This window comes from Canis aureus, chromosome 20, assembly GCF_053574225.1.
Source record: "Canis aureus isolate CA01 chromosome 20, VMU_Caureus_v.1.0, whole genome shotgun sequence".
NCBI classification, from domain to species: Eukaryota; Metazoa; Chordata; class Mammalia; order Carnivora; family Canidae; genus Canis; species Canis aureus.
The window spans coordinates 30,075,105-30,217,889 of NC_135630.1; the positions used below are offsets into that span (position 1 = coordinate 30,075,105).

At 47.5% G+C, this 142,785-nt stretch overlaps 1 protein-coding gene and 1 long non-coding RNA gene across 29 annotated transcripts; one reads left to right on the forward strand and one right to left on the reverse strand.

The window, feature by feature from the left end:
- Window positions 1-14,125: 14,125 nt before the first annotated feature.
- Window positions 14,126-66,645, forward strand: BIN1 (bridging integrator 1). 28 transcript variants are annotated; one of them, XM_077861297.1, is made up of 20 exons: window positions 14,126-14,285; window positions 41,735-41,815; window positions 45,385-45,439; window positions 45,670-45,764; window positions 46,150-46,245; window positions 47,152-47,259; window positions 48,046-48,138; window positions 51,859-51,944; window positions 52,139-52,214; window positions 53,277-53,359; window positions 54,670-54,714; window positions 56,292-56,433; window positions 57,673-57,801; window positions 61,028-61,135; window positions 61,602-61,625; window positions 62,586-62,693; window positions 63,577-63,666; window positions 63,911-64,021; window positions 64,343-64,444; window positions 66,015-66,645. In XM_077861297.1, the coding sequence occupies exons 1-20, from the start codon at window positions 14,202-14,204 to the stop codon at window positions 66,120-66,122; spliced, it is 1,824 nt and encodes a 607-aa protein (XP_077717423.1). In that variant the 5' UTR covers window positions 14,126-14,201; the 3' UTR covers window positions 66,123-66,645. The 28 variants fall into 28 exon arrangements, with proteins under 28 accessions (XP_077717423.1, XP_077717430.1, XP_077717429.1 ...); XM_077861301.1 differs by lacking the exon at window positions 14,126-14,285 and adding an exon at window positions 36,241-36,304; XM_077861300.1 differs by lacking the exon at window positions 14,126-14,285 and adding an exon at window positions 36,278-36,310.
- LOC144291648 (uncharacterized) lies at window positions 31,261-45,758 on the reverse strand. The gene is made up of 3 exons (XR_013359008.1): window positions 45,600-45,758; window positions 38,139-38,341; window positions 31,261-32,982 (listed from the first exon to the last, which is right to left on the reverse strand). It is a non-coding gene; the product is annotated as an uncharacterized LOC144291648 (long non-coding RNA).
- Window positions 66,646-142,785: the final 76,140 nt, after the last annotated feature.

Genomic DNA, 142,785 nt, shown 5'->3' on the forward strand with positions numbered 1-142,785 from the left:
GAAGATGGAAGAAAAAAGGAAAGATGGAAGGAAACCTATGTCCTTGACAACATCCTTGAACAGTTGCATCTGCCCTAGACTGCCTTTCTCCAGACTTCTTATTATATAGGAAAAATACTCTCATGTGCTTAAGCCAGTGTTTACGGACTTGCAAATATATACATCCCTGAATGATTCATTCTGAATATACTAATGTTAGATGTTTAGATAATCATATGAGGCACGAATGTAGATGCAAAAATTCCTAACAAAATATTGGCAAATAGAATTTAGCAATATATAAAATGAATTACACACCATGACCAAGTGGGATTTATTCCAGGGATGCAAGGAATATCAATGGATGCAGAAAAATCATTTAACAAAATTCAATACCCATTATGATAAAAACTCATAACTAGAGCTAGAGGGAGCTTTCTCAGTTAGATAAAGGACATCTTAAAAAAAACCTACAACCAACATCATACTTAATGGTCCCCTAATACTGAGGACAAGGCAAGGATCTCTACTCTCACTACTGCTGTTCAACACAGTACTGGAAGATCTAGCCAGGGCAATAAATCAAGAAAAGGTAATTAAAGGCATACAGATGAAAAAGGTAGAAATAAAACAATCCCTGTTTGCATTTGAAAAGATTTTCTTCACGGAAAATCCCTGATGAAAGAAGTCAAAGAAGATCTAAATAAATGGAGAGACATTGCAGTGGTCATGTGTTGGAAGACCGCACATTGAAAAGATGTCAGTTCTCCCTCAGTTGGCTGTGCAATTCCTATCAAAATCACAGAAAAAAATTTCGTAGATATAAAAAGATTATCCTAGAATTTATGTGAAGAGGCAAAGGAACTAAAATTGCTATTCCAATTTCCATCTATTCTGACAGCAGTGGGTGTACTACCATACAATTCTGACATCAGCTACACAGAGCTGGACCCCACAAATTAAAGATCATGGTCCTCAAAGAGATTGCTCCCACTTCAGATGCCAGTCACAAGTGGGGCACCAGGACACTTGTACTTCAGATCAACTGGCTACAAATTGGAGGGTTCTCACAGCCTCCTCAGGCTCATTGATTCACTAGAATGACTCCTAGAACTCAGGAAAGTACTATACTTATGATTATAGTTTTATTATACAAATTAGGGATAATATAATGAAAAGACACATAGGACACAGTCTGGGAGGGAAAGCAGAGCCTCTGTGCTGTCTCCCTGTGGAATCAGGGTACTCTCTTGCTACATTGATTTGCGTACCATTCAGAAAGCACCATTGAGCTTCAGTGGCCATAGTTTTTTTTGGGTCTCATTATGTATTGAATCACCGGGCGTGTGAATGAACACAATCTCTGGCTCCCCCTGCTTCCACTGAGGGCAGATTTTGGGCTGATATCAGTTGCTCAAAACCCCAGACTCTGATCACATGGTTGGTCTTTTTGGTGACCAGCCTTTATCTTGAGTCATTTTATCTCTTAGGATAAACTCAGATGAGATCCAAGGGGCTCGTGGATAACAGACATTCCTATTACTTTGGAAATATCATGGATTTACTCTCTCTTCTAGGAATGAGAAACAGATGTCAGTCAAACTCTTTAGTGTATTATACTATATTATGTAATATAGTATACATTTCTTTATGTATATTATATAATAACTAAAATGATTTTGAAAAAGAAGAATAAAGAAGGAACTACCTTATCTGTTTTCAAGACATATAGCTACTGTTATTAAGACTATGGGGTATTGGTGATGAGATAGACACATGGATCAATGGAACAAAATAGAGAACCCAGAAAGAGACCCATCCATTCAAGTGTGGCCATGGAGGTATTTAATATTAATCTACACATGTGAAAAAATGACAAAGAGTTACACACATATATTGTACCAATGCCGGGGTCTGGTTTTATACTGTGTTATAGTTATGCGAGATGCTAGCGTTGGGGAAACTGGGTGAAGGTTACACGGGATCTCTCTCTGCTATCTTGCAACTTCCTGTGAATTTGCCATTATTTCAAGGTTGAAAGTAAAGAAAAAAATGGGAACAAAATAAAGACTTCTCCAGAAAAACAAATTATAATAAAGGATATGGACTGCCTTGTGCACCTCTGTATACTTTACACACCTCAAAAGCCCAAGCCCAATTTGAGAATCACAGAGATGGAGAGGCTGGGCTTGAGTCCTCCCATGAGCAAATGTTGCCTGCTTGCCCTAAGTGGACACCGATGGTCTGCAAAGTTTGTCCCAGAGGAGGGCTCCAACTAGTCAAAAAAGGTGCAAGTCATATAACATCCCTTGCTCTGTCTCTCATTCTCCTTCTCAGCTTCTCCCATGCATTTGAGTGCATTCTGCATCAGAGGTAGTGGGCACTTAGGAAGAGGTTGGGGGCCTTTTCCTTGGAGAAACAGACTATAAGACAGAATAAGTGCTGTGGATCTCCGAGCAGAGGAGCTGGCCCATCTGGCAGACCTGAGGAGGCTTCCTGGATGGAGGGATCTTGAACTGGGTCTAAAGCTGACCTGGAAACAGTGAGGCCAAGTGGAGGATGTGGGTCAGACACAGGGAACAGCTTGTGCCAAGGCCTGTAAGGGAGGCTTGGGAGGCTTGGTAGGTAAGGCCTGGGGCTGGCTAGGAGCCTAGGAGTGCAGGTGGAAGATGCAGAGGCAGGTGGGAGCTGGGCCACCAAGGGCCTGCGCATTAATATAAAGTATCCAGAATTTATTCTAGAATCTCAGGAGGCAGTGAAGGACAGGAGAGTAGCACTGTCAGAATAACATTTTAGAAAAATCTCCCTGGGGAAGAGGAGAGGGCAGATGGGAGGGGAAAGGCCAGGGTCCAGTCAGAAGGGCAAGGCAGATGAGGGGTGGGAGGCTGAGGATGACAGGCTACAGGCACAGGGAAGACGATTCAGAGGGAGGCAGTCTTGAGGGGCAAAGTTAGACACACTGTGGCTGTAATGGTTTCAGAGCCCAAGCAGGCCCCCTCCAACAATTCCTGGAACACAGCTTCCTCACGGCTGCCAAATTGTCCTCGCCTGGACCCTGGGGCAGGGTGGGGCCAACTCCGGGGCGACCTCATAGCATTCTCAGAGATGAGATGCTTGAGCTAAGAGCCTGGTCATGGCTTGGGAATGTCTTCATTCCTGTAGATGACTTGCACCAGTGTCAGAATTTTAGAATGGGTATGTCAAGGTGTTCACTGCAGGGATCTCCCTCTGCTCAGGGAGTTGTAACTGCAGTTGGTTAAGACCTCAGGCATAGGTCCCATACAAGTTGCTTTCCTCCAAAGGTGTCTACATTTGTGTGTCTATAAAAGTCAATCAATTCAAAATATCTACCTTGTTCAAGTTGGGCTTTCCCCCCCACTTGTAGAATTTTGGGCAACAGGCAACACTTTATTATGTTACTATCATCTGTTAAGGGTGGTTCACAGATTATTGTCTGTACCCTTCCAGACTGAGGACTCCTTGCAGTCAGGGACCTGCTTTATTTTCCTCTATGTGTGCCCCCAGCATCTGGGGCTAGCCCGCTCAGTGCTTGCTGATTGCTGATCTGGAGATTTCACTGTGTGGGGGACAAAAATCTCTTCCAACAGTCTTCATCTCTGTATGTACAGGCAGGATGTGTTGGGGTCTAATTAGGCTGTAAAAAACACCTCCGTGCTTCATGTTTATGGTGGGATTTACATAAACTTTATATATATAAATATACATACACACATATACACAGAATTTGCATAAGAAACTATATATGATATACACAGGACAGTATTGGGAATGCTAACCACTGCCTTGCCCCTCAGCATTTCTGTTGCCCCCGACCTTTCCTGGTTCAAATAGATGAGCTCTCTGCTTTCATTATTTCCAGGGATGGGTCAAATTCTTGGCTTCTGACATTTGAAAGCCAGACCTGTTTATAGCCAGTACACTGAGGGCAGTGCCTAATGAGTTAGCCTACAGCCAGTCTTCCTCCTATCAGATCATCAGATCATAAAGCTACTCTTAGGGCGGGATTGTGGAGAGTCAAAGGGAAAGTGAACACAAATTAGATTAGGTTCTGAGAGAGCCCCTGGCCCTACTGTCCAGACCAATCCCTGGGGGCAGGGAGGGTGACAGATATTCCCAGCCAGGTCTGGAAGAATCTGAGAGCAGAGTACACTTTGCCCAGAGTTCCCCCAGCAGTCACGCACAGGGCAGGGGAAACTCTGCTGTCCTGTTTGGGCAGTGGGCTAAGGAAACTGCAGAAGGATACCCATGGCCCCAACATGGAGGGACAGTCAAAAAGATTCCTACATCTGTCCCCCTGCCTGAGAGGACCTCCAATAATAGGTATCCTAAAACCTCAGTCATGCAGGATGTTGGATATTTCTCTCAAGCCCTGGACCAGACCTGGGATGCAGCATGTGGGTGACATGGGACCCAGGCTGGAGAGAGAAGGGAAAGGCACACTATGGTGTACAATTGGCCAGAAGACAAATGTGAGGACCAGAGCTTTCTACGTCTGGAAATGAGGATAGAGCCAGGAATGACCTCCTGGTGAAATAAGGCCCTGAGAGGGAAGAGTAAAGGAAGTTCTTGTACAGCCCAGACTGTGGATTGAGCTCTGTTCCTGCTACCTATGAATGTGCATATATTCAGCCATTTTTTATTTAAGCCAACATTGTGTTTTAGAGGCAGAGGCCATTGAATTGGACATTGTCAGATGTTTACTTAGAATGAACAAAAACTGTTATTATGTTCTGTGTCCCAATCTGTAAAATATAAAATGCAAGAAACATGATTTCATGGCAAGAGTGATGCTGGCCACCTGCGCTCTGTGACTGTGCATCACTGTCTGCTCTGCCACACCCAACACCCGCAGGCCCTCCAGTCAGAGCTCAGCCATTCCCTCAGTGCTTCTACCAGCTTCTACCAGCTCTCAGGGGCCAGGAACTAGGCTGGGGCAGAGAAACTGGCTCTAGAAGCAATGCAGGTCAGCAGGACATAAGTGAATGAAGCAAGGCCAGTGACATAAAACCATAAGCAAATGTAGTATACTTAATGCAGCAAATGTCAGTTAAACAGAGAGGGGAAGTGACAAGAGTGGGACATAAGTGATGACAGAAGGGCAGGCAACTTTGAATGCAGCTTGCCCTCTTATGAGACACCAGCTCCAGGTTGGTCTTCAGCCATTGGTGCAGTGGCAACGTTCTAGCATGTATTTGCTGAATGTTTGATCCGTGCTTCATGGAAAGTGTCAGGAGTCAGAACTAACCAGACCCAGTTCCTCCCCAGCACCATCCCCCCAGCCCCACCAGGAGTGTCACTTGGGGACTGTGGTTCTCAAATGGAGCATGGCCTCCACTCAAAGGCAACCACAACCTGTGTAGGAGTTTGTCATTTCTCAACTCACAGTCTGAGAAAGAAATGATTCTTCCCCACAAAGAAGTACAACCCTGGTCACCACCAAGCTGGGAGGAATACAGTGGGTGCATCCCCACTCACTGTCAGAATTAAGAATTGAGTCCTAAAGTGTCCCCCCCACCCACAATCACAGATTGATTTGGGGAGACACCAGGCATATGAGAAAGGTGGGCACAGAGAAGTGCAGAAGACAGTTACTTAGCCCTGCCTGAGTCAGATGGTTCAAGGAAGGCTCGCGAGAGGAGATGACATGTGAGCTGGGTCTGAAGGGCGAGTAGGGGTTGCCAGGTAGCAGGGAAGACATGAGGGGAGAAGAACTGGGCATGGCAGCAAGTGCGTATAGGTTTTGAGGAAGCATATGTTCAAAGCCCTGGTACACATGGGGGCTGCCTGGACAAGGGTGACATGAGTTGGGCAGCCCTGCTCCACCCCGGTGTTTGCTTGCAGCCACAAGGATGCTCAGGGAGTAAAAGGCTTAGGTGGGCCACAATTAGGTTTCAGTATTTATGATGAACTCAAGTACAATAGGTAAGAGAAAAAGAGGAGAAGAGAAAAATTCATCATAAAGAAAGAAGGAGGAGGGGAGCACCTGGGTGGCTCAATTGGTTAAGTGTCTGCCTTCAGCTCAGGTCATGATATCAGGGTCCTGGGATCAAGCCCTGCATCAGGCTCCCTGCTCAACAAGGAGTGTGCTTCTCCCTCTGCCTCTGCCCCTCCCCACTAATGCCCTCTCTCTCAAATAAATAAAGAAAATCTTAAAAAAAAAAAACAAACAAAGAAGGAGGAATCTGGTATAAGGGGAGAAGTGACTCTAGGTGGAGTACTAGTTGCTTCACATCCTCACCAACATTTGGTGTTGTCAGTCTTTTAAATTTTAGCCATTTGTGTGTGTGTGCGTGTGTGTGTGTGTGTGTGTGCATGCTTGTGTGTATTGTTAGCTCATTTTGGTTTTAATTTACATTTCCCTAAAGTCTAATGAAGTTTAGCATCCTCTCATGTGCATTTTGCCATTTTTGATGAAGGGTCTCTTCAAATCATTTGCCTGGCTTTGTGTTGTTTGTTAAAACAGATTGTTTGGGACACCTGGGTGGCTCAGCAGTTGAGTGTCTGTCTTCAGCCCAGAGTGTGATCCCGGAGTCCCAGGATCGAGTCCTACAACAGGCTCCGTGTAGAGGGAGCCTCTCTCTCTACCTATGTCCTTGCCTCTCTCTCTTTTTATTTATCTCTCATAAATAAATAACATCTTAAAACAAAACAAGTTGTTCACCTTTTCATTACTGAGCTACAACAGTTGTTTATATACTCTTGATATAAGTCCTTTGCTTGTGTCATGAGTAGTTTTTTCTCATTGGAAAACCTCATCATGGTCTCTTTGAAAGAGCAGACTTTTTAAATGTTGAAGAAGTCCCATTTATCACTTTTTGATGACAGCTTAATTTTCAAAATATAGATATGCCAAAATTTAGAAATTTTAAAAAAGATTTTATTTATTAATTCATGAGAGATGCAGAGAGAGAGGCAGAGACACAGGCAGAGGAAGAAGAAAACTCCCTGTGGGGAAGCCTGATGCGGGACTCCCATAACCCCAGGATCACAACCTGAGCCAAAGGCAGATGCTCAACCACTGAGCCATCTAGTAGGTTCCCTCCAAATTTAAAAATTTGCTTATTTAACCAATCCATATTTGGACATTTAGGCTGCTTCCCGCTCTTTACTGCTTTACTTGTGAGGAGTGTCACCATACTTAAACCTGTGTTCTGTGTTCTCAGGATGCCAAAGCTTGAGCGTAACTTTTGTTACATGCCCTGAAATGGCTTTCCTAAAGGGCTCCTGGTAACATGGATGTCAACCTCAATTTCAAGTGATCGTCCAGTCCTCCTAAGAGTCCAATAGCTTGTTAGTTTGTTTATAGACAAATGAAACTCTAGAAATGCCTGAAAACATACATGGGCCATTTTGTCCCTGCTCTTTGTTTGGAAACCATTTTTTTTTCATACATAAACAAAGATAATGCTAGTAAATTTCCAGTGAGCATTTCCAAAGGCTAGAATCTTATTTCCAAAGGAAGTCAGCTGTGATTTATTGAAGGAGCACTGGGCAAAGGGCTGTTTACTTTTCTGAATCTCTATTTGCCCGTCGGTAAAGCTGGCAAAGGTCAGCCGGCTGTTGCTCACCACAAAGAGGGCCACAGGACAGATTAACTGAGAGACATTGTTCCTGGCCTTTAGGACAACATGTCTTAATAGTAACTACCATTTATGGAAGCCGGTACGCCCAGGGCCAGGAGGGCCTATGTTTCCTCTGATTCTCAATGGCAGTCTTGCTTGCTGGGTATTATTGCTCCACTTGGAAGCTGCAGGCAGTGACTGACCCAAGGTCACATGACTAACGGTGACAGAGCTTGGGCCTTCTGTCTCTGAAGCCTATGATATCATTTTCTTGCTCTACTACATTTTAGCTACATCGTAGACCACACACGTGACAGCAAAACTTTAAAGATAGGAGGAGAAATACAAGCAAGTTGATTATCTTAAAAATTTTGCTTTGCTCTCGGAGACTTCATTTACTGGTGGCAAAAGAGCGTAACTGGTTCTTGCTGGAAGCTTTGTTTCCAAGAAGCCTCGGAAATATCCTGGGGCCAGTTTGTGGCCCCAGTGACTGGCCTACTCTGCAGATGCTTCCTGCAGGGCCTGGTTAAATCAGATCAAGACTGGAGCTAAGCATCTGGGGTGGTAGGTTTGAAAACCAGGAGACAAAGCCTGGGACAAGTCCGTCAGAAGGGCCTCTGGAAGGTCGCCCTCCCATTTCTGCAAGGATCTCCTAAATTATGGCTGGACAGGCCTGGGAAAGTGGATCAATGTCAGTGTTCAGTACCAGCTCGAGTACAGATTGTGAACTGCATGTCTTCAGCTTCCTTTTCTACCTTTAGTCTTGACTTCTGTGCCTTCACCAGGTACTCATATGTCCCAATTTGCCCAGGACACTCCTGGTTTCTATCTGCTGTCAGTTGTAATCATCACCCATTCCCCAACCCCTTTTGGTTTATGTTAATGCAGACGGATGAAGAGAGGCACTTCAGAGAAACTTTCACTTAACAATACATAAGGAAGTAATCAGGGCTGTCTCTCAGAAGGGCGTTATTATGATATCATACATTAGCCATGACTCTTTTGATTGTAAGTGACTTGCAATTGGCCTTAACAAAAAGATGTATTGGTTGGCATAGCTAGACAGTTGAAGGTCAGGGGTGGGCAGAACCAAAGCCTTACTGGAACCAAGTTCTCAAACAATATCGTTACATGTGTCTCTCTGTGTCTGTTTCTCTCTGTTCCCATCTCTCCAGCTCTTGTTGATTTCATCTTCTAGGAAGGATTGTCCACATGGCGGGCAAGCTGGTCCCCAGGACTATAGACTCACATCCTCCCATTTTAGCAACTCTCCTGAAGAGAGGAACTTTTCTTTCCTACAGGAATACATGGCTTCATGCCTAGAGAAGGCTCTGATTGGCTCTGCTTGGGTCATGTGCTCACCCTGAGGCAGCTGCCATGGCTGGGGTGAACAGCTCACCTGGGGTATGTGCACATCATGGTGCACATCATGGCACATGGCTGCACCGAACCATATCAAATAAGGAATGAGTCTGTAAAGAAAGTAGGTCAATTAGAGGAGGAGACCAAATTGACTGCATCTGCATCCATTGTATACAGCCACCGTTTACATGGTCAATTCTGACACTCCAGGGGCTTTATGTATAATGTTCATCATTTTCACAATATTTAAAGAGATTTACCCCCTATTACAGATGAGGCTTGAACAGTTTAAATAATATAGCCAAGGATGGAAAAGTGGTCAATGGAGGACCTGACTTCTGACACTAGATCTGTCTCTTCCTCTCAAAATATCCTGTGGCCTTTTACATGTGAAAGGGAGTAAGGATAACCTCTCAGGGGGCCCTTCTTGGACATACATCACACATGGGCTGCCCTGAAATAATGCTTCTAGAAAGACAAATCCCCTTTTGGTTCTTCCTGTAGATTCTCCTGGATTTTCCATCTCTAATAGACAAAGCTTGCTGTCCCAGGAGGGAGGTAGGAAGTTGACCCATTCCAGTCATTGGAGATGGCCAAGTGTGGACTCAACTCCATTTAGGAACTACACTGTGCCCTGTGCCTTTGGGTAAACCTACCCTGTCTTCTCTGAGTCCCCATCATTATATAATGATGACACAAAGTCTTACTGCTATGGAACACAGGATTCTTCAGATAGTCACAAGAATATAAATAAAAAACTTGCTTTGTAGGATGGAATGATGATGATCATGATCATGAAAGCTTCTTAATCAATTCTTGAAGAACATAAGGAAAACACGAAGGCAGTGTTATTTTCTCTCCAAGGGAAAGGAGGACTGCCCTTTGCATCTGAGTTCTTCGTGATTTGGAAAATCAGTCCCCCAGACCTCACAGTTCGGACGGGCACACAGCACACACGGTCTGCTTTTGTGCTTACTCTTTCTGCTCTGCCATATTGTGGTTTCCCAATCAGCACCCCAGGAGACAACTTCCTCATTTCAATTTGCATTTTTAATACCATTTGATCACCAAAATAGTATTTGCACAAAATTTGGAAAATAAAAAAGGAATGAAAAAAGCCTCACCCCAAATTGCTCTACCCAGAGATACCAACCACATTTGGATAGCAGCTGGCACTATACTCATATACAATTCAATATCCTGCATTATTCTCTTAACAACACATTAGCGGCATTTTCCCATCACAAAAAACTTCATAAGCATTGTTTTGGCAAACATTTCATGCATTGCTATACTATAGTTTAGTTAATTGCACGTGGTAATAGCCCTTTGTGCAGAGGTCTGAGAATAGACTGGACAGCTGGGCCCTTGGGGTCTTCTGTGCAGAACTAGAGGGACACGGGGGTGGGGACCTGGCCCTGAAGGGGCAGAAGGAAAGGCAGCCCCAGAATACATTGCATATTTGCTTGTCTGTTCATTTTTTCCTGCCTCGATATTTGAGGGCTCCACCAGGCACCAGGTTCTTGTCCTGCTCTCCTGTCAAGGCTCACTTCAGGTCTTCAATGTCCCTCCCTCAGAGAGTTCCCTCATCCTTCCCAGACCCCATTCTGTCCCAGATGTGGTGCTCTCCCAGGTGCAACCCACTGCTGTTTCTGCAGAGCCCGGCCTGGGACTGGTACTTAGGAGGTGCTCAGAAATGTCTGGAGTCTGAAGGAGTGAGCAAACATGCACAGTAGCAGCAAGCAATGGCAATAAATAGCTACCACTCCTGTTTTCAGGTTCTCATTATTATAATTAAGATGACAGACATCTGTGTGATTAAAGCTTTCCTAAAATTTTAAATTATTTCCTAGACTTGAAATTCTAGGATTGAAGAATATAGGCATTTCGATGAGTCTTACTACATATCGCAAAACTGCTTTCCAGAAATTCTATTATCTGTTATACTTTCAGAAGCAAAGCATGGGTCTGTCTCTGATTTTAAGTAACATAATTAAAAAAAAATTCACTACTTTGAAGAAAGTAGAGGCAGGAATGTTATGTTTCATTGATTTAATGAATGCTTTTTAAATTTTCTGGTAAGACTGAACTTTTAAAGTATTTATTTATTTATTTTTGAGTAATCTCTATACCCAATGTGGGGCTCGACCTCATGACCCTGAGATCAAGAGTCACATGCTCCTCTAATTGAGCCAGCCAGGCACCCCAAGATTGAACTTTTATTTTTTTTAATTTTATTTTTTTAAAAGATTTTATTTGTTTGAGAGAGAGAGAAAGACCGTGAGCATGTGCAAGCAGGGGGAGGGGCAAAGTGAGAGGGAGAAGCAGGCTCCCCGCTGAACAGGTAGCCTGATACTGGACTGGATCCCAGTACCCTAGTATCATGACCTGAGCTGAAGGCAGATGCCCAACTGACTGAGCTACCCAGGTGCCCCAAGGCTGAATCTGCATTTTTGTGAATTATCCATTTGTGCCATGTGCCTAGTTATATTGGGATCTTTTAATGTTTTTCTTGTGAATTGTGAGAGTTCTATTTTATTTTTTAAAATATTTCCCTTGTTTCTAACACTTTAATCTTTTTATGTCAAATTTCTTTTCAAAATGGAAACACCTTTATTTTTTGTGTGTGTGATAGTGAAAACAAAGGGCTATCACGGCAAAATAAAAAATCAGATACAATAGAAAATCAAAAAGAAGAAAGTAAAAATCTCCTACATTTTTACCCCTTGGACTTGTAACTAACATTTTTGGAGTATGTCCTTCCAAACTTTTAACCTTATGTGTTAACAGTGTTTTTTGAAGTTTAAAAAATTAAAATGTTTTTTGTATCCTCAAAGTAGCATTGTTTATTTCAAAATATCTTCCAATGCTTTTGTGTTTAAAAAAGCCTTTCTAAAAAAATAAAAATAAAAATAAAAAAACCTTTCTAATCTGGAGATCACATTAAGAATTGCCATGTTTAGGGACAGAGCTGTGTGTGTTTAGTTATGAAGGCCATATTATAGCATAATATGGAATATTTAGGAAATTAAGAGGAAAAAAAATCACCTGTAATGCTTTAATTTTATACACGTCTATTTCCTTTGGGCATGGTCCTTTTGAATCTTGGAACATGAGTACTTGTATTTACTTTTAGTGGTTGCAAGGATAGTGCATGCAGTTTTTGTTCTTCCCCTTTTCATTCACAATTATATTGTAAGCTTTATTTTCATGTTGCTACATCTCTGTAATGGTTTTTTAGAATGATCCCCCTATGGCCCCTTGGGTCGCTGTGCAAGCTAGCTGACTCAATCCTGCTGATAACCATCTAAGATTCAAATTTTTTTGTCAGGTGATATTTTGAAACACCAAAGTACAGCAAAGCAGAATCTCCCACTGTTCCCTGGGAGTCAACTGGAATAGTTTGACTTCTGCTCATTTCCTCCTTTCTTCAGAGGACTGTTGGGAGAAATAGCTCTTAGGGAATGGTTAGAAAAATGACAATTATAAAATTAGGAAAAGAGATCATGAAGTGAAATTGAGCTTTTAGAAGAAAGTTGCTTCAGCAACTGAGTCTGCACTGTTTAGGTTTTGATTTTGTAACTCACGAATTGGCCATGAGTTTATAATAATAATTTTGACAAAATGCTTTCCATTGGTGCAGTGCTTGGTGTTTTTTTCTGGGAAGCAGTTTGGTTTATCAGCTGAGGGCTTTAGGGCAGGAAAACCTGGGTTTGGAGATCTGTTTATCTCTTGTTACCTTCAGCAAGCCTCTATCTTTCTGCAAAACAGGAGTAATAATATGCCAGGAGGGAAGACTAGTTAAGATCATCTCCTATGGGTCCTGAGCAGTAATGGGAAGAACCTGCAGGAGTAATCAGAGTTCAGGGGACCTTCCAGGCAGAGGGGAGCCAGAACCTTTTATTCCTGGCTCTCAGTTTCTCCATTTGTATGAGGAGGGCGCTTGGTGTCTGGTCTGCAAAGCCCTTCCTGCTGACTCCCAGGAGCCTCCCAGGGTCCCCTGCCCTGATCTGTCCACCCTCCTCAGCTGGGCCCCCAGGAGTACTCTCTTCACTCAGCTCCACCTACAGTCCCTGAGAAACCTACCAGGGCTGTGCCCTGGCCTCCGGGACAGAGAAGGCTGTGGCATCCTTCACAGCCTCTGACATGACTTGGGGGAGGGGTGTGAGTGGGATTTATAAATTTTGAAAAGCTGGTTAGCAGTAACCTTATCTTCTCTTTGAATAATGATCATCGATCACTTCCCCCCGCCCCCCCCCCCCCCCCCCCGTAGGGAAGAGAAGACAGCCCACTGTATAGTGGTTGAGATCCTGGAATGCAGAATCAGAGATTTGGTTCCAGGCCTCTATATGCCTCATGTGTGAAATGGGAATGATAATAGCACCTACCTCCTAGGGCGGTGGTGGTGGCACTTAGCCGAGTGCCAGGCACGTAGTAAGCCCTCAGTAACGTTACGTCGTTGTTATAATAATAATTATTGCCAGCGCGTGGGAAGATGGAGCGCAGGGTCGGCAGGAAACTAGGAGCCAGGGACAGAGCTCTGAAGGTGTCCCAGGGGACCCTGGTGGAAACCTGTGAGTCTGCCGGCCAGGCGGCGGCGGAGCGTCCAGCGTGAGGCCAGCCCCAGCCCCAGCCCCAGCCCCAGCCCCAGCGCCAGCCCCGGCCCCAGCCCCGGCCCCAGCCCCGGCCCCAGCCCCAGCCCCAGCCCCGCGCGCTCGCAGCTGGGGCTCCTCGATTCCAGGGGCGCGCACCAATCTCAGCTCCGAGCCGCCAGTGTTTGAGCGCAGCGGCCTCCAGACAGGTCTCCCCTCCCAGGAGGACCCGCACGTCAGTCTCCGCCCCGGGGCGGTGTCACCGCGGCGTCCCAGGAGTCCCAGTGGCCGCAGCTCTCGCCCCGCGCGCACCGCCCGCGTCCGCAGCCGAGGCCTCCCGCACGCGCGAGGGCCCTTTAAAAGGCAGAGTCCGCTCCAGGGGGCGGGCGGGGGGCGCCGACCCAGCCCGAGGCCCGGCCCCGCCTCCCTGCCCCGCCCCCGGCCCGCCCCTCCGGGTCCCCGCGTCGCTCGGCCGCAAGCTCGCTGGCTGGGCGCACGCTCCGCCTCAGTCGGTCCGCTCGGCTGCCGGGCGCGCGGTGTGGACGAGAGCCGGGCCGGGCCGGGGCGGGGGCCGGGGCCGGGGCAGGGACCGGGGCAGGGGCCGGGGCCGGGGCCGGGGCCGGGGCCGGGGCCGGGGTCGGGGCTGGCAGATCGGCGCCCGCCGCCGGGCGAGGCCGGAGCCGCGATGGCCGAGATGGGCAGCAAGGGGGTGACGGCGGGGAAGATCGCCAGCAACGTGCAGAAGAAGCTCACGCGCGCGCAGGAGAAGGTGAGCGAGCCGATCCCCGGCCTCGGGCGGGCCGGGCCACCTCGCGCACCCCCGACCCCGCGGCTGGGCCTCCCCGGGGCCAGGCGCTGTCGCCTCGGCCGGCCGCTGCCGGGGCCTCCGGGGGTCCGGGGCCTGCGCTCGCAGCGCCCGGGCGCCTCTCGGCCCGCGTCTTGGGCGCCCCCACCCCCAGCGGGGCAGGACGGGGCGCAGCTGTCGCGTCACCCCCCGCCCCGGCTCTGCGTCTGCCCCGTCAGCCTGCAGAAAAGGGGCGGCCCCCGCTCCTCTCCCCGCGCCGGGTCCGGCGAGTCCCGCCCGAGGCCGAGGGCCCCGAAGCTGGGCGGCGACGCGGGCCCCTAGTCCCCCGGCCCGGCGGGCCCGGCAGGCGGGGCGGGCGCTGGCGCTGGCGCTGGCGCTGGCGGACGGAGCCTGCCCCTGCGCCCCCGGGCCGGCCGCGCCCCGGAGTCCCCAGGCTGCCCTCAGCCGTCGGGGGCCAGCGCGCCCGCCCCAGGCCTCCGGGCGCGTCCTGCGCCGCCGCCCCTCCCCGCCCGTGTCTCCACCGCGCGTCCCCGCCGGCCGCGGCACGGATCGGGTTTCCTTCCCTGAGAGGTGCCCGCGGCCTGGACACTCCGGCCGGGCCCCCGGGGAGCGCAGACCGCGCGCCCCTCGGGGAAGTGCCTAGTCCCAGCCGGGGCTTCGCGTTTCCGGCGGCCGGGGAGGGGGTGGAGGCTCCGGCGGTGGAGCCCCCCACCTGCGCGGGGAGCTAGGCCCCCCCGGGGCGCGGAGGGCGCCGTAGGAAACCCGACCCCTCAGTGCCCGGAGCCAGCGGCCGCGGGCGCAGGGGTGGGGGATGGAGCCAGGCTTCGCGGGGCACCCTGACAGCGCAGGAAATGCAGTGTGGGGGCGGGGGGCGCACGGCTCCGCTTTCCATCCCTTGCCACCTCTGGTTCATTGAATTGGATCACGCCAGCCGCTGACGCCACTTCCCCTGCCGACTCGGACTCTGAAATCAAGGATTGCAGAATCTGTGCTCCAGCCGGGTGGTCCCCCCTGGGCCCCCCAGCGGAGCCTCCTTCTCTGTCGCGCGATGCTCGGCCGAGAGTGGGAACCCGGGGACCGGCCAGCCTGCTCCTGCCCGTCTGCGGCTGTTGATAAACAAGGACTTTTGCAGCTGAGACCTGCGGGCTCCCTAAGGATGCAGCCACGTGATGGGAGGGGGCAGCGACCAGAGCTTCCTCAGAGCCTCCCTAAGTGCCCAGCTGCTCATCCTTGAAGTCCCAGGCTAAGGAGATGGGTGGGTGTGGTGGAGGGTAGGACCCTCCGCCAGGCTCCAGACCTGGCCTGCCCCGGCAGCTGTACACCGCCCCCCCCCCCCCCCCCCCCCCCCGCCCTGCCCCGGGCTGCAGGAGGGATTAGAGCAGCGCAGATCGCTGCCTGGGGGCTGGAAGGGCTTCAATAAGCGCCCCTGTTGGGGGGGGGGGGGCGGTGCTGCTGCCCTTGCTTCCTCCACCCCCCTCCCGCCCAGGACTGGGTAATCCATCTAGGTGCCTGGAGCCGGCAGCTCTGGGTTTAGCCCTGGGCTTAGCCGACTTCCTGCTCCTCAGGAGCTGAGGAAGATGAATGGGAAGCAGAAGGTTAGCCGAGTCCCTGCCCCCACTCCACTGATGTCCTACTCCTCTCCTGCTCCCCTTTGCTCTTTGGGTATCTCCTTTGCCCTGGTTGCCTTGTCTCTCCAGTGGCCTCTTTCACTCATTTCAGGGGCTGTAGGCATGAGCTGTGTCTCTTCCTTTTAAGTGGCAGTGTGTCATCACTGACCCCACAGAGCTGCCACCCCTCCCTCTTCAGCTCCTGTTCCAGGGCATGGGCAGTTAGCTGACAGCTGGTCAGCCGTGGACGCTGGCCTTGGTCCGGGGCTGGCCCTGCCCAAGCCTGGGCTCCAACAGACTCGGGTTGTTTAGGGGTACGCAAAGCCAGAGAGCAGGCTTCCTTCAGGACCCTGCTGCAGCCCGTTCGGGGAAGCCTGATGCCCCAGTGCACACCAACCTCTCCCCTTTGCCCTCCTATGGTTCAGAGTCTGGTGCAGCCTGGATTGAGAGCTGCCCCTGCAGCATCTTCTGGCAGTGTTCAGGACCCCATCTAATTCCCATTGCCACTGGTCTCACGGGCACCCCTGCCCCTGTCCCCACCCTGCCTCGGCCAGATCAGTGTGTCATGAGGACGATTCCAGTTGTGTTGCCACAGGAGGGCATTTCCTGACCAGGGACAAGCAGGACCCTTGGTGCAGGACCTGGATATTATCCGCATAGGTAGGGGGGCCTCGTCTCTCCTTTTCTTCTTTCCCAGTTACCTGCGTCTCCCCACAGCCCAAATATCCACCAGGGTTCAGAGGGTGACTGTGTCAAGAAAGGCTTGCCCTCTGGTGCCTGTGGAGCCAGTTCTCTTATGTCCCCAGCCTAGCGCGTCTCTCCGTGGGTCTTGGCTGGGCAATACCCATCTCATCCTCCTCCCACCCCTGTATCCCTCTTCTGGGTGCTCCCCCTGATGGGAGGGCAGGTCTGTGTGTGTGGCCCCGGCCAGTGCAGGTGTGGAGTGACTGTTTATGGACAAACAAGTGCATTTAGGGGCTTGGCTTTGGGAGCCCTGATGCAGGCCTGGGGGTGGGCTGATTTGTGCTGCATGCTTCTCTTTTTTCCCCAAGTTCAGCAAATCCTGCCTTGGACATGTGCTGTGTGCCTGGTCCTGGGCTGAGCCCAGGGTGCAGTGGGGAGCGGGGTGTGCATGGCTCTGATTGCTGTGCAGCCTACTTTTGTAAGGTCCCATGGCCTCTGGCTGTGAGGAGGCATGAGAGTGTATTGGAAGGGTCATCAGGGTCTGAGCACTGCTTGCCTCCTAGTACCTGGCTGCCTCAGAGTCCTGGGGTGCAGAGCGTGTGCCTGGAGCTGGGGCTGGGGGGGTCATGAGGTCATCTTCCTATTGCATTTGGCTCATTGGACCCTCTGTAAATGACTCTGTCCATTTTTGGGCCTCAGTAGGGTGGCTGGGCAGAGCCAATGTAGGGTGGAGCCTGGGTCAGATGACAGAGGATTAGAGGTTGGCCTGCTGGGCCCCTTGGGGGAGGGGCAGGTGGGGCAGAAGGGACAGCTGGGTGGGAGTGGAATCTGGCCTGCTGGCCCTTGCGCCTGAGGCCTACTGCTTAGGAGTCCTCACTCATGGAGCATGCGTACTTGAGGGAGGCCAAAGCTGGGCTGATGATAAGCACAAGGAAGAAGGCTGTGGCGTGGGGTGGCGGGGGGGGGGGGGGGTGGGGGGGAGTGGGGAGCGTGGAGGGTGGGAGTGTGTACTCTTTCTGACTCCCTGAGCCAGCTGGGAGTGGGGAGGCCCAGCTGGGAGGGGGCAGGGCCCAGGGCTCACCAGAAGAAAGGTGCAATGGCAGTTATTTATAGGACCCTGACACATGGCCCTGATGGCACCATGCTTGTCGGGTGGTCAAGGTCTCCTAACAAAGTAGCCCTACCAGCCTCAGCTGGAGCCAGGCCTGTACAACCAATCCTTACCCTCACAGCAGCCTTAAGAGGAGCCGACCACATAGAATAGCAGGTGCCCTGGGAGTGGGGCCCATCTGGGTCTGCAGGAGGGCCTGTGAGGCTCCAGGCTCCTCTTACCTCCCTGCTTCCCCAGGCCGCAGCCAAAAGTTGGTCCTTTCCCCCTGTATTCTGCATTTCTCCTCATCCTGGTGTCTCTCTCTCTGTCCCTGGGCATCTGAGGATGCTTCCTGTCCCTGTCTCTTGTCTGTGCCCACATCTCACCCAATGGCACCTTTTCCTTGGCCTCTCTCTATCTCCTTGATCCGTGTCTCTTTCCTCTGAGCTTGCACATGGCTTTTGTGCTCTCTACCCCCAGAGCAGCTTCTCCTTGAACCCGAGTTATTGGTAGAGATGGTTCACCTTGCCTGCTGGAGGGGAGGTTTCTGAGCCAGGCATCATCAATGGTAGGGTGTCTGTGGGGACTCAGGGGACATTTGGCTAAGGAATGTGGGCATGGAGAGGTTGGAGACATAGACTCCAGACTTCCCTGAGCTCCAGTGGGCCCTGGCTGGGCTGGGGCCCAGGGATGAGCTGAATCCCCACTCGGTAGAGTCTGCTGGCTTGTGCCAGGACTCAGAATGAGGCAAAGGCTGTTTTGCCCAGGGGCCTGCAGAGAAGGGTGTGCTGACTGGGTTGCATGGGGCATGGAGGTGTTCTGGGAGGATCCATGTGAGCCAACATGTGGGGTGAGAATGAGCACAGGAGACCACCTGTTCACTTGAAAAAAAGGAACAGGCTGTGTTGGGAGTGGTAAGAGGTGGCTGGGTGGTAGCTTTGGGCCAGATTTGATCAAGTCGTATGGGGAAATCTGTATATCTCTTGGATTCTCAGAGAAGCCACAGTTTGGATTCTTCTCCCTTCCCCACAGATGACCCCTTCAGGAGCCCCTTTCCCATCTCCGACTTCTGGCAGCCGGCCAGGTCCCTACCCCTGGACTAGGCAGTATTTTATTTTATTTTATTTTATTTTATTTTATTTTATTTTATTTTATTTTATTTTATTTTATTTATTTTTTCATGAGAAACACAGAGACAAAGACACAGGCAGAGAGAGAACAGGCTCCAGGTGGGGAGCCTGATGTGGAACTTGATCCCAGGACCCCAGGATCACAACCTGAGCTGATGGTAGATGCTCAACCACTGAGCCACCCAGGCATCCCTGGACTACGCAGTCTTGATCCAGCTTGTCCCTTGCAAGGGACTTGGACAATGTGAAGACAATGCTTTTGCCTCTCCCTCTTGCCTTAACCCAACACCAAGTCTTGCATGGTTCTGTTTCCATCATGTTCTGGAATCCCTGGGTCCTACCCTCAGCATTAGGCCTCTTTCCCACCACAGGAGAAACGACTACAAGGTCATGTTGGAGAGACAACACACATGTTCTTGGCAGGCAGGCAGTCCTCAGTTTCCCCATCTAGCCAAAACCTTGGGCAAGGTGCAGGACCTTCACGTGTAAATTGGGGCAATAATGTTTCCTCTGCATGTGTTTGTTTTGGGGAGTAAAGCCTTGGACAGTGCCCAGCGCACAGCCAGTGCTCACTAAATGCCAGCCCTGTGGGGCAGGGCAGTACAATGAAGCCACTCTGGAGCCCGCCGTCCCTGCCTAGGCCTTTTTCCCACCCCTCTCCCTGTGAGTGTCCATTACAGGCCTGTATAGACAGCTAATCCCTGCTGAGCCCTTAGCTGATCAGGGCTTATGATGTCCCAGTCCCCGGGTGGTTGTGGTGGTAGTGGTGGTGGTAGTGGTGGTGGTGGTGGTGGTGGTGTGTGTGTGTGTGTGTGTACAGGGGCAACCTGTAGCAGGGGAGGGAATCAGACAGTTCTGGAGTGAATCTTAACTCACCTTACACATAAACCCAGTGGCTCTGGGTAAGTTTCTCCCTTCTCTCTGGGCTTCTTTACTTTGGCCATCAGTTAAGTGTTGGGAGTTTGCTTATTCATTCTTTTATCCATGAAATGAACCCCAAATACCCACTATGTGCTGGGCACTATTCTAGGGACCGGGGTACAGGGCTGAACAAAACCAAACCCCACCCTCAGGGAGCTGACATTCTAGGTGGGAGGGTGGGGAGGAGCTGGTAAAGAAACAACCATGCTGGCAGTAATGAAGCAGGAGGTGGTCTTTCACTTTTCCTCCATGGATTCTGAGTGGCAGCTTCTGGTCTCCAGGTGAGAGGGCACCTGGGGGAGGAAGGCTTGCTATTGGATGTCACCCTGATATGTTGTGTTTTTCTAAAGCCTCTTTGGCAAGTCTCCTTTTGGAATTAAAAGTACAAAGAAGAGGATGCCAATGCTAAAACCACCCAGCAAGGCACTGACAGAGGACTGGCCCGGGCAGCTTGGAGGAGGCCGGGCAGGGGCTCCAGTTGTAGGATGTAGGATGGGGAGGACAGGAGGGTCCCTGAAGGAGGAAGAGGGAGACACCGCAGATGGCGCACAGGCACTTGTAAGACTTTTTAGAAAGTTGGGTTTGGATTGCTCCACAGGCATTACTGCCCTTGGGCAAGTCTCGTTGACCTCTCTGAACCTGTTTCCTCACCTGATAGAAGTGGCACGTGCCATGCGGCCTGCTGTGCAGGTTAAGTGGACACAAGCAGGGCTCATCATTCCCCAAAGGAGCTGGTCTTGCGCCCTGGAAGGGGTACTCATGGGAACTGGCTGGCCCTGGAGCTCCTGGGGCCTCCCCAAAGAGGCTACCACCTCCCAAAGAGGCCACCCACTTGTGGATGGGGGAGCAAAGCTGGCTGTATGCTGAGGGCTGACGGGTCAGGGCTGGGCAGGTGAAAATGGAAAGGCAGACTCTTCTTGCTCTAAGGGAAGCCTTTGTCAAATATTAACTTAATAATAACCGCCGTGGGTATTGTTTTGTTTTGTTGTTTTTTTAAAGGCTTTATTTATTTATTCATGAGAGAGAGAGGCAGAGACATAGGCAGAGGGAGCAGGGGCTCCCCTGAGGGGAGCCTGCTGTGGGACTCGATCCCTGAATTCTAGGATCATGCCCTGAGCTGAAAGCTTAACCGCTGAGCCATCAGGTGTCCCACAGCCGTGGTTTATTGTGTACCTTCTGTGTGCAGGTGCTCAGCAGAAATTCTCATCCCCACTGCAACCAGGTGAGGTCATGATGATTCCCACTGAACAATTGGAAGAAACTGAGGCTGAGCAGTCGTGTGGCTTGCCCGTGGGCTCTCCTGGTCAACTGTCTGGCTTACCTACTGTGTCTTTGGGGAGCCATGCAAATGAAGTGCGAATCTCTAATGACCCCTCCTGATCCCTCCTGACCAAGAAGGTGTTGTCTCTTCCTGATCAACTGACAGATTTGGGTCCCCAAGACCTTCCTCCCCCATGAAATGAGATTTGAGGGCCCTTGTCCCCCACTGGATCCTTACCTAGATGTGACCTTTACCCTTTCGGGGTGTGTAGGGTGAGGGGACAGCCAGAGGTTTCTGGATGCCATCTAACACAAGAGTTTGTGCAAGCCAATGAGGACAGATGAGGTAATGTGGTGTGTATGTGAGTGTGTTTTCCCAAAAATAAAAGCTGCATCCAGTTCATTCAGGATAAAGAAACCCTCTTTATTAGGAGAGTTTGTCTCCTTTTGTTTATGTTGTTGCAACAGTGTTTCTTTTATAAAGTGATGTTACTACTATTTTTTAAAAATGTTCTTGGGGAGGAAATAGTCGTGCAACTGGCCACACACACACATGCACTGGCAAACACAGAAGTCTTTTGCTGGAGTGGAATCTAGTCTGGGACCCGCTGCCCCTGGGGAGCTTGTTGCCCACACCTGTGGACTGGCTCTGTGGAGTGGGAAGGCAGCTCTTGTGGGTCCAGCTTGAGTGTGACCCGTGGTCGTCTGGTGCAGGCCCCCTAAAATATCTGTTCTGTGAGGCTGAGTCCTGCTCCTGCAGTGGCTGTGGCTTCTCCAGCTCAGTGCACAGTGCTCACATGGGTTCTTTAGGCAGGGCTGGTAGAGGCCCAGGAGACCCCCTGGGATATCAGGGTACAGGATGGTTTTCAGGGTAGGGCAGCTGGAGCTGTGGGATTTCAGCCCTTCAGGGAAGGCCTTCATATCCCTGCCTGCCATAGGCCTTTCTGAGGGACTCAGGCCTTGCTGCAAGGTACCACCTCCCACAGGAGAATGGTCCAGGACTGTGGTGGAGCTTCCCTGAGCCTGGGGCTGCAGCGCCTGGGCGCAGAGACTGCAGTTCTCAGGAGTGGGCTGTGGCCCTGCTGGGCAGCCTTGCCTGGCTTTAGGCCAGATGCGAGAGAGGGCTTGTCCTGAGCCCTCTGCCAGAGTCTTCTTCCAGCCTGAGACAGCGTTTAGGGGCAGAAATGCCAGGATGGCTGACCTTGGGGTCTATGTGGTTTGCTGGACCATGACTTCACCATTACGGCCAGTGAGCCATTGCCCTCATACCCATTTCCGCTCCACTCTTTGCAGGGCTTCTTCCCTCCATTTCCTGGGCCTCACCTTCATGCCCACTGCCCAGCAGATGGGTGGGAGTGGGACCCCAGCATGGGCCAAGAGTGGGAACTGGAGCTGCAGGCAGTGGGGCACACAGAGAGCCATCTGTGGTGCCCTGGGGGTGGGCCTTTGTGCCTCCCAGGCTGTGTCTGAGCCTGGGGCGGCAGCCAGGCCCTGGAGCTGCCCCTGCCCTGCAGCAGGGCAGTGAGCCGCAGACGTGTCTGCCTCTGCAGGGTGAAGGCCGCAGCATCTCTAGGCTGAGCCCCACGGGCTGGGAGTGAGTGGGCGGTTGCCAGCAGCAGCCACCACAGGGCTGCAGGGAGGGACTCTGCAGCTGCTCCTGCTGGGCCCCTGCGGCCTCCCTGTGCTGGGGCTCCCAGAGCAGCTTCCTAAGGATGTCCCTGCTGGCTCCTTTTAGATGCTAAACTTACTTTTTTTTAAAAAGATGTTATTTATTTATTCGTGAGAGACAGAGAGAGGCAGAGACACAGGCAGAGGGAGAAGCAGGCTCCATGCAGGAGCCCGATGTGGGACTCGATACGGACCTTGAGATCATGCCCTGAGCCAAAGGCAGATCAACCACTGAGCCACCCAGGTGCCCCCAGATGCCTCACTTACATTCAGTTAGCTTGGTCAGGTTGTGATGATCTTATTTGTCCTGGCTGTCATTCTCCTGTTTGTGGCTTGCCCACCGTGGGCCATCATGCGGAAGTGCTGAGGGTACTGAGAGAACCTGCTCCTGTCCTCAAGGAACTCCCAGTGCTCATCACAGCCCTGGGGAGGGATTGAGGCAGGGACGCTAGTGCCTGAAGAGCTTCTCATCCAGCCTGGCCAATCATGGAAGTCTCCTCAGAGGAAGCACCTGAGCTGGGTTTGAAAGGCAGAGGAGATAGGTTGTGGGGTTGGGGAAGGATGTTTCTGGCAGCCTGTCAGGGGTGGCTAGAATGTGTGTGAGTGAGGGTGGTTGGGGTGAGGCCCGAGACTGAAAGGATAGGTGGGGAAGTGCAGACCCTGGAGGCTGTGAGGGACCCCAGACCCCTGTGTGCCTCAATCTGCTCACCTTTCTTCCTCGTGTGTTGTCTGAGCCATTTGCCAATTTGTCTTCTAGACTGGGCTTAGCCGAGAACCTGGTGTCTCACTATCCAGGGCTGATGGAGCCCCTGGCTTTCTGGGGAAGAGGAGGAGATCTGGGTGTGAGGGTCAGTCCCCTGAGGGAATGACCTCAGGCTTGGCCAGGTTAGGATCCATCTGTGCCACTAGGGGTCTGGGGTAGGGCTGCCATCCTGAAGTCCAGTCTCTCAGGGCTGGGATCACAGGGGCTGGGTGATAACTGTTCCCCAGGCTTGCTAGAAAGGCACAACATCCTATACTCCCCACCTCATATATATACATGCTTCTTTATTTGGGGGCCCCAAGGTGACACTCGGGGGGTGATTGCTAGGCTTAGAGAGTTTAACAGCTGGGAGAGGCCATCAATGCATCAGTTCACCCCTCTCGAAGGTACCCCTGTGTCCTGCCCTTTGTGGCCAGGCCATTGGTCAGAGCAGGAGAGGGCCCTCAGGGGAGGAGGGTCCTCAAGGGAGGAGGGTCCTCCGGGGAGGAGGGCCCTCAGGGGAGAAGGGGTCATGCCTGCGGGTGGGGCCTTTGGCTGTGCTGGGAGAGTGCTGGGAGAGGAGTGGACAACAGGAATAGTAATGTTGGTGATGTTGTAGAATGGAGGCTCAGTGGGTGGTGCTGGCTGGTGAGGTGGGTTGGGATTTCCACTCAGGCCTGTGGCTGGAGGAGCCATCAGAGCCCTTGGGGCCAGAAGGGGGATCAGGTGACGGGACAGCCTTTGTCAGACCAGCCCCTTTTCCAACAGCTGCTGCTGCTTTCTTTGGACCCTGGGTCAGCTCAGCCTCTCCCCAGGACTGTCGCCAACATGCCTGAGCCCTGGATGAGCCTGGGCCCACCAATGGCTACTAGGGACAGACCTGGTACAGGAGACCTGGGCGGGGAGAGGCCCCTCAAGGGGAGCCCCGCTCCCCACTCCCATCCACCATGGCGCCCCTATTTCTGTGCTCTGGGATAGCATCCACTCTGCCAGGACATGATAACTATCTTGGGGCCAGATATAGGTGGTGGGTGGATGCGGGTGCTAACCTGGAGCCTGGAACACTAGCAGCTGGGCAAAGGCAGAGGACAGATTGATTAGGGGTTAAGAGGTATGTGTGTGGGACGCCTGGGTGGCTCAGTGGTTGAGCAGCTGCCTTTGGCTCAGGTTGTGACCCCGGGGTCCTGGGGTCGAGTCTCTTCGTCGGGTTCCTGGCATGGAGCCTGCTTCTCCCTCTGCCTGTGTCTCTGCCTCTCTCTCTGTGTCTCTCATGAATACATAAATAAACATCTTAAAAAAAAAAAAAAAAAAAAGATGTGTGTGGGAGGAAGACAGGCCCTAACAGAGAGGAAGCAGTGTGGCCCCTGTGACCACTTGCATACTCTGTGGTCCAGGGCAAGCTGCACCCCCATTTCCTTCTCTGTAAATGGGAATGAGGGTTCCTGTTCCCATGGGCTTGTGGAGAGGACCCAGGAGGAAGTGATATGATCGGAGCCTGGTCCCTGGTGGGCGCTGACACACAGGCTTTTTTTCCCTGGGAGCATCTTGGGGAAGCCCCTGAAAACCCACAGGTATGGACCATTCTGGCTTTTGTGTTTTGGGCTGTTTGTTTTGCTTATGACAGGATTCTTGAAATTGAACTGTGGTGTACCTCCCCCCTACCCCTTTTTTCCTGTATTGGCTGAAAAAGCTAAATTGGAAGCAATGGTATCATTTCCTGGAGGACAGAAGTCAGAGCCCCCTGAGCCAGAGCCCAATTGAATGAGGTAGGGGAAGGACAGGTGGTTCCAGGTACGCTGTGCTTTCAGGGACCAGATGAAGGGCATGGAGCATGGGACAGAGATGCTGGGTCTCCCATGATTCATTCATTCATTTGAGCCTGAGCTGCAACAGAAGGGCCTGGCTGGGCCTCCGAGCCTCAGCGTGCCCATCTGGGAATTGAGAAGGATGAGATCCTCCTCTCAGTGAGATAAGGTGAGCTCTGGGACTCTTATAAGTGCTAGTGGCAGAAATGTGTCCCTGCTGGGTCTAGAGGATTCTGCAGGGGAACAGTCATCTTATCTCTGCAGCATTGTGCAATTTATGAACAACCCCTACACCCACCTTTTTTCATTTGATTCATTGTCTCGCTGACCTGTGAGGTAGGCAGATCTGGGTTATGGTTCCATTTGGCAGATGAGAGCACTGAAGCTCAGGAATCTTTGGGATTTCCTCCCTTCCAGTCTTCAGACTTAGCCGTAGGTTGGCCGTTCACAGATGCTGCCACCCCCATCACTGAATCCAGAGTTGGGGGATACTTTTTCTTTTTTCTTTTTTTTAAAGTAATTTCCACATCCAGCTTGGGGCTTAAACTCAGCTCCCTGAAGTCGGGAGTCCCTTGCTCTTCCCACTGAGCCAGCCAGGCCAGCAAGGCTCTCTTAGGGCGAGTCTACTGAAGTGACCATGTACATGCCTGTGCCTGGTGTGTGTGTGTGTGTGTGTTGGGGAAGATGAAGCTGGCCGGTGGTTGCCCCAGGAGACTGGCATGTCAGAGTAGAAGGTGAAGCTGCAGAACTGGCCATTCACTGTACTGGGGTTTCCTCATAGCCTGGCATCCACCAACGAACTCCATGAGAGAAGGGGGAACCTGGTTGTCCCCAGGAGTGAAGGGACCCCAGAGGGTCAGATTTGGACAGAGCTGGTCTGATCTGTACTCCTCAGGGAGCCCAAAGGTAGAAGAGGGGGCTGAGCTTGGGCACCATAGCTCCTGCCTCCCACAAAGAAAGAGTTGGGGGTCCTCTGACAGGAGAGACTTAAGGATGAGCTAATGGCAGAGGGCGTGAGCTGAGCACTGATCTAAAATGAGAAACAAAATCCACAATTAATTGGAGGCATTTGCTGAACCTGGGACAGGACCCAAATACTGTTGTTTTTTTGAAACTTAAACATAAACTGAGCCCGGGGGTTATTTATTTGCTCCCCCTCCCCACCCCACAAGACATTCTAGCAATCTGTTCTGGCAGTGGCTTGGCTGAGCTAGAATGTCCCCGCCTTCCCCATGTCGACCCCTTAGCCCTCCTAGTTGGGTGGACCATGGGTCTGGAGGAAGCCACGACCAAATGGGGCCCCAGGCCCTTCACGGAGATATTGGGGGTGGCCCTGCCCTGGATCTGGTGGACTGTGGGGGGCCCCATCTTCATGTTTGATCCTGGCACTGCTGGTCCAGGACACTGCAGAAGCCACCTTGAGGAACAGCTGAGTCAGCACCTTGGGAAGCCCGTGGTCAGTGGCAGGACAGAACCCGGAGCCTTCATCCCTACTTTGTGCCACTGCACTCACAGGTCACACTGCCCGCTGTGCACCCTAACAGACATGGGGAGGCTGCCACCACATTCTGCAGCCAGCGCAGTGCCACTCCTGAGCAATGCAGCAGAGAGAGAAACCTCCAGGCAGTCAGGTGCTCTCAGCACACCCCGAGACCTGGGATTCTAGCTCCTGTTCTCCTGGCCTTTTATCTGGGACTTCAGCCAGCTACTTAACCCTTCCTGCTTTGGTTTCCTCCTCCATAGAATGGGGTAGCTATCTTCCCTGTTAGACCCATAGTCTTTGAGGGTGGAGGCTGGTCCCATGGTGAGTCTGTGCCTGGCACCTGCACATAGTAGACGTGTAATGCTAAGTGGGTTGGAGTGTGAGGCTCCAGTGCAGAAGCAATGGTAAAGGTTTTGCAAAGTGCCTTAACTAGTGTGGCAAGGTGGAAGGCCTGGGTTCAAATCACAGCTCTGCTCCTCCCAAGCCCTTGACCTTGAGCAAGTTACTTATCCTCTCTGGAGCCTCGGTTCTCCTATTCGTGAGGATTAAATGGGAGGATGGTGTCTCCACTTCACACCAAGACGCTAAATGTTGGGGTGTCAGCTCACAGACCCAGCTGTGCTCTGGAGTGGGGGTGGCCAAGGTGCCTTAGGTGGGAATAGGGTGTTTGACTGCACCCTGCACTCTGTGTGTGTCCTGTTGTTCCGGCCAAGTCTAGGCCAGCCCTAGCCCACTGATGATACAGTAGTCCAGGCCCAGCTTGTAATCTAATCTAGATAATGAGCCTGAGGTCTCCGAGGAGGAAGGGAGGAGGCATTCCTGGAGAGGGCTCATGGGGGTGGGGGCTGGGTGACAACATGGACCCCCCTTCACTTCCCACCCTTTCAGCTCTCTCACCCTGCTCGCCTTTCCCTGCAGGCAACAGAATCTCTTAGCAGCTTTTAGATGATCCAGAAGTGTCCAGAGCTGTAGCATGGGATGGTCAGGGGCTGACCTTCAGAATCTGGGGTGAGGTGTCCATCCCCACGCTTTGTCCCACTCTGATCTTTCCTGTGTGCCTCATTTGGCACATTACCATTGTTTAAAAATTTTTTTTCTAAAAAGAATTGGTAACTGTCTGGCCGTTCAGCTTCCCCTTCATGTTGAATTGTTTCCTGGGTAAGAAGGCCCCAGGGGAAGAAGGGCAGGTAGGCATGAACTCCTCCCCAGCAGGCATACAAGGTGTTCTGGTGTTTGCTGTGATTTTGGGAGTTTCTGCGACCCTTCCTTGCCCTCACTGTTAACAGCCTTTGGTGGGAGCCTGAATGTGTTATGTGGAGGAGTGTGGGCCAGATCCCTGGGTCCCTCCTTAGGTGGTGAGACAGGGGCTCCAGGGCTGATGTCTGCATGAGGCCTGGGAAGCCCAGAAGGACAGGCCTTTCCTGCTCACCTGGTCCTCACCTCCCTCCTTTGATGGTAGAGGTAGGACCCTGAGACCTGAAAAGTGCTGACCTGCCAGGCCTCTGGTGGCCCCACATCATTCCCCTGAGCTGTTCCCGAGCCAGTGAGGCCTCCAGGCCTCTGCTCCTGTGCACTGACCTCCTCTGTCTGCCGAGCTTGGGGGGGAGGTGCCTTCCCCTTCAGTCTGCCCCTCGCCCACCCTCTTTCTCTAACCTCCCCCTCCAGATGCACAGAAAAACAGGATGCAGGATCAGCAGAAGGAAGCCTGGAAAAGCCTGTCCTGGCCCCTGAATATTCATTCCATCTGCCAGAGGCAGACATGTGATGGATGGTGGTCCCACTTATTTCCCCTCCCCCAGCTCTCACTCTTGACCGGATGACCGGGTTACCAGGTGGTCAGATACCCCTTCCCCTCCAGTGCCTTCCCAAATCTCCCCCTGCCTCCACTAGTGAAATGCAGTGGAACTAGCCCTGGTACGCTGGGGAGCACTCAACCAGCTGGTCCTTACCCATTGATCTCCTGTCTGTGAAGTTGGGGGTCCCTGTGGGGTGCCCTTACAGGTCCTGGGGACTTGTGGACAGTCCAGGGCGGAGGCAGGGAGGTGAGCACAGCTCTCAGGCAGATGAGAGCTGGGAGTGAGTGTGGGGGCCGGGACTGCTGGGCTGTGTGTACTTGTCTGCACTTTGTTGGGCCAGACTGGGTGGGAACTATTGAAAGGTGATTGTGGGCATTGACTCCTCTGAGTAACAAAATAACAACGATAGCCAAAATAGTGGTGATACTGTATTTGGAAAAAATATCCCATATCTTATCTCCTTTAAGTACTCTTTGTTTTATTTTTTAAAATATTTGATTTATTTATTCATGAGAGACACACAGAAAGAGGCAGAGACAAAGGCAGAGAGAGAAGCAGGCTCCATGCAGGGAGCTCGATGTGGGACTCGGACCTGGGACTCCAGGATCAGGCGCTGGGCCAAAGGCAGATGCTCAACTACTGAGACACCCAGGTGCCCCTAAGTACTCTTTAATAGTTAACAGTTTCACAGATGTGGACATGGAGGATTCCAGTTGGTGAAACAAATGAATGACCTGTTGGCATAGTTAGGTCCAACTTCTCTGAAAGGAACAGACATATGCAAAGGGGCATCAGTCGGGCAAGTGAGAGTCCCTGTGGCTGGGATGGAGTCAGGGAAGGAAGGCTGCCTGGAAGAGGTGATGTGAAAGGCCAGCGTGGGCTGGCATTATTAAGGAAGTAGGGTTTCCTGGTGGAGACTGTGGATGCTCCGGGCTGGCCTTTCTTGGTCCAAATGGTGGTGGGTTCTGGCAAGGCCTTCACCTTTTCTCCTGGCCCCGGCTGTGTGCCCTGCTGGGCTGTGGGCTGGGCCTGTGCTTTGTTGCTCTTCTACACAGACTGCTCGCCCACTGAGGTAAGGAAGCAGCTAATGAGGGGCCTGTGGGAGGCAACCCACTGGAGGGGCAGATCCCACCCCTCCGTTGATGGCCTCCGTCCTTGAGCCCAGGGCTGAGAATAACACCCACACTTGCATGGAGGAGACAGGTGGGGTGGATAGTGGCTCTGGAGGTGGTTGTGCTGACATCTCGGAACAGGTGGTGTTGGGTGCTGGGCCAAGGGTGAGGGATTGTTCCTGCCCTCTGCAGGCCCCACCCAGCACGACAGGAGGCCCTGTGTTGCTCATACCCCCTCCTGGGAGCCTTCTCTGGACCTCTTCGTGGAGGGGGCTGTATTCCAGGCTCCATGCCAGGAATGTCAGGGCTCTTGATGGTGGCTGCTGTTCCTAAGAGGAACTGTAGCCTTAGCTGCTGTTTGGTTTCTGCGGGATCTAACATTTCCCCCTCTTAACTAAAAAAGCTGGCCGGCAGGGGTAAGGAGGTGGCTTGCAGGGTCCCTGCAGAGCTGTGGGGTGGGGGAGGCTGCTGAGGGGAGTGGCGTGGGTTGCTGTTTGCCGTCCACCACTCACTCAGCCTGAGTGAGTCACCGGGAGTAGGTCCACTCGGTGGCAGGCACCAAGGAAGGCATGTGTGGGTTGGGGGGTGAGAGGGTGGGGCAGGGTGGGGACTGGGTAGGAGAGGCTGCCTGAACTTTCTGGCTTGGGTCTAAGGAATTCCAGATCAAGATAGGGGTAAAAGGACAGAAAGGAAACCAGCCAGCTTCTTGTGCTGGGCCCTCTTTACCTACTCGGTCATCCTTCATCCTTAATCCTGCCTTGAGGGAGAGGTCTCGGCTCCATTTTCCTGATGAGGCTCGGGACCCAGGAAGGTGTACACCCTGTCCAGGGTTGCACAGCCGGCCCACTCCCTGAACCTTCTGCCATGGGGCCTCACTGCAGAGAGGCCTGGAGCCGGGACAGGCTCCTCCCACCCTCTCTTCCTCCCTTCCCTTCCCTTTAGCAGCTTGTCCAGACCAGACACTCTGAGCTGGGAGTCCCAGGGCAGGAGACCCAGGAGACCGAGGTGGGGAGATACAGGAGCCTGATGGTGGGGTCGGCCCTGGCTGCTGTGTCTCCACATCCCTCCCTGACGTTTCTGAGCACCTCACCATGACTTACCATGACCCTCAGCTGTCCCTGTCGTGGGTGATGACTGCTCCTTCCCTCTTGTTGCTCAAATTCTGGAGTCTCCTTCGCTTCTCTCTGTCACCACAGATTCGACCTTCTCACCATTTCCTGCCCTTGCCAAACCACCTTTAGCTCTGCCGGGGTCATTACAGACACTTTTAAATGGGCTCCCTGCTTTACCCTACTCTTTAGTCTGTCCCCACACAGCAGCCTGGGTGTTCTAATGCTGTGAGTCAGATCAGAGCTCCCCGAGGCTTCCTATTTCATGCACAGCTTCAAACCAGGGTGTTCCAGGGTCTCCAGGTAAGCCCCGTGGTCTGGCCCTGGCTGCCAGGGCAGTTTGTGCAGTAGTTAGAGCACATGGCCTCTGGATCCAGCCTTGGGGTTTGGATTCCAACCACCCTGCTGACTGGCTGTGTGACCCTGGGAGATTTTAAATCAGTGCCTCAGTTTCTTTATCTGCAAAGTTGATGGATAGATGAATCATGTGAAGTGCTCAGCACCGGTATTTTAGGACTTCTTCCTCCTTCGCCCCACCCTCTTACCTTCCCTTTGCGCTGGCCTTGCTCTTCCCACCTCAGGGCCTTTGCACTTGCTTGTCCTCTCTCTCCATCAGGTCTCAGATGTCACTTCTCTGAGGTATTTCCTAAGAACGGACCTCCCTAGCCTTACACAGTCTGTGAACTGCTGTATTTTTGTTTGTTTATTTTTAAACATTTTATTTATTTATTTATGAAATACAGAGAGAGGCAGAGACAGGTGGAGAGAGAAGCAGGCTCCATGCAGGAAGCCTGATGTGGGACTCGATCCTGGCACTCTGGGATTACAACCTGAGCCGAAGGCAGATGCTTAACCGCTGAGCCATCCAGGTGTCCCTGTATTTTTGTTTTAAAGACTTGTATTACCACCAGTCATGCCTCCTCTGTGGAGTGTTGGCTCAGGGATCTTGCTTTGGGGGTGGCTGGCTGGGGGTGGGTGTCCAAGATGAGGTCTCCCCTCCCCCTGCAGCTCTCCCACTCTCCCAGCCCCCGGAGTCCAGGGGTAGGGACTCCTCACTGTGGATAGTTTGAGACGGGCAAAATCAAGTGGAAGGTCCTGAGGATGGAGCAGCTTGAGCCCTCCTGGAAAAATTGGTAAAAATTTCCTTTCTCCCACTGGAGTGTGGGTTGGGAGGAGTGGAGGGCTATTTGGGGAGGTCTGGATAGTTAGGTGCTTCTGAGTGTGGGAGAGGGTGGCCGGCCTTGGTCGGGGTGGTTTTGGTCTTTCCAGAAGCCCTCCTACTCACGGGGAAGCCTGATTCTGCTGTGGAAGTCTGATTCTGACTAGGGAGGCCTCAGCCTGGTGGGTGGTCCCTGAGAGGAGGGGAGCCTGCCCCAAGCCTGGGCCCCTCCAGCACTGTCTTGGGGGTCCAGTGCTTCTTTCAGCCTAAACCTCCTTTTGGCTGATGTGGCCCTGAGATCACGGGCTTTCAGCCTCAGTTTCCTTGTCTATGGATCACCTCCCTCTTCCCCTGGGCTTTGGAGACACTTGTAAACCTTTCGGATGTCTTTAGATGAGTGACTGCTGCTGTTTTGTGGCTTCCACGTCACCCCTGCTCCCCCAGCTCAGCTGGGCCCTTCTGGACTCTCCCTAACCCCTACCTCATCCCGATATTCATCTCTGCTGCCTCTGCTCCCCTGGGCTCTGGGTGGTCTTACCCTGGCCTCTGGCCACAGGCTTATCTGCTGAACAGACTGGAATTTCAGGCCTCCTGGGAAGGGAAAGGGTAGGGAGAGGGGGACGGGCTTTCTGGCCTGCAGTCATCTGTGGGGGGAAGCCTTCGCTTCCACCTGGAGAGATGGGTATGGAGGAGGAACAGACCCCCGGCCCCCCACTGTCTCAGGGGTTAGGCTTCCAGCCCTGGGACTGATGGATTGATGGGGGCCACAGAAGCTTCTGCACTCTGACTTTTGACCAGCGAGTCACATTTCAAGGCATTGTGGGCTGATATCGGTGGTGGCCAAGTTTATATATATCCAGTTAAGGATGTAAAAAAGAAAACCAAACATCACTCTTTACTCTCACCAGTGTTTCATAAAGGAAAGGGAAAATCGCTAAAAGAGGAAGGAGGTAATTTTAGAGTGACCGTCTCCCAAGCAAGGCCAGTTGGCTTCCTTAGCCAGTCAGCGGATCTTACCAGGAACCCACAGAAAAAGATGATGAGTCTTTGTGGACTGGTATCAGGGGACAGTGACTTCCAGAACACGAGGACTTGCTAAAAAAAAAAAAAAAGATCACCAAGTGGGGGTGGGGTGAAGTGAGGAACTTCCTGGGTTGGGAGAGGGGTGTGCGGGGGCTGAGGGGGGAGTAGTGCTCAGCCCAGCCTCAGTTGGCCAGTTGGAACCTTGGAAATGTTTTTTTAGTTTTCTATTTCATTGCAAAAATCTTTGCAAACTTTGCATTCTGCTACACAATCTGTCTTTATATGTTGGTTATGTCACAAAGTGCCTTTTTTTTTTCCTTAGATGGGGGGGAGAGAGAGGGACAAAGGGAGAGGGAGAGAGAGAATCCTAAGCAGGCACCATGCCGCATGGAGCTTAATCTCACAACCCTGAGATCAGGATCTGAGGCGAAATCAAGAGTTGGATGTTTAACCAACTAAGCCAGCCAGGCGCCCCTTCAAACGTGCTTTCTTTACCAGTTAAATTTTTGGAATGCAGCAAGATGGAGTAGCAGCAAAGATTCATCTTTGTAGTAAAACCTCCGTGATGCCTGTGACTGCTGGCTGTCCCCACTCCCTACTGCAGAATTACACGTTGGAGTCCATCAGGTTTGCGGGCCTGACTCTGCCACTCATCAGCCGAGTGACCTCTCTGAGCCTCAGAAGATGAGTTCTTTCATCTGTAAAATGAGACGACAGTCCCCACCTCAGGATGTCCTGCTTGTGTGAGCCAAACCGAAGGGGAAGTTTCAGAAGTGGTGGGCCTCCCTCAGGGAGGGTCCTTGGACATGGGTCCCTGGGGTCATGCCTTGGTGTGATCTTGGTGGAGCTCAGGAGGAGGGGCTGTTGCAGTGCGCTTGGCTGGAGCCTTCGGGGACCCTGGCTGGGCTGGGGTCTGGCGGTGAAGGAACCCCTCTTGAGCATGAGGGGGAGCTGGCAGTATTTTTCCCCCGGGAGGAAGGCAGGACGTCAGATGCCAGTCTCTCCTGCCACCACCTCGCAGCCACCCTGTGGAAATAGGGTTCCTAATAGGAGACTGCAGAGAGACCAAGAGAAGGGACCAGGGCCCCTTGGCCAACCTTGTCTTTTGGGAGGAGAAATGTGTGTGTGTGTGTGTGTGTGTGTGTGTGTGTGTGTGTAGGCTCTTCTGTTCTCCCTGAGACCCACCTGCCTGGGGCTGCTGGGCGTTTCCTTGGCTAGAGCCCAGCTCAAGCTCTCAGCTACTGTTGGTTTCCCTTTCTCTGGTTTTCTCTCTGTTTCCCCTTCCTCATTTTGGGTTCTCCTTGTACAGCACCTCCTGGTCTCTGCTCTGCCTTTTGCCTGGCTCTGTGGCCTCCTTGTGTTTCCCGCTGCCTTCCTGCCGTGCGGGGCGGGTGGGGGGTACAGAAGGGTCGTGGGTAGGAGTCCCACCAGGAAGTGTGTGTGAGTGTGTGCACAGACACGAGCATCAGCACGTGAACATGCGGGGATTGGGTGTGCCTCCTGCCTGTGCGTGGCCGTGGCGTGGGGGGCCTTGGTGCTGGGGAGCATTCTTGCCTCCGGAGATGGAATGCTGTTCCTGGCTCTTGCCCAAGGCTCGTGTTTCAACATTTATCTTTCTTCAAAAGTCTCTGAGCCTTTGGGAAGGCGTAAGGAAAAGCCTGGCACTGCAGGAGGGCGAAGGGCTGCCCTGCTGTGTCTTCTGGACTTGCTTTCTGGGACCCTGGGCTCTGCTCCTAGGCAGGACCTCGTTGGTTTCTCCTGCTGCTGGCCACAGCTGGCTTGGAGCAGGGCCAGGCTCCTTCCCAGAGAGGGCAGGCCCCTATTCCTCCCCCTCTCCCCTTGGTCCCTGCCCAACCCAGAGGCATGGCAGCAGCTCTGGGGCCACTGACCAGGGAAAACTGGCCACTGGGAGACCCTGGGCCTTTGGGTGAAGCCCTGCTGCCTGGTCTGAAGGCAGAGCCACCTGATTGCTCAGTGAGCGGGTTCACAGGGCTCTGTGGAAGGAGGGGCAGACTCTTCAGGGCCTGGGTGCCAGCTGAGAAGATGAAGCTACTTCCTTTTGTCCAGGTGCAAGGAGCCATACCCTAAGAGTGACACCCAGGAGAAAGGACCCAAGAATCAGGAGCCCTGGATCTAGCCTTGGCCAGGTGACGGGCTATCTCAGCACTCTTTACTTCGGTCTTCTTTCTCATTTAGTGAGAGTACCAGACACCCACTTCAGAAGAAGGGGCCAGGGGAGGAGGGTCCTGGGCCAGGGGCTCAGCCTGCAGCACAGAGGCGAGAGAGGCTCAGCGAGGCTAGTGGGTATCCCAGGTCAGACTCGCTTGTTGGAACCCGTTAACCTCTGCCGCCTCAGCACCCTCAGTGGAGCAGCCCATGGGCAGTGTGGCCTCGGCTGGGATAGAGTGGTGGACCCAGAGGCCTAGCTCATTTGCCACAGCAGATGAGATCTGAGCCACACTTGCTCATGGCCACCACAGAGCCGCAAAGTCCTGGCTTTGCTCCTTCTTGGCCATGAGGCTGAATTGCTTAATGTCTTCAGCCTTACTTTTCTTATCTCTTAAGTGAGGGTAAGAATATGTGGCTCAGGATGTGACCCAAAGATTAAGTGAGATACTCAGGAGAAAGTATACCCGGTAGCCATGAACACATCTCCCCCTGAAGACAACCAGGGCCGCTTGGAGAAATGGCTGGCTCTTGGGGCACAGGCAATGTGGCAGTGAGTGGTGGGCTTGGGGCCCCCCTTCTGTCCTCTCTTGTGGGTGCTGCTGGCGTCCTGCCCATCTCCTGGGTTGCCAGAGGGTCTTAGAGTTGTGTGGGAGCAGGCTCAGGCCACTAGCGTCAGAGCCCATCACACAGGTTGAGGGGCCCTGCGGCATAGTAACAGGACGAACAGGGCTCTGCGGTGCCTATAGAGCTCCCTAGCATGGTGGAGAAGGAGGCAGCCAGAGCTGATCTCAGAAAGAAAGCCCCAGGGGGACAGGGAGGGAGCCAGAAACCCAGAGGCCCGTGGGCAGGGTGGAGAGAATCTGCCAAACTGGTATGTCTGCCTTCGGGGAGGGGGCTGCTCTGGCCTTTCCCCTCTTAGTGGGTCTTCCTCGGAACAGGGCCCAGCTGTGTGTGCTGAGCAATCTTTGGGAAAACCTGCCCTGACACCTGCCTGCCCATATGTCTGTCTGTCTGTCTGTCTGCCTGTCCTGCCTGTATGGGAGCCTCTGTGCGAGGTGTGAGGATGTGCATCCTGTTGCTGTGGTCCCACCAACCACAAGCTCTCCTGGGAGGAAGCAGTGAGGTGGCAACACCCAGCCCCCGCCCCCTGGGGTACAGCTCACTTCTCCACCAACCCTGACAGAGGCAGCAACTGGACAGGTGCTGGCAGGAGATGATGAGGAAGGTGAAGGTTTGAGAGTGGGTCTCAGCAGCTGGAGGTTGGGTCCTTGGAGGGGGGCTGGGTGGAGCCCCTCCCCACCTGGCGTGTGTGTGTGTGTGTGTGTGTGTGTGTTGGGGTTCTGGGGATACTTGGATTGAGGTGCGGGTCGTCCTCATCTTGGCTGGCTGGCTTTGTGAGATGCTTCTGCTGCAGCCATGACCAGGGGCGCTGTAGCCGTTGGAGGAACCCCCAGCTTTCCTGCCTGGCCCTGAGCTTAGGGACCAGGGCTGATTGGGAACATGGGCCCCTGCCTTCCTTGGGCTTCCCTCTTGGGCCCCTTGGTGTCCCTCTTCTCCCTAGCCCAGCCTTGGGTTCTAGAAAGCATTATTCCTGCCCTGTGCCATGCCATTCAGATGTGAGCGTGTGCCCCCTCAATGCAAGGGAACCCACCGCTCTCTGGAGGAAGGAGGGGTTAGAGCCCCCAGGAGGGGATTGCCGTGAGTTCAGGGCTCTAAGCAGGGCCACCCAGTGTCAGTTCAGTGAGCGAGGGTCTGCAGATGTGCTTATCTACACTTTATCTGCTGGGCTGGCCTGGGTGCTGGGTGAGGGCTACCAGGTGCCCCTCCTCCAGTTTTGGAGATTGGAAGCAGCGAGAAGCTCAGAGTTTACTCCGGACTGTAAAGCCTTAGGCTATGTGTCCTGATTTATCTGTCCTCACCTGCCATCTGTCACATGGAGGTGAAGACACTCACCTGTAGGAGAGAGTGCTTGGTGTCTGTAAATTGCTTTGTTCAGTGCTTGTTGAGAAGTAAGCAATAAACTGCTCCTGGTTCAGAAGACTGGCCCCAAAGGGCCTTCCTGTTGCTTGGGTTGGTGGTCACGCAAGCATGGCTGTGCAGAGGCACATGTGTCTTGCCCCAGGGGGCCATTCGCTGCCTGGGAGGAGGAGAAGTGAGGGTTTGGCAGGACACCCCACGACCCCATGCTGGCGGTGGGAGTGGGATGCTCTGGGCTGTGAGAAAGGTCACAGCAGAGGGGCTGGAAGGGCATCTCCTTCCCCCTGAGCCCCGGTGAGCCTCCTGCCCTGCGCAGCGGGGGGCTGCTGGCCTGGTTCACAGCCCAGGCTCAGTGAGGCTGAACAGTGGATGTTGTCAAAAGGAGGTTTGTTTCTGCCACCAGCTGCAGAACTGTCCTCTCTGCCCTGCCCTGGACTGCCCCTTCGGAGGCATGTCCGCTCCACTGCTATCTGGCTGGGCTGATGAAGTGTTGAGAAGAGGCGGTAGCACTGATGAGGCTTTCTGGTCTGCTGGCCCTTGGGCCGCTGAACTGTCCCCATGCCCTCCCCCTGGGCTAACACCAAGGTGTGGCAGGGCCTGTCCCATCATCAGAAAGGCTCCCTGTGTTTGTTACAAAGGGAGATGTGTGACACCAGAGGGTCTTGGGCTCTCCCCGTACATAACCCTGGACAGACAGTGGGAATCTTGCGGAGCAGGCCTCTCTGGACACCCAGAGTCCCCCTGCTGCTCTCAGGGTCCATGTGTGACCTTGGCATGAGGAAGCCCCACTAACCTTGTGTTGAACGGGTGGAGCACCTGTGCCCCTAAGGCCCATGGCCGTGGCTAAGGCTTCCCTCTTGGTGAGTAGAGGACTGAGTGTGTGTGTGTGTGTGTGTGTGTGTGTGTGTGTGTGTGTGTGTGTGAGAGAGACCTAGGTGAAGCCAGTGGGGGCCAGAGAGTAGCCTTGGGGCATATCCTGGGGATGGGGACAGATGAAGGCAGGGCTGAATAGCTTTTAGGTGGTAGGGACAGGATTGGCCATGGTCTGAGCTCCCCAGTAGCTGGTCATAAAGGCCTCTTACCCAGTGGCTGGGCCGTGGCAGGAGTTCCAGTTCCAGAAGGTAGAAAAACAGAAGCCGGTAGCAGGAGGCTGTGGGATTACTGGACCAAATTTCGTCCTGGTCCCTGTCCTGAGGCAGGCACGCCCAGCTTGTTTTTCCCTCTTAGAGCCACTCCCGCAGCACCTTGAGGTCAGGACCCAGGCTGTGTGCCCTCCTTCTGTCATCTATAAAATTGGGGTGGGGACAGTGAAGATTAATGGGGCCAAGGCCAGCATACACTCCCCGGGCCTTTTCTCAAACCTTGGCCGCTGCGGTGGTTGCTGTTTGAGGTGTGGAGAGGGTCAGCAGTTAACCTGAGGTCACGTGGAGCTGGGAGCCTGGCCTACCTTCCCGTGCTGCTCGCTTCCCGGCGTGCTGCCTCTTCAGGCCTGGGACCCAGTGGAGCCAGGCCGCCTTGCCCAAGCCCAGACCTCAGATTAATGTGAGTGCTAGTTCTAACCCTGGTTCTAAGGGGGACATAAGAGGATAAGAGGATACTTAGCCTGAGAGATAGGATGTTTTCTTCCAGGTCTTGACGCTGTCCTCAGAGCTCACGGCCTGCATTAGTCAGCAGCCACCAAGAGCACATTGTGTGTCTGCCCTGGACCCAGCCCTGTGCAGGAGCTGAGGTCTCAGACCTCAGGCCGTTCATATGGCTGGGGCAGAGCTAGAGGCAGACCCTTGGGCACATGGTGCAGCAGTGAGGAAAATAGGGCCTGGTCCTAAGTGGGATGGGGTGGGGGAGAGAGAGGGCGGAGGCCAGCTTCACGGAGGTGTAATCTGAGCAAAGTTTTGAAGGAGTTGACTGTGTGCACACTTGCCCATGCGTATATGTCTAGTATGTGTGCATTGTCTTCCGGATGCTGTCAGACTAGACCTGGCATGGGGTTTCGTTGGGGTCGGGCCTGGCTCCCCATTGTGGGAAAGCTGCTGTGAAGGCTTTTTAGGAGATTGTTGTTGCTACTCGAGTATGCCAGGTATGGAGACACATTTCGCAGACACAAGCCTTAAGGTGGGTGCTAATGTTCTCTTTATTTTCCAGACAATGCATTTGAGGCTCAGAGAGAAAGTCCCTTTTCTCAATGGTCTTTTCACTGCCTGACACATCTCACTGTGGCTGGCCTGAAAATCTATCTCCCTGGTGGCTTCAGCTGTCTGGGTGGAGCACAGAGCCCAATTGGGGAACTGAGGTCAGGTGTGCATGTCTGGGTGCAAATCCGGGGGCTTAGAGCCCTCTGGAGCTCTGGTGGCAGGACAGGGATGGGGGACCTTTGGCCAATAGAGTACATCTCCTTGGGGAGAAGAGAGGAAAGGGGTAGACAGGGCCACTTTCCCAGTCCTCCTATCTTGAGGGGTAACCAGGCCTTGACCTTGCTGGGAGCCTCTTGCTCCATCCATTAGCCTCTGTTGACTTCTGGAAGTTCTTTCCCACCTGGTGTTCCATTTCTGTCTTTGGAGGTGGTGGGGCCAAGGGGCTGGCGTCTGATAGGGGTGAGTCACCTACTCAAGCTCAGTGCAGAGTGGGCCAGGCACCCCCACAGCTCCACCCTGTTTCCATGGGACCAGCTGGGTATGGTTGTCGAGGGGGAGGTGTGGGGGCCCGTGGCTGGTGGGAAGTGCTAATTCTCTTGTTCACAGTGGTTTTATTTTGCTCTTCGCCTCTCACCTCAGTGTCAGCCCTTGGCCTGCAAGTGCACTTGCCCAATAAACTGTGTTGTGACCATTATAGCACAAAGTTGTTGGTGGGCTGCTCTCCCACCCCTACCCCTGCTCCTCCTGCCACCCCTCGAGCTATTCGAAATTCCCTGGTAAGGGCAACCCAGGTGGCTCAGTGGTTTAGCACCGCCTTTGGGCTAGGGTGTGATCCTGGAGACCCAGGATCGAGTCCCATGTCAGGCTCGCTGCGTGGAGCCTGCTTCTCCCTCTGCCTGTGTTTCTGCCTCTCTCTCTCTCTCTCTCTGTCTCTCATGAATACATAAATAAAACCTTTATAAAAAAAAAAATTCCCTGGTAGCATACCTCATCTCCCTGGTCTTCTCACCTTTGCTGCATGCTCTCTCTGCCACTTGAGCTGCAACCTCCCCCAGGAAACCTTTCCTGATTGCCCAGGCTGCCTGGGCTCTCCGCCCCAGGCCCCCACAGTGCCATGTGCTTCCCTCTGTCTGGCTGGATCCATGTCTGATTGATGTCTGCTGTCCCAGCAGAGGTGCCCATGGCCGTGTATGGAGAGGGCACTTGGTGAGGTGGCCAAATGTACCCCACGCCCAGAGAAGGTTTGAGAGCTGACAGGGCAGGATAGGCCCTCCTAGAGCCAGTCAGGGCTGGGAAGGATCCACCACTTTTCCCTCCACCTGCCACCTCCACCCACTGCCCCCTTTCCTCATTCTTTTTGGGTTTTGGCCACTGCCTCTGCTGAGCACCTCGGTGTCATCCTCCTGCTTCCTGTGGGGTGCTCTAGGTGGGGGATCACTGTCTCCATTTTGGTCTCTGCCACCCTCTCTTCCTGCAAACCCACCCCATGTCTGCCTCAGCTTCCCCTCTCTGCACCCGATCTCTCATCTTTCTCCTTCCCCACCCTCCTACTCCCCTGTTGCCCTCACCCCTCCTTGCCTCCACCTCCTCTCTCTTTCATCATACTTCCTCTCAGGCTTCTGATCCAGCTCCTCCTTCTTCTAGGTCTTTCTCTCTCTTCTGGCCTCAGGGTCTCTCTGTCTCTACCCAACCATCTCCCCACCTGTGCCCTCCTCTCCCGCTCCCCCCACACAGCTGAGAAAGCACAGTTGGGACTAATCAGAGGGAGAGTCCACCCCTGAGATTTCTAGTTGGGAGTAGAGCAGGTGTCCATGAGCCCGTGTGTGTGTGTGTGTGTGTGTGTGTGTGTGCGCGTGTGCGCGCGCGCACGCCAAGAGTGGGCCCAGCATGGTCTGCTGAGCCGTAGAGAAGGAAGCAGGGTGGCTGGAAAAGGTCACATCTGAGAATCTATTCAGATTGCGAGCTGGCTCCTAGTGACACTAAGAGCCTGATCCCTGCCTCCTCTTGGTGCCCTCTGTGTCCTGGGGTGATTACCTCCCAGCTCAGGGCTGCTCTGCTCCTCCCTCTGGTCTTCATGAGTCTTGACCCCAGGAAATGGAGTCATGTAGGGAGGTGGGGCTGTCCCACCTGGCTGCTCTTGTGCTCAGCTCACTTTTTAGCTGCCGGAGTTGGGGTGGAACCCTCAGGGGTGCAATGTGAGATCAACAAGGAGGGGCACTTGACCCTTCAAGCTGTCTTTGGAGCCCCCCTCTCCTGGTTTCAGTTATTGCAGCAAGCCTGACCTGAACTCCTCTGCTTGGCCGATGGGCAAGCCCCATAGACAATGAGGAGGTCTCAAGACTTGATGGACTCGAGGTTGCTTTTGGGGATTACAGCAGCCAGGAGACCTTCTGATGGTCCCAGTGCCCTGGGCTGCATTATCCTGGCTGAGGGCCTCCAGGATCCTGGCTGGGTGGGAGCCATCTGTGGTATTGGTGACTGGGCACTTTTGGTTTGGCCACCCCCTTTCTCATGGTAACACTTCCCTTCTCTTGCTGCCTTGGCAGGTCCTCCAGAAACTGGGGAAGGCGGATGAGACAAAGGATGAGCAGTTTGAACAGTGTGTCCAGAATTTCAACAAGCAGCTGGTGAGTGGGGGTGGCCTTTGGCCTTAGGGAGCTTGTGCAAAATGGAAGTGTGGCTGCCAGGTAGAAAATGTCAAGAGCTGAATTTGTGGAGTAAGCGAGCTGGAAGAAGGGGCTGGTGTGGGCTGGCAAGGTCACAGAAGACTTCCTGGAAGAGGGAGCTCTGGCTCGGGGCATAGACCAAGGGAAATAGGAAGGAGGGCTGGAGGGTAGAGTCAGGGTCTTTGCTGTGCTAGGAGAGGCCCAAATAGGCTCAGACTTGGGGCTGGGAAGGACCAGGTCTTTCCCTACTCCTCATTCATGTCCAAGGCCTCCAAGAGCACTGAAGGGGCCCATGATGCCTCTGCAGCTGGAATGGAACCTGGGGCAGCCAGCTGTCACCGGCTCTCACAGGGGTAGGTTTCATGGCCCTTCCTGGTCCCCCCCAGCACTAGCCTTGGCTCTCCTGCCCTGCACTGAGAAACAGAGCTTGGCCCCCTCAGAGGATACAGGATGGTGAGCTGTGGGGCAGTGCGAGGGAGGTGTGAGCCAGGCTCTTCCTCCTGGGACATTACTGCTGTTGGCTTGTGTTGCTGATGTGGGCCAGGTCTGATTCTTTCTTGTTCTTAGGGCCTGCCTGCTCAAAGAGGGCATCCCTGGCTATTGAGTGAACATCCTCTGGAATTGACTGCAGCGGGGCAAGAGTCAGCTATAGCCAGAGGGAGTCCATGCGGGAGGGATGTTCCTGCCCCTACACCCACTGGGAAGATGGGGGCTTGGGTCTTCAGACCATGATGTCAGAGGAGGCAGGGAGCACCCTTTGAAGGGATGTAGAGCGAGGATGCGGGGTGCTGGCCAAACCACCTCCGTGGAGTGATACTAAGTGTATTGGGTTGTGGTATCCTTCCAGACCCCTGAGTCCAGACCAGACTGTGCTCCAGAACTTTAGTTTTCCCCTAGTTGCTCTGCTAGGAGTGTGTTAAAGCCCCAGGAACCTCCAGAGAGTTTTCTTTCGGGCGCCTTATTTGGGTGGGGGTGCCAAGGGAGCCGGCTTGGAGCAAACACACAGCTTCTGTGTTGGCCGCCTGGATGCTGCCCTGCAGGAGGCAGCTGCGTGGGGCAGGGCTATGTCTGATCCTAGGCACTGACTCGGAGTTCGGCTGAGGGGCCCAGCTGCAGTTGGCACAGGAGTGAGGCAGAGCTCTGCGCGGCCCCTTGCTCGTCTGTGTCCAGTGTGCCGGCTCACAGTGTGGCCTTGTTTGGGAGGCACAAGGGGCCCTGGTACGGCCTGAGGCCTGGGCAAGCACAGAAACCCGCCCCACGGGAGACCCGTTCCTCGGGGTGCAGTGTAGACAGGCGCTCAAAGGATGGTGGGGAGGGGAGTGAGATGACGGACGGTTGGCAGGAAGGGAAACCAAGTTTGGAGGATTCTGTGGCATCAGATGAATGTGATAGCATCACATCATGAACATGTTTGAGTCCTCATCTCTATCACTGAAAGAGTAGGACAGGCCCTTCCTCATTCCCAGGCCTACACGGTCCACATCCGATCCCTGGTGGAATTCCAGAGAGATCTGGATGCTGTGGATTGGCCTTTGTTTCTTCCTTTAATCTCTAATCAGTAGGCCTTAAACTTTGAAGTTCCTCAGAGTTCTGTGTGGTCAGGGTTCTATAGGCTACTCTGTGGTCTGTGGGGATTGAAGGAATTTTGGAGAGGGTTTTTCTTTCCTTGCCGCCACCGCTTGTTTTTTTGTTTTGTTTTTTTCTTCTTTCTAATTATATATCTCATGCACTGCCCTGAAACCCTCCCTGCACAACACCTCTACTGTCTTCTGGAAGCATTCATCATCATAAACAGGGGCTGTGGGGATTCCCACCAGTTCTACCAGTCTGTGTAACACTGGGCAAGTCCCTGAACGTCTCTGCTCCCTCATTTATCAGGTGAGGACAGTGATGCTAGAGAGACGTGCAGGGAAAGAGCCAGCCCCGGCGGACAGCTGGTGTGTGATGCTCTGAGGACACTGGGAGGGGAGGAGCAGGCCCTGGCTGTGAGGAGGGAGAGTCTGATGATGGGGGGTACAGGAGAGGTTTGAGGGTACCTGGGGTGAGCCTAGAAGGCTGGTGTGTCCCTGCTTGCCCTCAGCTGGAGTGGAGACCGCCTGTCTCCTGCAGAGGCACCAGGCTGGCCAGGAGTGGGACTACGGCTGCTTGCTGGGTCTGTGTCTATCTGGCCCTCCACCAGGGCAAGGGCAAAGGGATCTAAAATAAGGATGTGAGCAGCAGTAGGCAGGGAGACACCAGGAGGGTGCTCTTCCCCTGTAGAAGTCAGCTTCTGGCACTGCCATCCTTTGACGTCCAGAAGCCCTCTCTCCTCATGTCCCCCTACTGCCTCACATCACCATCCTCAGCATAAAGCTCATCTCCTGAAACTGGCCTGCAAGGCTAGGGGCCTGGGCTGGCTCACGTGTGCTGTTCCCTGAGCACACATTAGGTTGTGGTCTGCCGTGGGAGTCATTCACCCCAGCTGACAGATGAAGAGAGAGGTTCAGTCTCTTGCTTAGGGTCACATGTCTAGTGAGGGTCAGAGCTAGAGAGCTGGGTCTTCATAACCCCAAAGCCTGTGTGTGCTCTGTCCCCCTCTGCACATGGCTTCTGGAAACTCCAGGGTCTCACCATTGGTGGTCTCATATATCACCTGTTATCTCACCCTATTTACCCCCTCTCTCACCTGGGGCTCAGTTTTCCAATTCCTGCCTTGTATGGTATTGATAACACAGAGGGACTGAGGCTTTGCCCATGGGTCCATCCTTTCTGCTGGTCCTGCTGTCTCAGCAAGTCCCTGGAGCTACCTCCCGAGCTCAGGGCCTTCACCGTTTGGCCCAGTCCCCTGGCCAATCTTTTCTTCCTACATCCAAATCCGCCCTCTTGGCTGGGCCAGTGTCCTGAGAGTTCTGGGCATGCACTCCTCACTTCTCTGCAGCCTGGCTAAGCAATTCCCTTCCACCTTCTGCAGCCTCCTCTGCAGGCCGTCCTCTGTCCCTGGCATGATGCACTGGGAGCCTGCTGGCCTAAGCTTTTGGGGCAGGGTGTTCTAGTCCTGTGTCCTGTGCTCATTGGCCACCTGGCCCGTGGTTGCCTGAGGGCAGACCTGGCGTATGCCCATCCCACTGTACATGTGTGTCATTCAGCCTGCGCCCCCAGTGTGTTATTTAGGGTGTGTGGGGGGCCCACTATTTTCCTACCTTCCTTATAGGGCTGAGAACTGTTCCTGGAAGAGACAGGTGCTGACAATCTCTGGATGAATATCCCTTGGCTCCTGAGGCAGGGATGGTGCTGAGAAGTGTTGGATGCTTAGTACATGTTTGTGGCAAGAGAGGCAGTAGCTGCTGTGCTCTGAGGGGCGCTCTGGGCCAGGCTGTGCCCAGGAGCTGTTGCACATGTCTTGTCTTCTCTAGTCCTGCCAGCGCCCTGATGAGGACAGCTGATCTGTGGTGGCTATTGGGAGCAGCCTGCGTTTGTCCACCTGAGAGTACAGGAAGGACAGGGTCATGTACAAGTAGGCCCTCACCCTGGCCTTGTCTTTCTCTTTGCAGACTGAGGGCACTCGACTACAGAAGGACCTCCGGACCTACCTGGCCTCAGTCAAGGGTAAGGGGCAGGCAGGCTCCTGGGGCAGACCTGGTCTGGGTAGGTGGGCTTCATGGGACACTGAGGGGCCTTTGCCCCACCTAAAGCTGATGGGTGCAGAGCTGGGATGGAGACCAGGGTTTGTGGTGGAGGGTGAACGCTGGCATTGAGGACCACATACCTCCTGGGCCCTCCTGCCCCGTCTTCGTCGCCCATGGCCCTGGCTGCAGCATGGCCCTTCTGCCCCACAGCCATGCACGAAGCCTCCAAGAAACTGAATGAATGTCTGCAGGAGGTGTACGAGCCCGACTGGCCTGGCAGGGATGAAGCAAACAAGATAGCTGAGGTGAGCGTGAGGCAGGTGACCTCCGTCCTTCCCAGAGGACCCTCTGGTCTCAGCTGCTGGCCCATCCTGCCCTGCCTCACCTTCTTGGACAAGCCCATCTGGTTTTTGGGCATTCACAGGCTGTGTGCTCTTGGGCAAGTCCCCTCCCCTTCCTGACCCTACCAACCCTGGGCTTATCTGTTCCTTATAGTTGCCCTGGGAGAGGCTATAGGGCAGGAATTATCACCTCTACTTCACAGCCAAGGAACCTGAGGTTCTGAGAAGCTTCTGTGCTGGGAAGCAGTGGGGCTCAAGTGGACCCCAGGTCTCTGGGGGGAGAGAGCTGGGGACTGGGTGTGGCCCAGTCCCCCCTGGCTGTATACTCATGAGCTCTCACCTCCTTCAGAACAACGACCTCCTCTGGCTGGATTACCACCAGAAGCTGGTGGACCAGGCGCTGTTGACTATGGACACATACCTGGGCCAGTTCCCTGACATCAAGGTGAGAGGCACTCTGTAGATCTGTCCTGTTCTGGCTTGATAGCCTGTGCACTGGAGGTGAAGCAGGGACAGAGGGATGGGGGGAAGGGGTCAGCCGAGGGCTGGCTCAGGCACTGGCAATTCGTCCCTCCAGGGCTGCTCCCTCTGAGACCAGCCCCCCAGCCTGAGCCTTTCTGAGCAGAGAGCTCTGGGGCCCTGTACCTTTGGGTCTCCAGACTGTAGGAAGAGACCCCATGGTGCATGTATGTCTGCATGGCTGCGTCACTGTGGAGTGACTATAGGGTCATATAAGGTATTTTAAGGGGACGTAAAGCCTAAGCACGTGTGCCTAATGGGTGCCCTCCCCTGCAGCCGATGGGCCCAGGTGCTTCAGACATGGAAGTAGAGGTGTTGAGGCCAGGTGGTGACTGTGATGCTAGTTCTTGTACGCTGGGGGTCTGGCTCAATGCTGCAGTGTGTCCACCCAGTGCAGGTGCCTTGGGCTCCTCAAGATGCCTGATGGGGATTGCGCAAGGGAGGCTGATGGTGGTAGCCTGGAGAAGAGAAGCCTGGGTCCAGGAGCCGAGGGCCAGGCCAGGGAAGAGGCTTGTCCCATACAATACTGGCTGGTGGGCACTGGCAAACATGGCTGAGTATTGAAGGAACTGGTTTGGCCTCTATAAGAAAGGACTCCTGAGGGCATGGGCTGCCTGGAAGGGGCAAGCTCTTGGCCACCAGACATGTGGGAGCCTGTTTCAAGCATGCATCAGATGCACTTCTTGAGCCTGGGTCAGCTGCCCTGGCCCTTCGGCTTTATCCAGTTCCCAGTGCCCACAACCCAGTTTCTCTGAACATCTCGACATCTCGACATCTCAGCCTGGGTGCCAGGCCCTGTTCAGCCCCCCTCTCCCACCTCCCTGTCTTCCAGTCACGCATTGCCAAGCGAGGGCGGAAGCTGGTGGACTATGACAGCGCCCGGCACCATTATGAGTCCCTCCAAACCGCCAAAAAGAAGGATGAAGCCAAGATCGCCAAGGTAAGAGCTGGGGGGCGGGGCTGGGGGAGAGTCTTCAGAGGGGTAGGGACCTTCCTCTTGTGCTGTGCCCACTGTACCCCTTTGCCCTGTGGGTTATCGCTGCTCCCCTGTGGCTGGAATCCTCAAGCCCCTTGCAGGTGGGTGTACCGCTGGTGATGTGCCCAGGTAGCAGAGCGGGGTCGGGGAAAGGCCCCTGTGAGCAGCTGGCTGAAGGCGCACCGCCCACCCGCCCACCCACCCACCGTCTGGTGCTTGCCCTGGGCCCTGGGCCCTCCACCCTGCTCTGCGGCCACTTTCCAGGATGAGAACAGGCCTGGCTTGGGTTTAACGGGAACAGCCCCACCCGACCTGGCATGCTCTGAGTGGAATTCTGTCATGGGATCTGATGTGACCCTGTCTCTGCTGGAACAAGCCAGAGGGCACAGGGCTTGAGCTGGTCACACTGTTCACAGTGAGGGGCCGAGAGTGGATCCCCTCCCCACCCCGCCGTGTGGCAGGACCAAGCTTGCTGAGCCCCACTGTCCCTGCTAACATTCTTGCATTTTGCTTTGCAGTTGGAGTTCACCCCTTCTCTGCCCCTTACCCAGGAATCCCGTTAATCCTCTTAGCCTCAAGGGCCTTACCTGCTGGGGGCTGGCCCCCTGGAGGGGTGACCGGCTTGTCTGTCACTGCATTTGGGACGTTTGGACTTGGACTTGTTTAATATCTGTGTCTCTGTTTCTCTCTCCCCATCTCCCTCCTGTTTCTCCACTCTCCTTTGCCGTGACCTCCTCTCCCCACCCCCAGCCTGTCTCGCTGCTTGAGAAAGCCGCCCCCCAGTGGTGCCAAGGCAAACTGCAGGCTCATCTCGTAGCTCAAACTAACCTGCTCCGAAATCAGGTGACACTGGCATCTAACCTTGCACGTGCTGGCGCCTTCTGGTCTGTTGTCCTGTCCTTGGCGCTGGGCGCCTGTCTTGCGTTGCCCAGGGTGGGGGAGGGCTCAGTCTCTTTCCTGGGTTGGGGGGCAGGGCCGTTTTCAAAGGTCTCTGCTGAGAGAGCTCCTGCTTTGGAAGAGACCCGAGGCCAAATGAGGGGGGCTGAGAGAGCTTGGGGCCCCGGTTAAGCAGGGGTGGGTCCTAGTCTGTTGCTTTGTGCCTGGGTCTCTGGAGCCCTGAGACTCTGAAATCCTAGCCTCTGGGAACACAGGAAAGCCTCCGAGCCGCTTGTCCTCTCAGGAGGGCTCCTGTCCCGACATGTGTTGTCCTTCAGGCCTCATAAAAGCTGTGAGGCTATCCAGAATTTACTGAAGAGACAAACCTGCTCAGAGAGGCAGAATCTTCAGCTCATAGGGACCCTTGTGGGCCCTCGTGGTGCGCTTGGACGGGGAACTGTGGCTGAGCTCTTCCGGCATGGCTGGGATGCTGAGACCTGGGGCCTAGAGGGTCTGCTCTTTGGGAGTTTCATAAAGGGCAGACTATTCACCACAGTGCTTCTAGAGGGCTTCTCAGAGGAGGCTCTTTGTACAAAACTCCTGATTGATCTAATACCCTGGCAATACACTCTTCTCAGCCTTCTGCCCTGGGGATGGGCTGGGTTCTGGGTGAGCAGTGTGGCCAGGGATCACCAGATACACCCTGGGAGAGGTGGCCTCATGGTCTCCAGTGAAGCTGATAGGACTCTAGTACCCCATCATGGCCCTGAGGTAGGGGTGGACAACGGAGCCCTGACCCACAAGGTTGGGTTTCTCTTTGGGCAGCTGCCCCTTTTTCTTCTAGGCCATCTCCTGATTTCATCACCTTCAACCCACATGTGTTGAATGCCTGTGGTAGGGGAGCTCTGGGCTCAGCATGGGCTCACGGCCCAATTTCTTACCTGACTTGCTGCCTGATTTCTTTTAGGCCAAAGTTATGAGCTGACTTTAGAGTCGGTGCAGCCCCACTCTGAGGCTGGGGTGACCCTGGATCTCCAAGGTCTGGGGGAGATGGTCTGCGGGAGGTGAAGGAGGAGCTAGAGACTGGAGCACCAGCCCTGCCTGTAGAGTTCAGGACTTCTGGCTAGAGGATGGGGCCATTGACCCTAAGCTAGGGTTTCTGCATAATTTTCCCTGAAATGGGTTTGGTGAGAGACCAGGTGAAAATTTTTGTTGCCCCTGGGAGACTGTGAAGCTGGTGGGTAATGCCTATGGCTGTTTTCGGACTCCTGAGTTGGATGTGGGTGAGGGATCCTGCTGGGAGGGCCCCACACCCGCACCTCAGGGGAGCCACTAGGGAGGCTAAAGCACATGATCTCATTTTTTGAATGTTGGACTGCAGATGTTTAGCCTTTCGGCCAAATTGGCTTTCCCATTTGGACCCAATTTTTATTGGCATATATCGTCTTTCTGCTCCCACCCTGCCTCGCACCTGGCTGGAAGCTGGGGAGCCTTCTGAGTTCCCATGGGCAGCTGGCTGGCTGTGAGCTGGGGTGTTAGGGTCCTCGCACTGCCCTGCTGGCAGATTTGACTTTGGGGAGAGAGTGTGACCTGGTGAAGCTGTGATCTCTCAAGCTGATCAGCACCACATATCCCCTGGGCTTGTTCTAAACTGCTCTTTGCACTGGTCACAGTCCCCTAAAACCTGCCTGCAGGATCCTGGTGCCCTGGGCATCATAAGCAGTCTGGTTTTGGGCGCTGCTCTATGTGTCCATCAGCATGTAGCCAAGCCACTGGGGCTCCAACAATGGACAGCTCTCCCCCCCCACTTCCTACCACCTCAGGTTCTCCTGAAACAGCCAGAACATGAAGAATGTGATCCAAAGGGAATAATGAACAGACCCTGAGTTCCAGGAAAGCTGAAACCTGAGCTACTCTGTTCTTTGCAGCATTGCTGGGCTCGAGAATCAGGCTTGGCCTATAGCCGTGAGCTGCTATGCCATTGTCACTGTCATTGTCACTGATGTTCATTTGAGGGGTTAGGACCAGCATCACGGGGCAGTGGCTGAATCGCCATTAAGAAGTGGTCTCTGGGGTACGGCAGCTGGACCAAAGCAGGTTTCTGGGGAACATGAGCCTTGAGCCAGACCCTTGGCAGTTGGGTCGGAGGGGTATGTGACAGTGCCCACACTTGTGGTTCGATCTGTGAGAGTCACTGATTCTGTGGGTGCTACAGACTCATGTTAGTGGCCTCCAGTCAGTACTGGGATGCCCAGTGGGGTAAGGCAGGGATGGCCTGCTGGATCTGATCCTCTTCAGGAGCTGCCTAAGACATGCATGTTCACAGACGTTTCTCTTTTTTTTTTTTTTCTTTTATTTTTTCTTCCTTTTCTATCTTTAAGTTTTAAATTAGATTTTAAAAAATTAGGCAAGGAGCTTATGTTCACTCTAGCAAGTTCCAACAACCTGAAGGTAATTGTAGTTAGGAGTCAGGTGGCCCCTCTCTCCTCTAGCCCCGCCCGCATCACTGAGGTTGGGCTGGCCAGGAACAGCAGGGATATGAGGCTGCCTGGGGCTGACCTGGTGCCTGAAGTCAGACAGGACAGCTGGGTGGGCTGGGGAAATCGTGGGCTTTGTGGCAGTTTGGAGTTCTGGCCGGTTGGCTGCCTTTGCCAGAAGGCCTGAAAATGTAAGGCTGCTGGCAGGAAGGCAGGAAGTGTTCTCCAGGGAGAGGCCTGCCACGTTCCTGGGTTGTGACTCAGACCCTGATTCCAAGTCACCCACTGAGTCACTGTTTCCAGCAGCACCCTCCAAATGAGCTAGCTGAGCCCCTTCTCTGTCTGTGACTCACTGCTTGCCTTTCCTGGGGCCTGAGGTCTTATTCCCTAGTCTTCAGTGGTGAGATGGGGCCTTAGCGACACCTGTTGGTGGCTGTGAGTAGGCCTGGAGGGTGCTGGGCCTGCCTGGGTAGGGGTAGGGTGAGGGCTTCGGGGGTGAGCACAGGCATCCTGCGCAACAGCCTAGCTCCCTTCTCCCCTGGCCTTGCCCTCTCCCTATCCTTCCCCGTCTTTCCTGGATGTGTCTGATCTGCTGCCTCTGGCTTCCAGCTGGTGGGGACAGGTCACAGAGGAAAGAGGGGGAGGGATAGGACATACTGCTGCCATATCCTATAGGGAGGAGGCTGAGGCTGAGTGGGACTGGCTTTGAGAAAGGGGTCTTCAGGCAGGGACAGCAAGGCCAAGGCCAAGGGGGCTGGGCAGTAGACTAACACTCAGCCTGAGAGGGGTTCAATTGTAAGTGGGCAGGGTCCCTGCTGGTCTGGGGCTGGGGCTGGGCTCTGCCTCTGCCCCCTCCGGTGCCCTGGCTCCCGGGCCCCTTGTCTCAAGCCTTCTTGTGCCCTGCTCATCTCCCTCTTGGCCCATCTGGGCCTGATAGGAGGTGGGGCTCTTCCTTTGGCCATGGGTGCTCTCTGCTTTCCCCTTCCTGTATCAGATTCTACAGACCTGGCTATAGGTGAACAAGGAGCTACATGGGGAAGTCCCCCTGAGCATCCTCATCTGGTCCACCCCCATTATGTCCAGAGCCCTGGTCCTAGCACATGGGGTGGGAGGTTAGGGGGAGCAGGTCTTGTGGGGTAGACTTGGCTAGGCCTAAGCTGGGGCCGAGGCCGAGGCCGAGCAGAGGGGAATGACCAGTCCTGCCCCTCAGGCAGAGGAGGAGCTCATCAAAGCCCAGAAAGTGTTTGAGGAGATGAACGTGGATCTGCAGGAAGAGCTGCCATCCCTGTGGAACAGGTGAGTCTCGGGAGGCAGTGGGGCTGAGAGCCTCGGCCTCCCTCCTGAGGCTGCCCAAGGTGTCTCATGTGCCTTGTGCCCCATGCCCTCCCACGGTGTGTGTCTCTGGTGAGGGTGGAGGTGTATCAGTGCGTGTGTGGCTCACCTGGGCTGCCTGCACTGACCTGTGTTCACTTCCCTTCCTCCTCCCGTAGCCGGGTAGGTTTCTATGTCAACACGTTTCAGAGCATTGCAGGCCTGGAGGAGAACTTCCACAAGGAGATGAGTAAGGTAGGTCCTGGTGACCCTTATGGGACTCAGACCCTTGGGCCATGCTCTGCTGCCAAGGGCCAGGGCCAAGCTCCCTCTTTCCGGCTGGGGTTTGGTACACACTAGTGGCCACAGTGCTACCTCCGGGCCCTGGGGAGGAGCCACTGAGCCCTGCCCTCCAGGAGCTCTTGTTCTAGAGTGTCCAGACCCACTGGGGCCCAGTCCCTGCCCCCTCCCTGCCCCCATCTTACCCCTCCTGCCTGGACAGAGCCAGCCCCTCTCAAGCGGCCAACGTGTTCTCAGGCAATGGTGGCCCAGGGAGCTGGGCATCAGAGAATGGTGACACCCTTTCTTAGTTCATAGGCAAATAATCAATAAAATACTAGAATTTTCTCAATTTTTTTCTTATATTTCTTAAGACAATGAAACACGTCTGCTTTACCTGCCAGAATCTGGTATAAGAAGGAGTCTGAATTAGCTTAAATTCCTGTATTATTTCCATTTTAACTTAACTGACAGTTAAGCTGCAAAGCAGACTTGGAGAAACCCAGTGTTGGCAGCCCCCGTGCTGTATGGTCGGTGGGTCTGAGTCTGTCTCCTGGGCCCTGAGGAATGAAGTGATGGTAGTGGATTCCAGGCTCAGGGCTGGAGGAGGAAAAGCAGCTTGGGGCACTCCTGAGTCACCACCTTGACTATAGTTTCCTGCCTTTCAGGTCTTCCCTTTCTTTTCCTTCCTCCCTTTAAAGATTTGAGACAACTTATGAAAAATTAAAACAACAAAACAAAACAAAACAGAGGCATTTGAGGGAAGGAAACATTTATGTAAAGTAAGAAGAAAATTCAGTTCTGAGCTTCCTGATGGCCAAAGCGAAAGAGGAAAATTTTCTCAGTAATGAGAATCACTGTATACATGGGATAAACCTCTTGTCTTGCCTGTGCTTTTGGTGAAACCTCTGGCAGTCTGGAAAGCCTGTTCTTGGTAGGGGACAGGGGTGCAAGGAAGGGGCTAAGATGTGGGGAGAAGCATGGATGTTACTGGGGAGAGTGGGGCTGTTCCCCACCTACTGGCTGTCCCTCCTGCAGCTCAACCAGAACCTCAACGATGTGCTGGTCAGCCTGGAGAAGCAGCATGGGAGCAACACCTTCACAGTCAAGGCCCAGCCCAGGTGTGTGCTGCCTACTGCCCTGGCTGTAGGTGGGTAGGGGGAGGTGTGGTCTGGGGCAGGATCCTGGGGTTCGTTCATTCCTGCCAGGCCAGGGCCAGACCGGGGCAAGACTCGAGTTCCTACCCCTGGGGGTTTGCCCTTTCTGGCTTGGCCTTTCTGTGATCAGGGGGACAGGTAGGGGCACCCCACATTCCTCTGGTGTTGTCCCATCAGGGAAGGAGCACAGCACTCCTGGGTAGTCTGTGGATCCCTGGGCCCTGGGCCTGGCTTCCCTGCCTGGGAAACCAGAACAGCCAGGGTGCCTGTGTAGCTCTGGAGGTGGGCCCTGGGGACTGGATGACTCAGTGCTGGTGCAGAGCCCCCTGGAAGGTGAGCCTTGCTCCTCGAGCAGGATGCAGTGCCGCCTTCACCCTCTCCAGCTCTTGGGAAGCCTGAGTCCCTGGAGGCTGGCATTGTGCACACCCACAAAAGCATCCTTGTTCCTTGGCCAGGCCTGGCCTCCCAGGGTCTCTCCAGCTGCAAGGAGATTCCTGCTTCCTGAGGGGAAACCAGGAGGGAGGGGGGAAAGTGCCTGGCCCTCTGACTGCCCTCAGGGGAAACAATAGCGAGTCTGGGATTTCCCTTCCTTTTTGGCTTGCACCTGTGGCGATACCATGTGGAGAGCGTGGATGAACCTCACTTTTCCTCTCTGTACAACTGGTGAATATATCTGTGTCCTGGGGTGATTGGGATGTTACCTGGCACTAAGAAAGTATTTTGTGAATGGTGCTGCCCCTCTTCAGGATGGGCAAGCAGCCGCCCTCCTAGGCAGTGCAGGGGCTGGATCCTTCCTGTGGGAGGGGCCGGTCGAGCCCACAGGGAAGAAAGTGGAACTTCGTGAACGGCCTTTACACCAAGGAGAGGCCCTGATTGCCTCTGTCTCCCAGGCCCCACGCTGGCCGGCTGCCCCCACCTCCGGTGGTACCCTAGGGTCCCAGAGCCCTTGTGTGCCAAGCTGCAGGCCGGGTGGGCTGCCTGCAGTCCTCCCCCAGCTCCTCAGGCCTTGTTTGGGGGCTGCTGCTTTTGCTTCTTTTGTCAGCTCCATCCATCCGGGGGTACCTGACAGCATGCCAAGGCTGGTGGGGTCCCCGGGACTGGGCAATGGAGTTCTCAGAGCAGGGTCAGGCCCTCTTCATGGCCTTTGAGGATTAAGGGAGGCTTTGCCCCTTTGCACTCCTCTGAGCAGAGGGGCTGCTGATGAGGGAACAGGCCAGCCTTGAATCAGGCATTTCCCCAAAATGAAGGCCTCTGCGTCCCGTCCGTTCCCACAGAAAGAAAACTAAACTGCTCTCCCGGCTGCTCAGAAAGAAGAACAGGTACCAGCACTGCGTGCTGCATTGTGGGGGTGTCTGAGGCCAGCAGCCTGGCCGGCCGCCCCTGTGCATGCGCCTGGTGCCCTGCTCTGAGGGTGCCACTAACCCCTAACCTGTCTTCCCGTGTGTGGTGCTGCGGGGAGGGCTGTGCTGTGTCACGTGTGTGTTGGGGGGACTGGGGGCTCAGGGGCTGTCAGGGGAAGGATGAGGGGGCAGATGGCCTGAGCTCAGCTGAGCATATTCTCTCTGTGCCACAGTGTATCCACCTGGCTGTGGCCCAGGCCAGAAGGGGAACAGGGGAATGTAGCCAGGAAGGCTCAGAGGATGGGCTCTGTTAGCACAGCGGTAGTTTTTAAAAAATGGTGCGTGTGTGTGTGTGCGTGTGTGTGTGTGTGCGTGTGCGTGCGTGTGCATGTGCGTGTGTATGCGTGTGCGTGTGTGTGCTCGTACTGTGTTTATTGTATGCCTTAGGGAGGCAAACACATTCCCATGAAACACAAATTCAGTAGAGATGAGGAGGGAGCACGGTGTCCCTCACAAGCCTGCCCCTGCCCACCCCCGGGTGATGTGGTCAGTAGCTTCTTTGCATCCTTCCAGAGCTGCCCCATCACACACTCACCTTAGGAGGCTGGTGAGCACTTGAAATGTGGTCGGTGTGACTGAGCAGCTGCACTTTTATTTCCCCTTAATTCAGATATAAATGTAAACAGCTGCCTGTGGCCAGTGGCTGTCTTCACCGGTTCTAGTTTCCTGATGCAGGAACAAATGCGTGCTTTTATTTTCTGCCCCCTTGCCCCCGAGGGGCTGGTTAGGCCCACCATCGCTCTTGCTCTCTGTACCTCATGACGAGGCTGGGAGACCTCGCCTTCTCGTCCCCGGCAGCCACTCTGCCTGTGGCCTCTGGTTGGCTTTTTTCCTTCTCCTCTGAGCAGGAGAAGGGCATGTGGGAGCAAAGTGTGGAGATGGTGACTGCGGGGTGCGGGGGGTGCTGAGGCGTGTGGAGCCTGGAAGCAGGGCGGAGGGGGGTGTCCTGGTGTGAGTGAGTAGACGGCAGGGGGGCCGGCCGAGGAGTGGGGCCCAGCCTGGGCCCCGAGGCTGCTGCGTGACGGGTGGGACGAAACTCATCTGCCTCTAGGATGTTTGGCTTTCTCCTGCTGTGGAGCTGGGCTCCCCGGTGGAGCCTGGCAGCGACCTGGGGGGTGGCCTGCCTGGAGATCGAAGGCCTCCAGCTTGGAGTTCCGCCCAGGCTACCACGGTCTGTAGGGCAGGGGCTGTGCCCAGGCCCCTTGGTTTCCACCCATTCTGGTACACACACGTGCATTTCTCACATGCAAGCACTGCGGCACCCCTCATGCACACACGGACATCACATTTTCACAGTGAGTCTGTGTGGACACACCCACACCCTCCTTTTCACACACACCCTTCTTGATGGACACACCCTCATACACACATGCCTACGCATTTTCACACGGCGATTCCTGGGGTCATGTGCACGTGCACACCTGTGGATGCGCATGGTCCGTCTTGTAAGCAATGATCTCCCTCCATTGGGCTTCCTCTTGGTCTTACCTCCACAGTGACAACGCCCCTGCAAAAGGGAACAAGAGCCCTTCGCCTCCGCCAGACGGCTCCCCAGCCGCCACCCCGGAGATCAGAGTCAACCACGAGCCTGAGCCCTCGGCAGCAGCCGGGGCAGCCCTCCCCAAGTCCCCATCTCAGGTAGGCACCCTCCCCGCCCCCATCCTCCTGCATTGCTGGTGTCCCCCACTTTCTCGGTCCTCTGTCCGCAACACTGGGCTCATGGTCCTGTCTTCTCTCAGGGCACCTGTGGCTGTGTATCTCCCTCTGTCCCCACAGCATCCTCTCCTCGGGGCTGTTACTTCCTCCATCCTCCTTTCCTTCTGATACAGGCTCCGGGGCCCTCAGCCCCAGAGCATCTGGATCTGCAGAGGTGGCTGCATGTCCTCCTCCTCACCTTCTTTCTTGGCGTGGGGCCACATGGGACCTTTACATGGTCAGCAGGGCTCAGTGAGGGGAGTGTGAGGTGGCCGAAGGAGACTGACGCTGGGCTTCCAAAAGCCCAGCATCCCTTCCACGGGTGGTCGCCAGGCGCTGGCCTGCGGCCCTGTCTGAGCTGTCAGGCTTCCCGAAGCATCAGTTCCCGGCAGCAGCACTCTGGTCCTGCGGCTGATTAGGATAACAATGCTGAGTGTGACAAGAGCCCACACCTGAATAGCACTTGCTCTGGGCCCGACACGATGCCAGCACTTTCTACGTTTTCATACATTAAATCCTCACAACCACTCTGAGGCAGATGCCCACCCCAGCTTGACATCTGAGGAAACCCAGACTTGCCGGGGTTTCCCGAGTTGCCTGAGGCCCCCAAGTGGGCAAGTGTGTGGCCATCCTGCCCAGCCCTGTGCCGAGCGCTGGCTCCACCTGTGCCAGCCTCCACAGGTGACAGGTGGGCCAGAGTTCCTCCAGCAGGAGGTGCAGAGAGAGTCCCTGAGGGGCAGAGAGCCCAGGTGGGGAGGGAGGCTGTTCCTCAGCTACTGCTTCTCTCTATAGGGTCTTACCCAGTTGGGTGTCAGCCCAACTCCTCCAGCGGCCCCTGGGCAGTTCGCATGCTCTCCCTTTTTTCTCCTCTTCTTTTCTGTCTTCTCCCTGTCTTTCTCTTTCACTTCCTCCCCCCTCTGTCGTTCTCTCTCTGTCTCTCTCTCTCTCTCTCTAGGCACAGTGTTTCTGGACCTCCTTCCTCAGTCTCCCTCTAAGGGTGGCCTTGTGGTCCTGGTGTCTGTGCCTTGGGCAGCAGTGATTCCTCTTGGTTTGTGTCTTCAGTTGCCTGGTGGGGGGCACAGCCTGGGGTGTGACTAACTGTGGCTTTGTCTCTGTCTGTCTGCCCTGCCCTCCATGCTCTGCTGCGCCTCCCTGTGTGGCCCCTCACCCTCCGACCCACAGCTCCGGAAAGGGCCACCAGTCCCTCCGCCTCCCAAACACACCCCGTCCAAGGAGGTCAAGCAGGAGCAGATCCTCAGCCTGTTTGATGACACGTTTGTCCCTGAGATCAGCGTGACCACCCCCTCCCAGGTCAGCCGCGGCCACCGCGGCCCAGCTCTCTCTTGTTCTTTTGGGGGTGTGCATGGCCTTCTTCCTTCATCCTATGGGCTATGTCTCTACCTCAAGAGCCAGAATCTGGCCCTAGAGGTTGGCCCAGAGCCTCTGCCTTGCTCATTCATCCATCACTCCATCCCTCCATCCATCCTCCCTCATCCATCTCTGAGCACGTACTGTGGCCAGATGCAGGGACACAGGTGGGTGGTCCTGAGCTGGTCCGCTCAGGAGTGACCTCGTGCCTATGCTGATGCAATGGCCAAAGGGGAGAGCGGGAAGGGGGGAGGACTCGGGCCAGTCAGAAAAGGCTGCTTGGAGCCGGTGACATTTGCCAGGTGCCTGCAAACAGACACATTGCTTCAGCCAGAGATGGCAGCATGTGTGTAGGCCGGGAGGGATAAGACATGGGCTCAGGAGCTTCTGGGAGTTCAGAGTGTCTGCAGGGTACTGCAGTGGGGCAGCAAGAGGAGACCATGGGAACACCATTCAGAAGGCCCTGGAATGTCTGACCAAGGCACCTAGACTTTAGCTCCCAGGCTTTGGAGGGGGGCCGGTGCTTGGGCCACAGAGCAGGGCTGCTGCCTGTAAGTGCCCTGAGAAGGTATGTAATGCCCATCCACAGATGGATAGATGGAGAGCTGAGCAGGAGGGTAACCATGGTGGCACGGGAGTGGGTGCACACTGTCAGATCCGCGTACAGAGGCCACAGTGTCCTCACCCCTCTAAGCCTGGTGTCTGGGCCTTGCAGCCACTAGGGGCTGGCCTGTCATGCAGACTGGCTAATCCCATGCTGCGGGCCAGCCTGCTCTGGAGTGCTGCCATAGAGTTGCTCTGCCCAGGGCCTCTGGGCTCTGCCTCCTGAAGGTTCCTTTGCCCAAGCTCAGAGGCCTGAAGGGAAGAGGGAGGGGCAGGGCCAGAGGGTATAAGTGTGGAGGGAGAAGCAGTTGGGAAATGAGGACGGTGGTCTCTGCTGAGAGGGGCCTGGAGCAAGTGGGCAACAAGCCCCAACAGGAGGACTCCAAGTGAGAACTAGGAACTTGCAATACAGGGTGGCTATACAGGGTGCAATACAGGGTGGCAATACAGGGTGCAATACAGGTGGGTTGCAATACAGGGTGGCAATACAGGGTGCAATACAGGGTGGCAATACAGGGTGCAATACAGGTGGGTGATCCCCTGGCTCAGGGCCCTGGGAGGCAGGGGAGCCCCTCTCTGTAGAAGGAGGCCAAAGCTGGTCCAGGGGTCCTCCTACATGGTGACAAAGCCGGGAGGCACGAGCTCTGGGGCAGCTGGCTGCTGGAACGCTTGCCAGCTGGAGTATGTCTCAACTGTGGCAGTGCACATGAGGGAGACAGGGTGACACAGAGCGCTGGTAAACACCAAGTAGGGCGTGGTGCCAGCCGCTTATCTATGTGACCTTGTTGGGTTTTCACCTACGCATGGGAGGGGGTTATTGCCCTCATTGAACAGGTGAGGAGCCTATGGGCCTGACTTGCAGCCAGACTGCCTGCACCAAGTGTGTCGGCCTCTCCACACTCACACTCACCGCATGCCTTCCTTGCTACCCCATCTGCCCACTCCAGGGAGCCAGGTCTCTGCCCCGAGGGTGGGAAGCGTACTCCGTGGGTGCTGTTGCCAGGGCTGGGGTGGGCTGTCCGTGATGCTGTGCTAACAGGGCTGCTCTGCAGGGCTGAGGTGAGTAGCCTGCGTCCCTGCACCAAAGCACAGTTCTGATCCTGCATGGTGGGGAGGCTGGCCTGCTGGGAGGCAGGGAGGGAGGACGTGGTCTGCCCTTTGGCCTGGTGACCCTGTCCCCTTGGAGCATGAGAGGGTGGCTGTCTGGGCTTGATGGACTTCTGATGGTGGGGAAGCTACCTGGGGGAGAGAAATGCTGCTGCGAGCTGCTGGCAGGGAGCCTAAAAGCCATGCACCCCTGGTGTCTTGAGCACTCCCTCGCTGAGAGGCAGGGTTATGGGGACAGAGCAGTGAAAGTTAGTGGCTGAGGATGAGCCTGAGGCAGGGGCTTGAGCATTGGGGCAGTGTCCAGGAAGTGAGACCACTTGGCTGGGGCTCTCTGAAGTCTGTGGCTTGCCCAGAGTGGATACTTTGTCCTATGAGCTGTGAGACAGCTGGCACCTCGTCTTCTCAGAATTGAGTCTTGAGTCTCTCTTGATAGGTGCAGCTATAAAGTCCTTTCTGGGGAGACCACTCCCCAGGACCCAAGCCTTGGGTCCTTCTTGATGGAAGACTAGGTGGATATAGGTCAGCATTAGGTGCCATCAGGAGCAAGTAGACATGAGAGGCTGGCGTGGGCTGCTGGGGCTATGGCCCTCCTAGCACTGCATGAAGGAGGGCAGGAGGACCCAGGGCCAAGCCAGGGCCTTTCCTCTCCAGCGAAGTGTTCCCTGGCCCCCAAAGGGAAACTCTGTGTGTGAGTTGGAGGTGCCACTGAGCAAGCCCCACCTCCTCAGAGGGTAGGGAGTCCTTAGTGCTGGCACATACCCAGCTCATCCTCAAGGGCAGCTCTCCTTTGACTGTCTGGCCCAGTGTACCACGGGGCTGGCTTCCTACAGTGTGGACAGTCTCCTGGGGTCATGCCTGTCACAAGCACTCAGGCCCACTGAAGGGGAATCTTGGGGTGGCTGGGGTGGGACCTGCACTTGAGCCCTGGTGTTGGGGGACCCACACTTAAGATTGAGCTCCTGGGTGGTGTGCGCCACCTCAGCCTGTCCTTAACCCAGTGGCGCTGGCTGCTGGTTGGGTGTCACCACAGGCGTGTCTGTGGGGTGGCGAGGTGAGGTCAGTGCCTGTCCTAGGGCCCTCTTGGTTAGAGGGAGTGCGTGTGCTCTTGTCAGCCTGGGCGATGGACTGTGCTGCTTCTGAGGGGTGGGCGGAGCGGGCGGCTAGGAGAGCGGGGTGCAGGGAGGAGGAGCAGGCCCTGGGAGACCTGCGGCCTGGGGGGCAGGGACAGCAGGCAGTCGGGGCTGGCGTTGGGCCGCTGGGTGGTTGCCCCGGTGAGCCTGCCGCTGGTGTCTGAGGTGGGTGGCAGGGGCTGTCTTTGTATGCGTGGAACTTATGCCGGGCTTGTGGCGTGGGCAGTGCTCCCTTGTTAGTGAGGCGGACGTGTCTGTGAGTGTGTGCACCCTGCGGAATGTTCCCGGCCTGTCACTAACTGCCTTCCTCCTCTGCCACTGCTGCGAAGTTTGAGGTCCCGGGGCCTTTCTCGGAGCAGGCCAGTCTGCTGGACCTGGACTTTGACCCCCTCCCGCCTGTGGCGAGCCCAGTGAAGGCACCCACGCCCTCTGGTCAGGTTGGTCTGGGCCCACCACCGCCTGCAGGCCCGTGGGTCTCTGGGGCACCGGGGCATGGGCTCACGTCTGGCCATGTGTGCCCACCTACGCCGGGCCTCTGGGGTCACCAGGCTGTCAGCCCCCTGGCCCCAGCTCTTGTCACCTCCTCTAGCCCTGAACGTGAGGAAGGGAGGAGCAGACACAGGTCAGGGTGAAGACCCTCAGGAGGAGGGTCAGCTGAATACCCACTCGGTAAAAATAAGGCCCCCCATCAGCATCCTGCCCTCTCCTGGCAGCAGCTGTGGCCTCAGCGCCCTGGCAGATGTCCAGGACTTGGCTCTCTGGAGACCCTGGAGCCTGGCTCTGTGCTGCCCAGTGCCTGGGGGGCTCTGGGGCCCTAGGATGGGGGTCGCTGGGGACTGCTCGCCCAACCCTGTCACTAACCTCTGTACTAACTCTGTCCTTCTCCCTCTCTGCTGCGCTTAGTCAATTCCGTGGGACCTCTGGGAGGTAAGCCGTGTTTGCTCTGTGCCCACCCCCGGGGGGGAGCTGCTCCTCTGCGTGGTCCCGGCCCACCCTGCCTGTTCCTGCACCTAGCCTGTTCACAGGTGCATGCACTTGCACGCATGGGCCGGTGCTCATGCACACAGGGAGCTGGTTGTTACTGCTTGTCCCCAGCTGTCCCACTGCTTCCCGTCTGTGGAGAATCTGCCCCTCAGCAGGCCCTGTCGGGAGGGGGCTCCTCAGTTTAGCCAGAGAAGAGGGTCCTCTGTGGTTCGGCTCAGTTGTCAGGCTCTGTGAGTGGTCCCCTGCTGAGGCCTGCAAGGGGGCCCGTGGGGTGGAGGGTCTTCGTCCTTGAGGAGTTTTCTGTCTGTGGGGGCCCTACAGGGTAGTGGCATCAGGGAGCTGTTGGGACAGAGGAAGCAGGGTGAGGCCAGGTGCCCTAATGTGAGCATGCCGGGCAGGTGTCAGCACCACCTGGTGGCTGGGGCATGAGGCTCAGGGAGGGCGTGGGACTTCATCAACAACCACAGTGTAGCTTCTGCAGGAGCAGGAGCAGGAGCAGGAGCAGCAGCAGGAGGAGCAGCAGCAGCAGTTGGTGTGGAAGTGCTGGCAGCATATCCTCCTGGGAGCTCGAAGCTCCGGATAGTCTTACTCTGGAGGAGGCCAGTGAAAGCCTGGTGTGGGCCACCAGTTTGTTGAGTGGACTGTGGGTGCTGAGCTGTGTGTGGCTCATTTGCACCTGCTCATCCCTTTGGCAGTGGTAGGAGCCAGGAGGTGGGAGTGGCTTTCCCTTTAAGGGTTCTGTCCCCCCTGGGCCAGGCTGCCTGCTGCAGGCACCCGCTCTCTGTTCTGCCGACACCAGGCTGCTCACAACTCTCTTCTCTTGTCTCGTGCCCTTGCCCGACACCCTTTCCTCCCTGGCCTCCCATCCCTTCCGCCCCGTTCTCCCTGGTGGCCCATCACTAGCCCACAGAGAGTCCAGCTGGCAGCCTGCCTCCCGGGGAGCCCAGCGCTACCGAGGGCACCTTTGCTGTGGCCTGGCCCAGCCAGACGGCCGAGCCGGGGCCTGCCCAAGTAAGTGTCCACCTGCCAGCCCCCACCTGTCCCCAGTCTCTGGGGGTGTAGCAGCAAAGGAAGAGCCCGGAGGAGGGGGCACAGGATGGACAAAGCTGCTGTGAGCCTGAGGGTGAGGCCAGGCCAGATAGGCCCCTCCCACCTCGCCAGCCCTACCCCAGCCTCCCAGCTCAGGCTTCCTGCAGAGGGAGGGAGGAGTGGTCAGGGCATCTCCTGGTTTATGGCAGGCACGTTCCAGAATCTTCTCATTTAATTTTCACTCTAACCTAGACATTTGCTCTTTTTACAGGCGAGGAAGTAGGGGCTAGGAAGCTTGAGTGATTGCTCCCAGAGCTCGGAAGTGGCTGAGTGAGTGCTGGCCAGGTCAGCCTCACTGAGTCTGGGCCGTGTGCACTCTGCCTCGGCCAGGCCCCTACCATGGTGCCCAGCACTGTGCTGCCCCCTCCTTGGAGAGCAGGTGTCCAGGGCCAGGCAGGGGCTGCTGGGCCTGCCTTGAGTTGTTTGGACTGGGACAGGGGCTGGCTGCTGTCCCCAAGCATGGGGTCTGCTGGCTCAGCCACCAGGCCAGGCAGGTGAGAAGAAGCTGAGGCTTGGTCAGGTTTTGGGCCTAGAAGATAGGGCCTATGGGGGAGGGTCCTGGTGGCACCCAGAGGCCTGTGCGGCATGTCACTTGGCATCTCTGTGCTGCCAGCACCTTTTCCAGCTGCTTCTCCAGCTGCTTCCCATTGCAGGGACCTGACCTTTCTTTTAGGGGCTTCCTGTACCCTCAGAGGCACTGGTGGGCTCTAGATGCCCCTTCAGTGCTGCCGTCCATGGCCTCTCTCCTTGTCTTGGGAACGGTGTCTGTCCCGTGTCTGACCCCATGCCGGCATTTATGTTGCAGCCAGCGGAGGCCTCGGAGGTGGCGGGTGGGACCCCACCTGCGGCTGGAGCCCAGGAGCCCGGGGAAACAGCAGCAAGTGAAGCGGCCTCCGTAAGATGACAGGGACCAAGGCCCTGTCTTTTCTTTCCTGCTGTCCACCTGCCCTCCCACTCATGGCTCCCCAGCCCCGTCTTGCCTGTGCTCCTTGCTCTGTGCTGGTCCAGGTGGCAGTTCCACAGGGGAGGCAGACCAGTCTGGCATCCGTCACAGAGACCTTCCCCTCCCCTTGCCCTCATGGCCCCTGCCCTCCCGGGACCAGCTCCCTGCCCACGCTGACTGTGCTTCCTCCTTGCAGAGCTCTCTCCCTGCGGTGGTGGTAGAGACCTTCTCAGCAACTGTGAATGGCACCGTGGAGGGTGGCGGTGGGGCGGGACGCTTGGACCTGCCCCCAGGCTTCATGTTCAAGGTAAGCATGGGCTGCTGGCCCCACAGCCTGGGCTGCTATCTGAGCCGACGTTGCCCTTTTACAGACGAGGACACTGAGCTGCGAAGCTGTGTGGGTTGGCCCAAAGCACCCCGGCCCCCCGGCCCCTGGCCCCCACTCCCCTGGCTGCCCAGCGGGCAGGGTGGCGGCTCGAGCGCTGGTCCTGCTGCCTTGGCGGGCTCCCAGTCACCATGCTGCCAGGGCAGCCTGAAGCCCTACAAAGCCTGGTGCACCATGCTTGGCTGCGGGTGGGACCGGAGCCTATGAGGGCGGGGGGGTTGAGCTCTCCCCAAACTTCCATAGGTGCAGGCCCAGCACGACTACGTGGCCACCGACACCGATGAGCTGCAGCTCAAGGCGGGTGACGTGGTGCTGGTGATCCCCTTCCAGAACCCGGAGGAGCAGGTGAGGCCCTGGCCGCTGTGGCGGGAGGAGGCAGCAGGGGGCAGCAGAGCCCCACCAGCTGCGGACCCACAGCCGGGCGTGAAGATGCGCTCCCCACCTCCTCCTCTTTGCTCTTCTGTCTCTGTACCCTGCTTCCCTCACGCATTTTCCCTCCATTCACCTCTCCCCCTTCCCTTTATGCCATCCCATCTCCCTGAGTCTCTCTCCCTGTCCCCGTGTCCCCTCTGTCTGCTTCCGCGGACTGTCAGCTTTCCTCCTTTCCTGGCACTGCCTTTCTCTCAGTTTTTTGCAGCTAAAGGTCTTTCTCCCCTCCTCCCTTCGCTGCCCCTCAAGGCATCCTTCCTCCTAGGACAGGATCCCTGGCCACCTCTCCATGAGCCCTCCTGCCCGGCAGTGAGAGGGCAAGATGCCCACTCTGCGGCCTCCCATTGGGCTGCCTCCTCCAGGCTGCCCTTGCGCCCTGCCCACAGGGACAGAGTATGGCTTCTGGCAGGACCCCTAACATCCCAGCTGTGTCCCCAGCTGTTCCCCAGGCCAGATACCTCCTAGAGCACCCCCTGTTGTGGCTTCTCCATGTCAGTTGGTCTCACCGTGAGCTCCCCATGGAGCCTGGGGCTGGTGTAGAGTGGGGACTGCACCCCCAAATCCTGACAGGCTGCCTGGTTCAGGTCTCTAAGGCTTCTTAGCAGCAGGCTTGCTGGGGGTGCTGAGTGAGCTGAGACTTGAGGGCAGCAGGGATGGACTGAGGCCACAGGTCTGGGAGGTTTCAATAACAAGGATTTCCTGAGCCTGGTGCTAAATTGGCAGATTCCTGTCAACCCCTGGGTCTCTACTCACATCCTCCCTCGGCCAGCCCTGGACTGGGCGGGCTACCAGGGGGAGTCATGTAGGTGGGTGGACTTGGGTCAGAGAGGACATACGTAGGCTCTGTGACGGACCGAGGGAGATCCCAGGCATAGCAGGGTCAGTGATGGCCTCCACTGTGGGCAGGGATGAATGAGCCTTGCAGGCCCAGGGGTCAGGGTCTGGGGCTAAGGACTTTGTCAGGGCTTGGGTAGGTGGGCCTGGAGAACTGTCAGGGTGAAAGCAAAGGCTGGATTTGAGCTGGAGGGCTTCATGAGGGGCTTTGAGTCACTGAGAAACTTTAACTGGTCAGTGCTCACCAGAAATTTCTGGTATTGTTTGTAGAAGTCTGGAAGGACAACTGATATGCTCTGTGGGCACCTGATAGTGGGAAGCTCCTGGCCTGGGATGGCGTTTAGACACCATTCAGACCAGTGCAGCAGTTTGGCTGCCTTTCTAGAGAGAGGAGGAATCACACAAATGCCAGAGTTAAATCCACTGGTGAAGGGCAGATGGCTCCTAGCTTGGGCAGGTTTGGGTCTGGGGTAGCAGGGAATGCTGCCTGGAGGAGGCATTCTTTAAGTGGGTGTGATGGGCTGGAGGAACTGATCAAGACCAAGGAGGGGACATCTTTCCAGCAGATCTCCCTTAAGACCCATGCCCTGCAGGGTTCCAGTGCCCTCTGCCCCCATCCCTGTGTGACCTGGGTGCTCTGCTTCACTCTCAGGATGAAGGCTGGCTCATGGGCGTGAAGGAGAGTGACTGGAACCAGCACAAGGAGCTGGAGAAATGCCGGGGCGTCTTCCCTGAGAACTTCACAGAGCGGGTTCAGTGAGGGCCACGGCTGGTGCAGCTCTCTGGGCGTGTGAAGAACACCTTTTCCCGAAAAATGTGTGTTTTGGTTTTTTTTTTTTTTTTTTTTTTTTGATTTTTGTTTTTAAATTTTTGAAAAGCAAAGGGAAACTGAGAGGAGAGGCCTAAGCCACGAGGTGTTCTCCCAAAGATTAGGTGGTTTTCCAAAGAGCCTGGTTTCAGCAAGTCCAGTGGAATCACCAGTGTTCCTGAAGCTGCTGTGTCCCCTAGTTAGGTTCTGGCCACCCACCCTGCGCCCCGCATGTGTGCCTGGCCACAGGGCGGGGCTAGGGGCTGCCAAGCCACCTTGCTTGCCTGAAGCTTTGGCCGAGCAGCCTGGGTGAGGGTCCTCTCTCCTGGCAGCTGCTGTGGGTGGGGTTGGGTCTCTCCAGAGAGCTCAGGGCCCAGACATCAGCCCGGCCTGGCCCCACCCTGCAGACCGTCTGTGTGCCGTTTGAAAATAAATCTTAGTGTTCCAAGCAAAATGAAACAAACTGGCGAAACCACTCAGAAAGCCTATGTTCATTTATTTGCTCTCACTCCACCTCTGTCCGCAGTATGAGTACACTGTGATTATCTGCGGCACTTCTATGGAGACAGTCCACCCCCGGACCTGCCAGGACAGGTGCTGCTGGTCAGTAGACTACACTCTTGCAGTTTCCCCACCAGCTGTGGTGTGCTGGCCACCTCCTCTTGAGCTCCTCTGGATCCGATTGATAGCTTCAGCCCCAGCCCCCTGGTGTTCTGACCGATGGTTGGTTGGGGTTCAGGTGATGGGGGCTGAGTGATGGGAAGGGAAGGGTGCCAGCCAGCTAGGTGCCGCCTAAGTGACATTATTTAATATGGGTGAAAACTCCAGGGTCAGGAGCCAGGACTCCATTTCCCAGATGAGGAACCCGAGGCCCAAGGAGGGTCAGTGGCTTGCTGGTGATTCTCGGGACAGGCTTTTGAACCTGAATGTTTGCCCTCGGGTGCCTGGGAAGGCCTGACCTGGTGCCAGGAGGGATGGGCTCAGCTGGCCTGTCTTTTCCCTCCTTTTCCAGCAGGAAGGTCCCCACTGCAGGCAGCTCCTTGTCTCCACATAACTTGTCTCCACATAACTCTGTACAGTGGTAAAAAGTGGTAAAAAGCTGGTGAAGGAGGTGAATGTCAGAATCTTAGCTTTATTTTTTTGTAAAACCCCTGGGCTTTGCTTCAGGTGGCAGAACGGCCACTGCTGTGGCCCTGCCTTGTCTGGCTGTGACAGCATTGGCTCTGCCAACCACACTTTCCTTGAGCGCATGGAGGCACGCGGAGCTCATTTCCACTTACCTCTGCTTTGAAAGCTTTAGCTTTTCATTCGTTCGTTCGTTCATTCATTCATTCCACAGTGACAGTTAATTGCTGCTGGGGCTGGGCTTGAAGCCCAGACTTGGTCAGCTCCACTGTGCTTTAGAACCTCGGGTGTGTGCCCTGGGCTATGGGGGTGTGCCATGAGAATCCTCACTTTTATTTCGGGATGGAAAATGTAAATACATTTTCCTAAGGAAACATTTATTTGCCTTAGGCTTAATCACAATGTGAGATTCATGGATGTATTGAATGGTGGCTTTGAGCTGTACCCTCTGACCCTCAAGGAGGTCCTGCTTTACAGTGGGGCTAAATTTGGAGGAAAAGCTCTGCTGTGTGTCACAGGGTGGGGCCTGCAGGGAGTTCCATACAGGCAGTGGGAGGGAGCTGACCCTACGCAGAGGACCCCCAGAGGTAGGGAGCCTGGGTGTAGCGCCCCTGCTCAAGAGGGTAGGCAGTTGGCCGGCAGCCTGAGCTGGGTAGTGTCTGGGAGCTGGGACACTACCAGGTTCTTGTCTGTCTGAGGGAAATTGAAATTCAGAGGTGAGCGGCACATACCTTGTCAGTGCTAATGGTCCCTCCCTCTCCTTGCCCAAAGCCATAGACTCTGCACAAGCAGTGACCAGACTATTTCAGAAGGCCCCAGCCCATCTCTGGGAACTCCCCCTCCCTCCAGCCAGCTCCCCTCCCTTCTGTTCGCTCCCAAGCCCTTCCACGGTGACTCTGATACTAGCCAGCCCTGTCTGGCCTCTTGTTCTTCATCCTTGGTTGGATTTGGAAACCACACTGGCATTGCTTCTCTTGGTCCCACTGGCCCTGACACTCTGGGAATTTAAGTATTCACACCTCTAAGTGTCACCCACTCCCAAACACTGGGTATGAACTGGGACATTGTGACCAAACATTGGGTTCCTTTGCTCATCAAGCCTTGGCTGGGTGTTCTTAGCATCTAAAGTAGATGGGCACTCAAGCTAGAGCTCAGGCCTTCCATGATGTTCTTGGCCCCCTGTTCCCTGGGTGTTAGCTTCATCTTTGGACAGGGTTCCCATCAGTTTCAGGTTTGACATCTGTGCTCTGCACTGTGCGGAAAGAAACTTCTGCAGAGGGACATAAGTCTTCCTTCGCAGAAGCCCTTCAGCAAATCTCCTTTGTCTCATTGGCCTGAGTCCCCAGTGCCCAGTCAGTTTCTGTGGCTGGGGGTGGGGACCTCTGATTGTCCCAAAATTACAAGGCCCTGAGCTGGAGGTGGGGCTAGGCCGAGAGGAGGAGGGTGGACATCTGAACACAAGTTAGGGCGTGGCTTCCACAGAAATGGGGGATGGGTTCTAAGAGCTCACACCAGTGAATGTGCACTGCATGGTGTCTTCCAGAGGGGCCATGTGACCAGAGAATGTGACTGGATGGAGGCTACAAGTAGGTGTTTGTGAGTACGAGTGTGTGTGAGACTCTTATTTTACTCATCTCAAGAGGATTGGTGTGTGACCAGGGAACATAACCCATGTAGGGCTCTGTGTTCTAGGAGGAATGGTCATCTGATACCCCCCTCCCCCCAGAACTTGTCCCACCACGAGAGCGAGTATAGACAGTGTGCTATCTTCCTCATCCTGTGTGGTTGGGGGTACACTGGGTCTGCACAGTTCCAGTCCCCTAGGCATTCATTCACTTGCTCATTCATTCATTCATTCATTCACTCACCAGGCATCTCCCACAGAATCCCTGCAATGACAGAGAAGATTCAGGTATGGTTCCTACCCGTGATGCACTCACAGTTGGGGGAGAGCGGGCAAGAAAGGCACAGCAGGACCTATCATGGTTGTGTGTTCAAGGCTCTACAGACCAACGGAGCCAGTGGGACACCGGGGTGGCTCAGCGGCTCAGCGGTTTAGTGCCTAAGGCGCCCAGGGCGTGATCCTGGAGTCCAGGGATCGAGTCCCGCGTCGGGCTCCCTGCATGGAGCCTGCTTCTCCCTCTGCCTGTGTCTCTGCCTCTCTCTCTCTGTGTCTCTCATGAATAAATAAAAAAAAAATCTTAAAAAAAAAAAAAAGAGTCAGTACCCTGCCTTCACAAGGGAGGAGCCTGTGGAGGCGACAGGCGTCTCCAGGTTGAGGCTGAGGGGCTCTGAGGTCGAGGCTGAGGGTGGGGAGGGGATGCGGGCACTTGCGGGATTTGTGGCGGGGGCAGAGGTCGGCCTCGGGGCAGCTTGACCGCCGACGTCGGGGAGGCAGGATTTGGAGGCAGGACTGCTGAGGTGGCGAGAGACCCCGGACTTTCGGAAAAGCTCCTCCCTCGGGGGCTCCTCCTGCTCTCAGGCGGGGATTGTTGGGACACGACGACGATGGCCCCGGTGGGCAGGCCTGGCTCTGGATGCGGAAGAGCAAATCCCTGCAAATCCCTGAGGACGGGCCCCTCTCAGCACACGGAGGATAATTAACGGGCTTCCTCGCAGCCTCCTGACAGCTCCTGGTTACGGATGAGGACCCAGCTGCGGCGGGAGAGGGGCGAAAAGTCCCTTGTCCCAGTCAGCCAAGGTCGACACACGGTGGCAAAGAGGGACACTGAGTCTTGCTTAAGGAACTGCTTTGTTAGAGTCCCAGGACGGCCGACGTCCGGCCCGGCCTGTCTAGCTCCTGCCCTCCACGCTCCCGCCCTCCGTGCGTGTGCAACGACCAGGGAGAAGGCGCGGTTCTTCCCCAAGGAGATGCTGAGCTCGCGGTGGGCCAAGGTTCATACGCAGAAACCAAACCAGAGCTCAGGCAACGGGATGCTTTCCTCTGGAAGCCTGATACAGCACCGCCGTTCGTACTTAGTGGTTCTGGAGGCTGTGTGCTCTCTGTAGAGCAGAGTTCTGGAACGGGCTGGGAACTTCTGGAAGGTTATCCTTCATTATGAGCTGACGACTCCAAATCTCTGGCTTCAGGTGAGTGTCCTCACTGGAACTTCAGTGGGTGTATCTGATTGCCCATCTTCTCTGGAGGCCAGTGGGCACCTCAAACTGTTTATGACTCTAAGCTGGGCTTGTCAGACTTGGGGTATTTCCGAGACATCCCCATCTCCCACATCCCCCTGGGGCAGACACTGCTTGGTACCCAGCCAATACTCATCTGTTTCTCTTCCCTGACCAAACTCTGATTTTGTTCAGGGAACCAATGAACTCCACTAAAATCACTCAGCCTTCCTTGCAATTAGGGTGGCTTTATGACACAGTCCTGGCCAATGAGATGAAGGAGGGCATCCCAAAGGAAAACTCAAAGCCTTTTCAAGAGAAAGGTCCTTGCCACCTTCCCTGCCTGGAATGAAGGCTGGAGGTACAGTGGCTGTCTTGTGACCCTGAGGCCTCGTAAGGACTTTAGCACAGAAAACCACTCACTGAGCAGGGCAGAGTGGAAAGGTGGCAGGATAGCATCCCAGAGCTGTGTTCATTCCCACCTGCTTGCCATCTCCTAACTTTGCCTGTGAAACAAATGAGCCCATCACATCTGTGGGGGTTTTTGTGACCTGAGTGTTCTCCATGGTTCCACGTCCCTGTCTGTCACAGAGTCCTCTGATGGGCCTCCTAAGGAGTTCTGAATTGGTTTCTTTCTACCCATTTTCTCTTCCTCCTGGTTCAGGTCCTGTCCTCTCCTCCTGCACTAACATGACAGTGTTGTGCCATCTCCCTCCTGTCCGTCCCTGGAGTGTACCGTGGCTGCCAAGGCAAATCTTCAGAGGCTCATTCCTGACCAGACGGTCCTGTTTCCCACACAAGCCCAAATCCCTCATCCAGACCCTTCAGGAGCTGGGCCCTGACCATCTCTCTACTCCGTCTTCCTCCACTCCCTGCCTTGAATCTACTGTCTCTATGACATACCTGAGCTGCCTGGCCCCTTCCTACTGTCCCACTATTCTCTGCTGTGCTGTGGCCAAGTGTCCTCAGAGATCCTACTGACACCCATCCTCTTCAGACCCAAGTGCCCAGCCCCAGGAGTTGGCCACCTCTTCTGAGCGCACTCCCACTAGTCCATCTGTCTGTCCTGGCATTTGTTGTGCTGCGTGCAGTGGGCTGAGATTATCTGCTCCCTCCACAGATCTTCCCCCCACCCAACAGCTGAGAGTGCTGTAGGCCACCATGCTCTGCTTTGGCCCCGCCGTGTGGCCACCAAACCTTATTGCAGAAGCCTGGGGGCATTGTTCGCTAAAAACTGGAACAAAGGAGTGCCAATCCCATCACCCCTACGCAGTAACCTGGTTAGTTTTTGCCTATTTTGAACTGTGGTTTTTACATACTTAAGGTAGACTGGCACTTCTCCCGGCTGCACTTTACCTGATCAGTTTGACCCAACAATGGAGCCTTGTCAGCAGTCTGTAGGCTCTGAGTGTGTCACAGCCGGCTTCCATCTCAGCCTGTGTCCTCCTAACTTGGGTGAAGCCCAGCACCCAGGGTGGTCGACCGATGAGTAGGAGAACAAGTCCCGACTCTGCTCAGAGCCCTCTGTGGGACCTCCCACAGTCAACTTAGAGGCCCAAACCCAGCTTCCCCATCTTTAAATAAGGAGGTTGATGACACGATCAGTTGTAATAAAATCACTGAACTCCACAGAACCACTACCTGCAGAGCCTTGAGGCCCATCACTATAGACTCATGCTTGCTCACGTGTTCTCTTTTAAAATGTTGGTTTCCCCAGTTTGACCCCTGCCCCATTGTCCTGTGAGCGGCAAATCTTTATTTTGTTCACAAGAATTTTTGGGGAGACCATAGGCAAGATTTACATTTAAGATGTGTATCTGTAAGTTTTCCAGCCAACAATTCATGCAAACGAACATCACCTTGTGAACCCATGTGCTGTGTAAATGTGTCCTTATTTGAACAAAAGACTGCAGTTGCTCAGCACATTCTAGAATTTCCTCTCTGGGAAGCATCTGCAGGCCAGTGGCAACGTTTGGGTGCATTCCATGCTGACAGATTATCACCTTCTGTCGGGGAATTCGATTTTTGTGTAATAGGGAGAAAACAATTTCTATTAGAAAAGTTGCCTACAGTTTGAAGTTGAAACGGATTGGGCCAGCAGGAAACCATAAATTCCTCCAACAGAGTCAAAAGGTCATTTGTGTGTGTGTGTGTGTGTGTGTGTGGGAACAGCCCTAAGATCATATTTCCTTCTGAAATATGATTCTTCCTCTCTTTCCCACATGGCCTGGATAGCGGAAGCTAGAGAGGTGAGTTGTTCTTCTTAATAAAGTAATTTTGCCTCTGCCTGTGGGGGATTAGCAAGGAGGGTGTGAGGAGCCCATGAGGGGCAGGGTGGGGAGAGAATGAGGAGTCTAGAAGAAGACAGGGGCCTGAGGAGGTGGCAATGAGACAGTCCTGAGGAAGGACCAATGGCCAAGAAAGAGCTCCAGAGGCAAACACCTGTATTTGTAAGAATTAAAGACTAATACTCAGTTTAAGTTGTTTTTAATTCTGTGGTGGGCTGAAAATCCCACCTTTAATCTTACACCTTTTTTTTTTTTTTACATATTTTATTTATTCATGAGAGATAACAGAGAGAGGCAGAAACATAGGCAAAGGGAGAAGCAGGTCCCTGCAGGGAACCTGACGTGGAACTCGATCCTAGGACTCCAGGATCACAACCACTGAGCCACCCAGGTGCCCAGTCCTATATCTTTGGTTGGGTCAATGTTGCTTTGAGGAAACCAGGGAGCAGAGCTGAGTTGCATGCAAGAACTGACCTAGGTGGCACCTGGGTGGCTCAGTGGTTGAATGCCTATTTGCCTTGGGCTCAGGTTGTGATCCCAGGGTCCTGGGATTAAGTCCTGCATTGGGCTGCCTGCAGGGAGCCTGCTTCTCCTTCTCCCTATGTCTCTGCCTCTTTTTCTGTGTCTCTCATGAATAAATAAATAAATAAATAAATAAAATCTCTAAAGGAAAAAAAAAAAAAAAAGAACTGACCCACAGCTGAGAGGGGAACAGCCAGGGACAGAGGACTTGCTCAGAGCAGAGGATGGACAGAGCAGTGCATGGAAAAAAAACCACTTGCCCACAGCCCAGAGGAAGCCATAGGAGATAGGGCAGGGAAGGGACAGTAAGTTGTTTGCCTCAGAAGCAGAGGAAATGGTGATCCTAGAGAGAACAGGGGTGCAGGGCACTGACAAGGTAGATGTCTGGACTGTGTCCAGGCATCTGTAAGCAGGTGTGGGGCTGCTTGAGAACTGGGCTCTGGAACTGGAGGCATCAAGTCTTGATGGTGTGGCCCAGCCTTGGGTCTCAGTTTGTTTCCTATCAAATAGTAGTGACAACACTTAATTCACAGAGTGGTTGTGGGAATTAATAAGTATTACAGAATATTTTATTTATTTATTTAAATTGTATTTATTTGAGAGAGAGAAAAAGGGAAAGAGAGCAGGAGCATGAGCAGCAGGAGGGGTGGGGGAACAAGCAGATTTCCCGCTGAGCAGAGAGCAGGAGCCAGGGCTTAATCGCAGGACCCTGAGATCATGACCTGAGCCAAAGTCAGATGCTTAGCCCATTGAGCCACCCAGGCACCAAATATATTAAAAAAGTAAAACCATGCATATGTATCCACATATGTCTTATGCAAATAGAAATGCAACACATTTTATTTAATTAATGAGGAGTCAGTGAGCTGTTACAGGCAGTCTACATGAGAACTGGATTTATAGAGATTTATAGTTTCTCCTGAACAAGACATATGTGCATCTCTGCTAGCCTCCAGGAGCTAACTCTGTTTCCTCTACAGAGCTACAAAACAGCCCAGCCCCAGACAGTCAAAGATGTGTACCCCACAAAATCAGACAAGCCTGAGGTCCACTAGGTCATGCCAAATTTCCAGCAAAGAGACACACGGTCATTCTTTTGCCTATTTAAAGTCTTTCACATTTTTTATAAGCAGTCTCCAATCCCTCCAGGGTCATAATAATCTTCAAAATGTATTCTTGTTCCCCAAACAATGGGTCTAATCAGGCTTGGCATGATTATTTACACAGGTGTAGTAAGTAAATTAATGTCCATTAATTTACAGGCCCCCTTGAGTTCGCTTTCAAATCTAGAGAACCATGCAGCATCAAGCAACTGCAAAGGCCCTGGAATTATTGTCTGTCTGGAAGTTTTCATAAGGGCTCTCAGCCTGGATTTAGGAACATTTCTATTATTTGCTAGGAAATGGAGCCCAAGTAGCTGTCAACACCAGGTGACTAGATGATTTCCTCTCTTTTCAAAGTTCCTGAGACTGGGGCATGCTCCTGGCCTGCAGGAAGCTACCTTATTTGCCACTCGTGAGGCTGGCACTGGGTGTGCTCTCTGGGGAGGGCCTTGCAGCATTGATTCTGTACATAAAGTTGCTCATCATACCTGGCTAAATGAGAATTATCCCCAGGTGCATCCCTAATGCACAATCCAATTATATTTCAGTAAAAAGGAGGACAGTTTCTCATTGAACCTACACTTCCATGAAAAGTTGAAAGAACTAAGAGCTGAGTTCTGGGGATCAGTGGGAATCACATGAAAGTGTTTCTTTTCATACCCGGCTATCAGCTGTTTGAAACAGTGCCAGTTTTCTACTGGAGGTTCTTCTACTCAGTAAATAGGTCATCGGACCTGTACAAAATGTTTAGTGCATCACCATTTGTATAGACAAACAATGGCAAAAACCTAAATGTCCGCTGACAGGAAATGGACAAAGTATAGTCACACAATGGGAGAATGAATGAGTGAGAACTACATATATCAATACGGACAAATCTAAAAAACTCCCCAGAAGAGAAAACTGCAGAGGGAGAGTTATAACATGCTTCCCATTTTATGAAGATTAAGAGCTTGAAAACTATGCCATATATCACTGATGGAAAGCTATATATAACAAAGTGTTTTAAAATGCATGGGGATAATATATATCAAATTTAGAGGAGTAGTCACCTCTGAGGAGGGAGGTACATGAGAGAAAAAGCACCCAGAGACTTAAGTCATTTCTGGGGGGAAAAAAAACAAGGATTTTTTTTCAATTTACAAAAGCAAAGTCTATTAAATTGTAGGTTAAGAAGGAAGAGAAAGGGCTTCCTCACAGATCTATGAAAGATAACACAACATCAAGAATGTTCTAAAAAATAATAATCATAGTAAAATGACCTTTTTCAATCTGAAGTCATTAATTCTCATTCATTGTTGGCTTTCAGAAAGCTTCTGCCTGAACTGTGTCCTAGAAATCCTAATCTGTCTGTTGATGTGGTCTGAAGTTTGTCCAGGTGAGGTCAGCTAGGCAGTCTGTTCCCAGAGGTGACTCACTCAAGTGTTGGTGGTCAGAGCTACTGATACAGTCTCTTCATGAGGATCTCAGGCTTCCTTTCTGTGCTGGACACAGTGCCTGGCCTACAGCTGATAGCAATGCTTCCAGACCAACAGAGTTAACCAAGAACAACTGGTGACAAAACTTTGGTTAATTTATTACAGCAGCCCATGATAGATACAAAGATGGAAGAGAGTAAAATACTCTACTGGAAATAACTATTTTACTAGAGTTTTGATGAGACTTCCCCCAAGGATAAAGGATATGATGGACTTCGAGGGCACTGACACACCTTCAGTGCCTTTCCATAAAGCACACAGCATCTGTAATAGTCATACTGATGACATTTACAGGGACAAACTTAACCCAGGGAAGGCTGAGGGTTTCTTCTGATGTGATGCTTCCAATGCAGCTCTGATGAAAGAAGATGGAACCCATTAAACAAACATAATGACTTAGCATCTCTCATCCTCATTTTATAAGGTAAAGGAACAAATCTTTGTGAGTTTCTAGGGGCTTTCTGGGAAGTTTCAAAGAATGTTTTAGTTGAAGATATCTGAAAAGGTTTTTTACTGTTTCTGTGTTTAGGATCTGGTCTTAAGGAGAAATCAAAAGAGCTATCAGAGAATATTTGGGTGCTTGATTAAGAAAGTATTATGGGGGCAGCCTGGGTGGCTCAGTGGTTTAGCGCTTGCCTTTGGTCCAGGGTGTGATCCTGGAGACCTGGGATTGAGTCCCACATCGGGCTCCCTGCCTGGAGCCTGCTTCTCCCTCTCTGCCTGTGTCTCTGCCTCTCTCTCGTGTCTCTCATGAATAAATAAATAAGATCTTAAAAAAAAAAAAAAAAAGAAAGTATCATGGGTCCCCAGAAACAATCCTGGCTCACCTATTTAGTACTTTTTAGTACTATTTAGTACTAAAGGAAATTGTTGTAGAGTCACAAGGGTGGTACAGTATTTGCAAATCAATCAATGTGTTATATCGTGTTAATAAAAGAAAGGATAAGGACCATAGGATCCTCTCAATAGATGCAGAAAAAGTATTTGACAAAGTACAACATCCATTCATGATAAAAATCCTCAGTAAAGTAGATCTGGAGGGAACATACTCCAACATAACAAAGACCATTATGAAAAACCTACACCAAACATCATCCTCAATGGGGAAAAACCAAGAGATTTCCCCCTAAGATCAGGAACAAGACAAGGATGCCCCATCTCCCCACTTTTATTCAACATAGTCTTGGAAGTCCTAACCATAGAAGTCAGATAACAAAAAGAAATAGAAAGCATCCAAATTGGCAAGGAAGAAGTAAAACTTTCACTATCTGCAGATGACATGATACTATCTGTAGAAAACCTGAAAGACTACACCAAAAAACTGCTAGAACTGATAAATGAATTCAGTAAAGTTGCAAGATATAAAATCGATGTGTAGAAATCTGTTGCATTCTTATACACCAATAATGAAGCAGCAGAAAGAGAAATTAAGAAAACAATCCCATCTACAGTCACATCAAAAACAGTAAGATACTTAGGAATAAACCTAACCAAAGAGGTGAAAGACTTGTACTCTGAAAGCTATGAAACACTAATGAAAGAAATTAAAGACAACGCAGAGAAATGGAAAGACATTTCATGCTCATGGATTGGAAGAACAAATATTGTTACAATGTCTATACTACCCAAAGCAATCTTTGTTGGCAAAAAAAAAAAAAAAAAAAAAAAAATGCCAACAGCATTTTTCAGAGAATCAGAACAATCCTAAAATTCTGTGTGGAACCACAAAGGACTCCAAATAACCAAGGCAATCTTGAAGAAGAAAATCAAAGCTGGAGACATCACAATTCCAGACTTCAAGTTATATTACAAAGCTGTAATCATCAAAACCATATGGTATTGGCACAAAAACAGACACGTAAATCAATGCAGCACCATAGAAATCCCAGAAGTGAACCCGCAATTATATGGTCAACTAATCTTTGACAAAGCAGGAAAGAATATTCAATGAATAAAAGGCAGTCTCGTCAACAAATGGTGTTGGGAAAACTGGACAGCAATATGCAGAGGAATGAAACAGGACCACTTTCTTACACCATACACATAAATAAATTCAAAATGTATGAAAGACCTAAATGTGAGACAGGAAACCATGAAAATCCTAGAGGAAAACAAAGGCAGCAACCTTTTTGACCTCAGCGGCACCAACTTCTTGTAAGACAAAGAAAGCAAGGAAAACAAAAGCAAAAATGAACTATTGGGACTTCATCAAGATAAAAACCTTCTGCACAGTGAAGGAAACAGCAAAACTAAAAGAGAACCTATGGAATGGGAGAAGATATTTGCAAATGACATATCTGATAAAGGGTTAGTTTCCAAAATATATAAAGAATTTATCAAACTCAACACCCCCAAAACAAATAATACGCTTAAAAATGAACAGAAGACATGAACATTTATCTAAACTCTTGTTGGCCATCCAGATGGCCAACAGACACATGCAAAGCTGCTCATCATCACTTATCATCAGGGAAATACAAATCAAAACTACAATGAGATATCACCTGACACCTATCAGAATGGATAAAACAAAAAACATAAGAAACAATAAGTGTTGATGAGGATATGGAGTAAAAGGGACCCTTCCCATTGGTGGGAAGTGGGGAAAACAGTTTGGCAGTTCCTCAAAGAGTTAGAATAGAACTACCTTTTGATCCAGCAATCACACTACTGGGTATTTAACCAAAGAATAGAAGAGCATCAATTCAAAGTGATACATGCAACCCTATGTTTATAGCAGCATTATTTACAATAGCCACAATATGGAAGCAGCCCAAGTGTTCATCAACTGATGAATGGATAAAGAAGACGTAGGACATAAATACAATAGAATCTTACTTAGCTATAAAAAAGAATGAAATCATTTTCATGTCAATGACATGGATGGAGATAAAGTATATCACTAAGCAAAATAAGTCAGAGAAAGACAAATGCCATATATCACTCATATGTGGAATTTGAGAAAAAAAAAAACAAGCAGAAAAAATAAGAGAGAGAGAGAGAGAGAGAGAAACCAAGAAACAGACTCTTAACTATAGAAAACACACCGGTGGGGGCACCTGGATGGCTTAGTCTGTTAAGCATCTTCCTTTGTCTCAGGTCGTGATCCCAGGGTCCTGGAATTGAGCCTTGTGTTGGGCTCCCTTCTCCGTAAGGAGCCTGCTTCTCCCTCTCCCTCTACCCTTCCCCCCACTTGTGTGCGCGCTCTCTCTCTCAAATAAATAAAGAAAATCTAAAAAAAAAAAGAAAAGAAAATCCACTGATGGTTACCAAAGGGAAAGTGGGTGGGTGGGGGATGGGTGAAATAGGTGATGGGTACTAAGGAGGGCACTTGCTGTGATGAGCACCTGGTGATGTATGCAAGTGTTGAATCACTATGTTGCACACCTGAAACTAATATAACACCTTATGTTAACTAACTGGAATTGAAACAAAAACTTAAAAAAAATACAAAAAGAAAAATGAAAATTATAGTGAATGTAGAAGGTAATATGATTTTGAAGACCATCATCTCTTTCACAAGTGAGGTTTTGTGTGTATTTTGTCATTTAATAATCAGGGAATGTAATAAAGTCAACATAAAGCACAGAAATTTTTATAGTAGGACACAAACTATCCACGATGGGGACAGATTACACACAAGTGAAAAATCACCTCCTCATTGTAGACAAAGGTACTTACCAATAAACCAAGGCAGCAAACCCATCAACAATGAATGAGTTTTGCCAGATCTTTAACGTATTTCATGGTTTCATTTCAGACTCAGGTATTATAAACCAAGGTAAATAAAACATACTTTTTCAGTTTTGTCCTTCACTGTTCTCTCTTACATTCAGGAACAAAACTGTTCTTTACTGCCTCACAAAACAAAAGCACATACACAGTTATATTTCTTTGTATATTTCTTTGTTATATTTTCTTTGTATATTTCTTTGTTATATTTCTTTTTTTCCATGAATAGCATCAACTACCCATATTAGTGGTAACTTTTATCCAAAGTAACCAACTTCTATTATATGGAAAAAATCCAGGATGTGGGTGGAAAATTGAGAACCATCTCTGGCCAGCCTATGAGCAGATGAGCAGTGTGCACAAATACACATGCACACATTTGTGCAGCCACATGCATCAGCAAACGTGAATACATTTATCAACATGACCTAAATAGTCTTTCTGTAGCATATAACAATAAGAACAAAGTAATATAAACAAAGTTATGTTTAGTAATTATGTTTTAGTATCATAGAAATTACCTAGGTAGCCAATGATTATCCATTAATTAGATACATTCAATATCAGTTTAGGGTTTTCAGTTATCTGAAGATACTGGAAATTTACTCAACCGGATGCACTGCAAAACATATGGTAAGTTTGTCTGAATGATAATTCAATTTAGAAGAACATCAACTTATGGTTTTCATTGTATAATGTAAGAGTAAGGCTAGCTTTTTAATCTTTCATCAGTAAACTATTTAGGAAGTTCAAAGGAACTATTTTCTTCATGATAAAGCATACCAAAAGAAATGTGTATTTGCACAATTTGACAATGACAAATTGAAGAAAAGACATATCTCTTTTTTTAAAACCAAAATTATTAAGCTAATGTGATTTTACACATTACACATGTGTACACATGTGAACTTGGATTTTTAAAACATTTTTTAAGTTAGCAGTTTCTTTATGAAGAATAGTTTTTTAAAAGCCTAACACTTGTAAGTATTACAAGTTAGGAATATTAGATTTATTAAGTGCTTTTTTTCCTCTACACTAATTAGAATAGGGTTCCTTTGATTTAAGAGATTTAATAACCTAATGTATTTTACACTCATACACCAAGAGGTAAAGGCCTTTCTCACAGTAGACTCATGCCCACATGAATGCACAGATATATCAAGAGATTTTGACTTCAGTTCCACAGTTTCAGCCACAGGCCAAAAATAAACACAAAATACGACCAGTCCTAGATCTCAAAGAGATATTCTTCCCAGGGCACTAAATTCTTAATGGATTTGAGCCCCAAATAGATACACAAAGACTAATTGACTTGAATAACAAATAGACAATCGAAGACTAACAAGCTGTGTTTTCTGTTGTTTCCCATGTAGAAGGGGATAGATCATCTGCCTACAGAGATTACCACATGGTCAAACTGTAAAACCAATTTTTTAACCACCATTCCCAAGAAAGGAGAATAACTTAACAGTCGTCTAAGAACCAGAACTAAAAACACAAACACAAATTCAGTAAAGATTAGTAAAACAGAACCAGAAGAGCAGAGGGTGAGCAAAGCCTAAGTTCTGTTGCTGGTTGGGGCTCACTCTGGGCGCCTTGAAGGGCTATATGAGAGCTCTGCAGTCTGGGAAGTATCCTCTCCAGCGTGCTGTTTACCTGGCTTTGTCCAGTGAGTCCATGGGGTATCTCATGGGATCTCTGAAACTACTAAAGGATAATTTGCAAAGAGTTAAAATTATGATCATACAAATATAAACACGCTGAAGATTTTATTTAGCTACTAGTGAACAAGGGAGCCAGTTCAAATGATAACTGGATTTACAGAGATTATATTCTCCACTGGATTCAATCCATTTACATTGCTGTGGACAAAAAAAAAACCCCAAAACAAAAAACAACAACAAAAAACCACTTCATCACCATCAGCCCTCCAAAAGTCAATTTCTCTTTCTACAGGCTTGCCAAACAGCCCAACTAAAAACAACCAAAAGGCAGACATCCTTGTAGAATCGGTTCCGGGAGGGTCTGCTAGCCAGAATTCCATTGAGAAGATACCCTGTCATCTTTGTTCTTTTCCAGTATTTTTCCTGACAAAAGGAAACAGAAGTACACCTGTCACAGAGAGGCCAGGTAAATGGCAACTGCTGATCAGGTTGGTGGCTAGGAGTCATCAGGTGCTCAACATTTTTTTCAGGCAGGGAGGAGCAATAGCTCCAGGGCATTGTCCAGACTTGGCTTGTGCCCTGGCTTCTCTGAGTTGACTTCTTTTTTCCTGGGAAAGAGAAGTAAGTGGTGGTGAGGGTAGGGTCAAGGATGGGGGTGAGAGGGGAGGGGGACATCAGCTAAAGACATGGCCATCCTGGCTTCCTGCAGGAAGGTACAGTTGTCCCCCACTTCTCCCAGTTTTTCTGGCAAGTTGAACAGACTGTTCACAAATATATTCATTTTGAATATATTAGAGTTTACCCATAACTGGACACTACAATAGTTCAGAAATACATATACTATTAGAAGTGATTTAAAAAAGTTTTTAACAACCAAAATGGCACTGACAGTGACAATGAAGTCCCCCTGCTGACTGTGGACCCACTAGATCATTTTGGCTAATCCAGTTCCTTCCTGGAAATTTCAGCTTGCTTATTATAGGAAAATTAGAAAATGCTCCAAAAGAATACAGATTTAGTTAACATTTTGTGCATACACTTTGAGGTTTATCTATTTGTATTTCACTATATCTCTACTTTCAAATATGGATAAACCTTATCTGTTTTTTGCAATTAAAATGAAATATGGAGAATATCAGCTACACACACATCTGAAACACCCTTTGTAAGTCTGATAACTATCTGTAGGCTGTGTGAATATATTATCATTCACCGATGTCTTCTCTTGTTGTTGGGCTCTTACGCTGTTAAAAGTTTTTACTATTATAAACTTCACATCTGTAATTTATTCTCTGTTTACATCCTTATTTATTTCCTTAGGATACATTTCCCCAAATGGAATTTCTGTGTCAAAAGACATGCATTGAAAAATAATAAACTCTTTATTTTAGAACAGTTACAGATTTACAGTGAAGTTGGGAAGATAGTACATATTTCCTACATATCCTGCACCCTCTTACTAACTTCTTACATGAGTGGGATACATTGGTTATAATTCAATGATAAATTATTGATAAATTATTACTAACTGAAATTCATACTTTATTTACTTTTCCTTAGTTTTCTCCTAATGACTCTTTTCTGTTCCAGAATCCCAGGTTGGATCCCACACTACATTTAGTTGTCATGTCTCCTCAGGCTCCTCTTGTTTGTGACAGGTTCTCAGACTTTCCTTGTTTTGGATGCCACAGTGTTGAGGAGTTTAAGTATTTTGTAGAACATCCCTCAGTTGGGACTTTTCTGATGTTTTCCTCATGATTGAATTGGGGTTATGTTTTGAGGTTGAAGATCACAGAGGTTAAGTGCCATTTTCATTACTCTGTATCAAGGGTACATATTATTAATATACCTACACTGTTGGCATTGACCTTGATCACTTGGCTGAGGTAGTATTTGTTAGGTTTCTCCGCTGTAAACTTACTCTCTTTTCCCTCTTCTTTTCATGGTCTCTGGAAAGAAGTCACTACGCACACAACCTACAGTTAAGAGATGGGGAATTATGGGGCACCTGGGTGGCCAGTGGGTTAAGCAACATACTCTTGGTTTCAGCTCAGATCATGATCTCAGGGTCAGGAGACTGAGCCTTGTGAGGGGCTTTGCAGTCAGGGTGGAGTCTACTTGAGATTCTTTACCCTTCTTCTGCTCCTCCCCCTCCGCACCTCCCCCACCCCCATTTCTCTCCACCCCTCTAAGGTGCTCTCTTTCTCTAAAATAAATAAATAAATACAATCTTAAGAAAAAAAGATGGGGAATTATACTCTCCTCAAGGGGGGGTGGGGTACTATACAAGTTATTTGGAATACAAGGGAGATTTGCCTGTTCTCTCCATTAGTTTAATTACTTATGCATTCAATTGTTCATTTATATCAGAATGGACTCATAGCTATTGATTTTATACTCTGGGTTACTATCTAATGCTACTTTATTTTGTTGCTAAGATTGTTCCAGCTTGGTCATTTGGATTTTTCAACTGACTCCTGTGTCCCTTTGATGTAACTCCATCATTGTGGTTTTTTGTTTTTTCCTTCTTCATTGTAGAGCACTACAAGATGCTCTAAGTTCATTTTTAATATTTCCTGCCCCAGTTTAGAAGCAGCCATTTCTCTGAGAGACCCAGGGCATACATTTTTAAGGCTACTTAATATACATTGCCAAATTATCTGCCAGAAAGTTTACACAATTTATAATCTAGCCAGCAGTATTTGTGTGTCCATTTTTCATTACACTAAGATGATTTCAAAAAATATTTTAAAATAATATTTCATCACTTTTAATTTGATCCTTTTGATAATTAGTGAATTTCTCTAATTTTTGTAAGTTTACTAGCCAATGTAATTAGGGAAATTGCCTTTTCATTGTCCTTAGCCTATCTTCTTATTAGAGAGCTTGCTTTAATCTTAACATGTTATAAACTGTTTACCTAGAATGTATGTTAACTTTTTGACTATCATATAAATTGCAAATATTTGTCCTAGTTCCTTATTTGGCTTTTTTTTTTAATTTTTATTTATTTATGATAGTCACACAGAGAGAGAGAGAGGCAGAGACATAGGCAGAGGGAGAAGCAGGCTCCATGCACCAGGAGCCTGACGTGGGATTCGATCCCGGGTCTCCAGGATCGCGCCCTGGGCCAAAGGCAGGTGCTAAACCGCTGCGCCACCCAGGGATCCCCCTTATTTGGCTTTTAAATTTATTGACTGCTTTTAAATTATAAGGTAATAGACATTTACTTAGAACTTTTAAACATACACAAAAGTAAAGAGGATAATGTAATGAATAATTCTTATGCACTCATCCCTCAATTTCAGTAATTGTCACTATTTTGCCATCTATTTGAACTACCACTTCTCTCATATCATTTTTTAAAAACTGGAATCCTTTAAAGCAAATCCCGGAAACATGTAATTTTACCTCTAAATACTACAGTATACATCTCTAACAAGACCATTTAAAAAACCCAAACATCATGTATTATCACACCTATCAAATTAAACAAACCATAGGTCCTTGATATCATGTAGTACACAGTTCAGGGTCAAATTTCCAAAAATTATCTTTTAGAGTTGATTTGTCTGAATCAGGATTCAAGGAAGACCCACACATCATTTTGGGATATATCTTAAATATCCTTTGTTCTTTTCAATTAAATTATTATTATTATTATTATTATTATTATTATTATTATTATTGAAAATGCCATTGATTTGTCAGAGAAACTAGCTCATTGGATTTCTAGAATATCCTGTACCCTAGATTTGGCTGATTGTTGCATAGAGAGCCTCTTTAACTTTTTCCTCTGTCTCCTATATTCCTTATAAAATGGTGGTTGGATTCAGACTTGATTAAATTCAGGTTTCCTTTTTAAGGAAAAGCCCTTTATAGATTGTGCTATGGCTTTCAACTGCATCTCACTGTGGTGGTGTGGTGGGAGGCTCATCATATCTGCCATCCTTTTAGTGACAATAAGATTGATCACAAGTTCAAGTGTGGTCAATCTGTTCCTTCCATTATAAAGTTCTCCCTCAAAATTTCACCTGATAGATTCTTTGGTTCCTCATAAGGGAAAAGTGGAATGAATGCTTGATTGTGTCCTTTTATCAATTTATGACTTTTCAGAGTAATGAGTTGATGTCCTAAAAAATTCTCATGATAACTAAAGAGTTTTTAAAAATGCTTTGTGAACTCATGAATTTTATATATTTGTCACGTTTCATTCCATGCTGATCACTTCACTTTTTGGTGCTCAGATAGTTCCATCTTAAGCCAGTGTAGCCTTTTCAAATTGACTCCTGTATCTTTTTTTTTTTCTTTTCGGATTATAACATTTGGCTTGGTCGGTTAAGTGTCTAACTCTTGATCTTAGCTCAGGTCTTGATCTCAGGGTTATGAGTTCAAGTCCAACCCACACTCAGTGTGGGGCCTACTTAAAAAAAAAGATCTAAAGGAATGAAGAGATAAACTATGTTCACAAATTGGAAGTCTTAGTAGCGTTAATGTGTCATTTTCTCTGAATACATTTTTTTTCTTTAATTTTTATTTATTTATGATGGTCACAGAGAGAGAGAGAGAGAGAGGCAGAGACATAGGCAGAGGGAGAAGCAGGCTCCATGCACCAGGAGCCCGACGTGGGACTCGATCCCGGGTCTCCAGGATCGCGCCCTGGGCCAAAGGCAGGCGCCAAACCGCTGCGCCACCCAGGGGTCCCTGAATACATTTATAGATATAATGCAATCTTAATTAAAATTCCAATAAGCTTCTTGGGAGAATTGGTCAAATTAACTTAAAAAATTGTTTTTAAAGATTTATTTATTTATGATAGACATAGAGACAGAGAGAGGCAGAGACACAGGAGGAGGGAGAAGCAGGCCCATGCTGGGAGCCTGGTGTGAGACTTGATCCCGAGACTCCAGGATCGCGCTCTGGGCCAAAGGCAGACGCTAAACCGCTGAGCCACCCAGGGATCCCCTCACTTAAAAATTTATATGGAAATACAAAGGCCAAACAAAGACAGTATTTAAAAAAGGGTAAGAGGACTTTAGCTACCAGATACCAAGACCTATTGTAAAGCTATAGTAATTGAGGCAGCATGCTATTGGTGCAAGAGTAGACACATAGACCATTGACCCAAAGTATAGTTTAGATATAGACCCATATATTAATAAACCTTTGATTTTTGATAATATGAATTATATACTTCTCAATAAAATGACAAGTGGAAATCCATGAAAAAAAAAATGAAATGGAGGGATCCCTGGGTGGCGCAGCGGTTTGGCGCCTGCCTTTGGCCCAGGGCATGATCCTGGAGACCCAGGATCGAATCCCACGTCAGGCTCCCGGTGCATGGAGCCTGCTTCTCCCTCTGCCTATGTCTGTCTCTGCCTCTCTCTCTCTCTCTCTCCCTGTGTGACTATCATAAATAAATAAAAATTAAAAAAAAATTTTAGAAACTAAAATAGAATATCTTCATGACCTTGAGATAGTGAAAGATTTCTTAAACAAGAAAAAAGCATTAATGCTGGAGGGGAAACATAAGATAAACTATGCTATTTTCAGTGAAGTAGGTGGAAAACTCCAGACTGCTGGCATCTATAAACTCTGGTTCTAGTTTGTGACTGGGCAAGTAGACACGTTGGAAATCAGTTTTCAGAAATATTAACGTCATTTTGACAGTACATTTTATATCTGCTTCATCTGTAATTAAAAATTTTTCTTCTTTCTCATTAATAAAAATCTTTTCCTGCTATCATATTTTTGATAATTCTATTTTGTCTCATTTTATTGACTTAAAAGCCCACTCTATCATCTATCAATCATCTATCTATCATAAATTGTGAATCTCATTTTAAAATTTGTATTAACTCTTCTATTTCTTATTGGTCTGCCATTCTTGGAAATGAAAAAAAAAGGAAAAAGCAACTGATCTATTACCGCAGATAATTAGAAAGCACTGAAATAGATAACACAAAAATCAAGAAATCAAATTCCACTAATGAATAAACCCCCATAAATGGAAGGTTTTTTACAACACATTAGGTGCCAAGCAGCTATAAAAATCAATTCAAAAAATCAAGAATGTAGGCAGACAACCGTGAACACACACTTTGCACGAGGATTCCTAAGGCCCACTCAACCCGTGCGCCGGCCAGCCTCTCCTTCCAGCGGCTGCGTGAGCGTGAGCGTAGAACCACCGGGAAGGCCGGGCCCGCGGGCGAGGAGTCTGCGCGCTCTGGACGCGGGTTGGACCGCGGACCGGAGGATGCGGCCGTCAGGCTCCCTGTAGAGCTCTGCAGCGTCCCCCGTGGGTGCCCACGCGAACGCTCCCGCGGGACCCACAGGATCCCAAAAGATGAGGATCCCAAACAAGCCCTGCTCACCGCCCCAGGTCGGATGGATGAAGGCAGGTGCCTTCACGCTGTGAAAGAGGAGAGGATGCGATGACACCAGCCACTAGCCACAGCCTCAGGCTCTGCGGAGCGCAGCTCCCAGGGGAGGGCTCCCGTGGCATCTGCAGGGCAGTGCCTGGGGACACCCCCAGAAATTCAGTAAATATCTGCTGGGGGAGTACTTCCATCCACTAAATCAGCTTTCCGTAGTATCCAGACGTGGGGGATGGGGTACGACAAGGAGGATCCCCAAGGGGTTTTGGGTGGGAGGAGCCCTGCCAGGTCAAGAAATGACACTTGGTCTGGCGTGGGTCAAGCAGAAGGGGCCTGAGCCCAGGCTGGGTCTGGAAGCTGCTGGGGAACTGGCCCTAGGGTGGAAGGAGTGGTAGGAGAGGGGGGCTGCACACACCTGGGACCCTGGGGAATGGAGTCTGCAGAGTCAGGGACTCGGACAATATGTGTGCACTCGGGGCTCCAGGCCACTGGCCTGGCTGCCCTGGTGGTCCCTGCTTTTAAGAGCATTTGCTCCTGCAAGGGGGGCGGTGTGTGTGTGGGGGGGGGGCGGCACAGAGGGAGAGGGAGAAGCAGACTCCCCACTGAGCAGGGGCTCCATCTGAGCATGACCTGAGCCAAAGGCAGCTGCTTAACCAACTGAAACACCCAAGCACCGGGTCTTGTGGTTCTTGAACCAAACCTGCTCTTGGTGTTCCTACAGGTTGAGTCTGGTGCCCAGGATTCCTCTACCCCCCAACCCCAGCTCCTCCTGGGGGAGAGAGCTCTCTTTTTCAAAAGCTGTCTCCAGTCCCTGCAGCTATTCCTTGCCCAGAATCTGGGGTTGGTGCGGTACCCTAAGATACTGTTCTGTTCCTTGCTCAGAGCTTGTTCCCCTGCCCTGCTGTGCCCACCCAGGCCCCCCCCTGCTTGTGCTGGGACTCCTTCTGGTCTCACCTCCACCCCGCAGTCCTCACCCCTGCCTTAGATGAGTCCCACAGCTGTGGGTCATCAGTCCCTCCATTACTGAGCAGCTGCTACAGGCGGCCAGGGCTGTCCTGTATCACTTCAGTATGCTCCCATCAGTCTTTGAGAGCTCCGTGGCTTTCTAGTACCAGACGACTCTGGCTTATTTTGCACAGACCTGGAATTAGCCCATTTCCCTCGAAAAGCACAGCCTGGCTCTAAGCGTTACTCATAATGTTACTTGTTAGTCATTGCTTCTAGGCCATTTAGTGAACAGAACTAAGACACATGTATTAAATAAATAAATAAATAAATAAATAAATATATATATATATATATACACACATATATATATACTCACAATGTGAGTTCATAATGCTATTTCTGATTTTTAGGATTGTAGGATTTTTACTTAACCTCCTTAATTTTATGCTGTATCATTTTTATGCTGAAAATTTGGTACCTAATGATGGCAACATTGTCATTTAAAACAAATATCAATACTAATAACATGACTACTGAATGCAGTTTATGATTTCTTTCCTTTTTTATTATCCATAGCGTATCCTTACTTGGGATGTATAGTTAAAACATCGTGCTTTAAAGCCACTTCAAGTAATTGTTTTCTGTATGTGGTTATGCCACATACTTTATATGCAGTTAGGCTCCTTCACTTAGGTGTACTTTCAGATTTTAACCGATTGTTTTTCTTTTGTCACTGAACTTTAAAAAATTATATAAGACATTTACAGGCCAAAATGAAAAGCATTTAACAAGTTACATCCACAGAAATCTTGTTTTTATAGCTTTCCTCTTCACTGTTTTTTTTTTCTTTCTGAATAACCATTTAAAAATACTGGTTTTGGTATATCTTTCCATTGTTTCTTATGATAGTGTAAGAAATGATCTATCTATGTATCTAATTTCCCCCTTTTCTTACATAAAAGGTACTGTATTATAACCACTGCTCTGCTTGCTTACTTCTTTCACCTTATTTCTTCTATCAGTATATAGAGATATTTTCCATTTCTAGTTATAGCTGCTCAGTACTCCCTTGTGTGGCTAAAACATATTCAGTCTCCTGCACTAGTTCAAGCCTTATAGTGACTTTTCTCTTATGATTTCTACCTTTCAAGTCATTTTAATAAATTTTTAAATAGTTCAATAAAAAATCCCCCCATTGTTTATTTTTTTTTTTAAGTTTTCACTTAAATTCCAATTAGTTAGAGTGTAATATTAGTTTCAGGTGTAGAAACACCTGGTACTCATCATGACAAGTACTGTCCTAAATCCCTATCATCTTTTTTACCCATCCCCTCCCCCCACGGCCCCCTGGTAACCCTCAGTTTGTTCTCAAGAGTCTGTTTCTTGGTTTGCCCCCCCGCCCCTCTCTCTCTCACTGTCTCTTTTTCCCTATGCTCATTTGTTTTGTTTGTTTGCTACCCTACAATCCAGCAATTGCCCTATGAGGTATTTATTCAAAGAATAAAAAGTGCTAATTGAAAGGGGTACATGCACCCTGATGCTTACAGCAGCATTATCTACAATAGTCAAATTATGTTTCCATAATTTGGAAATGTCCACCAATTGATGAATGGGTGAAGATGTGGTGTACACACACACTGGAATATCACTCAGCCATAAAAAGAATGCAATCTTGCCATTTACAGCAACATGAATAGAGGTAGAATGTATAATGTTAAGTGAAATAAGTCAGAGCAAGACAAATACCATATGATTTCACTCCTTTGTGGGGTTTAAGAAACAAAACAATGTTTTACTCATTTTAAGAAACAAATTTCAAATGAGTAACGAGTAAAATTTTTTTTTCATTTGTCAGACTTCCTTAAATGAGGTATTCAAAAAATCTGAGGGTACACAGGGCACCTCAAGTTTTTATCATATGAGAATGCTCACTGCTGGGCTCCTTGTGTTTGACCCTAGCCCTCATGCAAGCATCTCTCACTGCTGTGGGGGAGCTGTCTCCTGGTGGTGGGGTCTCTTACTGTCCAGCCTTCCACTGATGGATGGATACAGTGCAAACATACTGCTGAACCAAATTAGGGTCTTGTAGAGGGTACAAAGTTTTTGAAGCAGTCAAAATGCTATGTGCAACAGAATAAACAACTTGAATATTAAAACCATAAAGCCAGGATAGTATATGATTGTACTAGACAAGTTCATTTTGAAGGCAAGAGCTTCTGACTAACCCAGAATTCTGCTAGCATATATTTTAAGGAAAACCACCCCTCCATCCCAAGCAACACTTGCTGCTTTCTCTGCCCTAATAATTAAATTTAATCAAGCCTTTAGCTCTAACCTGGAGTTTATCAGCAATACAAGGAGTAAAGGAATGAATTAAATGACACCACAAAGAAACAATCAGTGGAGTCCAGAAGGTAGGGCATTCTATATAACAACTGGCCAGATCTATTTAACAGGTCAATATTAAATATAAAAAGATGACAGGGGCACATTGGGTGGCTCAGTGGTTGAGCATCTGCCTTTGGCTAGGGCGTGATCCCAGGGTCCTGGGATCGAGTCCTGCATTGGGGTCCCTGCTTCTCCCTCTGCCTGTGTCTCCGCCTTTCTCTGTGTGTCTATCATGAATAAATAAATACAATGTTTTAAACAAATAAAAAGAAGAAAACAGAGTGGGGGTGCCCAAAGCAAGGGGAATGTTCTAGATTAGCATTGTGGTGTAGAATTTTCTGTGATGATGGAAATGTTCTATCATATAGGTGTGATTGTTAAGCACTAGAAGTATGGCTAGTGAGACTGAAAAGCTGCATTTTAAATATCACTTCATTTTTATTATTTATTTATTTTTGATTAATTTAGATATCTACATGTGGCCAGTGTCCACTGTCGTGGACAGTGCAATATCTAGGGTAAAAGATACCTAGAAGTCCTAGCAGCTGCATGCAATAAGTGCTTCTTGACTGGATCTTTTCTTTTTTATTATTGAAGTATAGTTGACATACAGTGTTAAATTAGTTCAGGTACAACATCGTGATTCAGCAATTCTGTGCATTATGCAATGCTTGACACTCTAAGTGTACTCACCATCTCTCACCATACAACGTTATTACAATAGTATTGACTATATTTCCTGTGCTGTACTTTTCATCTCTGCGACTTATTTATTTTATAACTGAAACTTTGTGTCTCTTAATCCCCTTCACCTATTTTGCCCATCACTGTCCCGTCTGCTCCTAGCCTGGCAACCACCACTTTGTTCTCTGTATCTATGATTCTGTTTTGTTTTCGTTTTGGTTTGATAAATAAGTGAAATTATATGGAATTTATTTTCTCTCCTTTTGAAAAAAGATTTTATTTATTTATTTATTTATTTATTTATTTATTTATTTATTAGAGACACAGAGACACAGGCTGAGGGAGGATCCCAGGACCCTGGGATCACACCCTGAGCTAAAGGCAGACACTCAACTACTGAGCCACTCAGGTGCCCCAGATTTGTTTTCTCATTCTGACTTATATCACTTAGCATAACACTGTCTAGGTCCACCCATGTTGTCATAAATGACAAGATCTTGTTCTTTTTTATGGCTGTGTAATTTTCCATTGTATGTATGACTGGATACTTGAACAAACCAACCATAATACAGTTTGGGGAGGATAATTGGGGAGAAATTTAAATTTAAATTTGGGTATTAGATAACACATTAGGAAATTTTCATTGATTTTCTTAGGTGTGATGATGGTATTGTGTCTATATAGGCTAATGTCATTTAAAAAAGATTCATGGGATCCCTGGGTGGCTCAGCAGTTTAGCACCTGCCTTCAGTCCAGGGCATGGTCCTGGAGTCCCAGGATCAAGTCCCACATCAGCGTCCCTGCAGGGAGCTTGCTTTTCTCTCTGCCTATGTCTCTGCCTCTCTTTCTCTCTCTGTGTCTCTCATGAATGAATAAATAAAAATCTTAAAAAATAAAAAATAAAAAAGATTCATGTTGAAATGTCATAATACATGTTAAAATACTTCAGCCAAAAAATATTGTGTATATATATATATATATATATATATAAAATTAGTATTAAATCTAGGTAATAGGGATGCCTGGTTGGTTCAGCGGTTGAGCATTTGCCTTCTGCCCAGGACGTGATCCTGGGGTTCTGGGATTGAGTCCCACATCGAGCTCCCTGCATGGAGCTTGCTTTTCTCTCTGCCTATGTCTCTGCCTCTCTCTCTCTCTGTGTCTCTTATGAATAAATAAATAAAATCTTTTTAAAAATCTAGGTAATGGATATATGGAGTTTTGTTACGCCATTCTCTTTCCTCTTTTGCTTGAAATTTTTTATAATATAAAGTAAAAAAAAATCCACAGAAGTAAGGAGCCATTATGCTTATAAACCAGGTTTTATTTAAGATATGAAATAATGTTATTTTTATAATTTTTAGTTCTATTTTTCAAATTAAGTTCTAGATGTAAGATTTTCTCCCTATTATTTCCAATGAATTTTAGTTTCTGCCTAAGCAGATTCACTTTTAATGGCCTTTTTTGTTTTTGTTTTTGGTGCTAGTATCTTTGATAACCTGAATTTTCATTCATGCTCACAACCTTTACAAGTAAGAATTCTAAAAAAAAATCTCTTTGAAAATGAAAGTGGAAAAATTAATTTTGAAATCAAAGCCAAAGCTGAAGGTCTAAATTTGGGCGTTTCTTAGTCACTGCTGACTGGCTGTGCCAGGCCATTTCCCCCCATGCCTCACACATGCCATCTCTTCTAAGATGCTAGGTTCCCTTGTGAGCTCTGCTCCCATTGGCTATGCAATGGGCAGGGTTCCTTGACTGTCTGTCTGTCATGGGGGGGGTGGTAACTCTGGTCTCCCAGGAGGTAGTGAGGAGTAAATCAGCTGAAGTTGCCAACCCCAGTGCCTGTGGTGCCTCCACAGCTTCCTGCCCCTCCCAAGAGCACTTGAAAAGGAAGCCCACTGAAGGAATTTACAAAAGGAGATTAACTAGGGCTGGAGGGCTCTGGATGGTTTGGGGAGCAGCCAAGGCGATGGTCAGTGTAGCCCAGAAAGACTAAGTGGTCTGAGCAAAGAGGAGGGAATGGAGGGTTTGAAAAGATTGTTTTAGTGAGTGAATATTTTAACTTCCAAGCGATTTATTGGCTGCAATACCTTGGGTCAGCTGTATTTTGGGCAAAGGAATGAATCAATTACAGCCTCACTCCAACCTCCACTGAAAATCCTGGCCTCAAGTGAACCCACTCCCTGGGAGCTGCTATTTGGTGCAATTACCATGTATATATGCAGATGACTCTCCATTACTTCTAATCTCTAGCTTAACGCTTTTCCCTGAGCTTTACTTGGAAATACCCAGCTGCTCACCTGGCAGCTACCACAGATTTCTGAAAGGCGCCTCAGATCTGGCCCACCACATAAGACAAAACGTCTGGCTCGGGGTGCCCCCAAACCTACTTCTCCTTCAATGAAAAATATCATTTTCCACCCAGAATCTGGGAGTCATTTGGTCACACTTCCTCCTCCTCTCTCCCAGAGCCAGTCTTAACCAAGACTGATCAGTCTTACCTTTATGGCCAGATTGCTTACACTCTTGTCCCATTTTGTAACAGAACCAATGTGAGCTCACTTCTTGGTGAGTCATAAATAGAAACTACACTAGGTGAATTACTGTACAAAGAAAACTTTATTTACAGCAACTAAGGAGCTCACGAGGAATAACTTCCAAAGCTGTGACCCCCTAGGCAAGGGTGGATAGGTCAGATGAATATATAGAAGGGAGATCCCTGTCCTGGTCTGTAGAGGAGGGTACAAAGTTGTGTGTGTGTCTTAAGGAAACATGCCTACACATACACTGTACATTATGTACAGTACATAACGTACTGTGCTCCTCCGTGCATGAAGATTTTAATATTATAACGAGGTAAAGGTAGTTGCAGGTCATTCTAGAAGTGACTCCATAGTCCATGTGGATAAGCATGAATCAGGAGTTATACTCACACTGTCTGGATGGTCTGGGCTGGGGAGGTCTTCTCAGGGCAGTCACTGTGGCTCAGAGCCAGGTTTGCTTTCCATTTGCTTGAGTTAAGAAATAAGGTGGAAAGAAGAGCTGAGGGGTAAATGTGGGACAAAGGTGAGTACAAGCAGGTGGGCAATAAATGCCAGGTCTTGGAGTCCAACTGGTAACAATTTCAGTTCCCTGAAAACTTTCAAAATACATAGATCTCCTGATATCACCCCTCTGCTTACAATTCTTCAGTAGCTGTCCATTGCTCTTGGGATTAAAAAGCACATTCAGTAATAGGGCCATCAGGGCTCAGCATGTCCAACCCTTGCCTACCTCTCCTGCCTTCTCCTGTCCCATTCTCTGCTCTGACTCTAGTTCCACTGAGGAAAATTAGCTTGGCCAAGAAGGCAATTATTTGGTACCAGCCTTGCGGAGCATAGACTTCAGAAGAGTCTGTCCTACTGATTATCACAAACCTACTACTTGGAAACAGGGCACCTGCCATTAGTGGGAACAGTGCGTTTTAAAAAATGAAAACTGGCTCATTTTAGCTGCCAGTTTGCCTCCTTTTGCATGCTGTTCATAATTGCTGAGGGACAGCCGGTGCAAGGTGGGATGTCTGGTACTCTGCCTGTGGAGGGCCATCTTTCTCTACACTGTGGGTTTTGCTCTTGCAGATAACCCAGAGGTGAAGGGCTAAGGTGAGCAGGGCTGCCATGTAAGATGGTTTGATATGTGTTTTAGGTCACTGTGGAAATTATAACAACTTCTTAGAGAATTCAAGATAAAAGTAGGCTTTTTTTGTAAGCCACTAAATTACACACTTTAGTCCTGCTACTGTGTCTGGCCGATTACAAATACGAGCTCTTTGAAGGGAAAGCCTTCAAACCTTGAGGAAGCCTGCATTAGCAGGTGGGGGTTATTTGCATAAATACAATAGCTGTTGGCTTTGACCTGGTCCTCTCTTCTCTTTAATCTTTTGTGTTTTCTACTTCTCTTTCTGCTTTTGTGCTTTATTTCTCTTCTCCCTTTCTCTCTGGTCCTGTCTCCTCTCCCAAGGCTGTCTGAATTATTTTGGGTTCCAGTTAATTAGCATAATACCACTCAGCAGGAAATGCTTAACGGGAGCTACCTTGCCTTAGAAGGAAAAGCTTGCTTTGGGGGCAGAGCTAACACTAGGGTGAGGGGAATGAGGCACTGCCCTGGCTGCAAAATTTAGAAGGGTACCAAAAAACCCAGGAATCAAGATATATCTTAATGCGATATTAAAAAAAGAAAACAAAGATAAAATCTCCATCATGAACAAAATTTTAAAGACAGGATCAGTGTTGAATCATATTGGAATCTAAGGCAAAAAAAATCAGTAATATTGATCCAGTTTCTAATGAAATTTTTGATAATTTTGTCTGTCATGACTTTTGTGGTGTTTTTTTTTTTTGTTTTGTTTTTTTTATTTTTTGCATGAAATCTGACACAGGGAGGACCTAGAGCTGAAATTCCATGAGGACTCCTATCTCATTGCTATTGGATGTGTTCTGTAAAAGGACTGGGTCCCAGAATAAACCATCTATTTCACGCTGCAAGGGCAGAGCAAGAACGAGGTCAAGACACAAGTGCTGCTAGGGTAGTGGAGGTGAGAGAAGCCTGGCTTTTAAGGATGGGCAGTGATAAGGGCTACTGAGGTGGGCATCCTCCTGGAGGATGTGTGTGGAGGAGGTGGGGTGGGGTCAGTGGTGCTAGGCACTCGCTCAGGGTTAAGACAAGAGGTGCAGACCATGCATGAAGAAACTCAGATTTCACTTTCACTTTGAGTGGAGAGTGAACGTCTTGTGGTGGTTGGCTATCATTGTTTTGGGAGCACCTGCTCTGTGCCAAGACCCCTGGAGGGCCCCGTGGTCAGATCAGGAGCCCACAAGGTAGCCAGTGAGGCAGGGTTTGTGGGAGTGGTGCGTGGTGGGTGGGAGGGTATCCACTCCATACCCTTCTTTTGGGCAGCTAGAGAGCTGTCCTCTCACACACTCTCCCTTCAACCACTAAAATCTCTGCTGGCATTTTCTTCAATCTGAAACTGGCAGTGAATCCCGGAGAGGCTCCCGAGAATGAAGCCAATGGTGATGTGCGTCCTTCCACAGGCCTCTTCTCCTGGAGGTCTTTCCCTCTGGAGCCTTCTTAGGTAGAGTCAGAACCTCTGCTGGCACAGGCAGGGTAGTTCTGTGATTTAAAACAGGAAGCTTAAAAAATAAATAAATAAAACAGGAAGCTCTCAGGTGGAGGGCTCAGAAAAACCTCCTATCACTCTGGCTGCTGTTGAGCAGGGTGGGTGCCCACCCCTCACACTTTTGGACAGAGTGTGGTCTGTACACACAAGAAAACAGCCCTGGCATGGGTTGGAGGCTACCTTGTAGATAGGTCTGGCAAAGGTCCCCGGGTTATTAGGTCCAAAAGGGGGTGGTGTCCAATGGGCGCAGGACAGAGCAGCCTGCCCTGGACCTAAGTGGGGTCTTACTCTCTCTGTACTCTTTCTTGGGCAGCTCTCATGGGAGGTCTTCTTGTCCAGCCATGGCTTTGTGCTGGGAGGGGCTGAGGCAGCTCCCACTGTGTTTGTGACCCTCTCAAAGACTCTGTACCCCACGAGTTCTCAAAATTCCTTTGTTGTCCTTGGGAAGGCCACACCACCATTGTCTTTCCCTCCAGACTCTCACCAGGCTGGAGGCTGGCAGAGAGCTCTGGACCTCCTCAGCTATACTATGGACCACAGCTCTGAAGAGCCCAGCCTTCAGCTTTAGTTTCTGTTCTTCTGGAAGCAGACTCTGAGAAAGCATGTGGGCACAGGAAGTTTATTTGGGAACTGGTCCCAAAGGGAAGCAGGACATAGAGGATGGGGCAAAGTGAGATAGAGAAGGAGACAAAACCAGTATCAGGTAAGATTTTGAGGTTGTCACCTCATGTTACTGGGCCACTTTCAAGGATTATTCACTGGAAGATCAGGAGCTGGAACATATGCTGTTCCCATCTCCCACTGGTTGGGGTGGTCCCCAGAGGCATTAATAATGGACTTTGGTGGGCAGACTGGGTGGCTCAGAGGTTTGGCACTGCCTTCGGCCTAGGGTGTGATCCTGGAGTCCCAGGATCGAGTCCCACGTCAGGCTCCCTGCATGGAGCCTGCTTCTCCCTCTGCCTGTGTCTCTGCCTCTCTCTCTCTCTCTCTCTCTCTGTCTCTCATGAATAAATAAATTAAATCTTAAAAAAAAATGGACTCTGGCAAAGGTGTTCAGACACAGAGCAGCTCCTGTTCGCTATTTTTTCTCTCTTTTTTGAAAACTTGAAGTAAAACTGGTATAAAACATTATATAAGTTTCAAGTGTACAACATTATAATTCGACATCTGTATGCAGTAGAAAGTGATCACCACCAAAAGTCTAGTTACCATCCATCACCGTACATTGACCCCTTTCATTCATTTTGCTCACCTCCAATCCTTTTCCCTTCTGGTAACTATCAGTCTGTTCTCTATGAGTTTTTCATGTTGTTTACTTTGTTTGTTTCATTAGATTCCATAAATGAGTGAAATCATACAGTTTTTATCTTTCTTTCATTGACTTATTTTGCTTAGCACAATACCCTCAAGATCATGATACCATGTGGCTCAAAGCCCCTTCCCTCTGATCATGGTTGGCCTTTCTGAGGTAGCTGGCCCCCATCCTGAAACTATCTCAGGGCCATCAGGAGTTGCAGCATAAATTACCAGGGCCCACCATGAATAGCCAAGATACTCCCAGTACTCAGGAAATCCCAAGGATTTAGAGGTTACCTCCCAGGAACCATGGACAAAGACCAGTCAAATTCTTTATTATTTAACGTTTGCCTATTCTGATTTGTTAGTGGTGATTGCTTTGAGAATCGTGCTAAGGAAGATTCTGAGGCTAGACTCAGGCTCAGTAGAGGAGAATGTCATGGTGGGTGGAGGTGGTGGGAGCATTCATGCCCCTTCTTTGAAATCCCTGCATAGTTAGAATTCTCAGAATGAGAGGCAGTTTTGTAGACACTGGAATACGTTATAACTTATCTAAAGAATTGGTTAGTAAAGCCTGGGGAAAACACTTGGAATATAAATTTTTGTACAGAGAGGAAAGAAGCCCTTTTCAAAGGTGATGGCAATATTGGTTCCCATCTATTAAATGCCAGAAACTGTGGTAGATGTCTTCTATTTGTTCCCTCATTTAATCCTCATAGCGTCCCCATAAACATCTTTCTTTTTTCCAGTTGAAGTATAGTTGGCACACAATGTTACGTTAGTTTCAGGTGTACAACATTTTGATTGGATAAGTCTATGTTATGCTATGCTCACCACAACTGTGGCTGACATCTGCCGCCATAGAATGCCGCTACAGTATATTCCTTACGCTGTACCTTTATTCCCTGTGACTTACTCACTCCATAGCCAGAAGTCTGTGCCTTCCATGCCCCCTCATCCATTTTGTCCAACCTCTCACCTCCCTCCTCTCTGGCAACCATCAGTTTGTTCCCTGTACATAGGGTCTATTTCTGGGCAGTTTTTGTTTGTTTGTTTTTGTTTTTTAGATTCCACATATAAGTCATATAAGTGAAATCATATGGTATTTGTCTTTGACTTATTTCCCTTAGCATAACACCCTCTAGGTCCATCCACATTGTTGCAAATGGCATGATCTCCTTTTTTTATTCCATTGTACAAAAAACACTTTTTAAAATTCCCATTTCTCTTGACAACCAACCTGAGACTCAGAGAAGTTGAGTAGCTAGCTTATCCAGGGCCACACAGTTTTGCAGTCTCTGTTTTTGTTACATCACTGATCTGCCTTATTGGTAAACTTCTGCAAGCTACAGGCATGAGATGGGTCAACAGTCTGAGGAGCATAAATGGAGAGGTTACTCTGTCATACACAATGATCTAAATATGAGGAAATAGACTCAAACCTTGCAGGGGCCAAGAGAAAGGGGAGCTCAGACCGAGCTGGTTATCAGAGTGGGCTTCCTGGAGGAAGCAGAGCATGAGGAGAGCACTAGAAGGGGAAAGATTGTGGTGTGTGGGTAGGAAGAGAGTGAAGGATGAGCATCCTGGGAGAGGCCTAGCCTAGGTTAAGTAGAGGGACATGTGGGTAGCAGGGAAGGCCAGGTCAAGGGTAGCCCAAAGGTGATGGAGGGGCTTAGACTGGAAGCATGAGCAGTAGAAGGCCACAGAAAGCTACAGAATAGCAGAACAGTTCAATAGTTCCTGGGGGCTGCCTTGCTCAGATGAGGGGCTTACAGATTGCAGATAAAACCTTGGTTCATGCTCCTTTCACAGTGGAGAATCCAAGGTTCAGAGAAGTTCTTGGGTTCATCACAGGTCGCCTAGGAGGAGATGTGGGAGCCAGAACTGGGGGGTCGGATCTCTGAGCACAGAGTTATGCTTTAACTACTATGTAAGCTATCTCCCAACCATGAGTCACTGTGAAAGTGTAGAAGACCCACCTTGTGGCAAGGTGCTGTGTGGTCTGGAGAGAGACAGGGGGACAAAGGAAGCCTCATGAGTGGAGCAGAGGCACTGTACAGGCTGAGAGTAGATAGGCATGCTGAAGGGAGCACTGCTGGGAACATGGGATGAAGAGGAGAGGCTTCAATGAGGGCTTTCATGAAGACTCTGATGTTTTCACAGCATCCTTGCACACTTGCCCCTGTCCCCAAGTGCCTACCTGCCTGCCTGTGCCTTTGCTCACAAGAGGGCTGCATCCTCTGATGGCTGGTACTTCTTGAGGGGTTTATTTTCAGCTGCCTGCCTAATTGTAAACTGGGATGAATGCTAATGAGGCCACTGTTCATATGGGATGATAGTAGAATAAATTCCACATAGGACTTGCAGTGAGACCAATAGAAGGAGTTAGTATATGGAATGCCTGGATGGCTCAGTGATTGAGCGTATGCCTTTGGCTCAGGGCTTGATCCCAGAGTCCAGGGATCGAGTCCCACATCGGGCTCCCTGTAGGGAGCCTGCTTCTCCCTCTGCCTATGCCTCTGCCTCTCTCTCTCTCTCTGTGTCTGTAATGAATACATAAATAAAATCCTAAAAAAAAATAAGTCAGCAGAAAGAATAATGAACTTTGGGGTCCATAGGCTCATGTGGTGGGCAAATCTGAGCCCCCCACAACCTGCCCCTGCACCCCACCTCCTGAGCATCTGTCACTGCTTTAACTCCCTGTGGAGTGATTTCTTGAAGTCTTCATAAACAACTGTCTAAACCCTCCTCAATCACAGAAGGTGTTTTAGCTGCTAGTAGCAAAAATGTCTGCCCAAGCAGCTTACCCCGCCAGGGGACTGATTGGCTCAGGCATCAGATTTGGATCCTCAGACCCCACAGCCATCCTTGCCATTCTTTTGGCTCTGCCTTCTACTTTGTGTGGAAACTATCATCAGGCTGTGAGCACATTTCAACCTTTGTGTCTGTGCCTCACAGTGCTCAGAGGAAGAGAGGCCATCTCATTCATTCATTCATTCACTCATTCACTCATTCTTCCAGCAAATATTTATTGGGTACTTACCACATGCACGGTACTGTTCTAGGTGCTAGAGTTAAATCAGTGAATGGAACAGGTGCAGATGTATTGCCCATGAGGCTCATGTTCTAGAAGGGGAAGGAAGATGGCAGTAACTGGGGTAAGTCAGTCTATTATGTGGATGTCATAAAGTGATGAGAAGAAGGTGAGAGAAGGTGATGAGAGGATGTGGAACTGTAGGGTAATTAGGCCTCATTGAAAAGTTTTCAGGAGGAAGAGGGATGTTCTGGAAGCCAGTGAAGAGAAGGTACAAAGAAGGGGGTTACCTGCGGTGTCTGGTGCCGCTCAATAGTCAGGGAGGAGGGGGACGGAGGTCAGATTTAGCACATCTGGTGTCATGACATTGATGAAGGTATGGGAGTGGGGCGGTGGGGACAGAAACCCTAATCAGTGGGTGTGAGAGAGAGGGGAGAAGAGATAGTTGGCATGAGTGATTCTGAGAGTTGCGTTGCCAAGGGAGCAGAGAAATGGAGGGTAACTAGCAGGAGAGAGGAATCAAGAGAAATTTTTTTAAACTGAGAGGAGTAAAAGTATGTTTCTTTGCTGATGGGATTAGTCCAGAGGAGACAGAAATTCTTGATGCAAGAGAGAAAGAATTATAGCAGCTCTTTCTTAAGGGTAAGAAAACTAGCCCGAGGCTCTGGCAGGCCTTCTCCCATGATTAAGCCATGCATCTATGCCTTGTGGTGTGGAGGCTGTTTGGCTAGGACCACGGTCCTGAGCCAGTTACTGAAGAGGGTGGTTGGATTACCTTTGCACTTTACCCCTGGAACTGGGGAGCAGGTTGGCTTCCCTTGAATCATGGGGGACTAGACAGTGGATATGTGAATGGAAGTTAAGAAGTAAAATAGATACAGAAGAGGCAGCTGTCAGTGTCCACTGGGGTCTATTTCCCTGGCTACCAGTACCTTTCACACCTATGCCTTCAAAGACACTCATACCCATGGGAATTCCCCAAAAGGAGTCAAGGCTGAGATATCACCTCTGGCATGCTGTGCCAGGACTACTGTATCTGGACCCTAATCCATTAGCTTTAAATAGAATGCCTTCTAGTGCAGCCACCTGTGTCTGAAAGACTTGCAGGTCAGCCCTAGAACACTGGGTGTGCAATGGTAGAGGAAGAATAGGATGGCTGTTAAGAACAAAAACTACCTGTTGGTGAAGGGGAGTATGAGAATGCACTCACAGCTGTCATGGGCGTACAGTACACAAGACTGGAAAAGGATGATAAGGCTCCTATCCCAGGGCCAGCCATTGAACAGCCCTTGTAGTGCCTCCTGCGAGTCTCTGTGGCCACTAACTACTATGAAGTCCAGGATCCAGGCTCTGGGGGGCTCTGTCAGCAGGCCACTGTGCTGCCCACTTCCTATTGGTTTGGATATTGCATGGGGCATAGAGGGTCACAGGCTGTGGTCAGCCAGGCTCAGCCTCTCATGTATTTGCTTAGGGCTGCTCTCACAGTGAGAGAGCTCATCTGGTTATAATCTTTGAGTCTGGGAGTTTCTGCATCCTTCTGACAAGCCATTGTTCTCCGATCAGTGCTTTTCAGTCTTGAGCCTGTATCAGAATTGTCTGGAGGACTTTTTAGAACACAGAGTATTGGGTCCCCACCTTCAGGTTTTAGATCCAGTAGGTCTGGAGTAAGAGCCTGAGAATTTGTATTTCTAATACATTTCTTGGGGCTGCTGATGCTGTTGGTCCAAGGACACACTTTGAGAACCAAATTGGATCTAACTTTAAAGGCTTCTACCTTCATCTTGGCCTCTAGGTTGTGTGTGTGTGTGTGTGTCTCCTCTACCCCACTGCTGCATCCCAGAGAAAACTTTCTAGTGAAAATTCCTGTAGTCAGGCTGGAAATGCTCACTGCTAGGGGAGGGAGGGTGCATGGAGGAGTAGCGCATAAGGTCTTTGCCCAACTTTGTCTCCTGCTAGTAAGCCTTCCTCCATTTCCACTTGAGCCAAAAAAGTCAGCTTTCCCAGTCCTGCTGACTTCAAATTTGAGAACTGTGGTCCCGTGCTGCCCCTAGGGCATCTGCTCTCCTCAGGGATGTCAGGCAGAGGTAATGACAGACCCCAGGTGAATCTCCCATTCAGAGACTTGCTACAAGGAAGGCCTTGGCCTCTCCCTGCTGTCTCCTGCCCAGGATAGAGACAAACAACTTCCCACTCCTGAGAGGAGAAAGGAGGCCCTGCTACATGGTTCATAAAGAGGCAAATGTCTCTTCTGCAGAATTTATCTCATTTAGTCTTCTCCAGGACCAGTGCAAGGGTAGAATTGGGCTCCTGCTTTACAGAGAAATTGAAGTTCCAAGCAGTCACAAAACTTATCCAGGGACATTCAGCTAGGGAGTGGGAATCTGGGATTTGAGCATAAACAGTTTTGTTTTTAGCCTGCTCTTAATTACCTTGCCTTACCAACTCAGTCTTGTTGGATTGGGACTATTTGATTTTCAGGACCAGAAACCAAGTCTAATCAGCTTCCCCACAAATGTAAGAGCTCAGGGGTGCTCCATAGAGCCATGGGACAGGAAGTGTGTGCAAGACTTAGGTCTGGATGTGTTCAGGGTTCAGGGGCCCCCCAGTTCCGAGGCACGTGGCCCTTCTCTGACTGTCTCTCTCCCTTATATCTACTGGCCTTCTTTGCTTCTCCAGACATAGAAAAACATGGCTACTGCTCCCAAATTTGACTCTTTTCCTAGGAATGCCACTTATGGAAACCAAGAAGAGGGGTCAAGCTGAGTAGACTAAGTATTTGAGTGAGAGAATTTTGGAAACACTCTGCCTGAGTTTCAAACTCAGGGCTACTGTTTATTAGCTGTACCACTTGGGCATGTTACCTCACTTCTCCAACAAAATGATGAGAACAGTAGCACTCACACGGTGGGTGTGAGGAGTAAGTTACTACATGCAGAGCACTTAGAACAGAACCTGGCACATGGCAAGTATTCAAATAGTATTAATCAATCTTCTTCCACTTCTTACCATTGTTGTTGTTCTCTCTGAATTCCAATGAGAGTTTCTGTGAACCAGTCTTTGACTGGCTCAGCTTATATTGGCCTGTATATTTGGTATAACTTGTCCAATTGGCTGTGTGAAAACCTGTGCTGGGGTGCCACCTATGAAGATGGGAGGGAGTGAGGGAGACAGATGGACCTCTGGAAAGGCGGGAGTGTTTTGATGGGCATCCCAAAGGTGTGGGTCAGATCTAGATTGACCAAAAATCCCTGTTTGCCTGGAACTGAGTGGTTTCCTGAGAAATGAGATTCTTAGTGCTAAAATTAAGAAGGTCCCAGGCAAACGAGGAAGCCTAGTCAACCTAGAAGTTGGTCATTCCATAAGAACTGATTTTAGGGATCCCTGGGTGGCGCAGCGGTTTGGCGCCTGCCTTTGGCCCAGGGCGTGATCCTGGAGACCCGGGATCGAGTCCCACATCGGGCTCCCTGTGCATGGAGCCTGCTTCTCCCTCTGCTTGTGTCTCTGCCTCTCTCTCTCTCTCTCTCTCTCTCTCTGTGTGACTATCATGAATAAATAAATTAAAAAAAAAAAAAGAACTGATTTTAGTGATTCTCAGGTGGGGACAACATGCCAGCATAATATGTTGTTGAATCCCTCTCCTGAAATCATTGGAGGGAGAGTGAAAAGATAGATGAGGCAGTTTTGGAAATACTTTCTGATCTGTCCTGGACTGCTCCAAAAATTTGTTTTCTATCATCGCTCTCTATTCCCACTTTCCAGCCCTGACCCTTGCTGGCCATTAATGTCCCGAAGATTCTCCAGTGTTTCCAATTTCTTAGCTATTGCTCAATATCATGACCATTACTAAGAAGGTGTTTTCCACATCCCAAGCCTCTCCTTTCACCAACCTGTCTTGCCACATGAAACTCGATTATTTCCTCCTCTGGCTTAATGCACTGAGACTGAATTAAAATTCAAGGGTTTTATTGAATTAAACCTGTTACAGCTCGTTAGAGTCTTAGCCTGGATAACTTCATTGGATTAGTCAGTTCTTGAAGCAGTGCCCCAGCCTGGGACACAGAAACTTGTACTTGGAGTAGAGAAGGGAAGACTGTGGTGTGAGGCTACACCATGGTAGAAGAGGGCCCTGGCCATCCTGGGGCAGGAGTGAGCCCTAGGGTGTAGAGGCAAGTTACTCTCTTCCCAAGTCAGCTATCCAGTCTGTGCTAAATTAGAGATGCCTGCTTTTCCTTCTGGCTCAGAACTGTGGGCAACTTTTCAAAGAGCTAGAAAGAAAAAGAAAGGCTGATAATAGTCTGGGTTCCAGAGGTTGGTGTGGATATTCTGAATGAGTCTCTAAGAAAAACAGGCTTTCAGAATCTAATTCTTTTCTGAGACTTGTTCTTTTTTTTCAATGTCCATACATGGTGGGTGGGGGGGCATTGGGACATTGATAAGGGAATTATGTGATACATTCACTCACCCACTGTTGGAGCTAAATTTAAGCAAATTCACACCTTGAAAATAAGCTTATAAGATTAAGTAAGAAAAAAAGACTCAAATTACTAAAATTAGACATTAAAATGGATTACTGCTAATTCTATAGATATGAAAAGGATTGTAAGAGAGTGCTATGAACAATGATAAGCCAAAATATTGGATAATCTAGATGACATGGACAGGTTCCTAGAAAGACAGAATCTACCAAGATGGAATTATGAAGAAATAAAACACCTGAATAGACCTATAACCCATACGGACATTATGTCAGTAACCAAAAACCTCCTAACAAAGAAAAGGCTTGGATCTGTTGGCTTTATTGGTGAATTCTACCAAACACTTAATGAAGAACTAATTCCAACCCCTCTCATACTTTCCCAACAAGTTGTAAAGGAGAAAACTTCCTAATTTATTCCAAGGCCAGCATTTCTTTGATGATAAAACTGACAAAGACAAAATGAGTAAAGAAAACAATGTACCAATATCCACTATGAACATTGATGCAAAAATCTTCAACAGAATACTAGCAGATTGAATTTCTCCATATTGAAGGAAATATACACTATGATCAAATGGGATTTCTACTTGTAATGCAAGAATGTTCCTTTTTTAAAATTTTTATTTAAATTCAGTTTGTCAGCAGATGGTATAATACCCAGTGCTCTCATCTCATCATGTGTCCTCCTTAATGCCCATTACCTAGTTACCTTAACCTCCCACCTGCCTCCTCTTCTACAACCATTTGGGTTTTTTCCCCCAGAGTTAGGAGTCTTTTGCGGTTTATCTTCCTCTCTAATTTTTTTTGCCACTCAGTTCCTCCCCTTCCCTTATGGTCTCTTTCACTATTTCTTATATTCCACATATGAGTGAAACCATATGATAATCGTCTTTCTCCGATTGACTTATTTCACTCAGCATAATGCCCTCTAGTTCCATCCACATTGAAGCAAATGGTGAGTAATATTCTGGCATATACCAAAAAATATATATATATATTCTTTATCCATCCACTTTATCCATTCATCTGTCAAAGGGCATCATGGCTGCTTCCACAGTTTGGCTACTGTGGACATTGCTGCTGTGAACATTGGGGTGCAGGTATCCCAGCGTTTCACCACATCTGTATCTTTGGGGCAAATATGCAGTAATGCATTAGCTGGGTCATAGGTTGGCTATATTTTTTAACTTCTTAAGGAACCTCCACACTGTTTTTCATAGTGGTTGTACCAGCTTGCATTCAGCCAAGAGTGCAAGAGGGCTCCCCCTTCTCCACATCCTCTCCAACATTTGTTGTTTCCTGTCTTGTTAATTTTCACCATTCTCACTGGTGTGAGGTGGGATCTCATTGTGGTTTTGATTTGTATTTCCCTGATGGCAAGTGATGTGGAGCATTTTTTCATGTGCTTATTGCTCATGTGTAGGTCTTCTTTGGTGAAATTTCTGTTCATGTCTTCTGCCCATTTCTTGACTGGATTGTCTATTTTTTGAGTGTTAAGTTTGATAAGTTCTATTTATTTATTTATTTATTTATTTATTTATTTATTTATTTATTATAGGCACACAGTGAGAGAGAGAGAGGCAGAGACATAGGCAGAGGGAGAAGCAGGCTCCATGCACTGGGAACCCGACGTGGGATTCGATCCCGGGTCTCCAGGATTGCGCCCTGGGCCAAAGGCAGGCACTAAACCACTGCGCCACCCAGGGATCCTGATAAGTTCTTTATAGATCTTGGATACTAGCCCTTTACCTCATATGTCATTTGCAAATATCTTCTCCCATTATGTAGGTTGTCTTTCAGTTTTGTTGCCTGTTTCCTTTGCTGTGCAGAAGCTTTTTATCCTGATTAAGTCCAAATAGTTCATTTTTGCTTTTGTTTCCTTTACCTTCATAGATGTGTCTTGCAAGAAGTTGCTGTGGCCAAGTTCAAAAAGGGTGTTGCCTGTGTTGTCCTCTAGGATTTTGATGGATTCTTGTCTCAAATTTAGTTCTTTCAACCATTTTGAGTTTATCTTTATGTATGGTATAAAAGAATGGTCCAGTTTCATTGTGATGCATGTGGCTGTCCAATTTTCCCAACACCACTTAATTGAAGAAGCTATTTCCAGTGTATATTCTTTCCTGCTTTTTTTTTTTAATTTTTTTTATTTGTTTATGATAGTCACACACACACACACACACACACACACACACACACAGAGGCAGAGACATAGGCAGAGGGAGAAGCAGGCTTCATGCACCGGAAGCCTGACGTGGGATTCGATCCTGGGTCTCCAGGATCGTGCCCTGGGCCAAAGGCAGGCGCTAAACGGCTGCGCCACCCAGGGATCCCTCTTTCCTGCTTTGTTGAAGATGAGTTGACCATAGAGTTGAGGATCCATTTCTAGGTTCTCTATTCTGTACCATTGATCTATGTGTCTGTTTTTTTGTTTTTTTGTTGTTTTTTTTTTTGCCAGTACACTGTCTTGATGATCACAGCTTTGTAATACAGCTGTAAGTCAGGCATTGTGATACCCCCAGCTTTGTTTTTCTTTTCCAGCATTCCTCTGGCTATTTGGGATCTTTTCTGGTTCCATACAAATCTGTGAAAAAAGTCCTTAGTATTTTGATAGGGATTGCATTGAATGTGTAAATTGCTCTGAGTAGCATAGACATTTTCATAACATTTATTCTTCTAATCCATGAGCATGGAATGTTTTTCCATCTCTATGTGTCTTCCTCAATTTCTTTTATAAGTGTTCTGTAGGTTTTTGTTGTTGTTGTTCTGTAGTTTTTTTTTTAAGATTTTATTTATTTATTCATGAGAGACAGAGAGAGAGAGAGGCAGAGACACAGGCAGAGAGAAGCAGACTCCATGCAGGCACCTGATGTGGGACTTGATCCCAGGACTCCAGGATCACACCCTGGGCCAAAGGCAGGCGCTAAACTGCTGAGCCACCCATGTATCCCCCTGTTCTGTAGGTTTTTTTTTTTTTAATTTTTATTTATTTATGATAGTCACACACACAGAGAGAGCGAGAGAGAGAGAGGCAGAGACACAGGCAGAGAGAGAAGCAGGCTCCATGCACCAGGAGCCTGATGTGGGATTCGATCCCGGGTCTCCAGTATCGCGCCCTGGGCCAAAGGCAAGCGCCAAACCGCTGAGCCACCCAGGGATCCCTGTTCTGTAGTTTTTAAGAGTACAGAACCTTTACCTTTTTGGTTAGGTTCGTTCTTAGTTATCCTTTGTTTTTGGGTGCAATTGTAAATGGGATTGATTTCTTAATTTCTCTTTCTTTAGCCTCATTGCTAGTGTATAGAAATGCAACTGATTTCTGTGCATAAGAATGTTTCAACAGATTAATTTGATCAATATGCCACATTAAAAGAATGAAGGAAAAGAAAACACATGACCATCTCAATTGATGCAGAAAAAGTATTTGACAAAATCTAACATTCTTTCATGATAAAACACTCAAGAAATTAGGAATAGAAAGAAACTGTCTCAATATAATAAAATACATACACGAAAACCCCTTAGCTAACATCATACCCAATGGTGAAAGACAGAATGCTTTTCCTCTAAGATCAGGCATAAGGTAAGGATGTCCACTGTTACTACTTTTATTCAACATACTAATGAATGTTCTAGCCAGCAATTCAGCAAGAAGGAGAAATAAAGGACATTCACATGGAAAGGAAGAAGTAAAATTATTTCTGTTCCCAGATTATATGATTATATCGTGGAAAACTAAAGATTTTATTAGTTCTACTAGAACTAATAAACAAACAAATTAAGAGGATATAAAATCAACATGTTGTATTCCTATACACCAACAATGAACAATTTTAAAAGGAAATTAAGATGGTTCCACTTACAATAGCATTAAAAAGAATAAAATTCTCAGGAATTAACAGGGAGGTGAAAAACTTGTACAATATAAGTTACAAAGCATTGGTGAAAGAAATTAAAAAAGATATAAATAAATGGAAAGACATCCTATGTTCATGAATTTGAAGACAATATTGCTAAGATGTTAATACTTTCCAAAGTGATCTATGGAATCAACACAATCTCCATCAAAATCTCAATGATGTTTTTGGCAGAAGTAAAAAAAAAATGCATCTTAAAATTCAAAAGGAATCTTACGGTATCATGAACAGCCAGAAAAATCTTGAAAAAGAGGGACCAAATTGGAGTACTCACTTTTTGATTTCAAAACCTATTACAAAGCCACAATCAAAACTGTGTGGCACTGGCATAAAAGACAGACACATAGACCAATGGGATGTAATAGAGAGCCCAGAAATAAACCCTCTACATGATCAAATGATTTTTGACAAGGGTGAAAAGACCATCCAATGGGGTTGTAAAGAACAATTTTTCCAACAAATGATGGCAGGGAAACTCGATGTCTACCTACTAAAGAATGAAGCTTGTCCCTAATCTTATACAAAAAGTTAACTAAAAAATGGATCAAAGACCAAAACGTAAGGGCTAAAAATATGAAACTATTTATAGGGAAACTCTCAGGGAAACCAGGGCAAAATCTTCCTGACATTGAATTTAGCCATGATTTCTTGGGTATGACACCAGAGGACAGGCAACAAAACAAACAAACAAAATAGGTGAACTGGACCTCATCAAAATTAAAAACTTTTATGAATCAAAAAACATTATCAATAGAGTAAAAAGGCAACCCACAGAATGGCAGAGAATACTTGTGACTCACATTTCTAATAAAGGATTACTATCCAGAATATATAGAGAACTCCTACAACTCAACAACAAGAAAACAAGCAAACTTTCAATTAAAAAAAAGAGCAAAGAGGGTGATCCCTGGGTGGCTCAGTGGTTTAGCGCCTGCCTTTGGCCCAGGGCACTATCCTGGAGTCCCGGGATCGAGTCCCACGTAGGGCTCCCGGCATGGAGCCTGCTTTTCCCTCCTCCTGTGTCTCTGCCTCTCTCTCTCTCTCTCTGTCTATCATAAATAAATAAATAAATCCTAAAAAAAAAGAGCAAAGAAATTGAAAAAAACATTTTACCAAGAAAGATATACAAATGGCCAATAAGCATATGAAAAGATGCAAACAAATGCAAACCAAAGCCACAATGAAATATAATCCCACACTGGTTGGGTGGTTACTATAAAAATGAAAACAAACAGCAGTAAATGACCAGGGATGGTGAGGATGTGGAGAAAAGGAGCAATGATGCACTTTTGGTGCAAATGTAAAATGGTGCAGCTGCTGTGGAAAACAGTATGGCAGTTCCTAAAAAAATTTACAATGGAATTACTATATGATTCAGCATTTCCACCAAAAATATTTGAAAGCAAGGTCTCGAAGAGATAACATGGAAGAACCTTGACAACACTATACTAAAGTGAATAAGCCAGACACAAGAAGAAATATACTGAATGATTCTATGTAAAGGAGGTTCTTAAAGCAGTCAAAATCACAGAGACAGAAAGTAGAATGGTGGTTTCCAAGTGCTGGAGGCAGAGGAGATGAATGGTTGTATAACGGGTACAGAGTTTCAGTTTTGCAAGATGTACAGTTCTTGGGACAGATGACGGTGATAGCTGCACAGCAATATAAATGCTCTCAAAGGGGGAGAGCAAGGGGCACTGGTGATTTCTGGAGACATTTTTGGTGTCATATCCAAAAGAAGAGAGATGCTGGTATTTAGTGGGTAGAAGCCAGGGATGTTCCTAAACAACCTACTATGTACAAGACGGCTCCCATAACAAATAATTACCTGGCCCACAGTGTCAATAGCTCTGAAGTTGGGAAATTCTGGGTTACATTGGTTGATATTATGTAAATCTCTATATGCTTTTTGGTATTTTGTTTAATAGTTTCATCAATTGTGAGAAAGGAGTGTTAAGATCTAGAACTATGATTATGGATTTGTCTATTTCTCCATTTATTCTGCCCATTTTTGCTTCCTGTATTTTGATGCTCTGTATTAAGTGTAGACAAGTTTAAGATTTTATGTTTTCTTGATGAATTATCTCTTTCATTATTATACGTAATTCCTTTTCTCCGGTAATTCTTGTATTCAACAGGAAAGGTATATATATTAAAAAAAAAAAACCACTATATAAACACTTAAGTAAGTATTTGGTAAGTGAGGTGAGATTGTGCCCTGAAACAGGATAGGGAAATGGAGAGGTATGGAAAGGAAGGCATCATTTTGAGGTGTGCTCAAGTATGGGAGCCTCTGGGCAGATGCAGTCTGCTCTGTTTTTAGCCTTGTCATACCATCCAAATACCATCCAAATAAATCATAATTTATGTGACTGATGAAGTCTTTGTGGGTAGTGGCAGAGACTTCTCCTTTATTCGCATTTAAACTTGTTTTGACTCTGTTGTTCTTTTACTTCTTTCCATGTGAATTTTAGGATTTGTTTGTCAGATTCCATGACTCACTCTACTAGTTTAAATAAGATAAAACTTTCACATTTTTTTATGTATAGATAAGAGATTCCATGGACTTAAAGGTTTTATTTTTTAAAAAGTTTCTGGGGCAGCCCTGGTGGCCCAGTGGTTTAGCGCTGCCTTCAGCCCAGGGTGTGATCCTGGAGACCCAGGATCGAGTCCCACGCTGGGCTCCCTGCATGGAGCCTACTTCTCCCTCTGCCTGTGTCTCTGCCTCTCTCTTTCTCTCTGTGTCTGTTGTGAATGAATAAATAAAATCTTAAAAAAATAATAAATAAAAATAAAAAAGTTTCTGTGTAAGCAAGGAAAGAGGAAAGTAGAAATGGTCATTTTCTGCCTTAATTAAAAAAAAATACCCCCAAATATTTATCACTTAGAAACAAGGATGTTGAATATTTAAATATTATTACCAGGGCAAATAAATTATTAAAAAAGAAAAGAGATCATAATACATATTTAGGAGTCAAAATTAGTCTCATAGGCCATAGTGATAATTTCTGAAGTCCAGGTATATTTTGTTAAAAAGAAGAAAAAGTAAGGATAATAAATACTTTTCTGCACCTGTTGAGAAAGAGGCAAAATTTCTTCTTATCTCATTGAGATTTCTTTTCACCAGCATTTTATAAGATCCTGTCATTTTAAGGCTAAGTACTAGAACTCTGTTGGTTAGAACGGGGAGGGAAATACGAAAGGGACAGGGACCCCAAACTTGCAAAATGGGAAAGAAATGTAGACAGGATAATTACATAAATGGCATTATACTATACACCTATAATCACTTTGAATTTTAGCTGAAACTGCAGTGAATAGACTGATTTAGAGAATTGGCATCTTTTTGAGAGTCTTGCCATACCAAATGTGCTTTCTCTCCCCATTCATTTCAACCTTTCTCTTTTAAGAGTTTTTGAAATTCTTACCTGTAAAGGACTTACACATGTTTTATTACATTAATTCCCAGGCACCTGACTATTTTGTAGCTAAGATAAAAAGTGTCCTTTGTAAGATTTCATGTTCTAATTGATTGCTACTGTTGGGTAGGAGAGCTTTGGTGACTTGCTGAATGCTCTCATTTGTTATAATATTTGTTCTGTCCATCTCTTTGAGACATCTACACATCATTGGTAAATTGTGATTTTAAAAAAACTTCCTTTGTAATCCTTATGTTTATTCTTCTTAAGGTATTTAGACAGCCAGGAGTTTCAGGACAAGAGTAAATAGAAGTGATTATAGCACTGAGTCCACAGATAGGATAGCCAGTCACCTTTGTCTTGTTCCAGGCTTTGAAAGGGATGGCCTACTGCTGCACTATTGACAATACTTGCTGCTATAGGTTTTTGAAATGCACTTTACCATGTTAAGGAAGTTTGTTTTTTATTTCTAGTTTTCTATGAATTTTTTTCTTAGATCATGAAAAGAGCATCAAATTTTATAAGAGGATTTTTCTGCATTTATTGACATTATTTTTCTGGCTTTCTCATTTATCATGTATGGGCACACACGTGTGTATATGTCTGAATTTGAATGTTTACAATATTTATACCTGGATTAGTGGGGGGGTGGTATTTTTCTCTGAATATTCAAAGGTAACATTAGCTATAATTTTCCTTTCTTATACTGTTATCTTCTTGTCCTGTATTCAAGACATTACTAGTCTATAAAATGAATCTAACAGATCTCACTAGTAAAAATTTCTGGATTTAATTTATGTTGTGGATTGAATTGTAAATATGAGTTCAATGTATATATATATTTTTTTAAGATTTTATTTATTTATTCATAAGAGGCACAGAGAGAGAGAGGCAGAGACACAGGCAGAGGGAGAAGCAGGCTTCATGCAGGAAGCCTGATGTGGAACTCGATCCAGGACTCCAGGATCATGCCCTGGGCCGAAGGCAGGTGCTAAATCACTGAGCCACCCAGGTGTCCCAAGTTCACTATCTTTAATAGGGAGAAACTCATTCAGATTTTTAAAAATTGAACTGTATTTGACATATAACATTGTACAAGTCTAAAGTGTACATGTTGATTTAGTACACTGATATAAAATGGTGACCATTAGAGTGATAACTGACACTTCTATCATGACACATAATTAGTGTTTCTTTTTTGTGGTAGGAATAATTAAGATCTATTCTTTTAGCAAGTTTGATGATTATAATACAGAATTGTCTATATTCACTATGCTATGTAACAGACCTCTTTCAGACTTAGCTCATTTAGTGTAATGTCCTCAAGGTCCATTCATGTTGCTGCAAGTGGCAGGATTTCCTTATTTCTCATATATAATATTTCTTGTATACAATATTCCACTGTATACATATATACCACATCTTCTTTATCCATTCATCCATAGACACTTGGGTTGTTTCCGTATCTTGGCTATGGGGACTAATGCTGCAGTAAAAGTGGGTTGCACTTAACTCTTTGATATCCTGTTTTTATGTCCTTTGGGTATATACCCCAGAAGTGGGATTGCTAGATCCCATTCAGGGTTGTTGTTTTTAAGATTTTATTTAGTTTTTTGAGAGAGAAAGGGAGACACACACACACACACAGAGAGAGAGAGAGAGAGAGAGAGACAGAGAATGAGCAGGGGAAGGGGCAGAGGGAAAGAGAGAAGCAGACTCTCCACTGAGCAGGAAGCCCAACACAGGGCTTGATCCCAGGACCCTGAGATCATGACCTGAGCCCAAGCCAGTTGCTTAACCAAATGAGTCACCCAGGCACCCCCTTTTCAGGGTTTTAATTTTCTTCTTGAGCAATGTTTGGTGATTTATATTATTTCTAGAGAATTGCCCACTGTACCTAAATTTCAATTTTTTTGATATAAAGCTGTACATAATCTCTTAGGATTAAACATTATTTCTACCATATTTGTAATTAAGTCTCTTCCCCTTTCCCAACCCAGTGTTGTTTATTCGGCACTTACTCTTTCCCGCTTAATCATCTAGAGATTTTTGTATTTTATTGGTCTCTTCAATGATCAGGTTTTGAAAATAATGTGTATTCTTTAATTTCTGAGTAAAATGATTTATGTGACTATATTCATTAAACCGAAATAATTTATTATGTTGTTAATTATTCTACATCCTTCCTTTCTCTCCTTGTATTGGCTTGACTTACTTTCCATCAGAGGCCTGTTAAAACCTCCCATTATGATTGTGACTCTGTTCATTTTTTCTTGTAATTCTGCCAACTTTTGCTTTGTATGGTTAAAGCTGTGCTATTAAGTAAAGTTGTTATCTCCTAGGGCAAAATATTTTTAAATGACCTACCAAATCTATTCTTAACTGAATCTGAAGGGAGGGTCCTATAAGAAATAGAATCGAAAAGTGGAGGAAGTCTGGCTCTGGCACTGGGCACACAGACCTGGCAGGTGGGAGAGCTGATGGCGCTGCTCTGCAGCACGGGGAACACCCGGGCAGATTGCCTGCTGAGAACCTCAGGATGCAGGCCTGCATCCCGCAAATGAAATGTGGGTATGTGAGGCTTTTAATAATGAGCGGGAAAAGAAGGAAAAACTCAGACTGGAGGTAGCCAGTCTACAAGCAGATGTGAGGACAATGTTGTACTGAGAAAACGCTCTCTGCTCACAGCCTGGAGTGTAAATTGGCTAATGTCCTGCAATATGGAGTGTTGCAAGGTTGAAAGTTTCAAACAGACACGGCTGTGAGTGCCAGCCCTAGCAAAAGGGAACCGTGGGCCCCAGACTCTCACACAGCTCAAGTTCAGTTGTCTCTGGCCAGATGAGTGTGAGAGTCAAAGCAGATTAGAGGTAGCTCCTTCTCAGGGCTGTCTGTGGGGTTGCTTCAAAGGTAAGGGCACCAGAACACATCAGACAAAGGTGAGAGGATGTTGACACACTACTATTTGTCTTCCCCAGCATCCATTCTCTTTTGTAACAGAGAAATTTGGGGCATAAAGTGCCCAGTTATATTATATATATTAAAAAAAAAGTGCCCAGTTATAAATTACATTTTTCAATTTTCCTTGCTCACTGTGTGAAAGCTTGGAAAAGTTCTGGATAATAAGATGTGCAGGGACATTTTTTGGTCCTTTCAGGAATTTTTAAAAAAAGTATAGCCATGCTTGTTTTCTTTCCTTTGCTCCATCTTGCTTTTGGGAAAACATAAGTGATGGTTGAAGGTCTAGCTATAATATGCTGTTGTTTGGCTGTATTTTTATCTCTCTTGCTTTTTAAAAAACAGCTTTATCAGTATATAATTTACATACAATAAAGTTCACTCATTTAAAATGTCTTTTTTTCCAGGCACCTGGGTGGCTGAATGTTTGAGCATTTGCCTTTGGCTCAGGGCGTAATCCCGGGGTCCTGGGATTGAGTCCCACATTGGGATCCCTGCAGTGACCCTGCTTCTCCCTCTGCCTGTGTCTCTGCCTCTCTCTCTGTGTCATTCGTGAATAAATAAATAAAATCTTTAAAAAATAAATAAAACCAATGAAGAAGAAAATAGACATTGGTTACAAAGGAACAACAGTTGGATTAAGAGCAAATGCTGAGCAAAGGCAATCACAAAGATCAGAATAACATGCTCCTTATGTTCAGAACAAAATAGCTGTTGACATGGAGTTGTACACTCTGCACTCATTTCCTAGGGCTGCTGTACAAATTAACACAAACTTGGTGGCTTATTCTTTACACAGTTCTGGAGATCCAAAGTCAAGGTATCGACAGGCCATGTTCCTTTGAATGCGCCAGGGATGAATCCTTCCTTTCCTTATCCCAGCTTCTGGCGATTATCAACTGCCCTTGGAGTTCCTTGGCTGGTGGTTGTATCACTGCTTTCTCTGCCTCTGTCATTAAGGCCTTCTTCCTTGTGTCTGTGTCCAATTTCCTTCTTCTTATAAAGACATTCTTGTTGGATTAGGAATCATCCTAATCCAGTATGACTTCGTTTTATCTTGATTACATCAGCAAAGGATCCACTTCCAAATAAGGTCACATTCATAGGTACCAAGGATTAGGACTTGAAATTATCTTTCAGGGGTCCACAGTTCAATCCACATCACAAGATAAGCCTATCTTCCAACACTGAGAGAGAAATTCAGAAATTTTCTGACCAAAAATTGAGAAAGTTTACCTTTACAGAAAGAAATTCTAAAGGAGATACCTCATACTGGAGTAAAATGATTACAAATATAAGGCAGTAGATAGAAGAACAAATACTGAGAACAGGCACATTTTAAATATGTGGGTAAATGAAATGTGGGCTATCCATACAACAGAATATTATCTGGCAATTAAAAGGAATGAAGTACTGACACATGCTACAACATGGATAAACTTTGTAAACATGACATTAATTGAAAGAAGTCAGTCACAAAGATCACACATATGATTTCATTTACATGAAATGTCCATAATAGACAGTTAATGATTGCCAGGAACTAGGAAAAGGGAGAAATAATGGATGACTACTAATGGGAATGGGGTTTCTTTGAGGGATGATATTAGATTACAATGACGGTTGCACAACTCTGTAAACATAGTAAAGTTAAGGAAATAGACATTTTAAAAAAGATTTTATTTATTCATGAAAGACAGGGACAGAGGCAGAGGGGGAAGCAGGCTTCCTGTGGGGAGACCAAATCAGGACTTGATTCCAGGACCCGGGGATCACAACCTGAGCCAAAGGCAGACGCTTAAACACTGAGCCACCTAGGTAGTCCTCTTCTTCATTGGTTTTAAAATCTTTTCTGTCTCCAGCTACCTGCACTTTTACTATTAAATATCTGGGTTTGGATTTCTTTTTATTTATTCTGTTTGGAATTAATTGGGGTTCTGAATCTGAGAATGTATGCCTTTCATCAATTCTGGAAAAACTCTATACCATTATCTGTTCAAATATTCTTTCTTAAACACTTTCTCTACTGTCTCATCCTGGAAACCTGATTATGTGTAAGTCAATTCCTTCCCCTCTAATCTCTGTCTTAACCTCCCTTTTCTAGTTGGCCATGCCTTTGGCTTTTAGTTCTGTGTTCTGACTTACTTTTTTTCCCTATCTTTCTTCTGATGTACTAATTCTCCAGTTGTGTATCATATGCTGTTGAACCCATCCATCGATTGTATTTTTGTGGTGCAATATAAATGAACTTTTATATTGTTAATGATTGTAAAGATACAGAAAAGTATGTAAAACACAAACATATGAACTTAAACTGTGGCAAACTCTTGTAAAATTGCACCAGGAGAGGAAATAGAGTTCCACCAGTCTCTGCATGGCTCTTCTTAGTCATGTCCTCTCCTGCCCTCAGCAGTAACCACCAGTGCAGCTCCATGCGATTCTTTATCTCATTTTGTTTGTTTTGATTTGTGTTGGTATGGTTTACAACCTAAATATACTTCCATAAACCTATAATTTAATTTTACTGCTCTTCAACATGATATGATATCACACAGTGACATTCTGTTGAATCCGATTTCTTTTTGCTTAATATGTTTTGAAGATGAATCTATGTTGTATATCAATGTGTCTGAGACTTATCCATTTTCTTTGCAGTATAGTATTCCTTTGCATGAGTATACCTCAGTTTATCATTTCCACCATTAATGGACATTTGAATTGCTCCCACTGTGGCTATTTTTGCATTTAAAAAATTATTCTAGTATTCTAGTGCACATAAACAAGTATTTCCATAGGGTAGATGTCCAATAGCAAAATTGTGTGAGATTTACTGGATATTACCAAAGTTTTCCCCAGTGCAGCAGCACCATTTTACAATCCCACCAGCAATGTATAATAGGCCTTATTGCTTCACATTCTCACTGATACCTGATATTGTCAGACTTTAAAATTTTTGCCAATCAGGTTGGTGTATAACATTATTAATTTGTAGTCTTAATTTATATTTCCCTGATTACTAGTAAGGATGAACCTATATTTATATTTTTATTGTCCATTTGGATATTCTTTATCATGCAGTGACTATTCTAAATTTTTTAATTAAAAAATGTTAACTCGGGAATCCCTGGTTGGCTCAGCGGTTTAGCACCTGCCTTTGGCCCAGGGCATGATCCCGTAGTACCAGGATTCGAGTCCCACATCAGGCTCCCTTCATGGAGCCTGCTTCTCCCTCTGCCCGTGTCTCTGTCTCTCTTTTTCTCTGTGTCTCTCATGAATAAATAAAATATTTAAAAACTAATTTAATTGAAGTATCACTGACGTACAATATTATGTTAGTTTTAGGTGTACAACATAGTGATCCAACAATTATATACATTATAACATGCTCACTGTGATCTATCACCATACAAAGTTGTTATAATATTATTAACTATATTCCTCATGTTCTACTCTTCATTCTTGTGGCTTATTTTTTTTTTAACTGGAAGTTTATATCTTTTAATACCCTTCACTTATTTTGCCTGCTCTTCCAATCTTTTGCCTATTTCTTTACTTAGTCTTTGCCTTTTTCTTATTGATTTGGGGTAATTCTTTTTTTTGTCTTTTATACTTATTTTATTAAGTTGTTAATTTCAATTCCTATTAGTTAACATACAATGTTGTATTAGTTTTAAGTGTACAACATAGTGAATCAATATAGTGATGTACTTTCATACATCATCTAGCGCTCATCACAAGTGCCCTCCTTAATCCCCAACACCTGTTTCACCCATCACTCTACCCACCTCCCCTCTGGGAGCCATCAGTTTGTTCTCTATAGCTAAGAGTCTGTTTCATGGTTTGTCTCTCTCTTTTTTGCAACAACATGGATGTAACTAGAGAGTATAAAGCTAAATGAAATAAGCCATTCAGGAAAGATAAATACTATATGATTTGGGGTAATTCTTTACGCTTGCTAGTAACAGGCATTTTGTCATTCATCACCTTCTTTCACTAAGTGGCTTTTCACACTATTACACTGTCCTATTATAAGCCAATGTTCTTAATTTTAATGTAGCTAAACTTATGAATCCTTTCTACTATGTCTAGTGCCTACTGTGTCCTGATTAGGAAATCTTTCTCTACCTTGAGGTCATGGAAGGTATTCTGGGTTGTCTTCTCAAATATTTATTGTTTTGCTTTTCACTTTTAGATTTCTGATCCACCTGGTATTGAGTTTTGGGAGTGGGCTGGTGTAAGACCTAAGTTAATTTTTTTCATTTAGATTTCTAGTTGTTCTAGCAACATTTGATGCAAAGCTAACATTTCCTTAATGTTCTGCATATCACATTGTTCATAAATCAACTGTGTATATATTTTGGGGATTTTTTCCCTATAATTTCTAATGTTTTCCATTGGCCTATTGGTCTGTCCTTGTGCCAATACCATGCTTTCCTAATTCCCATTTGTGATGGTAACTTTAACTTGGCTGGGCCATGGTGCCTAAAAATTTGCTTAAACATTATTCTGGATGATTCTGTGAAAGTACTTTTGGGATGAGATTAAAATTTAAATTGGGGGACTTTGAGGGGATCCTGGATGGCTCAGTCAGTTAAGTGTCTGCCTTCTGTTCAGGTCATGATCCCAGGATCCTGGGATCAAGCCCCGCATTGGGCTCCCTACTCAGTGGGGAGTCTGCTTCTCTCTCTTCCTCACCCTCTGTGTTCTCACACACCCTCTCTCTGAAATAAATAAAATAAATAAAGCTTTTTTAAAAGCTGAAGTTCCATTTGCCAACACATAGTATAACACCCAGTGCTCATCCCATCAAGCCCTCCTCAGTGCCCATCACTCAGTTACCCCAACCCCCCTGCCTACCTCCACTTCCACAACCCTTTGTTCATTTCCCAGAGTTAGGAGTTTCCCATGGTTTGTCTCCCTCTCTAATTTTTCCCACTCAGTTCCCCTCCTTTCCTTTATAATCCCTTTCACTATTTCTTATATTCCACGTATGAGTGAAACCATATGATGATTGTCCTTCACTGATTGACTTATTTCACTCAGCATAATACCCTCCAGTTCAATCCACATCAAAGCAAATTGTGGGTATTCATCCTTTCTGATGGCTGAGTAATATTCCATTGTATATATAGGCCACATCTTCTTTATCCATTCATCTGTCGAAGGACCCGGAGGCTCCTTTGACAGTTTGGCTATTGTGGACATTGCTGCTATACACATTGGGGTGCAGGTGTCCCAGCATTTCACTACATCTGTATCTTTGGGGTAAATCCCCAGTAGTGCATTAGCTGGGTCATAGGGTAGCTATATTTTTTAATTCTCTGAGGAACCTCCAACACAGTTTTCCAGAGTGGCTGCACCAGTTCACATTCCCACCAACAGTGCAAGAGGGTTCCCCCTTCTCCACATCCTCTCCAATATTTGTTGTTTCCTGTCTTGTTAATTTTTGCCATTCTCACTGGTGTGAGGTGGGATCTCATTGTGGTTTTGATTTGTATTTCCCTGATGGCAAGGGATGCGGAGCATTTTCTCATGTGCTTGTTGGCCATGTCTATGTCTCCTTTGGTGAAATTTCTGTCCATGTTTTTTGCTCACTTCATGATTGGATTTTTTTGTTTCTTGGGTATTGAGGTTAATCAGTTCTTTATAGATCTTGGACACTAGCCCTTTATCTGATATGTCATTTGCAAATATCTTCTCCCACTCTGTAGGTTGTATTTCAGTTTTGTTGACTGTATCCTTTGCTGTGCAAAAGCTTCTTATCTTGATAAAGTCCCAATAGTTCATTTTTGCTTTTGTTTCTTTTGCCTTCGTGGATGTATCTTGCAAGAAGTTACTGTGGCCAAGTTCAAAAAGGGTGTTGCCTGAGTTCCCCTCTAGGGTTTTGATAGAATCTTGTCTCACATTTAGATCTTTCATCCATTTTGAGTTTATCTTTGTGTATGGTGAAAGAGAGTGGTCTAGTTTCATTCTTCTGCATGTGGATGTCCAATTTTCCCAGCACCATTTATTGAAGAGACTGTCTTTCTTCCAATGGATAGTCTTTCCTCCTTTATCGAATATTAGTTGACCATAAAGTTCAGGGTCCACTTCTGGGTTCTCTATTCTGTTCCATTGATCTATGTGTCTGTTTTTGTGCCAGTACCACACTGTCTTGATGACCACAGCTTTGTAGTACAACCTGAAATCTGGCATTGTGATGCCCCCAGCTATGGTTTTCTCTTTTAAAATTCCCCTGGCTATTCGGGGTCTTTTCTGATTCCACACAAATCTTAAAATAATTTGTTCTAACTCTCTGAAGAAAGTCCATGGTATTTTGATAGGGATTGCATTAAACGTGTATATTGCCCTGGGTAACATTGACATTTTCACAATATTAATTCTGCCAATCCATGAGCATGGAATATTTTTCCATCTCTTTGTGTCTTCCTCAATTTCTTTCAGAAGCATTCTATAGTTTTTAGGGTATAGATCCTTTACCTCTTTGGTTAGGTTTATTCCTAGGTATCTTATGCTTTTGGGTGCAATTGTAAATGGGATTGACTCCTTAATTTCCCTTTCTTCAGTCTCATTGTTAGTGTATAGAAATGCCACTGACTTCTGGGCATTGATTTTGTATCCTGCCACGCTACCGAATTGCTGTATGAGTTCTAGCAATCTTGGGGTGGACGCTTTTGGGTTTTCTATGTAGAGTATCATGTCATCGGCGAAGAGGGAGAGTTTGACTTCTTCTTTGCCAATTTGAATGCCTTTAATGTCTTTTTGTTGTCTGATTGCTGAGGCTAGAACTTCCAGTACTATGTTGAATAGCAGTGGTGAGAGTGGACATCCCTGTCTTGTTCCTGATCTTAGGGAAAAGGCTCCCAGTGCTTCCCCATTGAGAATGATAGTTGCTGTGGGCTTTTCATAGATGGCTTTTAAGATGTTGAGGAAAGTTCCCTCCATCCCTACACTCTGAAGAGTTTTGATCAGGAATGGATGCTGTATTTTGTCAAATGCTTTCTCTGCATCTAATGAGAGGATCATATGGTTCTTGGTTTTTCTCTTGCTGATATGATGAATCACATTGATTGTTTTACGAGTGTTGAACCAGCCTTGTGTCCCGGGGATAAATCCTACTTGGTCATGGTGAATAATTTTCTTAATGTGCTGTTGGATCCTATTGGCTAGTATCTTGTTGAGAATTTTTGCATCCATGTTCATCAGGGATATTGGTCTGTAATTCTCCTTTATGGTGGGGTCTTTGTCTAGTTTTGGAATTAAGGTGATGCTGGCCTCATAGAATGAGTTTGGAAGTACTCCATCTCTTTCTATCTTTCAGAACAGCTTTGGTAGAATAGGTATGGTTTCTTCTTTAAACGTTTGATAAAATTCCCCTGAGAAGCCATCTGGCCCTGGACTTTTGTGTCTTGGGAGGTTTTGGATGACTGCTTCAATTTCCTCCCTGGTTATTAGCCTGTTCAGGTTTTCTATTTCTTCCTGTTCCAGTTTTGGTAGTTTGTGGCTTTCCAGGAATGCGTCCATTTCTTCTAGATTGCCTAATTTATTGGCGTATAGCTGTTCATAATATGTTTTTAGAATCGTTTGTATTTCCTTGGTGTTGGTAGTGATCTCTCCTTTCTCATTCATGATTTTATTAATTTGAGTCTTCTCTTTCTTCTTTTTAATAAGGCTGGCTAATGGTTTATCTATCTTATTAATTCTTTCAAAGAACCAACTCCTGGTTTTGTTGATCTGTTCCACAGTTCTTCTGGTCTCGATTTCGTTGAGTTCTGCTCGAATCTTAATTAACTCTCTTCTTCTGCTGGGTGTAGGATCTATTTGCTGTTTTTTCCCTGCTTCTTTATGTGTAAGGTTAGCTTTTGTATTTGAGTTCTTTCCAGTTTTTGGATGGATGCTTGTATTGCGATGTATTACCCCCTTAGGACTGCTTTTGCTGCATCCCAAAGATTTTGAACGGTTGTATCTTCATTCTCATTAGTTTCCATGAATCTTTTAAATTCTTCCTTAATTTCCTGGGTGACCCTTTCATCTTTTAGCAGGATGGTCCTTAATCTCCACGTGTTTGAGGTCCTTCCAAATTTCTTGTTGTGATTTATATCTAATTTCACGGTATTATGGTCTGAGAATATGCAGGGGACGATCCCAATCTTTGGTATCGGTTCAGATCCGATTTGCGACCCAGTATGTGGTCTATTCTGGAGAAAGTTCCATGTGCACTTGAGAAGAATGTGTATTCAGTTGAGTTTGGATGTAAAGTTCTGTAGATATCTGTGAAATCCATCTGGTCCAGTGTATCATTTAAAGCTCTCGTTTCTTTGAAGATGTTGTGCTTAGAAGACCTATCGAGGGTAGAAAGGGCTAGATTGAAGTCACCAATTATAAGTGTATTATTATCTAAGTATTTCTTCACTTTGGTTATTAATTGATTGATATATTTGGCAGCTCCCACATTCGGGGCATATATATTGAGGATTGTTAAGTCCTCTTGTTGGATAGATCCTTTAAGTAATGATATAGTGTCCCTCTTCATCTCTCACTACAGGTTTCGGGGTAAATTTTAGTTTATCTGATATAAGGATGGCTACCCCTGCTTTCTTTTGAGGACCATTTGAATGGTAAATGGTTCTCCAACCTTTTATTTTCAGGCTGTAGGTGTCCTTCTGTCTAAAATGAGTCTCTTGTAGACAGCAAATAGATGGGTCCTGCTTTTTTATCCAGTCTGAAACCCTGCGCCTTTTGATGGGGTCATTAAGCCCGTTCACCTTCAGAGTTACTATTGAAAGGTATGAGTTTAGTGTCATCATGATATGTATTCAGTCCTTGTTTTTGTGGATTGTTCCACTGGACTTCTTCTTAAAGGGGAATTTTGAGAGTCCCCCTTAAAATTTCTTGCAGAGCTGGTTTGGAGGTCACATATTCTTTTAGTTGCTGCCTGTCTTGGAAGCTCTTTATCTCTCCTTCCATTTTGAATGAGAGCCTTGCTGGATAAAGTATTCTTGGTTGCATGTTCTTCTCATTTAGGACCCTGAATATATCCTGCCAGCCCTTTCTGGCCTGCCAGGTCTCTGTGGAGAGGTCTGCTGTTACCCTAATACTCCTCCCCATAAAAGTCAGGGATTTCTTGTCTCTTGCTGCTTTAAGGATCTTCTCTTTATCTTTGGAATTTGCAAGCTTCACTATTAAATGTCGAGGTGTTGAACGGTTTTTATTGATTTTAGGGGGGGGATCTCTCTATTTCCTGGATCTGAATGCCTGTTTCCCTTCCCAGATTAGGAAAGTTTTCAGCTAGGATTTGCTCAAATACATATTCTGGCCCTCTCTCCCTCTCGGCGCCCTCAGGAACCCCAATTAAACGTAGGTTTTTCTTCCTCAGGCTGTTGTTTATTTCCCTTAATCTGTCTTCATGGTCTTGTAATTGTCTGTCTCTTTTTTCCTCAGTTTCCCTCTTTGCCTCCAACTTTTCTTCTATGTCACTCACTGGTTCTTCCACCTCGTTAACCCTCATCGTTAGGACTTCTAGTTTGGATTGCATCTCATTCAATTGATTTTTAATTTCTGCCAAATTGGATCTAAATTCTGCAGTCATGAAGTCTCTTGAGTCCTTTATGCTTTTTTTCTAGAGCCACCAGTAGCTGTATAATAGTGCTTCTGAATTGGCTTTCTGACATTGAATTGTAATCCAGATTTTGTAACTCTGTGGGAGAGAGGACTGTTTCTGATTCTTTTGAGGTGAGGTTTTCCTTCTAGTCATTTTGCTCAGTGCAGAGTGGCCAAAAACAAGTTGTTTGGGAAAAGGAGAAAAAGAGAGGAGAGAAAGAAGGAAAGAAAAGAGAAAAAGAAAAAAGAAGAAAGGAAGAAAAAAAGGAAAAAAGAGAAGAAAAAGAGAAAGAAAAAGAAAGAAAGGGGGATAAAAGGCTGGGGGAAGCAATCAGAAATAAAAAAAATAAAAAAAATAAAAAACACGTGGGAGTATCTTCTGATTCTGTGTACTGTAAGTCCCTTGACTTCCCCTGGAACTTGTCCGTCCAGCTGGTCTTCTGGGGAAGGGCCCTGTTGTGCTGATTTTCAGGTGTTAGCACTTGGGGGAGCTGCTCTGTCCCTGCCTGGTGCAGGGCTCAGTGGGGGTTGTTTACCCCGTGAGGCCCCAGGAGGAACAACCGCAGTGGCGGGGCCAGCTCTGGAGCCCTGGAGTCAGCTCCCGCAGTAACCACGGAGCTCTCCGTCTGCAGGGCCTGGAGGCTCCGGGGCGGGGCCGCTGATCTGCTCAGCTCGGGGCAGGAGCGTCCTCGCTGTCCTGGGCCCTCCCGGCCTCTGCCTGTCCCGGGGGAGGGCGGATCCTGGGCTGTGTCCCGGCGCCCTGTGCTCCGGAGCCTGCGCTGGTGGATTCGCGCTCCCGCCCCGCAGCCCCCTCTGCGGAGCCGCCCCCGAGCCCCCCCGAGCTGCTCCCGCCCCGCAGCCCCCTCCGCGGAGCTGCCCCCGAGCCCCCCTGAGCTCCGTGCGCGCTGCAGCCCTTAGGGAGCTCGGCGCACTCTCCCGGGGCGCAGGTGCTGTTAGTGTCCCCGGGAGCCCGAGGGCATCCCCGCCCTCCTGGGTCCTGCTCCACCTCCCTGGGAGCCCCTTTCCGCCCGGGAAGGTCGGTGCAGCTCCTGCGTCTCCGGGACGGGGCTCTCCTGTCCTGGGGACACTCGCCCCGGCCTCAACCCGGCTCCTCGCAGGGCCCCTCCCCCTTGGAGGCTTTTTGTTCCTTTATTTCTTTTTCCCGTCTTCCTACCTTGATAGAAGCGCGAACTCTTCTCACTGTAGCATTCCAGCTGGTCTCTCTTTAAATCTCAGGCCGAGGGGATCCCTGGGTGGCCCAGTGGTTTAGCGCCTGCCTTTGGCCCAGGGTGCGATCCTGGGGTGCCTAGATTGAGTCCCGCGTTGGGCTCTCGGCATGGAGCTTGCTTCTCCCTCCTCCTGTGTCTCTGCCTCTGTCTCTCTCTATGTCTATCATAAATAAATAAATAAATAAATAAATAAATAAATAAATAAATAAATCTATCTTTAAAAATAAATAAATAGATAATAAATCTCAGGCCGAATTCGTAGATTTTCAGGATTATTTGTTTCTTTTTTTTTTTTTAATTTTATTTATTTATGATAGTCACACACACACACAGACAGAGAGAGAGAGGCAGAGACATAGGCAGAGGGAGAAGCAGGCTCCATGCACCGGGAGCCCGACGTGGGATTCGATCCTCGGTCTCCAGGATCGTGCCCTGGACCAAAGGCAGGCGCTAAACAACTGCGCCACGCAGGGATCCCGATTTTCAGGATTATTTGAAGGTTATCTAGGTAATTTGGTGGGGACAGGTGATTTGGAGACCCTACTCTTCCGCCACCTTGCCCCTCCTCCTCAGGTCGAATTTCTAAAGTAAATCTTAAAAAAATAAATTGAGGGACTTTGAGTAAAGCAATGCCCTCCATAACATGGATGTCTTATCCAATCAGTTAAGGCCTTAATAGAGCAAAAACTGGCCTTCTCTAAGCAAGAAGAAATTCTGACAGCAGGCTGTCTTTTTCTTTCTTTTAATTGTTTATTTTGACTTTAGTATTGTTAATATACAGTGTTATAGTAATTTCAAGTGTACAATACAGCGATTCAACCCTTCCAAATATTACCTGAGCAGAGTGTCTTTGGATTCAAACTGCAACTCTTCTTTGGGTCTCCAGCCTACCAGTCTACCCTGATAAGATTTAGGACTTAACCAAATCCACAATCATGTGGCACGATTCCTTAAAATACATCTCTATGCATGTACACATCCTTTTGATTCTATCTGAAGAAATCTTACCAAAGCCCCATGATATCATAATGTTTTGATAACTAGTAAAGTTGATTCACTTTTTAAATTCTTTTTTAAAATTGAAGTAGAATTAATATATAGTGCTATATTAGTTTCAGGTGTACAATCTACGATTCAACAATTCCTTTTTAAAAAAAAAGATTTATCGGGATCCCTGGGTGGCGCAGCGGTTTGGCGCCTGCCTTTGGCCCAGGGCGCGATCCTGGAGACCCGGGATGGAATCCCACGTCGGGCTCCTGGTGCATGGAGCCTGCTTCTCCCTCTGCCTGTGTCTCTGCCTCTCTCTCTCCTCTCTCTGTGTGACTATCATAAATAATAAATAAAAATAAAAAAAAAAGATTTATTTATTTATTTAAGAGAGAGGAAAAAAGAGAGAGAGAGAGAGAGAACATGAGTAGTGGGAGGGCAGGGGGAGAGGGAGACAAGTAGACTCTTCTCTGAGCAGGGAGCCTGATGTGAGGCTCCGTCCCAGGACACAGATCATGACCTGTGCTGAAATCAAGGCTAACCGACTGAGCCACTCAGTTACCCTGATTCAACAATTCTATACATTTTTCTGTGGTCATCAAGATAAGTGTTTGTTTTTTTTTTTAAGATTTTATTTATTTACTTGAGAGAGAGAAAGTAAGCAAGAGTGAGGGGGAGGGAAAAAGGGAGAAGGACAAACAGACTCCCCTCTGAGCCGGGAGCCTGACATGGGTCTTAATCCCAGGACCCCGAGGTCATGACCTAAACCAAAGGCAGATGCCCAACTGACTGAGCCACCCAGGTACCCCAAGATAAGTGGATTCTTTTTTTTTTTTTATAAAGATTTTATTTTATTTACTCATGAGGGACACAGAGCGAGAGGCAGAGACACACGCAGAGGGAGAAGCAGGCTACTCGATCTGGGGTCTCCAGGATCACAACCCGGGCTGCAGGCAGCACTAAACTGCTGTGCCACCCAGGGCTGCCTGATAAATGGATTCTTAATCCCCTTAATCCCCTTCACCTATTTCACCCATCCCCCCACCTACCTCCCCTCTGGCAACCACTAATTTGTTCTCTGTATTTAAGAACTTGTTTTTTTGTTTGTCTTTTGTCTTTGTTCGTTTGTTTTGTTTCTTAAATTCCATGTATAAGTGAAATTATATGGTGTTTGTCTTCCTGTCTGACTTATTTCACTTAGCATTATACTCTCTAGATCCACCCATGTTGTTGTAAATGGGAAGATCTCATTTTTAATATGTGAATAATGTTCCATGGTAAGCTTTTATTTATTATTTTTTAAAGGATGTCCTGGTTAATCTGGGTCCTTTGCATTTCCATATATGTAGCTCCCCATCTTTCCTCATGATACTTTGTGTTTTCCAGTGGAAGGAAGAGGTCTTATATATCTTTCCTCCCTAATAATACCCCTAGGCATTCTACAGGTCCTTTGAGGTCTCAGCACCAGATAGTGGGGTGTAAATGCTGACTTTGCTTCTGTATCCCTGGCACCTAACACAGGCTGGCCCAGAGTAGCTGTGTAACAAATATTTCTTGCATAACTTAATACATTGCATTATTCATAAGAGGGTGATTTTTTTAGTGGTCTGCCAAAAAGTTAATACAGCAGCAAGTCATCAAACATTTATTGGGCACCATAATAGGCAAGGATGCATATAAAGCACATCCCTTTTGTTATGTCACTCTCCCCAGCACTAATACAAGCTGAGAGAACACCTCTGGGGTTTCTCCAGCATCAGGCATCTCTCTCTCCTCAACATAAGGAGCCCAGTGTGATGGAGCTGGCACACAATATGCACTTCAGTCCTTCTTCTCCTCTATTTCAGTATGTTGTCCCAGGGAGGAGGACTTCAGATAGAAGGCAAGCTACCTGGCCCTAAACTGTAGTTCAGAATTCCTATGGTTTTAGTACCACCTGAGTCCAGCTTTTCCCTCAATCCAGGCCTGCCCACCACACCGCAGCATTTCCCTCTGGCCTCCCCCTTGTTCTCTTTGGGCAAAACTCAATTTGCATCTTGATGGAGATGAATAATTAGAACCCTCCAGCGTGAATAATTCTAGGCAAATTAATTTTCATGCCAATCAGGGAAAATTAATTGGCTTTATGATGTGTCAAATTTTCCAGGTGGGGCTCCCCAGGCATGCCCCCCACCTCTTCCCAGCCTCAGGCTCTTCCTTCCCTAGTACTTTGGAGAAGATTACTTGTTTGTTTGTTTGTTTGTTTGTTTATTTTCAATGCTTCCACAGGTTACAGTGCTACCCCTCCTTGCAGCTAAATGACCCATTTAACAAGCCTGATGAAAACCTCCTTAGGGCCACTATTGCCTGAGTCAAAATCTGCCTGGTCCAAATACAGAAATCATATGGAGAGGTACATAAAAGATATAAATATGCAGGTGAATGAGTTATTCTAAAATGAGCTCTCCTGAATATCCTCTCCCATTTGGTAGCTTCTCCTTTCTCTTTCTTAACAATATCTTTTGTTGAAAGAAGTTAATTCTAATATAGTCAGATATATCAATCCTCCTCTTTATTGCCTAATTAAAAATTTATTCCAAGATGAAGTATTTATATTGTATTTTTATGAGAAAATTTTGGTTCTTTCCCATTTTTTCCCAAAATGAAGTAGCTTTATTTTTTTTCTGATAATAAAAATAATACATGACTCTACTATTTGCTTTGCACACACACGCACACACTCACAAGAACTATTTAAAAGTATGATACAAATATCATGGCACTTTACTATTAAATATTTCAGATGAAAGGTAACAATACCTTCATCACACCTAAGAAAATAAATAAATATCCAATACTGTCAGATATCCAGTACTTATTTACATTTCCCTAATTATTCCCAAAATGTCTTTGATATATGTAGGATTACTTACCATCTTTTTAAATTTCATATAAATAGGATTATATTTATACACTCTTGTGTTTGCTTTCACTTATTGTTACATTTGAATGATTCACTTATGTGTTAAAAATGAACATATATTAAGAATCATTTGTGGACATTTATTACAATAAATGGAGGGACCAAAAAAAACCCCCCAAACCTAAGAATCATCATATATGCAAACTTCTATAGAATGACGATTTTGTATAACCTAATATTTTTATTCTATCACCTATTATTTTTTATCTGCTGCAATTGTGATATTTTTTAGTAGGCTCAAAGGTTATTCATTGACAACAAAAAGTAAAATGCCATGTAAAAAGAAAAAAAAGATTCTATTATGTTCCTATTAGTGAACACACTCAAGAGTAGAACTACAGTGTATGCGGTTGTCTTAATTGTATTCCCACCAACAAGGTATGGCAGTTTCAGTGACATATATCTTTGCCAGTATTTGGTTTTGTCAGTACTTTGAATTTTAGCTTTTCAAGGGACATAGTGGTATCTTATGATGGTTTTAATTTGTTTTTCTGAGGAGTAAAGATGTTCACACCTTTTCATATACCTATTGGTCATTCAGATATTCTCTTTTATAAAGTACAAGTCTTTTGCTTATTTTCCTTTGGGGCTGATTGTCTTAAAAAATAATAAATTTGTAAGAATTCATTCTATATTCTGGATACAAGTCCTATGCTGAATTTATGTAATGCAAATATCTTCTAGTGGTTCATATTTTACTGTTTTAATGATGTCTTTTGGTAAACAGAAGCTCTTAGTTTTAATCAATTTTAACTTTCATGTTTTAATGAATTCTATTTAAGAAATTTGCCTACTCTAAGTTCATAAAGGTATTCTCTTATATTTTTCTTTAGAATATTTAGTGTTTTACCTTTCATATTTCAGTCTATTATTTTTCACAAATTCATTTTTGTAGGGGCAAGGGTTATGGTTTATTTTTTCCCATATGAGTATTGAACTGCTCCAGTATCATTTATTGAAAAGAGCATTCTTCCCTCAACTGAATTGTAGATGCCTCTGCCATGAGTAAAACGACTATATATGTGTGGGTCTTTTTCTGAAACTTAAAAAAGATTATATTCTATTGTTTTATATCTTTACCCTTTGACAGTGCTATGTTGTCTTTACTGTGGTTTTATAGTAGACCTTGACATTTGGTAGTCTCTTCGCTTTGTTCTTTTTTCTTTATTTGAACTATAGTTGACATACAATGTTATATTAGTTTCAGGCATACAACATAGTAATTTGACAATTCTATACATTATGCAGTGCTTATCACAATAAGTGTAGTTACCTCTGTCTGTCACCATAGGATGTTGTTACAGTATTATTGACTATATTTCATATACTGTACTTTTTATTACTCTGACATTTATTTTATAACTGGAGATTTGTACTTCATAATCTTCACCCATTTTGCCCATTCCCCACCCCACTCCCCTCTTGCAGCCACCAGTTTGTTCCCTGTAATTATGAATTTATTTCTTTTTGTTTGTTTATTCATTTGTTTTTCAGATTTCTTACTTCAAAATTGTCATGAATATTCTAGGTCTTTTCTTTCCTTATTAATTTTAGAATCACATAATAATTTACACATACATGACTAGTGAGATTTTGATTGAGATTGGTTCTTATCTGTAGATCATTTGTGGAGAACTGATAGTTTAACAATATAAACTCTCCCAATCCACTGACAAGGTATATTGCCTCCATTTATTTAAGTCATTTTTATTTTCCCTTAACCATGCTTTGTAGTTTTCAGTGATAAAGGTCTTGCACAACTTTTATTAGATTTATTCAATTTGTGCTGGTAAAGCTGCTCTCTGGGATGGAGGTGGGAGGGGAAAGTCTTGACTTAGAGCATTTGCTAAATTTCATGGTGTAATTACTCCCATCATGGTTAATTTCAAGCTAACAATAAGATGTCAAAGAACTACTCGTTGGAGAGAGGTTGTGATAGCCAGGAACCCCCAGGCTCCTATGTTCCTTAAGATTTTCTGCCCCCCTTCCCATCCCTGGTGTATACATATCCCCAAGTTGTAAAGATAATGGATTTTGCTCCTCTGATCAAATTGTCAAATGGCATAGCTGACCTTAAGATGGGGAGATTATTCAAGTGGCCTAACCTAATCACATGAGTTCTTTAAAAGAAAGACATTTTCTCTGGCTGGTTAAAAAGGGATAAACTAGAGAGATTCAAAGCATGAGATATATTCAACCTGAGGGAGGTTCTCTGTTGATGATGTCCTCTGGTGAGGACCTGAGATCACCGTCTAGGAGCTGAGTGGTCCCTGGCCCACAGTTAGTGAGATAATGGAGACTTTGGTTCCAAAGCAGCAAGGAAATGAATTGTGCCAACAACCAGTGAGCTTGGAAGAGAAACCTGAGCCTCAGATGAGAGCTGCATCCCAGTAAAACCCTGAATTGAGAATCCAATCCTGTTATGCCTATACTTTTGCCCTATAGAAACTGTGAGGTAATAAAGTAGTGTTGTTTTAAGGCAATTGAGAAACAGTGGACATAGGAAAAATGATCTTCCTTTTTCTTTTCTGCCTAACTGCAGAGTACAAATTTCCTTTGTGAAGGTGTTCCTCCTCTTCTATACTAGGAGTAAAAAAACATCCATTTTTACTGGAGATAGAAAGCCAGCACTGAGTTGGGTGTGAACAAACAAACTTTACTAAAATAACACCTATCTTCCATTAGTTTCCCCCATAAACCTTTACATATTTAATTTATTGTCCCTAGAAGTTCAAATTCCTTTTCCTTTGTCTTACCACTTCTTCACAAATTTATCACTTTTTGTAAGATGGTATGTAAAACCCAAATTCTAACTACCCATTTGAATTACTCATCACTTAGTTTTCTTGCAGAATGCACATCACACACATAAATAAACTGTTTTTTTTTCCCTTGTTAATTTGTCTTTTATTTGTTTGATGTTGGACTCCTGCCACTGAATTTAAGATTATAGAAGAACTTTTTCCTTCCCTACAAGAAGTAATGAGGCAATGGGAGCAAGACTAGCTTTCACTCTTACCTGGCATTAAAGAAATGGAACAAGGTGGTAAAAATGGGGATTGTCTGCCTAGCTTCCCTATCCCCCTGCCCAGGTGTCAGCAGACTCACTGGAGCTTCTGATTCCATCCTGCAACAGAAAGTAGGATAAATCAGCCCTTCTCCTCTCCTTCCTGGTGGCAGTGGGGCCCAGCAGGGAGCTGATCTCACATCCACACTTGGAAGAAATGAGTCTGTGCCAGTTGGTGTCCCATTTCCTAGGAGGTGTTAGTGAGAGGGTTGAGGGAGTAGCTAAACTGCCACCCCACTCAACTGCGAGGAAGTAGTGTGAGTCCCTGCCCTGCTTTTGTGAGAGTATTGTCAGTTAGCCCAGTGAGAAGCTGAACATATACAACCTCTGCCTCTTTTGCTACATCTCAACAGGGAGATTGTTTGCTTAAAAAAGGGAAGATTAAAAAGAATCCAGAGTATCATAATTTAAAAAATGTCCAGATTACAATTGAAAATCACTCATCAGGGATCCTTGGGTGGCGCAGTGGTTTGGCGCCTGCCTTTGGCCCAGGGTGCGATCCTGGAGACCTGGGATCGAATCCCACGTAGGGCTCTCGGTGCATGGAGCCTGCTTCTCCCTCTGCCTATGTCCCTGCCTCTCTCTCTCTCTGTGACTGTCATAAATAAATAAAAATGTTTAAAAAAATTTAAAAAAAAAAAAAAGAAAAAGAAAATCACTCATCATACCAAGAAACAAGAAAATTGGGATCCCTGGGTGGCGCAGCGGTTTAGCGCCTGCCTTTGGCCCAGGGCGCGATCCTGGGGACCCGGGATCAAATCCCACGTCGGGCTCCCGGTGCATGGAACCTGCTTCTCCCTCTGCCTGTGTCTCTGCCTCTCTCTCTCTCTCTGTGACTATCATAAATAAATAAAAATTTAAAAAAAATTCTCTCTTTCTAAAAAAAAAAAAAAAAAGAAACAAAATTACAACAGGAATGAGAATAAGCAATGAACAGATGGCAGCACTGAGACAAATCAGGTGTTGGATTATCTGACATGGATTTTGGAGCAGCCACCATAAAAATGCTTCAACAATTATGATTTCTCTGGTATCCAGTAAAAGAATAGAAAATATCAGTAATGAGAAAGAAGGTATAAAAAAAATAATCAATAGAACTCTCCACCCAACAGCAAAATAAATATTTCTTTAAGCACCCATGGATCTCTCACCAAAATAGATCATATCCTAGCTTATGAAATAATCTCAACAAATTTAAGAGTTGAAATCAGAGTTTTTTCTGACCCTAATGAAATCGAACTATAAATCAATAATAGAAAGACCACAGAAGGGCAGCCCCGGTGGCGCAGCAGTTTAGCGCCGCCTGCAGCCTGGGGTGTGATCCTGGAGATCCGGAATCGAGTCCCACGTCAGGTTCCCTGCATAGAGCCTGCTTCTCCCTCTGCCTGTGTCCCAGCCATTCTCTAAATAAATAAATAAATAAATAAATAAATAAATAAATAAAATCTAAAAAAAAATTTAAAAAAAGAAAGTTAAAAAAAAAAGACCATAGAAAAATCTCTAAACATTTGGAAATTAAAATCACTATTTTAAATAATACATAAATCAAAAGATAAGTCCAAATGTATAAATATAAAAAATAAAATTAAATGAAAATATAAGATATTAAAACATACAGATACAGCTAAGGCAATTCCGAGAGGAAAATTTATAGCTTATTGTATCTAAGTGCTTACTTGAGAAAAGAGAAACAGTTTTTATCAACACTTTAAGAACCAACCTCAAGAAAGTAGAAAAAGAAGAACAAAATAAATGTCAGGTGAGTAGTAGGAAGAAAATAATAAAGATAAGAGCAGAAAGAAACCCCAGGAAACCAATAGAGAAAATCAATGAAACAACAAAAGCTGTTCTTTTAAAAAAGATTTTATTTATTTGAGTGTGTGTGGGGGTGTGTGTGGAGAGTACAGAGGGAGAGTGAGAGAGATAAGCAGACTCCCTGCTGAGCAGAGAGCCTGATGTGGGAGTCAATCTAGGACCCTGAGATCATAACCTGAGCTGAAGGCAGATGCTTAACTGACTGAACCACCCAGGTGCCCCACAAAAGATTTTTTAAAAATTGATAAAATTCATAAATCTGTAGCAGGACTCACAATGATTAACAGAGTGAAGACACAAGTAATCAATATCAGGAACGAAATGGGATATAAACACAGAGGTTGTAACCAATAAAAGGATAATAGAGGAAACACCATGAACATCTTTACATTCATAAATTCAACAGTTTAGAACAAATGGACCAATTTCTCAAAAACTGCAAGCTACCAAAACTCAATCAAGATGAAACAATTTAATGAAATTGAATTTGTAATTAAAAAGCCAGATATATTCAAATCTAAACGGTTTTGGAGTGAATTCTATTGAATACTTAAGGAAAAGTTGATGCAAGTTTTACATAATCTTTACTAGAGAATAGAAAAAAAGGAAACAGTTTCCAACTTATTTTTTGAGGCCAGTATTATCCTAATACAAAGTCAGACAAAGGCACTACAAGAATAACAACAAAAGACCAAAAAAATTACAGACCAATATTTTCATTAAGTTAGATATAAAAAATGCTTCAAAATATTAGCAAATCAAATCCAGCAGTGTGTAAAAATTATCATACACCATGATGAAGTGGAATTTATTTCATGTGGGCAAGACTGGCCCAACATTCTAAAACCAATGTAATCTACCATATTAGCAAGCCAATATGCAGAAAAATCATTTAACAAAACCCAACACCATTTATAATAAAACTCTCAGCAAATTAGGAATAGATGGGAATTATCTCAACTTGATAAAGAGCATCTAAAAACAAAAACCTATAACTAATATCAAGTGATGTGAAAGATGGAGTGCTTTTTCTCTAAGACTGAAAACAAGGCAAGGATGTCAGCTTTTATTACTCTTACTCAATATAGTACTGAAAATTGTAGCCACTGCACTAAGGTAAGAGAAAGAAATAAAAGACATACAATTGCAAAGGAAGAAATAAAACTGTCCAAATTTTCAGATATCATATTTATAAGAAAATCCCAAGGAAAAAAGAAAATCCCAAGGAATATGCGAAAAAAACCCTGTTAGAACTAACAAGTGAGTTTAGCAAGGTCACAGGATACATCAACATAAGTATCAATTGCATTTCTATGTACCAGCACTACAGAAGCTGAAACTAAAAATACAGTGCCACTTATAATTAATCCAAAGAAAATGAAAACTTAAGGTGTAAACTTTAAATATGCCTAAAATCTGTGTGCTGCAAATTATGAAACCCTGATGAAAATAATCTAAGATTTAAATAAGTGGACAGACTCATCATGGTCATGGAATGGGAAATTCAATATAGTAAAGATGCACAAATCTCCTCAACTTAATATACAGATTTAGTGTGATTTCTATTAAAACCCCAGCAAATTATTTTTGTAGACATGAACAAGCTTATTCTAAAATTTATATGGAAATATAAAATAACTAGAATAACTAAAATAATCTTAACAAAGAATTATGAAGTAGGATGAATCACTTTACCCCAAATTAAAACTTAGTGTATGGGGCACATGAGTGGTTCAGTCAGTTAGTTGAGTGTTGGCTCAGGTCATGATCTCAGAGTTGTGAGACTGAGCCCTGCATTGGGCTCCATGGTTAGCATGGAGTCTGCTTGAGATTCTTTTTCCTTTTCCCAATGGCTCTCCCCCTGCTCACACACTCTCTAAATAAATAAAATCTTAAAAAACAAAGACAAAAACACCTTAGTATATAGTTATAGTAATCAAGATATTATGGTAGGTGTAGGGATAGATACATAGACCAATGTAACATATTAGAGACCCAGATATAAACATGCACAAATATTCTCAATTCATTTTTGATACGGGCACAAAAACAATAGAGGATGGATAGCCTTTTCAACAAGTGGTGCTAGAAAAATGTAATATAGATAAGCAAACAAAACAAAACAAAGGACCTTCATCTAAACTTCACACCTATACAAAAAATTACTCATAAAGGATCATGATTTAAATGTAAAATGTAAAACTTTTAAAAGATAGCAATAGGAGATTTTTTTAAAATCTAAGGCTAGATAAGAGTTTTTAGACCTGACATTGAAAACACCAAAAAGGAGGCACCTGAGTGGCTCAGTGGTTGAGTGTCTGCATTTGGCTCAGGTTGTGATCCTGGGGTCCTGGGATCAAGTCCTGCATTGGGTTCCCTGCAGGGATCCTGCTTCTCCCTCTGCCTATGTTTCTGCCTCTCTGTGTCTCTTGTGAATAAATAAATAAAATCTTAAAAAACAAACAAATACCAAAAAAGAGATGCCTCATGGCAGAGTCAGTAGAGCATGTAATTCTTGATCTTGGAGTTGTGAATTCAAGCCCTATGTTGGTGTAGAAATTACTTAAAATCTTTAAAAATTTTTTTGAAAACATGCCAAAAAGAAAAAATTGATATATTTGGCTTCATCAAGATAAAAAAAAAAATTCTGCTCTGTGATAGATCCTGTTAAGATGAAAATACAAAAAGGAAATATTTGCAAACCACATATCTGACAAAGGAATAGTATCTAGAATATAGAATGGATTTTTAAAACTCAACAGTAAACAATCTAGTTAGAAAATGGACAAACATCATGAACAGACTTTCCACCAGTCAGATATGCAGATGGCAAACCAGCATAACGTAGAGATGTTCAACATGCATTAGTCAATGCAAAGAGATACATGCAATACAAAGAGATATTATTATGTACCTCTCAGAACAGCTAAAATAAAATAGAGAGACAATACCAAATGTTGGCAAAGATACAGGGAAACTAGATCACTCATTGGTTGCATATGGGAATGTAAAATGGTATAGCCATTCTGAAAAATAGTTTGGCAGTGTCTTAAAAAAACCAAACAGGGATCCCTGGGTGGCGCAGCGGTTTGGCGCCTGCCTTTGGCCCAGGGCGCGATCCTGGAGACCCGGGATCGAGTCCCACATTGGGCTCCCGGTGCATGGAGCCTGCTTCTCCCTCTGCCTGTGTCTCTCTCTGCCTCTCTCTCTCTCTCCGTGTGACTATCATGAATAAATAAATTTAAAAAGAAAAAAATTAAAAAAAAAACAAAACAAAAAACGAACATACTTGCCATACAACATAGTGTTTACTCTAGTATTTATCTTAGAGAAGTGAAAAATATTCACACAAAAACTGTACACAAATATTCATGGCAGCTTTAATAGCCCCCAAATGGGAACAACCCAGAAGTTCTTCAATGGATAAATGGCTAAACAAACTGTGGGCCATCCATCTTGTGGAATACTACTCTGCAGTTAAAGGAATGAACTATGATACATGCCACAATTGAATAAACTCCCAGGGCATTATGCTACATTAAAAATAGTCTATTTTTAAAATGTTCAATACTGTATGACTCTATTTATGTAACATTCTTGAAATGACAATATTATAGAAATTGAGAATAGATTACTAGTTCCAAGCGGTCAGGGAGGAAGGACTTGGATGTGGATATAAAAAGGTAGCATTAGGAGTATTTTGGTGATGGAGCTGTTCTGCATCTTGACTATACCAATTTAATATACAGTTGTGATATTTTATAAGATATAACCATTGGGAGAAACAGGCTAAAGGACTCATGGGATCTCTTTGTTTCATTCCTTACATTTGAACATTCACTGATCTCAAAAAGTCTGAACGAAAATGTTGAAGTGACTTTGGAATCAGTCCATTGGCAGAAGCTGGAAGAATTATGAGGAGTAAGAAAAAAAGTCCTTAATTCCCTTGAACAAACTGATAATAGAAATATGGACATTAAAGATTCTGCTAGTGAAAGTTCAGAAGGAAGTAAGGAGCATTATAAAGATATCTTAAATTGCCTTAGAGAAAACTTAAATTAGCTGTGAACAGACTATTAATAGAAATCTGGAATTTGAGAACACTCTTGGTGAGGGCTCAGAATTAAGTAAGGAATATATTGTTGGAAATTGGAGGACGAATTATCCTTGTTAAGAAATCTTAACAAAATTGTGTCTGCAGTTATGTGGAAAGCAGATTCTGTAAGGGGTGAATTTGCATATATGGCAAAGGAGTCTTTAAAGCAAAGTGCTGAAAATACTCCCTGGTTTCTTCTTGTTGCTTATGATAAAACGGGAGAATTGAGAGAGAAATTAAGGGAAGAACTGTAAACAAAAAGGAATCAGGACTGGATGATTTTGAAAATTCTCACCTTCTCCAGATGGTAAAAGATGTTGAGCCTTGGTGACTGTTATATGTATGGCTCGGAAAAAGGGCTAAGTGAGTGATTGGACAACCATTTGCTGAAACCCTGGGAAGATAATGGTCAGAGTATTCAGCTACACACAATCTAAAGGATTAAGGGAGCTCTTCAAAGGTCTTCTCAATCAAGCCAGAAGGCTTCTAGGACGCTTAGAAGGTTTGTCCCTTAGTTATCTCAGAGGAAGCCAAGATAGAGAAAGGATTATCTTGAAATGATGTGTGACTGTGGCTTTTGTCTAAAGGACACATCACCTGTTTTAATAAACACATGCTACGTTTCATGAAGGATAACTCAGAGGGTGGAGCTAAGAGCCACAGAGGGTAATTCTCAGGCCACCACACCTAATTGAGGACCTTTGGCTGGTGCTTGCCTGGCTGGAGTTCAAAACAGTTTTGGACTGATGACTTTTTACTTCCCATTTCTCCCTTTGTTGAACCAGAATGCATGTAACTATTATGCTATACTTGTGCCACAAATGTATGATAGGAATGTTGGGGCAGATCATCGTTTCTAGTTTCACAGGTTCGCAGATGGAGAATAAATGTGCCTCCAAGCTATACTGATGGGTTATGCCAAAGAGCTTCATCACACCTGATTAGATATTTTATATGATGAGATTTTGGACTTTTTGAGCTGCTAAGATTTATATGAGAATTTGGACTTTGCGTTCTAGAATGAGAGGTGAGAACATTGCCAACTTGGGAAGAAGTAAATGTATTTTTGCATTTGAAGGGCTGTAAATATTTAGGGGCCAGAGGACAGACTGCTGAGCAGGATTCTAAAATGTTTCCCAAGATTACCCTCTTTCTTGTTTACATGCCCTGCAGAGCCCCAGCGCCATGCAAATGATGGATTTTGCTGTGACCAAGGTGGTTGGCACATCTGACCTTAGATTGAGACATTATCTGGATGAGTGTGACATAGTCACATGAGCATTTTAAAAGTAAAAAGTTTTCTCTGCCTAGTTCTTACAAAGAAAATCAGATATTTGAAGCACTAGAGAAATTTGATGTGCAAGAAATTTTTTGCTGGAGAGGGCCATGTAACAAGGAATGCATGTGACCTTGAGTTGCTTAGAGTGCCCCCGACTGACCAGCAAGAAAATGGGAACTTCAGTGCTACAACTGCAAGAAACTGAATTCTGCCAACGACAAAACAAGGTTGGAAGTGCATTTTTCTTCAGAGCCTCCAGATGAGAGTTCAGACCATTGAGCTTGGTCTCAAGCTTTGTGAGACCATGAGCAGAAGAACTCAGCCACATTGTGCAAAGTTCTGACCTTCAGAACTGTGTAACACACAGGTGTGTATGCAGTAATTTGCTATGCTACAATAGAAAATGAATGTAAATGTGCTCAATTGGCTGTCAGGAGCAGGTGCAAGTTGGCTCCAACATGGCACTGGATTACTTCCTACATACCTGATATTTTTTTGGTGCTATCATAAATGGCATTATCTCTTTTTTCCTTTCCAACCATTCTCATCACATTTATCCAACATTTATCCAACATTTATTGTGCTGGGGGCCCTAGCCAGGCAAAGAAAAAGAAGACTGGAAAGGACAAAATGAAACTATCATTATTTAAAAATTGTATTAAATACAAGTATTGACAGTGCAAAAGAAGAAAATTAATAGTTGAATTTTGCAGGAATGCAGGTAAATATACAAATACAAAAATCAATTATATTTCTGTATGCTAGCAACACACACTTACAAATGAAATTTAAGAGATAATGCCACTTATGATAGCCATTCTGACTGATGTGAGGTGATATCTCATTGTGGTTCTGATTTGCATTTCCCTGATGATTAGTGATGTAGAGCATCTTTTCATGTATCTGTTGGCCATCTGGATGTCTTCTGCCCAGTTTTTAATCAAACTTTGCTTTTTTGGTGTTGAGTTATATAAATTCTTTATGTGTTCTGAATATTAACACCTTATCAGACATGTCATTTACAAATATTTTTTCCCATTAAGTAGGTTGCCCTTTCATTTTATTGATGGTTTCTTTTGCTGTGCAAAACCGTGTTATTTTGATCAAGTTACAATAGCTTGTTTTTGCCTTTGTTTCCCTTGTCTCAGGAGACAGATCCAGAAAAATTTTGGTAAGCCCAATGTCCAGGAGATTATTGCCTATGTTTTCTTTAAGGAGTTTCATGTGCTACATTCAAGTGTCACATTCAGGTGTCACATAGTTCTTTAGTTCATTTTGAGTTTACTTTTGTGTATGGTATAAAAAAGTGGTCTAGTTTCATTATTTTGCATGTAGCTGTTCAGGTTTCCCAACACCATTTATTGAAAAGACTTGTCTTTTCCTCATTGTATCTTCTTGCTTCTTTTGTTGTATATTAATTGACCATATACATGTGAGTTTATTTCTGGGCTCTCGGTTCTCTTCCATTGATCTATATATCTATTTTTGTCCTGATACCATACTGTTTTGGTTACTATAGCTTTGTAGTATATCTTGAAATCTGGGATTGTGGAACCTCCAGCTTTGTTCTTTCTCAAGATTGCTTTGATTATTCAGGGTCTTTTGTAGTTCCATACAAATTTTAGGAATATTTGTTCTAGTTCTGTGAAAAATACTATTGTTATTTTGATAGGGGTTACCTTGAATAAGTAGATTGTTTTGGATAGCGTAGACATTTTAACAACATTATTTCTTCCAATCCATAAGCATGGCATATCTTTCCATTTGTCTTGGTCATCTTTAATTTCTTTCATCAATGTCTTACAGTTTTCAGAGTAGAGGTCTTTCATCTTGATTTAACTTATTCCTAGATATTTCATTATTTTTGGTGCAATTGTAAATGGGATTGTTGTCTTGATTTCTCT

What these genes read in the sequence shown, in the direction of transcription:
- BIN1 (XM_077861297.1), top strand. Translation starts at nt 14,202, where the DNA reads ATGGCCGAGATGGGCAGCAAGGGGGTGACGGCGGGGAAGATCGCCAGC. An exon ending in TTCCGTGGGACCTCTGGGAG is followed by an intron (nt 61,626 to 62,585) that starts GTAAGCCGTGTT and finishes GCCCATCACTAG; the next exon opens with CCCACAGAGAGTCCAGCTGG. An exon ending in CCCCAGGCTTCATGTTCAAG is followed by an intron (nt 64,022 to 64,342) that starts GTAAGCATGGGC and finishes AAACTTCCATAG; the next exon opens with GTGCAGGCCCAGCACGACTA.